We start from the raw sequence: 113,900 nt of genomic DNA, 5'->3' as shown, positions 1-113,900 counted from the left end.
TAGCTTGCTTCTGGTGGAGGCACCACAGGTCACTTCAGCCAGCAGCCGGCTCATCCCCTCCTCCTCTGGTCTCAAACTGCCCCAAACTCAAGGAACCCAGCCACCCCCAAGACCTGAGGGAGGGGGACGGGTGAATGGCTGGTCCACTGCTCTCTCACCAGCTTTCTCTCGGGCTGAGAGGTGGAATGGGACAAGCCACTCTTGCGCTGTAGCTATCAGGTAGCCCATGGTGCACATCACCCGTGTGTGGTGAAAACATACCAAAGGGTGTTTTATAACAGTATAGTGTATCCCCTCAGAGGCTGTTTTTCCTAAGCGTACTGATACAGTAGTAATGTTATCCCAGATTCTCTCTACAGGTTACTGACTGAAACCATATACTCTTTCTTTCTGAGAAAATGGGACTCATGAATAGCTACCAGACTTTTCTGTTACTAGATACTGTACAATTATATATATCAGATGACTCATTAATCAAATATCTCATTATTGGGATATAGACAGGCTTTTAGCATTCCACGTATCGCTTTTGTGCAAACAGCCCAGGAATAAACAATGGGCAGCAGAGCAGGGGACAGTCAGCTGTCATCACCCCTGCAGCTGAGAGGTCCTCTATACATAATTTAACTCAATGTGAGATATTTTGCTTCTCTGATCTAATTCCAGCTCATCAAACAGCAGTCATGTAGGAAATTTTTGCTACCGTAGTTTCTTTGGGTCAGCGCTGAGCGCTGTCAGAGAGCAGGGCTGGCCAAGGCTGGGACGAGGGACCGCCTGAAGGAGTGCCTCTCTTCTCCCAAGCTGTTCAAGTCCAGGAGTCATCTGCGGGACACTGAGTTGGTGGTGGCCTCAGCAACAGCGGCTGTCCCGTGCCAGGGAAGGTTGTACCCTGATGTCAGGGTGAGTCTCCAAAAGATAACCAGTGCCAAGGAGCAAACATACCTTTGACCTTACTGCTCAGCAATGACAGGCTGTGTGAAAAGGCAAGGAATTTACAACCCTTCCTGCACAGTGCAAGAAGACAAAATGCTGGGTTTACTCCACTGGAACCCTTTCAGCTGGAGGTGTGTCTGCACCTGAACCTCATTGTAGATTTGTTATGTTTGTGTTAAACGACCCCCAGCAGCCATCTCCCAAGTCCTGTGAGAAAAGGGTCTCCTCTGGTGCACGCACTGTGTGCCTGCTCTGAATTGGTGCTTTTGTCTTACGTTGTTGTCCATGAATCACAATGGTATTTTGGACTATGTGCGCTGAATTTCTAGCTGCTGTCTCACGATTTTTTTGCTGCACCAGTGTGATTAGTTTGTGTTTTGTTTTGTTTTTCTTTTTGTTACATGCTGCATATTATGGCCAGCCTGGGATGAAAATCAAGGACTTGGGACAGAAAGGATGACTCCTGGTTTCCCTCCCTTCACCTCCTCATGTCCTGCTTCCATAAATTGATCAACAACCCAGTCACAGCTGAGTTCTGCTGTACTCCAGAGTAGGGGATTGCTGTGGTTCTCATTAGATTGCTCCGCAAATGTAAAGAGATGTAAATGTAGCTCAAGTCAGAAGTTAGACAGGGCAAGAAGGATACAGGAGAAGATGGAAGAACCTGATGGTTCTTTCATGCTCTTTTCTTGGAATGGTTTTGTTTCAGCATCAGCTTTGTTAGCACCCCAGGTTCAGGTGGCTGCCAGCAATAGGCAAGCAGGAGGGAGCCACAAACCACTCTGCATTGATTTCACAGCTTCTGCAATGGCATCCTCCCACGCAGCTCTTGCTGGGATGATCCTGGCTCCTGTATGACAGCACTCTTTGCCATCGGCCCTGCAGAAGACTGTATTTCTTCAGAGTTCTGCAAGCCTGGGCAGAGCCTTGAGGACGGTTCAGTGTCATTATCATGAGCTGCCTCCATAGATCCAGACTAGTGAGGAATTTGGGAGTATTCTCTGCATCAGATACTGATTCCTGTAGCCATTCTGAGGACTCCCATTTACCTCCCCTCAGATGGAAGCCAGTTTGTGCTAGCCTTTGTCTTGAGTGGCTGCACGCTGACAGGGGAATGTGCACTTTGGAAGGCCAGAGACAGATGGAGGAGCTTCATGTTGCAGCTGGTGGCCCAGGGACTTTCACCCCTCTTGGTAACTGGTCGCTGTGTTTTACACAACCTTTACTGAGGTAGGCTGTATGTCAGAAACAGCTGGGAGCTCCTCACCTGTTCCACATAAATCGCAGATATGCAATTGCTTTTCACGCTTCTCCTCCTTTTTTTTTTCTTCTCTCAGGTTGGTTCCTTTCTGTGGAATCAAGATGTCTGAATATGAATTCAAACCTTCGGTTGTCATGAAATTATCAATCTCAGAGCATGCCATATTATGTTAAAATGAATCAGTAGAAAGTTTTTATTTGCTTTTTATCACTTGAACTTGAAGCGGGTCTTCAAAAATGCAAGGATCCTGGGCCAGATTATCAGCTGATGTAAATTAATTTGTATAATTTTATACCAGTGGAAAAACTGGCCCTATATTGTAATGCTGAAATGTCATGCAACACAGGGCTCTGCCTTGGCCCATCAGTATAGAAATTAAAATGTAAAGGAAATTTGTGTTTCCTGACCTGTGAATTATGTTGACTCTCCCAGGACAGCAGTGTCAGTTCTAGATTTTCTGGTTGATCTCCTTCTCCATCTTAGTTTCTACTTCTGAACTGAATCTGAGCAGCGGAGCCTGCTCAGATGCTCTTTTCTTTCTGTTCCCCTAGGATGGTGAGGTATTTTCCCATTTCTATTATACAGGGAATCCACTCCAGCACACACCCTTAGCAGCCGTCTAGCGTCCCAAGGGGGGGATCTTCTGCTGTGCACCTGTACACCACACTTGAACTTGTTGGCCATCATTACCTGAGGAAATCTACTTAAGCAGGGTTTGAAACCAGTTGCAGGTAGTCATATGGGAAGGGCTAACACAAATAATTCAGTACAGAGGAGAGAAGGAACGCTTCCATTTTATAGTATGCATGGGGAAGATGATTCTGTGTATATGTACTTCCCTCTCAGAGGACTCCGATGTCACTGACAATTGCAATGCCAGAGCAATAGAGATGCAAGAAAGATGATGTTAAAGGTGGTGGAAAACTGTGCTGGTATTCAGCATGAACTACTTCAGTGTTAAACTGCACATTTGAGCAAACATATGAAATAATGAAAAACCCACCACTTAAATGCATATCCAAGTGTGCGTGCCTCTGATAAGGCTTGTGACCTGCTTTTATTCTCTTAACAATGTTCAGAGGCCTGCATCCAGCTTGAGCAATACTAAAGAGAATTCATGTAAATAGTTTATGAATTTTATATAAACTGCTTCCTTCCACGGGAAGTCATGTAGATGGGAACTGTCACTAGCAGAAAAAAAATTGCCATGAAACAGATGAGACATTCTGATGACTGGAAAGGTTTTACAAGCAGGACAAATGAGACCAAACTGTATTTTGAAGCTCACAGTACCTGCATGCAGACCTAAACCTCTCCCTGCAATACACTCCATCCCCTCTAGTTCTTCTAGGCACCACAGGGGGATTTTTTTTTTTTTCCTTCCCCACCTGTGCTGTTCTGGGGAAGAAAAAGGAGCACAACTACCTGGAGTCTCTTTGGTGAACAGTCAGGGAACCATCTGCTTCTATGTCTCTTCCACATTCAGCTGAGGTCTCACCAAGGCCACCTCAAATAAACTCCTGCACCTTCTCCCTGACAACTGTGTTAGTAAATCCCACACAGGATTCTGATTTAGCCTGTGATTCCCTGGGATCCCCAGATCTCTCTCTGTGAAGCAGTTGCCAATTCACATCTTCACTTTGTGTGAGAGAAATTGTTTATTGCCTCCTCTATGTCTCTCGCCTTCCCTAGTGATCAAATTTTTATTCCCCGTCACCACAGTCTGAAACAGGGTTTTATTTATTTTTATATACTTTGTTATAATAGCTACTGGCAAAACCACACTAAACCCATAGCACTAACTATGGCAAACAAACAGCAACAATCAACACAAGATACCGAAGCAGTTCTGCTCCTGATCTGTGGCTAAGACAACATCATCCCTTGCTAATGGCCAGAAGAGTCTCACCCTTAGCCTGTACCTCTCATTTCTCTCACTTCTGGATGCAGGTCCTCTGGAAAAGGCAAATGTTATAAAATTCAAAGGTGAATTTCAAATTCACAATATTTTGGAGCCATACTTCCTGTTCTACTGTGCTCAGACTTTTTTGACATCAGAGGCACCTAGGCTTTTTGTCTTGCTCCATTTAAAGACACCTGTCCAAATACCATAAACACATTCATTCAGTATTTGTGAGGCACAAACACACAAAATAAAGAACAGAGTGAAAACTGCATCTGTACTATGTGAAAAATTATCTTTATGTATGATTTCCTCCTAGCCTGTCCCATGTGACACTAGCACAATATCACATGCCCCTGGGAGCAAGCTCATTTAAGAAATATGGGTTAAGAATGTAGACTACTATTAATATTTGATGTATTGAGTATGTTATTAGATATTTATAAGGAATCAGCTAAAGTACATAATGATGCATACCATGAATACATAATGTAATTGCCATTTTTTGCTACAACTACAGTTAATCAAGTTTGACAATATGAAGAGAATTTGGGGTGTCTAGAGTTTCAACAAATATTAACTGAGCAAAACACAGCAGGCTGGAGTCTATTATTTACTGATTCGATTCATTTACTTAAAAGAATGTGTTTAATGAAGAAATCAGAGACATGCAAATCAGGGAAAGATAAGGGAAAGATGAGCGCTGCTGAGATCTGCATGAGACTATGGCAATGTATGCTTTAGTGATTTTGTGTGTTTTGCAGAAGCGGCAAGTCTGTAACAGTGAGTGCTCTGAAGAAGGTGGCAGAGAGATGAAAGCTTCTCAGATTCAGCTGGCTTTCAGGGAGTATTACGCCCACCTACAAAGGTTGTCCAATTTATGCCTGCAAGGCTTAAATGTGTCAGCCGGGCTCCTGCCCTTTTCTTTCAGTTTAACTACACCAGGATTAGGTTTGAGTTAACTTCCCTTTTTCAAAACGGCATGACCGGTGTTCCCGCAACGAAACACTTCCCCTGCATTCACCCATGGGTTAATACAGTCTTTAATCCCCACTGAAAGTGGATTAAGCTCCCTGCGGATTGAATTTGCACAGAGGGAGGCCAGCGCAGACCCTGCTGTGCTCTGTGAGAGCCGGGCAAGTTATGACCCTCCCGGCACTGCCCTGCACCTGGGCAAGCCTGCCCCCATACTGGTGTGTCCTCCGGCCATCCCAGGCTCTCCAGACCCTTAACACCAATAATCTGCTTTTAACACCAGATTCCAACTGGGATCAGCACTTAGGATGCTGGGGCACCTGCTGCAGCCAACCTGGGCGGGCAGCACCGCACCGACCCAACGGGGGTTTCTGCATCTCCGCCCCCCTCTGAAGGCTGGCAGAGGTGCTGGTGTCCCCTCAGAGAACAACTGGCTTAAACAAGGTTGGTTTATGAATATAAAGGGATGTGCGGCGCAGAGCAAGAGGCTGAGAATGTCACTTAGGGGAGCTTATCTGACGTTACAACAAACCAAATTGTTCCTTGTAGTCCTCATGACAAGCTGAGGGTGAAGCTCAGTGACAGACGCTCCTGCTCCCTGGTCCCATCATGTGGAACATGGAGAGGATCTGGGGAAGCAATTTGTCCTGGATTTGAGGTGGATGCTAAGGCTGGCCAGTACTGTTTGGGGCCAAAACCCCCAAATCATGGTTCTGGCTGGTTCCCCGTGTGTGTTGCAGAGCAGGACAAGCCCGGCACCGCAAAGTGCCAAGCCAGCTCAGGGGGCAGTGTAAGAGAGCCACAGCCCCAGGTGCTTGGCTGTTGCTCTAGAAGATGTTCCTGTCCCATACACGCTGCAGTGCAGAGCGAGCTAGTACAAACCTTGCTGCGGGAACTTGGTAGCTTTTACCACATGGGTGATACGCAGAGGCACAGTCCCTGATGTTGGGAGTCCGGGCCCTGCCATGGGCAGGCAGACAAGCACTTATGCACTGTTCTGGAGCTTCTAGAAAATGAAATCTTCCTAGTTTTCAATGCAAGTTTCTTTTAATTCCTTTGACTTCTACAGGCCTCTTGACAGCTTCAGCAGTTCTCCTCAGCATACTTAGAAAGTCCTCCCTAATGCAGCAGCCTGAGTGGAAGAGATTTCCCTCTGATTCAGCTATAACGCACTCACGTCACAGAGGCACACATGCTTTGCGCTGCTGTGAAGGAAAATCAGATGCATGTTGGTCTGCCAGGAGTGGCTCTTCCCACCATCTTCCCCAAATAAATTGTCAGCCAGGGATTTCAAACTGGTTAAAGACAAGACAAACCCTTCTCCTACTAGCTAGGAATATTGCATTATTTATTACCTTTTTACTGTTTTCATGTAGAACTGGGGTGGGTGAAATGAACTATGTTGGCAAAAGGACATTTTTGCCTGGTTTTATTTATTTATTTAGCCATTACATTAAAGCAGTCAAGAATAATTGGTTCTTGACTGACACCAGTAGATGAACAGAAGTGTGTAGGCTAGACCTGTCTCAGCCTGAAAGACAAAGCACCTCTGAAGTGTCTGGATGTTCCTTTGCCAGTGTTTGCAGTGTACAGACCTTCACGGGAGTGACTGACATCGGAGAGTTTATTTTTGAAAGACAAAAATAAAAAATACTTTCTTTACATTTCTGTTCCAAATCTGGCTAGCATCAAAAAGCACCAGAAGGCTCAGCTTGTTCTGATGGCAAGAGTTGTCTGTGGGTAGCTGGAGTAGGCTGGGCAGCCAGCAAGGGGATGGGAGGGGGATCCAGTCCAGACTGGCTATCAATCAGATCAACAGCTGCTGCAGATTTTAATTTCCTTTTATAGAAGGGAGATCGTGGGAACTGTTGCTCTTCATAGCCTACGGAGTCTTTGGCTTAAAAATCTGCCCTCCCGGGGGACCAGACACTACGTAACATCTCAAATGCTGGTCTGCGTGTTTGCTCAGGTTTCTGCTGCAGCCAAAAGCAGCGTGCTTGCCTTTGCTTCGTGCAGGGACCTGTGCAGCCTTCCTCTTCCATGGCTCCTGGACCATGTCTTAGAGTCACAAAGGAGGTGAGAAAGCCTGCAACAGTCCAGAGGGGTCACAGGCGGGGGGTAAGGGAGGTGCAGAGTTAGGGCCACCCAAGAGCATGCAAGGGGCCCCGTGGGGCAGCGTGCAGGCTCCAGTGCCCACCTGGACCTGTGCTGATGGCCACCGAGCAGAAGAGCGCGCTGGCAGCCGTGACAGGGCTGGGGAACCGCCTTCCCAACCATAGCTGTCGTTCCCAACTCGGTCTTGGAGCCGGGAACACCCCTCAGTAGGGAGGGGTGTGTATTTTAGGCAGAGCGGGGAACATGTGCCTCTGCCTTGCTCTTGTATCAGTGTTTAATAAAAACTAGGATAACCCTGGGGTGGTAGAGGGGAAGGGGACAGGACTTGGCATATGGACAGGGAAGTTCACCTTGTCAACTCGCTTTACACCTTTTCTTTAGATGCCCACCATCACAGCCCTCACGCTTACCAGCAGCTCCTCATTCTGCAGAAGGAAGTGGCTTGAGACTGGAGTTTATTTACACTGAAAACAAATGTCAAGGCATGGAGCCATCAAAAAAATTTGGTGCTAGTAGCAGTTTGCATGGTCTGTGTAGGAAGCTATCTATAGCAACTGGGAAGGCACAGAGGCACATGTTATCACCAGTCTGCAGGATGCACTCTGTCTGGCCATGTACAGGGAGTTATAAATAGAGCTGTATACAAGAACATAGAAGGGCCCTGTGGCTGTGTTGGAAATCCTCATCCAGACACATCTCTAGCAGAATCCTGTCCTTGTCCCCCCTAGAGAGCTGTGTATGTCAGAGGCTATTTCAGAAGGATCCTGGGCAGCCAGCACCGCCCGAGAACAGCTGATCTGTGAAGTATGAGAATACAGACCAGAGTGCAAATATGCCCAATGCATCTAAGATTTCTGATTTCCTTTAAAGTATCTTTTTGCTATTTATAGAAACATCCCCCCGCCCCTTCCCATCTATGTACCTTGCAGATCAGCACTACATTAAACAGTCCCACCAGCAAAACTCTCCTTAATTTAAGAGTTTACAGGTCTGTGTGGAGGAATTAAAAAAATTTCAGCGTTAAAGTACAACTAAAGAACTGTAAAAAATATTTCAGGAGGGTCCGTAAGACCTTGAGAGTCCATCAAACTGCCCCAAGGCAGGATCAGCTGTCCCTAAATCATTCCTGACAGCTGTTAGTCTAACCTGCTGTGAAAGAGCACGCCTCATGAAAGCTCCCTGGGCAGTAGGTTTACAGAGATGCTCCTCAACGAGTCTGAAGTTAAAGGAGGCTGTAATGGTATAATAAGCAGTATGAAGGTTGGGTCCAAGATTAAAATGTAATTGTGTAAAGTGAACCTATTTCAGTAAGGCATGGTCATAATTTAAAGAAGGTTGCTAAATGAAGACTCCTGGACAGCATAACAGCAAATAAATACAGCTCTGTGCTTAAGGAAACCTTTGAATTATCCAAGGCAGCATGCAATTTCAACAGCAATCTTGCATATTTAGCTTTCTAGGCACCATAAGCACCACTCCTTTCCCACAAGCACTCAGGAAGGGTGACGAATAGAAAGCTGTGCCTTGACTTCTATTCTGTCATTTTCACATCAAATTGCCCTTTTGCAGATTTGCCATTAAAGGATAAGGAGGAACGTGGGATCCTCCCTTCCAGGGTGAGGCAGAGCCTGTGTCCCATGCACTGTAGCAAACGGCACAACGGGAGAGATCCGGATGGAAACCCAGGGGTGGCTCCTGCAGAAATATCTTCATGAAAGCCTCCATGCTCTCTCAGACTGTGAGCATGCGAGGTGGTTGGTTTAACTGATGCACTGGGTAGATCTTGGTCCTTGTACCGGAGCCTGGTTATCATCACTGTTCCAAGTTAACACAGAAGCCACCTTCACACACATACATGACTGAAACTGTCAAAACACAGGCTTCTACATGAGTATCTCCTTCCGTTAATTTGTGAGTTTAACATAAACAACCTAATCTGGCAAGTTGAAAGCTCTTTCCTTGCAACAAACTTTTCCCCTCCCATGCACATTTTGAAATTCTCATAGTGAGAAGTTGCAGATTGTCCTCAGATTTTCTCTCCCTTGATGAACTTCCCCTTTTTACCGAGGCAGAACTGTTTCCTTCCTCAGAATCCTGCTTGCTCTCCAGTGACGATACAGATAATGCACTTCAATGGAGACAACTGCATTGTGCAAAAGTGTAAACCTATAACATACTGTAACTACTCAGTGGAGTAATTTAGTAATCATTCAGTATGAAGGTAATGAGACTTTCTTCTCTTTCACCCAGTGCTTGTCTAAAGTGAGGAAAACTTAAGTGGTCTCTACTTGCAATAGCAGAACAAGATCTTTTCAGAACAACCACAGTATTCAACACCAACCTAACCAGACCAACATTCTCATTCAACTGATGAATTTTGGAGAAGTTTCACATTTTAGTTGCAAAAATAGGATCTGCTTACCTTACCCCTGCTTGCCTCTCCTTCTCATGCCCCAACAACATATCTTCTACCTCTACAGGGGCACCAATAGCAGGGGTTCTTCCAAAATGAAAGGAGATGGGTTGTCCGAAAAGGCTCTGACTTTGGAAATCATTGTTGCTTCCCCTCTACACAAGGGAACCCCAAGCTGAATGGCTGAGGATTCGCTACAAAGGTGAAATGTATTTTTCAGGAAACACTGTTGTCTCTACAGGGTATATCATTTTTGATACTGGCTTCCATGGAGAATGGCATATTTGATGTAGCTTCTCCAGCTCCTCTCAGGTTGTCTTTTACTTTGTTACAGGACATGGGAGCATGGAGCAAGGCAGACTTATGTGCTTCAACATACATATTTTAGATATTTTTCCAACGCCCAACCTACTTGTTAGTTTTTTTCACAAGTGATGACTGTTCTTTTTAGAAAAAAAATTCTCAAGATTAAAAGCTCATAGATATGAACATATTTAGCAACAGTCTTCCAAAACAGTGTTACTATATCTGCCAGCAGCTATGTACAAATCAAGTTGCTGTGAAAACCCTAATGACAATGTTTAAAACCTCAGTTCTCAGACCCTATTGAAAGGATACATTTAACTTCCTTTGTTCAGCAAGTCAGTTCAAAGCTGGTTTTCTGGAAGAGGAGGTAGAACCACAGACATAGTTTGTGAGCCTTTAGAAGATAAGGGCACCCAGCCAGCATACATTTGTCAGCCCAAGCCAACATCAGCAAGCTGTGAGTGTGGTTGGGGATTACATAAAGCATTGATTTTATACATACATTCTTGATAAACAGGAAGAATTAGGGAGCAGGTCTGTTGTACGACACCATTGCTGGAACATCAAAAGCTCGTGGTAGGGTAGCCATTCTGCGTGGGGCAAGCCCTGAGAGCCAAGATGTTTTACATCCTCAGGCACATGGTAAAGCCGTTTAATTTACTGATTTCTTATTTAGGTCTAGCCTCAGCAATGTAAAACTGTGGTTAACACAGAAGTATTACAGGTGTGTAGTAATCACATGGTTTGCTTTTTCTAGCTACATTTAAGCTTCATAGTGCACATTTAACTTTTAGCTGCATTTGGACATCTCTGTTTTAAAAGAGATTATGGACTCCTTATCTGCGAAATCGCTGTCCATCAATTTACCATTTAACATTTTTCTAGTCAGAAGACATGATAACCATAAAAATGGGAGAGGCAATACAATCTAGCATTAACTACACAGTCAAAATCAAAATGTCTGCTACCTCAGAACGTTCGCCATTTGTTTGCCTGACATCAATTGGGACATTAATAATGGCAAATCATGCATGCAAAGTTGCTTATTAGCACAGATTTTTGTCAACTTAAAAAAGATCAAAGATTTCAAACCAATTAAAATAATTAGATTCTCAGTGTGGGGTGAAGGCATACGCATTTTGCTGGCTTCAGAACAAACTTTGGGAGTTAATGGGAAATAAATGTACCTCCTGAAACCTTTAGAAAAGGGTAACTCTGCTGTCAACATTCAGCCTGAAAAAATGCTGTTATTTAGCTGGGGTAGAAAAAGGAAGTTGTAGACTAACTGGGGGCCAAGGAGTTGTGAAATGTAAAAACTGTGTAAATCACCCAAGGTAACTTACAGATACAGAAAACAAAGCACAAAATATTAATTGCTTTTCAAAGCAGAACACTGTTAAATTACTTGCCATGAGAAATTAACTCGTTATTCACAGAATGTTATTTTTCACTGTTGTCCCCTTACTTCTGCTTCTGTACCCTGATGTCCCTCACAGATGAGAACCTGGTCACCTATAGGAAAACTCAGGAACCATAGTTTCAGATTTTGCAAGTACAGATTTGCCCTATGATAATTAAACACATAATTCCTCATAAAACCAAGGAAGTATTAATATTTGGGCTGTTTCTCAGCAGAGACTCAGAGCACGTTATTCATCTTTTCCGAAATTCAAAGCTACCTCCTCTAACAGGTGACATACTAAATACTAAAAAACTCACAGACAGTTCTTCAGCAAGGCAGAGAGGTATGAGTAGCTACAGTTGCATATCATCTTCACTGTAGCTTCACCATGTTCCAAAAACCCACCCCCCCACTACCACGGCTCAACTTGTGGCTACCATCTGTTGTCAAGGTCAAGCAAATACTGGGCCATTTTGAATTACTTCTAGCCTGGGTGGTTTTGCTTGGTTGGTTTTCAGTCGATTCTCAGCTAGGTAGACCCCCATGACCTGAGTCTTCTGTTCAGAGAAGCTACTTCAGCCTTTGCTGACCAACATCCCATTAAGCCTCTCCAGGAAAATGGACTCACACAGGAACTGCTGTAGTGCACCCCCCGCCTGGTAGATCCTGTCTTTTAGGTATCTTTACTATTTCATCTGCAGCTGAATTTCAGGTCATCTCAGGATGTGGGAAACAAAACAAATTCCTAAGCTCTACCTTCCCCACCTCACTCACTTGAGTCAGTACCTCCCTCTTGCTCCCTAATCTATGCATTTACCCTAGGCAGCTCAAATGCTTTCCACCGGTTTGGTTCCACTCTTACTCCAAATTCCCTTCCCTGTTTTTCTCTTATCTCCACCCTCTGTATCTCCCAGTTTTAATATTCTCTTACTCTGCACCAGCCCTACTCAAGCACCTCATTTCCCCTCTCCAACACCTAGCCCTACAGTCCTCTTGCTTCCGCTGCTCCAGACTTCTTATCGTTCTTCCAGCTAGGCAGACTCTCCTCCTGCAAAGGAAGGTGTCTACTGGGACATGCCTAGATCACACATCTTACTTCCAAGCCCTGCCCCATGCTCCTTTCTCTGCTTTTCCAAGCAGACTGCCACCACTGGTGATATTCCCAATGCTGCCATGAAAATTAATGTGCTTATGGAAATAAAACCAATTTCTTCAAATAGGAAGGTTGCTACAGGTTTGGACACCATAACTGTTCTGGTAGCCTGATGATGCCCCTTGGATCTCTCCGACATGCGTGACAGGGGTACAATTATTCCACCCTTTTCACTTGCATTGCATTTCAAAATCAGAACCATGGTTATTCCTGAGGCTTTTTTTGCTGACTAAAAGTGTCTACGTGCTGTCTCTTTGGGCCCAGCAGTGCCAAATGGTGTGCTTAAACTTGTTTGGGTTATCTGTGCTTGGAAGTCCTTTAGAAAAAAGAATGTGGCTTAATGACTGGCAACTAGAAAGACATCCTAGTGTCTACTGTATGCCTGAAATGCAAACTGACCTGCCACAAATGGAAGTGCTGAAAAGTTATTTGCTTTGATTCTGAGCAGCATTTCAATCATACGAAGTAAGGCACCACTGCTAAATAAGCTGAGCCTGTTCATCATCTCCCTAACAATAAACCACTGCCACTTACTTTAAAGTCCAATGTTTTATACTTTATGCAGAATGGATAAGAAACTTAGAATTATTTCATACTAAAAGGGAAGTATGTATAAAAATACAATCACAGTGCAGTTCCACAGTTTTCATGTATTGCAAAGGCTTTGCTTTGTAAACAGGTTCTAATGCTGCTCTCACACACATCTACACTTCCAAAAGACTATGTTGAATCTCTCTTATTGACATACACCAATATGCCACACATTCATTGCATTCCACATGAAGAGATATTTAAGATGAAAACTCTTTGTCTGGCTAAGGATCAGCAGACTCTGTGCAGAAACTACTCAGAATAATTATAAAATCTGTTTAGTAAGGCCACACAACTTTGAAAGTCCATTATATTGAACAAAATAACTTTATTTGTATTTACTTGATATTTTTATTAACAAAGTTTATGGAATCTGAAAGTAAACAACAAAAGTAACTTTTAATTGAGACTTAATATGGGAGATTCTCTACCTAAAAATATGTCAAACAAAGATCATAAAGAACTCCAAGGATCTGTGCTATACTGTATGATATGTAAACAGGTTTTGAAAATACTTCCCCATTATATATTTTGACACAGTATGCACAAATTAAGTTTAACCGCCTCAAGGGATTACTTGGAAGTAAAGCCATTTGAAGAGCCATTTACAGTCTGTGGTGACAAACTTCTATATAATCAAAACAGTTCCTTTTTTCACAATGCAGAATAACCTGCTGAAGGCAACTCCCTATCAAAGTGATGCCAGTAACACAGATCTGATTGTATGACTCCAGCACTTAAAAGAGCACACTGGATATACATGGCTTTTAACCTTGGGCTACAATTATGCTACCAGAACTAAATTCAAGTCTAAATCAGTCATGTAGAGAGGTGTGTGCCGTCTGAACACTGCTTAGAGTCCTTGTTTTCCAGATCTGATGAAGGTGGTGAAGGCGCTCTGAGGTTCTTATGCTTACATTCAGTGCAGGATGAACTTTGCAAATACCAGGTTCTCCAATCAACGACAAACCACAGATCCCAAAGTAGGCATGTAAAGCATCTGAAAATAAGGACAGGAAAGGAAAAAGAAAATTATGTCAGGCTGTAACTGCCAAATGTTATGTTCCTGGATTCAAACCCCCCTGAATAATTACAGCCAAGAAAAACAAATAAACAGGTGTTACATTTTAAACTTGAGTTTTGACAGAGTAAATTTCTGCCCAAAGCCATCAGCATGAACTGGTAGTTCCACTGCTTTATTTCTTCTGAATGCTAAGGCCAAATAGCAAAAGATTTTGAGCATCTGGAATTAATTTCTGCCCACAAAGACCATTTTTTTTCACAAACCTAAAAGAATTTTTTGGCTGATTACTTGATGAACAGCTGACTACTGAAACACCAAAATTAGTGCCAATAGAGGCCAAACAGCAAGATTTAAAAGTATGAAAGAAGTCATTACTTTACCTAGCTTTCCCCCTTCCAGACTGAATACCTTAAACATAGGAATTCATGAGGTGGCTTGGTCAGCCATAACAGATGACTGACACCAAAAAGAGATACTTTTATTCCCCTGTCCCACACTGTTCCTCCTGCCTACCTTATACCAGCACTACAGCGTGCTGAACACCCTCCACGACCTAAAGCAACTGAAAAAACACAGAAGAAAATTAACCCAAGCAGGAGAAAATGGACAATTTTCTGACAGTTTAGTGAATGAAACTGGTTGGCAGAAGGTTCTGTGTCCTGGGTTGAGTGAGTGGTGGGGTTTTTGGTGGCAGAGGAGGGGGCTACAGGGGCAGCCCCCTGTGAGAAGCTTCTCAAAGCTCCCCCAGCTCCATGTCAGCTCCACTTCTGTTTGGAAAACTGAGCCGATCAGCTGCGCCTCTGCGATAACGTATTTAAGAAGGGACGTGGTGACGGGCAGTGGGACTTGTGAGGAGGAGTTGCTGCAGCTGCGTGAACACCAAGGTCAGTGGAGGAACGGAGGAAGAAAGGAGGGGGGAGGTTCCGGAGCAGAGACCCCCCTGTATCCTGTGGGGAGATGGCAGGGCGGCCCCCCCTGCCACCCATGAAGATCTACGGTGGAGCAGACACTGATTTATGGCCTGTGGCTCCTGCTCGGAATAATCAAGTTTCTGTGCCCGAAGAAGGCCGGGGTCTCATGGGAAAAGGCAGCCCCGCTGCTGCAATTCAGTGCTGGGAGGATTGCAGCATGCGGGGGTGTCCCACGCCGGAGCAGCTCGGGAAGGGCTGCAGCCCGTGGGAGGGAATCCACTTGGAGAAAGTCAGTGACCCATGACGGAGCAGTGTGGGGAACGCTGCGGCCCATGGGAGGGACTCATGTTGGAGAAAGTTTGTGGAGGACTGTCTCCTGTGAGAGGGGGACCACGATGGAGCAGGGGGAAGAAGTTCCAGAAGCTCCCCCCACCAAAGATAAAGGAAGTGGCAGCACTGACTGCACCCCCCATTCCCTGCCCCTGCATCACTGGGGGAGGAGGTAGAGATATCGGGAGCAGAGCTGAGCCCAGGAAGAAGGGAGGGGTGGGGGGAAGGTGTTCTCAAGATGTGGCAATGTTTCTCACTGTCCTACTCTGTTATGTGTTGTTAGTGTCTGTAATAAATGTATGTTCTTTTTTTCTTCCCCTAATGAGCCTGCCTTTTGCTTGTGACCATAAAGGGTGATTTTTTTCCCCATCTCAGTCCCATCTCGAACCCCAAGCCTGGCTCTCTGTCCCTTCTCATTTCTGGAAGAGAAGGGAAAGAGAGTCACTGTGTGGTGGTTGGCTGCTGACCAGGCCCAAATCATGACATTCTGATATACACCAAAACTAGTACAAAAAGGAGAATGGATGTGCAGCTGTACTTGGGGATGCTGAGAGGAAAAGAAGTGCCTATGGGCAGCAGTAAGCCATTAGTTTGGATTATCTGCCCATGAAATCACAGGCTCAGCTGGAAAGAAGATTTGAACTTAATGTGCCCCTTACAAATTCTCAACACTCAGTAACCTTTTGAATGAGCCAGTAAATTCACACCTGACTAAAATGATATCACAAGGTATCTGGATAGAGAAACTCTGCAAGAAGGCTTCTGTTTATCAGCAGTAACGTGCAAACACAAGCATGCCCAGCAGATACAGCCCCTACTGACTTTGCAGAAAGTATGTCAGGCAAGGAGACCTCAACTTCAGGAAATATAGTATATTAACCTCTACGGAGAGCTGCACTGATATGCACTAAAAACTATATACAAACCTAATTACTTGTATAAGGCTATTTACTGGGTTTAACCACGGAGTTCAACAGTTGTGAAAATCCATGCTAACTTAACACTCAAGTTAGTTCTAGCCAAAACATGTATATGCAGACCATGTACTCCTCTGTTCCAAGCTATGAAATACACCAAGTTTTTCAAGGTCATAAAACAGAACAATTTGTTTCATAAGTAACTCACAAACACAGAATGCAGCATGCAACCTCTAAACTGCTCTTCTGTTGTCTTTTAAAAACATAACAAAGAAGGATGTATTTATACTTCCATGAGAGCAAATGTCACTTCAGTGTTTCATATGTAGTAATTGCGCATACTCATTTTCATCCTCTCATTATTTTATGTTAAATCTTTTGACCTTTCTCTTGCATAACGTGTAATTCACATGTGCTTCCAATTCTTTTATACTGCGTATCATTTAAAGATAAAAAGTGAGATGCATCAGAGTTGCTGCATGACTTCCTGGGGCATGCAGCAGTGTAACTAGCAATTTAAAAGAAAAGTTTATTTACATCTAGTCATAAGTTATGCACAAGTCTGAAAAAAAACGCAAATGGCTTAGGTATGTGTTCTAGCTGCAGATTCACCCTGGTAGGTAGCTAAGCATCAAACAGCTGCTCACTCACTTCCCACCCTCCACCCCGAGTGGTAGAAGAGGAAATGAAGAGCAAAAGTGAGAAAACTTGTAGGCTGCGATAATGACAGTTTATAGGGAAAGCAAAAGCTATGGCTGCCAGCAAAGCAAAATAAGGAATTCATTCACTATGTCCCATTGGCAGGCAGGTATTTAGCCACTTCCCAGAAAGCAGGGCTCCATCACATTTAATGGTTAGTTGGGAAGCCAACTAGCATTTAAGAGCCTTTTGACTTTTTATATTTACTTTCAGTGACGAGGAAGTTTTCTAAGCTCACTGCTCAGTAAGCACACTGGTCCAAAAAAAGTGTTAAACAATGCTACTGGCCTTCAGAACCAACCATGTATTGTTAGTACGTTAGTAAAGTGAGAAAACTTTATTGTGGAGACATACAACAATCAACAGACAGCTTGCCTTTCAGATACTAGGCTGAGCTGTGTATGTATGCCAGTGAAATCACAGTTCCACGGAAACAACGTTTGCAATGATGCATTTATAGTCATTCTTCACATTAGAACTGCATTAACTTTTGACTCTTTCCTTCAAAACACGAACTCAGACTTATGTCATCAACTGTCCCAGGAAAGAATGCTGCAATAAGCCCACCTATCACAACAAAACAAGAGACTGCAAAATCTTGCTTTATAGAAAACAGTAGTGTCTGAGCTGGGACGCTGCACAAATCAAAGGAAAACAGCTTCATTATTAGTCTAGCCTTTCTCAAATCTTATCTCCAACAATCACAACTATGCTAAAAGACAGGTTAAGGAACTTTGCACGTCAGTGGGGTTTTAAACACATTTTTTTTAATTGCTAGCTCACTAAGTAAATGGTTCATCAAGATCAACAGAAATATTTCCTCCAAGTGATACTAACTGATCTATATAATGCAGAGTAAATACAGCAAAGTCCTCAGGAATCCTAGACTGGTTTCCAGGGAAGTGAGGGGAGCACATCTATGACAAGCACTGTGTTTTCAGTCTGGGTCCACCCACACTCAACTGTTGCTTAAAATAAAATGATGAAACGATGAAATATCAGGGCACAGATTCTGAGCAGACTCATCCTTTATTATGACTAAATTTTTTCCTTATTTGGTCAGTTTACAGACTATTTATCATCCTTGTACAAAATGTCACTGGGCAACACTACTGGCACATAGTTTGTCTTCACAAGTTTGCAATACCTTCACTGAATTCTAGCATCTTTTAAAATTTTGAAGTATTGAAATTAGCATCTTTACAAGCTTTTTCACTACTTCAAATCATCCACTTATAAAAGGATAATAATTAACTTTCAGATCTACCATGTACAATTGCTATGTGTAACTACAATCTGTAAATCACAGTATGTAATATGTAAACTTTGACTGGTTTTACATACATTAATGACTTCTGAATAAGCTTGAAGGATTCCTTTATTAAGGAAACAAATGTTTTTAAATATTTTGCTCAGGTGATTTACAGAAATACCCACTGCACAATATTCCCTTTAACCAGGATAGTTAAAACACATATGGAAAGGCTTGTGCAGCTCTAAATAGACAGTGATACTCTTAGCAACAGTCTAAACAACAGCTCACTTGCTTTGGGGCTGAACAAGGAAAAACTACACCTTCCTGTTTGCACTTAAAATATAATGAGATTTTAATGATTTAAGGTGGGGGTTTTTCCATTTTTTGAGGGAGACTGAGGAGCAAATTCCTTTACATCTCTCAGATATCTGACTGCTGGAATGTATTTCTATCTTAGAACACTCATCATAATTTTGAAAAGTAAGTTTACCTGGATGGCTATCTGGCCACTTGGCAAATCCACCAACAAGGCGATCTTGAGTTGACAAGATGTAATTTCGGTTTTTCTCAAAATCTGTATATTGGAATATGTTCAAGAGCTGAAAAGAAATTAGACCATTACAGTAATACACTAAACCTTAGTACGTTTTTAATACTAAAATATCGTGCCTATTTATGAGCTAAGCAGTGATAGCAGAGATAGCACTAATCTGGTAAACCTCCACATCCTGCGTTTTTGCAAGATGAAGGACGTTCATAGTGATCTCTGCATATGTATGCATTTGTGCCAAATATGTAACTCTTTCAAGCAAAGCAAAAATGTGACACTTAAAGAAATCAAAACAAGTCAGTAACTATCTTGTAGCTGTTCTGTACACTACCTTCAATGTTGCTCCCACCCAAAAGGAATAGCAAGTGTCTACAGGTTTGTTGGGCCGTCCATGGTAGCCACTCTGTTGTCTCATTATACACCACCTTCTTATTCTGTTCAGTTCTTTTTCTGAAAAAACTTCCTCCAGTTTACCCATCAAACACAGTGACGCGATACCACAGAATGTAGAGCCACCTGTGAAGAGAGAGTTGGTTTTCTAGTGTTTTGATACTCAGTTTTTCACTGAAGCCTGTATGATCTCAGTCAGAACTTTATAACTAGGGTAGCAATGACAATTAAATCAATGGACTTTTAAAAGTAAGAAAGAGTTAATTTTAAGTCTAAAATCCAAATAAATAAAACCACTTTAGTTCAGCACGTATGTCAAAGGGGCGAAAAAACTGTCAACCCAACTCTTGCACAAGAAAACCTGCATTAATATCCTTAAAGCTGGATTGACTCTCAATGCTGCGCAATTTACATTACACAACAGTCCAGAAATCAGTAAACTGCAATGCAACAGATAACATTTATTCACATGTAACTTAAAAAAAGAAAGCTGTTGAGATGCCAACGATCAAACTGAAGGAGAAATGCCAAAGGCAGCCTCAGACATAATCCCCCAAATGATATAAATAGGCAGAAGTGTCTGATGAGCAGAAAGCCAAAAAAAAAAGTTCAGGGGAAAAAAAAAAAGGCATGGTTAATCCTATGAAAGATCTTCTGGACTCTCATGGTTGTAATAAACACAAATTACACTTCTAAGGAACTTCCTGTTGTCAAGAAAACTGCACGGTAAAATTTGGAATTAGAAGAGAAACTCGTGTTCTTCATGTATCATGGCTATCCCTTTTTAAAGCCCATCGAAACTCATTCTGAGTCCATGACCCAATATGATAAAATTACAGCCTGGAAGACCACAAGCACGCTATTGATACAAGACTTGGGGCCCAAAGTTTCTTACATCATCCTGGTGCTCAAAGACCCCAGGAACTCTAAGTTTATTTTCATTCTGATGTGAAATGCAGCAGGAAAAGGATGTTGAAGTAATGTTATCTGTTATCACTAGCATTCTACAGTAACTTAGTTAAATTATACTCCTGTGTATTTAAAAAATTAGTTACGTTTTTCAACTTCACCCGTCCTGCAGGAAGAAAACAGGTGGAATTCTATCAAAGACTAATATAAGGATAAAGCTAGCAAAAATTTGATAGATTTAGTATCAGTCACTAAGAAATCAACAGTTTCTCTGTCACAAGCAGACCACTACTTCAAGACATAGAAACATTCTGCATAAAACTATCAGTCTCTTGAGAATTCCCATCTTCACAACTCCCAACTGTTCACAAAAATTAACTGCTGCTTCAAGATTTGAGCCCGCAATGGATGCAGTAATCTATCAGAGGAAATGTTTCTAGGTTTTACTAATAGCTACTGAAATTGGAGATTATCAGGCCTCTCACACAAAATCTCTTGCAGATAAATCCACAGGGTAGCAATGATACATGTGGAAAAAGTTTGCTCTGTCAGCAAGGAATGAGAACTACAAGCCAACACCTTTCACAAAACATTCACAAGGTAAGATTAATGGAGTTGATACATTAAGAGGCGACCTGTCTGACAGTAAGCTTGAACTAAGGTAAGAAGACAGATGAAATTGAGGCATATTTTAGAATCGCTCCTCATTTCACTTCCTTTAAAATCAGAAAAGAAGGACAGGCATGACACACCCTGCAACTCTTACAGCATTTTCAATCTCAGTCTTAAAAACAGGCGTAGAACATTTTAACATTCTTACCATGAGATTCCAGTCCAGCTCCCTGTGCCAGGCCGTTATCATAAGACTGAAGGAAAAAACCCCACAAATCAGTTACTTTAGAACCACATCACTTTTGCAGACATGCCAATTTCTCAGTTTACTAGCAAAATTATCATCAGACCATAACTACCATTTAAGCTGATTAAATTCTGAACCTTTGCCTCAAAAAGGTCTTGGCACAAAACACTTAACAAATCAGCCTTGTTTCAGTGCATGCAGCTTTCATGACTTCATTATGGAGTTCATTTTAGTTGTGACGTATGTTAAAAGTCTGAAAATGGGTAAACATGTCTTTGTCAAAAAGTGTGTGATGCAGATAATCTTTAAAGAAAAAGAAACAACACTGGTTTTGTCTTTATAAAGAGAAAATGGATTGTAGTTCCAAACAAAATGAAATGGATAAATTACATGTGTCAAACCCAAGAGATGGTTAACATACAAAATGGCAAAATGCAAGGCACTACTGTGTGTATGATACTCAAGCGTAAGAAAAGCTTTAGTAAGGAGCAAGAACATCAGGCTTTAAAACAAATGAAGGGGGAGTGAAGGGGGGAGGAAACCAGAAGCTCCAACACAATAAAGCATACTATTGGACTAAACCTATCCTATAAAATATTACTGTTAAAAAATACCTTAACAATGCTGAAAAATCACTTTAAGTGAAAGAAAAGGAGAAACTTCAGTCTGATGAGCAAAGCACCAAGAATATTGTAGTACAGGTCTGTTAAGAGCAATCTAGGAGCAGGTGATATTGTGTATGTAAGAATAACAATTTTTCTTGCCTAAAAGTTCATTAAATCATTTTGTGTAGGAAACAAGAGATCACAGTAAGTCATTCATAAAATGGAAAATGTTTAATTTACACAGTTCATAGAATACTTAATAAATAATCACTAGGCAAAAACCAAACTGTTTAGAAGGAACAAAAATGAAGTTTAACTTTTGCAGGTAAATTGCACAGATCCTACATCTTCTATATTAACTGCTCAATTAATGATTGGTTCAATATCTGATGAGACAGTTAGAAAGCAATTTTAACTTCCCCCCTTTCTTCCCCCAGGTGTTCACTATGAATTTCTCAGGTTTTCTCCAAAATATTTTAACATTGGATAGTAGATACAGGACACTTTGATAGATCACTAATGACTCCCACAGTCCTAACCAAAGAATGGCTCTAGCACATCTTTAGGAATGATCTAAGTATTATTTTGTAAATCTGTTTTTAAAGCTGACATTGAGAAGAAAAAATTAAATGTAAGCAGACATAGAAGCTACACTAAGACTGTATTCATCAGTTTTTGAGTTGTTGCTTCAAGATGAATCAACTAGTAAGACTAACATCTGATACATACACTTCAAACTGCAGCTTGACCTCCTAAAGTTTGTACCAGTCAATTTCAAGTAGTTCCTATGATCATCTGAATGTTAAAACACATAGTATAATCTCTTCACACTGCCTTTTGAGAACGCAAAGCAAATGTGCTACCACACTCCACAGACCCATTAATTGGTAAGCAAAAGCAAGCTGATTAGCAAAGCTATGTTGGCAAAGCTAATTAACTCTACAAACAGTAATTGTAAAGGTGGTTTACTTTATGTACGACAACGTAATTAGCTCTGGAGAAAAGATGTTAAGTGTGCATCCCAGACAGTGTACTATGTTGGGCTTGAAATTAGCTTGAAATTTTGATAACTGGCCTTTGGCTGACTGGTGCCTATTTATTTACACACAGCAGCTGCTCTTTGGGGACTTGTGTGCATTCAAGAACTAGGAAAGTACTTTTGTTTCTTTGTCCTTTTTAAAAGACTCAGTAAATTATATGCAAAAGAGGCTCTAGGTTACTGCAACATGAAAACTGCATAATTAAATACTATCTCCAGGAAATGTATAAATCCATTTGGGTACAATCTTTGCTTCACAGTCTGAAAATTCCACAAACAGCTTTATTATATCAACACGCTCATATACCTGCATTTCAAGAGGACTCTACTATGTTAGAAGAAGCATATGCTTCTTGCAATATCTCTACTTAAAAAACAAATTTGCAGTAAACCAAGCAATGTTGCAAAAAGCAATATTTAGTGTTTGTGGAAGTCATTCAAAATTTCAGCATCTGAGTGTCTGTTGTTTTTTGATTAGTGATATATCGGCCTTTTGAATGTGAAAGCCAAAAATCAACCTATGCTAGTAAAAATTGTATAATTGGTACCTGGCTATTTTACTGACAATAAAACTGATCCAGACTTACTTTTTTGATCAGTATTGTATAAACACTTTTTAGACAAGTGATAACAAGAGGGCTATCCATTCTGTATGAAGATTCAATTTTTTTTTAACAGTTATTTTTCCGAATAAACCGAATGAAACAACACCACCATTGTTTGATGTTCCAATCTTCTGCTGTTCTTGACATGCTTAACTACATAAATCCCCTCCCTCCTTCAGCCATATTGAATTATATCTGTGACAACTCTTATACAGCATCACTAAAGAGAAAAAATCCAAAGAATAAACTAAAAAAATCCAGAAGCATATTACACAGATTACTGTTACTTATTACAAAATTTAACCAGTCATTTTACCCTCCATCCACATTAGCTGCACTTCACATGTATGCCAGTTTGGCTAACTGAAAAAAAATTTAACTATCCCTTGCTTCATTTATGTGCAAATTATGACATATGATAGTAAAACCCACACCTTTTTGTCACAGGCATTTACTACTGAGCAATGCAATCTCTTTTGCTTTATAATTAATGAAAGTACCAGAACAAGGTAACTTTGTAGCAAAAGAGTAATAAGAATTTGCAAGAAAGTCTATAGATATATTCCCTGTATAGTTAGTTACACAAGGAATAAGAAATAATCTCAAATAGAATTTACTTTGAATGGTAATATATATAGGATATTTTTAGCACCATCTACAATATCTTACCAGAAGAAATCAAGCTAACAATCTTGGATACCACATTTCAAATTCACTGTTTTTATTTAAGAAATACTTGGGTCATGTGACAGGTAATTGAACTGGAATACACCTCCAGGAGGGTCATGGAAATGAGAGGAAGGAACAACCACCACTGTGAAATGATTTTTGCAAAGGGCTACTCCCCAAACGTTTGAGACTTCTTCAAACACATCTTCAACTTTATGATGTGACCAAGCAGGATGCAGAGGTTTTGTGTATTTGCCTAGATGTGCCAGACACTGCAACAGAGTTACTGCATTGAAATACTGGTCTGACCAAGCACTGCACACCCAGAAAACCCAGAGAAAAACTAGTGTACCTGTGCATGCCGACCCTGCAGTTAATTAACAGTATACCAGTACTTTTAAAAAAGAAGTCCTACTAAACACAGTGTAGAGTCAAACTGCCAATTCACAGCAAACCTGGACAAAAATACAACATCTGTTCTTACACATTAGCACATTCTAAGATGACTGCTGCCCACAAAACACTTGCTTACAGGATCTCTTTAAGTTACTCTCTGAGCTAGCCAGGAAAAGACAGTCTTAAATCATGGTAAAGTCAAGTCATGGTTAAGAAATAAAGATAGTAACTTTAAAATGTAGTAGGAAATAGTACTTTGAGAATACTCACCATACTTCTTCTAATGTAGTCCATTGCTTTTTTCATATCCATGCCTGACCAGTCATCAAGCATGTAGCAGATGCAGGAAGCACAGTACACAAACCTCATATCATTCTCACTTCCTTCCAGCACTGCACAGAAACTGAAAGAAATGTTTTGGTCATTATACACTATATAGCCTCTTATATTTTTATTTCAAAAATTAGTTACTTGTGTTTACAGTAATCACATAAATATCACCCAAAGCTATGCTAGATTTTCTTTTCAGACAATATGATTCTAACTAAGCCAAGCAAAATGAATATTACTATTAACAGTTAGGTGCCTGGGTGACTTTGTTTCCAGCAATGTAATGACACTGGTTTTTACTTATTCAGAGACATTAATGCTTACAGTCTTTCACCTTTCACAGTATATACCTATGTATGAATTACCATTTTAACATTCAGTGTTTTGGGCAGAGTTCTTTGCCTTCCTAAAAATCTTAATAGCTCACAAGGCTTTCTTTTCTGACTGCAATTTCAGGATCAGTTTCCCATGTATGTATAAATGTAATTATTATTACTACCATTTCTAATACAAATGGGAAAACTACCTTCAACCTAGCTTTTTATTTCTGATGGCTACAATCTTTCCAAACTCTATGAAAAGTTTTAAATTGTTGTACCTGAGTAGGTACATTCCTGTGCTCTCTGAGAGACCCTTAAAATGAAGGTGAATGCTGTGATTTGGATGTGTGTATCAGAAACAGTGTGGCCAGCGGGACTAGGGAAGTGACTGTCCCCTGTGTGCAGTTTTGGGCCCATCACTACAAGACAGACATTGAGGTGGTGGAGCATGTCCAAAGAAGGGCAACAAAGCTGGTGAAGGGTCTAGAGCACAAGTCTTATGAGGAGCAGCTGAGGGAGCTGGGGTTGTTTAGCCTGGAGGAGGCTGAGGGGAGACCTTACCGCTCTCTCTCTACAGCTGCCTGAAAGGAGGTTGTAGCGAGGTGGGTGTCAGCCTCTTCTCCCAAGGAGCAAGTGACAGGACAGGAGGAAATGTCCTGAAGTTGCTCCAGGGGAGGTTTAGATTGGATATTGGGAAAAATTTCTTCATCAAAAGGGTTCTCAAGCACTGGAACAGGTTGCCCAGGGAGGTGGTTGAGTCACCATCCCTGGAGGTACTTAAAAAGAGGTGTAGACATGGTGCCTGGGGGCATGATTTAGTGGTGAACTTGGCAGTGTTAGGTTAACAGCTAGACCCGATGATCTTAAAGGTCCTTTCCAACCTAAATGATTCTCTGATAAACAGAAGAAGTTTAATTGCATGTGACAATAAATAAACTTTTAACTGTTTATTCTGTGACTCACTGTCTGACAAGCCTCCATTTGGTTCAAAGAGCTCTTCCTGACAAATGTCTTTTTTAAAAAAAAAAGGTCTTTTAAATATGACTATTACCACTTTAACACTCCCTCTTTGGCCCTGCAATTCAAGTATATACCCCATTGTCTTCTTGCATAGAAAAGCCTCCAACTGGGAGGCTGGGAGATATTTTTTCACTTCTAACCCCAATGCTGCCAGGCCCTGTTCTGTGCAGCTCAGACAGGGATGAACTCCATTACTCTCTGGTTGTGGCACAGGACATCCTGAGAAGCCAGGACACTTCTTAATATGTGCCAGTACTATGGTTTACAGTCTCACAACATCCTCTGGTGACAACTTCACTGGTTTAGTTTTTGTTTCTTCACACCTGTTTTATTAACTAGGACTAGCATACTTACACTAGGGTAACACCGGAAAAATACCTCTTTCCCTCACTAAGCTCACTATCTGTTTCCACCTGAACAAGATGTTAGCTCAAGTCCTGGCCTTTACACATCCTCCCCCTTTAGGGCAGTAGAAGCAGTTTTCATAGCTATGAAAACGTCTGTCACTAGAAACTGCCTCCTGCCAAAGTAACAATTCTACACCAGTGCAAAGCACTAGAGGCTAGCTGGCACTCTTCAGCAGGGAATATAGAACACAGGATCATGTGTAAGAGTTATCAGTCTGTACATTAAAACCACAAATGATACAAACATGTAGAAGAGGTTAACTGCATGTAGCTTAGTACTGTGATCAGGCAAGATGACAAGTAACCATTTCAAGATGCTAGTGAGCTGAAAGCACCTCCTTCCTTTTGGATATACTTTAAAAACAAAAATAGTTTGACATGTAATAGGAATGCCTGGAGCAATGGAACAGGCACCTCCATGTGCTTGAAGAAACTACAAACTACGGCAGACCAACAAATATATGAATATGTATCTGTATACATACATTAGAACTTGGCCCATTAAGGCCAGTCTGCTGTTACAAAAACCAGAAAACTGTAGTTCATATTCACCACTTACATCCTAAACATTCTGGCATTTTGTGCTTTTCTCTGTAAAAATCCATGCAACACTGCATTTTTATAGTTGCATTACCAAAAAAAAAAAAAAAAAAAAGATATCTAGGCTATACACAGCTATCTGACCAAAACAAAAGCTTTTTTAACTCATAAAAGGTGATAGCAATTTCACTGCAAAGTGAAAGATAATTTCTTCAGAACATTTCTATAATTCTTCATTTCTTAAAGTACTCTCTCAAAAATGACGTTCAGTAAAATTTAACAACATCGATCATGTGCACTAGCAGAAGTTTTCATTAAGCTACCAGCTTCAGCCTGCATTATAAAAACAAAACATCCCACCAATAGAAGTAAGCCAAGTGGTGTATACTATCTATTAAAAAATGCATGCAAAAATGACAGATCTCACAATGAAGTTTAGTAATATTATACTCCTATTACAGGTAATATATAGGCTAATTCATCCTGCATATTGATATCTTTAATCTCTTAGAACTAAATAAAGCCCATCCTCCCACTAAGCAGAGCAATTATCATCATAGTAATGTTCCAGGGCCCTGCAAAAAACAGAGTAAAAACATGGAAAACCTCACTTAGCTGAAGGACAAAACAGAAAAACTACTATCCTCAAGACATAAACCAATCCACTAACTTTCCAGGAATAAGTATCTACAGTTGCAAACAAATACTGTCATTCATATGAAAGCAAATCTATATATAAAGTGCTGTTTAGTCCTGTAAACTGACATGCATTCTATGACTGATACTGATTACCCACCAAAGTATTTTCCAATAAAAAGAAAATGTTATATAGCTGCTTTCAAAAAAACCACATTTCTTATGTTTTATTCCACATCTGGGTTTTCTATTAACCTTCCAGAGAGTTATAGAATGTAAAGTATCTTTTACCTTCCATCCTCCAGCTGGAGAGCTCTCAGTCCTGCTAGTACGGCATCTTTATTTACTCGACTTAAATCATCTCCAAGAATAACCAGACATGATAGACCTGTGTAAGTCATTGCTATGTGACCACTATCATAGGGATGAAATATACCTGGACCCTAGAAAAAAGGGGGGGGAAATATTGACAAATCGTAAGACATTACATTACATTCAATTTTTTTTTTTTTTTTTAATTAAGAGGTAAACAGAGTTATTTTCCTTTTATTCATTACAGTTAGACAGAAGGCATCCCAGTGAGCTTTTCTAATGTAGCAAAGCTACTGCACAGCTCTGCTACTCTTGTAAACAGTTGGTCAGTAGGAAGCTTTGGAAAAAAGCTTTGCCAAGAGTGGTATTTATGCAAGAGTTAAGCAAAAAGATGGGATGGTCTCAACTGCATCTAAGTTTATCCTGACACACCACTGGGCATTAGCTTCCTGGCAGCTGGGTAAGCACTGTTAAAAGAGCCAAGCCACTGGAGGTCCGTTCAAAGATTTTACAATCTAATGATGGTGAATGTAAGGGATTACTAGTAATCTGTCAATTGAAGCAATATCAAATTAGCCCCTCATCTACTTTCAACTCTATTCTAAAACAGTAATCAGAGCTTAAAGTATTTACATAACAAATAATGTCAACTGAGAAGCTAAAATAAGAGTTAAATGCTGACTAGTCACATGATACAAATCACAGTAATGAGCAGGACATTGATACAGCTGTGCTAAAATTATTATTTTTTCCCTTCTGATATTTTATAGGCACATCCTGGACCGTACCATTTCATGAAAACAGAAACCATATGTAACAAGATGACTTTGGATACTTGGGATGGTTCAATTTGGAGCAACTGGAAGACAACTATTTTAAACAGGATAACAGCTATCTCAATACTGAGCTGTTGAGACAAGCAAGTTTTTAAATCACATTTTACTAGCACTACTGCCTAGTCAGCTGTCATTTTTATTTTGCAATTCATCCTAAAAACACATGCAAAAAGTAGTATAAAACCAAATTTAGGATTGTTACATGTAACTGGTATTTTTCAGGCAAGTCATACTTATTTCCAAAGGCAAAAAGCTTCGCTTCTAGTAGGGAACTCGGATAAAAATACTACCACTAGACAGCGAGGGACTGTTCTCACACTAGGGAATCAAACACAGTTGGGAAAGGGAGGCAGAAAACAAGGTGAAAGTGTCTGCTGAAGCAGTGAAAAGGCTCTAGCTATGCAAAAGAGAATGGGAACAAAGGAGTGAGCACTGAGAGCTGCACCTCCTCTCCTTCCAGCTCTGGACTCCCTGTTGAGAAGGGGGCACAAGTCTCAACAGCTCCCACTCCTGTCCCTGAGCTGCCAGTACCTCCGCTACTGTCTCCCACCCTGCACATCCTCCAGTCACACCCCCCCCCCCCCCCATCAAAGAGTGGTGGAGGCTGGCAGGGTCCTGTGGAAGTCACCTGGTCCAACTCCCCTGCTCAAGCAGGGACACGTAGAGCCAGGTGCCCAGGACAATCTCCAGATGGCTTTTGAGTATCTCCAGGGATGGAGACTCTACCACCGCTCTGGGCAACCTGTGCCAGTGTTTGGTCACCCTCATAGCAAAAAAGTGTTTCCTGATGTTTGGAGGGAACCCCCGGTGTTCAGTGTGTGTCCACTGCCTCTGGTCCTGTCACTGGGCACCACTGCAAAGAGCCTGGCTCTGTCCTCTCTGCAGGCATTTATATAGATCTGTGAGATCCCCGAGCCTTCCCTTTTGCAGGCTGCATTCACAGCTCTCACAGCACGTCCTTGTAGGAGAGGTGCTCCAGACCCAGCCAGCCTTCTCCATGGGGCACTCCACAGGTGGAGGACAGCTGTGCCCTCAAACAGCTTAGAAAAAGCTACTGCGGTCATGAAACACAGTTTTCTAAATTGAGTGGATGACAGCTTCTAATCTCTGAAGGAACAACTTGGCCTATCATACCAATTTTAAAGATTTTAAAGCTAGTCTTCTTTTCAGAGTATCTTCCCCTTAAAAATTTTATCATAAGCGGCTTAACCCTTCTGATACGTCAACTTATTTCAGATGTAAAATTCTGCTCCAAAAATCCAGACTTATAGGGTGATACAAATTTGCTCTGACACAGAGAGGTATTCAGTTTAATGTAATTAATTGATTTACTTTTACTTTTAAGCAAAGCAAGTCTCTATTCTAAAACACCAAACATGAACCAGTTCTTGCCCTAAATGGATTCTCAATGACCCAGCTCTGTAGCTAAAGCTTCTCATGCGTTTTGTCAAATAAAATACAAGACACACACCAGTGAATCAAAAATATCTGGAAAGGTTTTCTGATATGAATGACCAACTGCTTACAAAATGTTCCAGCGGTTCCCATCAGCAACTACAAAGAAAACTAAGTTTCCAAACATCTATATAAGTTAAATGGGAATGAGAGGCACGCTTACTTTCTTTCTACTTGGAATAACCTTGAGCAGGGAAGTGCAGAAGATGCCTCTGCTGATTTTGCACAAATAGACTGAAAATACTGGAGCCTGCAAATCAGTGTTAACTGTTCACCAGTGCTGTTTACAGTTACAGGTAGTTCATCTCCAAATCAATACTGACATCAGAAATAACTGAACAGTAATAGATACAGTAAAAGAATTTGACTTTACATTTGAAAATATTATTTCCAGAGGAAGACTACATCCATTAAGCAAGCACATTTAATCTAAGGATATTCAGACTTGCTTTTTAAAACCATATTTATGAAAATTTTACCCAAATGTTCTAACTACTACAAACATGCTTTGATAACCAGGCAATTTTCTAAGGCATCTATAATTCTCAAACAACACTCTCCTTCAAGTGACAATTTTTCACGGTGTCTCTACAAAGTAACTGAAAGTTCCCACTGCATAAGAGTTTTGGGTTTTTTTAAAAATTTCACTTTTGTATACACATACTAATATCATATTGCCTGTAAAGTTCTGGTAGCCTGCAAACACATTTAAACAACTGGGCCCTTGTTTTTCAGTGAATTCCATATTTTAGTATTTCTGCTACACTATTACTGCAATAAAAACAGGCTGCAAGAGAAGTGTTACAAGTACACATACTGTATGAAATTAAGTAATACAATTCTCACCTCCCCCTCCCATTAAATTGTATCAATCACTATAGTACCTGAACAATGTACAAATTATATCTGTACCTCCTTTTCTATGCAAACATTTCAAAATGTAGTGGTAGCATACTGCTTTTCCAAATACAGGCTTTCAGCAACACCAGAGGTATACAAAATTTTGCAGTTCTGGTAGTTTTGATAAAGAGCACAACCTATACTTGTATGATGCATATAAAACAAATAATAGTGTCTGCTGTCTGTACATACAATCATGAAGTTCACAGCTAAATAAGTACTGCCATCTGATTCTGTCCCTGAACATCAAACAAATACTTAGGTACAAGTAAGGCAGAAAAGGCTGCTAGGATACATGATTTTGGAACGGCATGATGTGGGGAATCAGGGAGACAGTCTCAGCATTCAAGAACTGCTCACAGGTCACACAAGTACCTTTACTACTAACAGTTTTCTCTTTTCATGTGGATTATCATGTGGCAAGTAATTAAATTCTTTATATGACAAGTTGGTATACTGCTACATATCTTGATATGCAGTTACTAAAAAAGCCAGTGGAAGTGACAGAGAGTCCAATACACTGGTATGCAGCCAGTGTCTTGAGAACATTTGGTTTAGGGCCAAATATCCCAACAACTACGGCAGATATTTCAATAAAATTAAATTAAACACACAAGCATCAGAATCAAATATGAGATCATACAGTAATTACTACAAGGCATAATCACAGAGGCCAACATGATGTTTCATATGTGTAATCATGGTAGGATTTTGGAAGCTTTTGAGAGCCTAACAGATCTTTGTTCACCACATTTGACTTAAAATAACCCCACAACAAAACCAGATATACTTATTCACCAGAAGAATAAAATAAAAATAATATATTTTGTACACTGATCGTAATTGTTCAAATTTTAAGTGTATCAGAATTCACTTTCTATTCTAGATTCCATGTAATGATTTCAAGCTCACTGTGATACTACTTAACAAATTTTATGTTGCACCTACACAGACCAATACACACTTTACACACTAATGCAACAAAACGCCTGAACCCAAGGAACAGGATGTCTTTGAGGGGGCAGCAATCAGAGTAATTGGACATTTCAGACAAAAAAACCTCAAAAACACAAACCGAAGAAAACAATAATTTTTTTGCATAAAGTTGAGAATTCATAAATTCTGTAGCAACTGGTCCTGTGACAATGTGATGATATGAAATAGGACTGGAATCGCTTCTCCAAATGAAAAAGATTACAGCAAGTCTCAGAGGTTTAATGAGGTAATTGCTAATACCTCTAAAATTTGCATGGCTGGGAGGAAGTGTTGCTAGACCGCCAAAGCAATGCAGACATTGTGTAGAAGTCTGTCCTAAATTTATCAAAGACACAGTAGTCAACGCATCTTATTTTTAATTGGCTTCTTCAAGCCTGGTAAAAGGAAGTTCCTTTTTAAGTTCACACAAGAAACAGATTAATTTGGATCTCAGTGACAGAGTAAAGCACTTCTGCTCTATGGGTGTTACCACCACAGTCTGCACAGTCTGAGCCTTCCGCTAAAGAATTAACGCTGAAAAGATGCAAGCTGAGGGGAAGCTTTCAAACATTTAAATCTGGTTCAGTGACATGAATGTTCCCTACCACTTTATCCAGAATAGCTAGTAAAAATATAACTCATGGTCACCAACAATTCCTGCTGACCACTGCAGAGAGGGATAAGAAACTCTCTCCTGCAAAAGCATGGGCAAGATCTCTCCAAACACTAATAAAAAACGCTACTAAACATAGTCCTACACAGGCAGAGTCACACTTTCAAAAAACTCTCTTAACTGGCATCAGTGTTATTGTTTCAACCCTGAGAAAATACAATGTTGTACATGTTATTTACTGAAATCTTACAGAAAATTTCCAGATACTTGCTTTCAGTCTAGCCCCTAAAACTGATTTATAACACTTCAAAAGAGATTGAAAAGACCTACGCCCTTCTGAAACTCTGAGGACACTGTTCATCCCTAAATTAGAAAGCTAATTTGAACTCCAATAACCCCAAATCAGAGAGACTTCAGAACCTGCAGCCATTTCGGAAAACAATTCTAATTCAATTTCAAAAGATTCATGTTTAAATGCAGTGATGGAAGCGGCACTCTTAGCCTTCATTGATAATGAAGACTGTTAAGGCTTGTTAAGGCTGTGTTTGGTGTTGGTGAAGTCGATATGGTTTTGCTTCACTCTTGCTACAGTCCCAAAAAACTACACAGACAGTACAATCGAACACTGAAAGGGTAACAGCTGAAAAAACCCCAACAAATCCCAAAACAAAACCAAATGAGCTATCCTGGTAACATTCAGTAGAGTTAGAAATTCTAACATATCCCTAGCTTTTTTCTATTATTTTGAAGGGTCTACAGTGACAGAAGAGATTTGGCTACCTCTAATTATGGCACTTTCCCAGAGTTCATGAATTAAATCACTGCAGTGGCATGTAATAAATAGTAACTGTCAATGCAAATCCAAAATGCTTACAGGCTTCTGCAAAAATTATTTTTCAAGACATAGCTTTAATAGAAGATTTTAAAATTACGAATAAAAAACCCGGTAAGACATTAAACATAGTTCAAAGTCATGGAAGTGGATTTCCAATACTTTCTTTTTCTGGGTTATTTCAGACCATTTTGGGGCAACAGTGCTGGAAATACTTTAAACCTTTGTATGCCAATAAATCAAGCAGACCTGATCCCTGTAATGCAGATGCAATGAAAAAAAATACTGCAATGCCGGAATAAAAAGCACATCCATCTGCAAACAGTTTTCTAGAGATAATGACCTTCTATCTGATTTCCACAGGTTATATGAACCCAATCCTTTGTCCATTCTCCAGGTTGGCTAACACACTATAAGACACCAATGGGCCATGACACATTTCCTGAGAAGAAAATAATTAACTATGAAGCACGTCCTATTGCAAGTTGAGAGGTAAATTAAAACACCAGAAAGTACTAGGAAGGGATAATGACACTTTGCTGATCTTACAGACTTTTCGTCTACAGGGGCCTTTACAAGAGCTCAGAACTATATCCAGAACCCACTTTTCAAGCTTTATACACTGAGGAGGATTTGAAAAAGGTTCCCAAAAGCACCCACTGATTTAATGTACTATAACACATGGTACTGACCCAAACCTTTGATGAAATGTGACTGATAGATTTTTATTATCTCAGTTTGGTAAAATTATGTCTTTATTCATTTTATAATGCTGTTCTGCCACAATAATAGCATGACAACCATAACTTCTTTAGGTGACTGTTACCAAAGACAACCATCTTCCTTCTGAGTAAAATCAGTCGTCTTCTTATACAACTATACTGAAATTACTGTCTACTATTTTGTCTTTAAACTTTATTTTTATTGAAGTATCCCAGTAAGTCACCACTACAGATCCCAAGTTGGTTTAGGTTTTAAGCAGAAGTTTTCCTTTTTTCCTTCAAGTTCAGCAGGTGATTGGATTGCCACTGAGGTTAATTCCAATTAAAAGAGATGATGAATTCATGTTGCTACTACAGTGCAAGCTCACTGCAGACACCATCTGTAGTATAAAACAGGATAAATACCAAAGCAGACCAAGAGAAAAATTACTTTGCCTGTCACATGCTGCCATAGCCTTCAGTGTAGAGATGTGAAAAACCTTCTTCACGATTATTTTTCCCTTGTTAGAAGCACAACCTCTGAATATTACTGCTGTGAGTACTTGGCCAACTTGCTATGCGAAGACACATATGCAGTTATTACTCCAATGTTGGTTAACATTCCCACAAGTTATTTAGAAGCACAAAGTTACGCAGTTAAGAGTAAATAAAAACAAGGCCAAAACAGGCTGCTGTGCTACCTTCATGCTCAAGTTAGTTCAAGTGTTTTTACACTCAGCTGAGGTCATTAGCGTATCAGATGTCCATCCTTGCTTTTCAATTTCAGATCCCAAGATTCACTCACTAATTTATATTTAAAATCTTGTTAACTGTCCACCACAAAAATCAAATACATGCTTTTTTGGACTTTTCATCCACGCTTTAGTGAGATTTGACTCTTCACTCTCAAACACAGGACAGAACTACTGTACGTCCTTCACACTGGCCTCTACCTTCCTCCTTACAACTGTACCAGACCTTCTGTACCATCTTTAGCAGCCTCTGCTATCTCCTTTCTCTCCTGTATTAAGGGCATTTTCTTTTCATATGCATGATTTAACTCATGAACCTCAGTGCCATGGGCTTCAAAGTCTTCTCTCGTACAGTCGACAAACTGGGGTGAGCAGAGCCTTGTTTATGTTTGCTTGGATACCAGATGCAATCAAATATGGATGTTTCACCACAGGAAGAGGAATACTGAAGAACAGCATACACTGCACCTCTTAATATGGAGCTATTCTGCCACCACCTACGGAGGTGATAGTCCTCAAGGTAGAGAGTTTTCCCTACTTCAGTAACAGATCAGAGAAGGGGGAGAGTGTACCAAGGCAAGTCACAATTTGTATGTCAATTCTGCCACAGCTCTGGAAACTCAAGTGGTACCATTTTAATATGGGTTTTATGCATGTCTCTTAAAAGATATGCAAACATTTCAGTGTATTATCAATACAAAAATCCCTGCCTTCCAGATATTCCATAATTACGCAGTTAATATTATAAAAAAAGGCACAAAATCATTTATCGCCTAATTGAAAATATTTCACACACACACACACTCTCTTAACTGACCTTGGAGGGACTGAATGGCATCCCTAAATATGAAGAGCCTCTGAATCCACAGCGATTCAAGTTTGATCCTGGAAGAGATAAAAAGAATAAAGACTCAACTAACTTGTTTTGCTGAAACACTCTTCATAAACCGTAATTCTCTAGTCAAGATCAAGACCTATTAGTTCAACACTATTCACAGTACTACTAGAGTTTACAAGTCTTTCAGTATGCTCCCAACCTCAGTTCGTTATCATTCTGATTGCTAAAAAAACCCAACAAAAAACAAAACCACAAGGCAAATGTAGTCCTGCTATAATGACAAAGAAACAGATTTTTTATTTGGTGGATATATAGTGTTGTATCAGCACAGGGCTGTCTTCAATGCTCTCGAAAAAAAAAGATTGCTCCCCTGGAAAAGTGCCCAGAGTTAACAGATTTTTTTTTCTCTCTGGATTCTTGCCTGGTAATACCGTCTGTTCCCAAGCAGAATTGTTTTAAGATACTTTGCAACATGTACAAGGACAAACAAACTGTTTGCAGTTTTAAGCTAGCACTGATCTAACTAAATACTGCCCGAGTAAAATAGTTAAAAAGATGTGAAAGGCAAATTTTTAATTGGCAACATTTTTCTCTCACCCAAAACACAGGTACAAGAACATTGTAGCTATCAAACACTGCTGTTAGTGATTCAGTATAATTTGTTTTAAATGTGTCATGGTACCTGAGTATGCAGCATAAGTGTGTACCACACACTGCCTAGAGCTAAGTACAGGTTTGCAGGGCTCAAATCTGCTTCTGCATGGCAAAAACTCAATTACTTTACTCCTCAGCTTCTGAAAGTAAAAGCCTAATGAGTGCCATAATTCAACAGCACTTGGTTGTTCTTAAATTCTTTCCCCTGCTTTTTTTTTATCTCTTCAGCCTTAATGTAAAAATCCTCATGGAAACTAGGGAAAATTGTACCAGACTAACCAAACACGATTATTTAGAAAGCTGGAAGTCCTAAAAAAAATGACTATGCAATGTGTCCTACCAGTGCTGGTGTCATGTATCAGCACATCAGCTTCTAATTTAAAATACATTTTGCATGTATGCAACATTTAAACTAGAAATATTATTAGTCTAAGCACTTCAATGTGGTTAAAGTATGCAAGATTCTCTATCAGACAAGTCTTTGGACCTAATTTACAGAGTGAACCCTGTGCAATTCTTCACTTCCTTCACCTTTAAATCAAAAGTACTTTTAAATGATTCTACAGGTGTAATGAAGGTCATTTCAGCATGCACTGAAAACTGGTATGCTTTAGTAATACCCACAAATAGAAAACAGAAGCAGTATCTGTATTTGTAGACAAAAAAAAATGCTTAACTGTTACATTTTGTTATAAGCTAAATCTTCTCAGTAGACATTTGTCTGTTAGTTCCTGGAATCAAAAACTTGCATTTCATGTTGCAACAGGTTCTGGAAAGTATAATAAATAGTAGTCTTAAGGAATAATATAAGGTCCTGAAGGACACTACCCAAAAAGCATCACAATTTGAAAAATGACACTATGAATGAATCAGTAAGAGGAGAACTACAGCTCCTATGTCTCAAATACCAAACTTCCTAGGTGATATTATGGAAAAATTACCATTCACTTGGCCTATTTTCAGTAAAAATTAGTTTGTGTCTTAAGCGCATGAGTAAACTACAAAACTCACTTCGAAATGGCACTAATGTGGAAACGATTCATCCAGAAAACAGTTGCTAGCCCACTAGTACACAGCTGCTTTGGCCTGCTGCAAGTGAAAATGTGCTACAATTGGCACAGCTCTGCAGTCAAACAGAAGTCGGCTGCTAGTTGCTAGATGGAAGGATTCATCCCAGAAAGACTGATCCCCTTCACCAGCCTTTTAGACTGTGGATTATAATTCATTATCAAGGTAGAAATGGCAGTACAAAACCCAAGTACAGTATGTTATTAGTGTGTCACTTTAATTGGGTTCTAGCTGGACAACTACTATGAAAGAGAACAATAAAAATGAAGTACATGAATGAAATCAGGATCTATTATTCCCTTTAGCTGTGTAATTTTTGTGGAATATTTAAAAACTTTTCTTGTACTACTCAATTGCTACCAACTAAAAACCAGCATTGGTAATTTTAAAATGCTAGATTTTTAACAGTATTGCTATCATTGATTTAAAATCCATTTTGACTCTTTAAATCAGTAACTTCTGATCTCCCACCCTAGGCTTTACACACTGGCTCCTAGGAGAAACAGAAGAACAACATCCTCTTCAATGCTCTTACTACTGCATAATCTTCAAAAGGAATTTTATCCCTTCCTCTAAAGAAAAAACCTTTTCTCATTCATGTGTGTGCAATAGATGCTTCCTAGACTTTCCACATTACAACTGAATTGCTGAATTTCTAGTTAGATATCTTGAATTAAGAAATAGAATGCTGAGCTGATGAAGGAAGTGTTAAAACAGGAAGTGAAAACAGCTCATTTCTAACCAGATGCCTGTGGCACATTGACATCACGTCTCCAATTTTTCTTTAGCTTCCTGTGAACACACAAGATAAAACTAAATGGGAACCAGAGGAGCATTAAAGAAAAACCAGTGTCTTTCAGTTTATGCACATCACCTCACCTTCTCTGAAGCTGGTTTTATTATTTTACTGCAAAGTACTTGTACTTATGTACTAGTTTAATAGCGATAATCAAACTCTTCCCTACTTTCCCTAATCACAAACAGCCTGTCAGATTCATAAATTAAACATATCCTAGTGAAAGGGTATCATAGTTTACGTCCCTTGTAAAAAATTGCTGGAGTGACAAGTTTAGCTCCAGCAGTCTGCTGAAGTATAACTGCAATTATGAAATGGTACCACCTAGTGTTCACTTTGTGAGCTAAGCATATTTAACCACTTTCTGGAAGAGCTTAAGAGAGCAAGAAGTTATAAATGTTGTATCAATTGCCGTGTAACTACTGCAAGTTGGAAGAAACACACCTAGAAAAAATTTTTCACATTTGACAACACAACTAAAGAAAATTTACCCTTTTCGCAAACCAAAAAGACTCTACACTTAAATCAAGAGCTGAGACTTTTCCATGAAGAAAAACACATTACTCATGTATGCATGGGCCAGAAAGTCCTTACAACTTGTAACAGAGCTTCAAGTCATGATCAAGATGGGTTATCCTGGGAGCTCTTCTGTTACAGACAGGACATTTTTGTCATTTATTTTCTATGATTTGTGTTGCATGGGAAGATTGATAACTTTCACCACTACTACTTCCCATTCCAGTCACCTATGCATTCCTCTTGTTCCAAGGGCTTTACCATTTTGCTAAATACTAGCTTACATATATCATTTAAATCTTTATGTAAAAAAAATAATCACAGATTGAACAGTCTGTACTGACTGGTGTAGTCTGATGCAGTCAGTACACCCAGATAAAAGCATAAGCAATTCTTACTGAACTACGGCTAAAAAATAATTATTCTTATAAATCAAAGTACTAGAATATGTCATAAAATGCCAAGTCGCATTCTCTAAAATGGAAGTCCACTATACATGCAGATAAATACTTCAAACATAGCCATAAAGAAGGTTATGTTGGAAGAAAATTTGCATTTCTGCTCAAGAAGCTCATGATCAGTAAGCTCATACGTAACAATGATCTCAAGAACAGTCAATGACATTTTAACCAATTTTTTCAGTAAAGAACAAAGAATCATTATTACAAATCTAAATTTAGACATTTACAGAAGAAAGTTTTAGGTCCCTGATGTAGTACAATGGTTTTCAGCCTGCTATGCATGGGTCCTGGAGGTTCAGACCCTCAAATGAAATATGCCTCAGCTCTCCTTTTGGTGCCATTCTTAGCACAGCAAAGCTAGTGAAGCATCCAGCTGTCAAAAAGTACAATCTTCTTCCCTCCGCCATACTGGGCTGGCACTAGCACTCCCAGCCAACACAGTTCACTAATGCAACACAAAGCTAACCTTCCGTTAGATAAATGCATGTTTTTCTTCATGTATCTTCATGTTGGTAAATAAATGTATGCATCTTCAACAAGCTAAACCAGCTCTCAAGCTGGGTCAAACAAGTGCCAATGTTGCTATGAGGATGGCGGCTGAATATGGCCAAGAGGTGTTCCTTCACTGCCTGTCTGTAATTAGATTACTTGAGTACAGAGCTCTGAATTCAATCTCCTCCAAAAGTGCTGAATTGGTTTTAAATGTGACCTGCAAGATCTATTGGGATATATCTTTCTCACACTGCTATGAGTTGCCTTTTAAGAGAGTTAAAATAAACGTGAAATTCTGTCTAGAAGCTGCTTTCTGAGAAGAAGAACAGTAAAGATCCCACATGACAGGAATCTTAAGAACAAGCAGTTTAAACAGTGTCTTTTGTCAGCTGTCTTCCAATTTCACTAACACTTTAAAAAGTATGTCTTAGTCTAAATATAGATAATTTCCGATAAGGCTTGTAAAAGAGCACCACTCTCCTCAAATTGAAAAAAGAAGGTTTTTTCAAGATTTCAACTTCTTTCTAAAAGGAAACACAGTGACATCTTTCTGCAGTGAACACTCAAAACAAAACCACATACTAGCCATGTACCTAATCAAAGCATTTACCAAAAGTGAAGGAAAAGTAAGAATGGCCAAAATCTATGGAATATAAAGCTAAACTATTTTGCAAGAGTTATAGAAGACAGCCACGAGAACAAGCGTTCAGCTAAGAATGGCAGGTTTCTGTGTGAGGGTCAGCTCCCCATCAGAACTGGTATTGAGTCAGTGTCTAAAACAATTGATCTGAAATTATGGTATCTAAAGGGCATTGTTTGTTTGAATCCCAGTTACAATAAACCCACAGAAGAATATAGTCTATCCTGACAGACCTTAATTTTTAGCTTGCTTTAGTGCATTTCAGTTAGGCTCACGGAGTATGTATTTGCTTTCTTACTCAGAGAGATCAAGACCTCATCACTTTGCATTTATGAACATTAGTTTCACATAAAAATTTCAAAGGCTACAAACTTCTGAACTGAAGCTTTCATTAGCCCTCAGACATATCATATACCAGTAAATACGAACGTGTTACCTAAATCTATCATGGTATATTGTGAGACTGTATCTAAAAAGTACTCTGAAACACCAAATTCTGAATGTTCTACCAGGTTTTGTAAAGCTCTGCTGTGGTGGGTTGGCCCCTACCAGCAGCTAAGCACCCACACAGCCACCTCCTGTGGGAGAGTGAGAAAACAAGAGAGAAGTGGAGAAGACTCACAGATTGACACAAAGACAGTTTAATAGGGAAAGCAAAAGCTGTAGGCACAAGCAAAGCCAAGGTGAATTCATTCACTACTTCCCATTGGCCAGGCATGTGTTTAGCTCCTTTGCAGAAAGCAGGGCCTCATCACGCCTAAGGGTTACTCAGGAAGACAAATGTCACAACCAAACATCACCCCCTTTCTCCCTGTTTCCCCAAACTTTTACTGCTGAACATGATGTCAGATGGCACGGAGTGTCCTTTGGGTCTGCTGGGGTCAGCTGACACAGCTGTGTCCCCCGGCTGTATCTGCTGGGGCAGAGACAGGGCACAGAGGGAGAGAAAGACAGCCTTGATGCTGTGCAGGCACTGCTCAGCAACAGCTAAAACACTGGTGTGTTACCAACCTTATCTTTGTCATAAACCCAAAACACAGCAGCATACGGGGTACTGTGGAAAAAAATGAATTCTATCCCAGCCAGTACACCTACTGTAATAGTTACTGATAAAAATAAACAGATATTAAGTCTCTCCTCCATTGGTAAAATGACTGGGAGCAGTAGGTAGCAGTAGATCTCAATTTTAATTTGTCATCTTAAAAAAGTGCTTTAAATAAAAATCAACTGAAGTGCTATGGATATGGAACCTTTGGAGAGACAAACATGAACAGCAGACATTTATTTTTCTGATAGGAATTACAAGAATTGTCTTTTTGCCCACTTTAGGAATTCAACCAGTGATATGGTCAAAAACAAACCCCAAGATTCTGTAAAAATATATTCAAATTTAAAATGTAAGTTTTAAATATGTTGTCAGCCCCAGAGCCAAAATTAATGAAGATTTAAATCAAGTGCAATACAGTTACCTAAAGCAAGACTACTGAAATTCATCATTCTGGAAACTACGTCATAAAACAGTGTTGTAATTTAAATGTTTAAAAACCGATTTTCCATGGAGACTTTTATCAGCATGCATGTAAAAAAAGCTGCAATATAATGTTTATTTAAAAGCAGAGTAAAGTTGTTAGGTTTTGGAGTGTTTGTTTGGTTTTTTTACCTGGAAGGATGCAACTGTTCTCCTTAGAGATGGCATAAGCATTTTGAAAGCAGAAACTTCACTGCTGCAGCCTACCAGAGTTTAGCTGCTTCCTCAAACAGGCCAAAAGAGGGAGTCAGAGCTTTACTGCTAGGAGGCTGCCAATTAATGAATGTTGCACATACCCAGGATTAAAAAACAGAAAGCCAGTACATTTTATTGAAAGTATACATCACAGAAGGGTACACATTCCTTTCTGCACACCTAGCCTTCCAACGTCCAAGTTGCTGCTGTTGGCATCATTTTCATTTTGCATCATCTATTGTCCTTAAATTAAGTAAAAATGGCATAAAAATAAGGCTGAAGTTTTAGGGGCCAAGTGACCAGACAGAGTAGTGCTATTACCAAAAGCATAAAAACCTAAGAAGAGGAGAATTTTTACAATGTGATATGAAAATATAGGATTGGAGGGAAGTTTGTTCTTCTGGTGAAAAGGAGATTTACTACTTAAAAGCACAGAATGCACTGCCAAATGCACTCTCCCCAAAACTACTCTCCTGTAGTTTTCTGATGGGATGACAGCTTGGAAAAGGAGAACATCTCAGCTGTGCCCTTCCACATCTGCATGCTGAGATTATACTGCTCTCTCTAAGAGACTCTTGACAGTGGGACTATTCCAAACAGTGGCTAGGTAGAACCCCCACGAGAATTACTGCATACTACCAAAACCAAAACAAAACCAAAAGCACAACGCCTATTCTGATCACTCTTCTTGCACACTTCACTGTTCTTTCAGAATACACTCCTGAAGGCTGAGATAAAGATCAGAAAGTGAGCAGCTCCTAAAAACAAAGCATGTACACCCTGGAAAACTTTTTTAATGCTAAGGGACAGGAACATTTTCATGATTAAAAATGTTGTGGGAATAATTATGTGATCCAAATCCCTAATTTTCTACAATCAGTCCTGGAATACAACACAAGAGAAAATAAATCTATTAGAACTAATTATTGGGGTGTATCTGATGGTTTTAAGTCTCCATAGTAAGAAAAGTGATTATTACTGTAAAAATAAAGCATCAGCAATTGACCTCCATATGCTTACTTCACAAAAATGCTTTTATTTTGTAAAACTGCTTTTAGGGAAGAGACCTAATTTGTAGTATATAATTAGACTATAAGACTACAAGGAGTAAACACAATTTTCTTTCTACAACTATCCAACACACAAAGTATATGCTCATGATTTTACAGACAGGCACCTGGAATTACCGTTTCTCTAGAGACTAGCCTGGAGCTACCCCCACACCAGCACTCAACACGCCAGCACCTCCTGTCATAAAGCAGCAGTGCCTCACTCACATCTCCTTCCCTTCCAACCCCTCTACTGCTATCAGCCATTCACTTGTGCCGCCACATTAAAAACTGCCAATACCAACCAGCCCACTAAAACAGCACCTCCCTGACTTCTGTCGTCACCAGGAAAGGGACACTTCCTGCGTGCTCCCTCTCCCCCTTAGATCTGACACTCATCTTCCAATGCAAAACACTGGGATGCAGAAACAGCATTAATCCTTCTAAAAACCTTAGATAAATTTAACTCTCACAGATCTAAAGAGCAGATGTTTCATTTTAAAACAGGAGCTGCATTTATCCTTTTTGCTTCTTAACTTTACACCTTCCACTTCCAAAAGTTGTTCCAAATAACCACACCTGTGCTCAGAGCTCCTGACACAGCTACAATTAGTGGCAGTCAATATAAACACTAATAGACTTTAATACTTATGTAACATTCGCATTTCTTTTAGAACCAGGTGAAACATTCTGCAGAGATGATTAAAGGTGCAACTTCATTATATTTTTATACTGTCTTGTCTTCAGATTATTTTCATAACTTCACCCTGTATACATAAAAAAGCTAAACTAATTGCTTTTTCTACCTTTATTACTTTAGAGGGATCTATTTCTAGGATTTGCTCAAAATTACTACCTGAAATTATCAGGACAGCACTTCAGGAAAGTCAACCTTGTATTTTATAAAAACCAAGAGCCATCCACTATTTCCCAGGTGAAAAGCAAAAGTAAAGATGTTAATATCAATAAAAAAAAAAAAAAAAACAAACTAAAAACTCACTCACTGTCTTCTGTGGGAAGGACCTGCAGGGAATAAATCCATTCTATTATATCATCTTTGTTCACCACATCTAAGGAATCCAACATATCCAGACCAGAGATTGCGAAAAATGCAATTGTCAACCTAAAAGAAAAAAATAAGACTTACACTTCCCACCATAAATATCATGGGGAAATTAACAAACAGTTGCAGAAACAGAAATATCTATGAATTCTCAGCCTTTGACAGTGGTGCAACACACAGTCTAGCTCAGAAAGCATGAAATTTATCTACTGGACAAAATTATGTTATTTGTACTGTAAACATTCCTCTGTCTCAATAAGGCTTTTCATACAAGCCACCCCTCCTTTTATATAGTAACGTTATGCCAATTCGGACATTAACCTAAAGGCCTGCTTACCTGAAAAAAAAACACTACAAAGTAAACTAGGTTATTAACATATGAAACACTAGTTCTCTGTGAATTCTTAGATGAACAATTCCCTATATATGCAGTAACTGCAAGGTAACCCTGAACTACAGTAAGCTGCCTCTCATTGTGTCCCAAACCCACTTTCAGATGCTTAGAAATTAGGTGTCAAACAGCAAGGCTTCCTTTGTAACCAATCAATCAATCAGTCAATGTATAAACAGACACACAGAACGAATTATTATTTCAAGAATGAGGTACTTATTTCTTGTCCTTTGGTATAAAGGACCCAGAGGACTAACTTATTTAAACATCTGATACTAAGCACATCAAATCCAAATATCAAATACAGAAATGGAGTGGCTATCATGCTGAATGTGCAAAATTAACACTTCCAGGCTTATATCATTGATCAGGTGTGTGTAACTGAAAATCTTACTCTGTATAATAACCCACAATTTCTAGCAAAACCACTATTTTTACAAACAAAAGAAGGAATTTACTGTTCAGCCACAGTAAATTTTTCTTTGAAACCTTGCATAAATTTTCCAGTTTTCACAAACACTGTTTGACAATCTTTAACTGAAACCACTTAAAGACATTTCAAGCCAGCTAAGCTACTTCCCATGGGGCACAAACAACATGCCAGCTTCAGCACTAGGAACTCCTGCAAACTAGATCCACAACCACAAGGCTGTACATACAAGACATACAATAAATCTCATCTACACTTAAAAATAGATGTATCAGATAAATGAATGTAAAAAATGTTATTACATATAGTTAGGTTTAATTTTAATTATTTAGAGTTGATTTGCTGTGTTAACAGCACCCACATGACTAAGGAACAGCTCGTACAGTGCACTGGCATTCACATATGATGGGCAAGTACATCTGGCGCCACTGGACTTAGGTCCTGATACAGCCACCGAAATATGACATTCTTACTCCATATGCTATCCTGTCTCACAGGATACTAACAGTCACATGTTCTAAGACAAACAAAGACAATTATTAGCAGCACCTTAACTGACACATACCATGATGGGCAAAAACTTTATATACATTGATTTCCACAGAGGGCAGCCCTTTGTAAGACAACCCCCAAGTTTAAGACGTATTAATTTTGGAAGACAAGCATCAAAGCTTGACAGATGAAATTTATTTGTTAACTGACCTACTGAAAGCTTACAAAGGTATAATTTGTCTAAAAGCTCCCCTCTGAGACAAGCAAGTAAAGACATTTCTGGTGACAGATTCAGAGCTCTTGATCTTCAGGCATGGACAGACTAGTTTCTCAACAGAATTCAGGAAGCATTTGAAGTGACTTATTTCAGAAACTGAATAAGCATGCTACAAAGTGCACCATGGAGTACCACAATCTGAAAGACTTCACAGACTAGGAGAGTTGTGTTCTCATGCAAAACCTCACGGTAGTGACAATCAGTACATACGAAACACTATCAATCAGGTTACTTAAAAACTACTGTTGCTGATGATACATACAAGAACTACAGACAAAAATAATTATGTAGGCTTTGAGCCAGTGAGTAAATAACATAAAATCAAATTTATCATTGTACCTACTCCCTTATTGTTTGACAATCTATTGCTTAAGTTAGAATACACCAGCGCTGTGTGGAAAATTTCATTCTCTACCACCCTACTTTGTGACAACAAATGCAGTTGTTCCTGCTGCAGTGCAGTGAACAACTCACTGACAAATTAGATGTTTTTTACAAGTCTCTCTTTAATTTACTCGAGTTTCCCCATCTAATTCACTATGGACCTACACAAATGCAGGAAAAAGGGGAAGAATAAAAGGGTAACAGCATTTCTTTCTGCAGTAGGACCAGCTCAGGAGGCTTGCTGAACTCAGTGACCTTGAACTTGTCAAACAGCCTCTCGGTCAAACTGGGGATAATCCATTTATGGTTCAATCCCCCACTTACAATTTGTTAACAGACATGTATGCACACCTGCAGAACATTGGTCTAAAAATCAGCATAAGAGAACTGAAAACCTCTGGCTGAGTAAGAACATCACAACTTCCAAAAAATGCACTAGTTTAGATGACAGTGGTTTTCTGTTCTATCTGAAGGCTTACACTCTGCTCATTAGCCAAAAATTAAGGCATCCTGTAATATTTTCAAATTGACAGTTCCAGTTTTCAGGTAACAGTGTTTCTTCGGTGCTTCACAGCCATTATATACAATACACTGGGCACTGGTTATTTCATGTATTGTGGCTACTATGACCACGTTAAATTTAAGTTCAGTCAGCTCATTAATTTCTCAAGAGTTCTGACAACAATTAGCATTACTAGCACTACTCACTAAGACTGGGGAAGACCCCATGTAATCCAAAGCATCTGTTTCAGCCCAGTGGCAAACTCCAACAGCTGGGAAGTATAAATCACAGAACAGAAATGTCTAGGGTGTCAAGGGCCTCTAGAGATGACTGGTCCCACCTTCTGCAGAACATAGGGTGAGATGACTAAGGACCCTAACAAGCCAACCCTTCAAGGCAGACTCCACCACTTCCCTGGGCAAACTATTCATGGTTAACTGCTCTAATGGTGAAGAAAATTTTTCCTATATCCAGACAATTTTCCCTGAAGAAACTCATTCCGATAGCCTCCCACCCCGTCACCATGGTATCTTGTGAAGGGTGCACCTCCATCTTTCTCTGTAACCAGTTTCTCAGTAATGGAAGACTGTGATCAAATCCTCCCTCCTCTAGGCTGAACAAGCCCCATTTCTTTAGCCTTTCTCCATATGTCAATGTGGCCCAGCTCAGCCCTTTGCATTATGATTCTAACATGTCTGCATGTTAGTGAAACTGTAATGCCTAAAAAGAGTTAAGAGCATAGCATGCTTAGACTTCCTGTTTGTCAGTTATTTTAGATGACCAAGTACACTGAAACATTGGCTAATTCTTAATCAACAAATGATTCACATCTCTGAAACAAACATTTCTAACTTTTGCTTTGAATATAAAGCTATGTGTTCTTTCACACAGTTTGGCACTAACCATGCTAGTCTGTATGTTTGTGCCAAGTGTCTGTACTCTCAACTGAAATGAAGCTTGACTTAGCAGGATGACTATATCACACCCATTAAGCATTCACAGCAAGACTTGCAGGAGATTTCAAAGTGAAAAGCATCTGATGATTTTATTGATTAAGTAAGATATTGAACCCTCTACATCTCCAAGTTTTTATCAAGAGCATGTTGATAATCAAATTACTGATCCTCTTGTGCCTCAGATGTAACGGAGTACCTTACAGGAACACTTTAAACCCTGAAACAAAAGCATTCCGAAGCCATTACAGGGACAAGCGTCCCTCTAATTCAAAGTGAGGAACACACTTCACTAGTATTTTAACTCTTATATTAGCAAATGAAGATTTCAATTATTTCTGTCACATAGACAAGACTCTTCTGCATGCTGACTTCGAGCTACAAAAGGGTTAAGCCATTTGTTTTAATATCGGCTTCCAGGGTGGATTAAAAGTGTGAAGCACAGGACTAAAAATAGATTAAAAGGATCAACAGGTCTCCACTCGTGGGTATCAGGGCGTTTAGGTGAGCACCAGGCCAAACCAGCCCCCACACCCACGCGTGGTTTTGGGGACCCGTCTGCCGGCGGGCAGATCCGGAGGGAGCGCTTTCCTCCGGGCCACGGCGGCGCCGGGCCGTCCAGGCGCCCGGGGCGGGGCCGCCCGCTGCCGCCGGAGGTCGGGCTGGGCAGGCGGCTCTCCGGGACGGTTTTCTCGTCACCACGGCGGCCCGCCCGCCGGGGAGAGCGGAGCCGACACCTCCCCCCGGCGGCCGGTGGGCACAGGGGCCCGTCCCACGGCGCGGCCCGAGCCCGGCTGGGCCGCGCCCAGACCCGGGCCGCCAGGCCGAGGGCGGCGGAGCCCGGCGTCCCCGAAGGTCGGCACGGAGGCCGCGGCGACCTCCCGGGCGCGGCCCCGGCCCCGGCCCCAGCCCCGGCCGCGGGGCGGGCGGGCGGGAGGCCGGCCCGCCCGCGGCAGGAGGAGCCCGGGCCGCTACCTGCTGGTCTCCAGGGACGCGTATCGCTCGGGCAGGATCTGGAGGCAGCGCTGGAAAAAGCGCACATGCCGCTCCCGCAGGAACTCCAGCCGCTCCGCCTCCCCCGAGCACGACGGCTCCCCCGCCGCCGCCGCCGCCATCTTATCCCCGACTGCGCGCGGCGCGCCCGGACTGCGTCACGCGCAGCGGCCGCCCCGCCCACTCCGCGGTGACGTCAGCAGCGGCGGGCCCGGGCCGGCGGCCGCCCATGCCGTCACGCAAACCCTGACAGTCCGGCAGATGACGTTTCGAGTCCGACACTCACAAAACACAAAGGCAACACATGTTGGGCCAAGCAAATTTTGTGGCAGCTCCCGAGGGCTGCTGGCTGCTTCGCCGGCAACGGACCCATCATCCTGCGACAGGGACAGGCGGGTGCTCGTCTATAACCCTTGCCTCCAGGCTGGGATAGCTCTAAAAACAAGGCAAAAAAGTATAAATAGCTCGTATATAAATGCATTTTTGTCATGCTGTGTGTCCACCGTTCTCCTCCTTACCTATGAGGAAGCCGTAAAAGCTGTTCTGAAGCTGTAGGTGCGATCTCTTTGGTGTGTTCCTCCCAGCCCTTCGTAGGTTTGTACAACCTGGTCCGGTCTCTAGTTACACGAATCTCCACCTCAGAAGTCAAACAAAAAAATTGGGGTTTTTTTTCACTGATCACAGAATGAGTTACATACACTCAGCAGGTCTTCATCATATGAACAGGTGCAGAATGTAAGGGAAAGAAAGAATGTTGTTTTTGCAGAACAAGCTTGATAAAAATAACAGGAAGAGCGATTCACACCTAGCCTGTGGCCAGAAGATAAGCGGTCCTTTTGTTAACTGTGAGGACCCAGTACTTGGAACTAGTTTTAGGTGGATGGAAATACCAAAAGGCTTGGGGAACCTGAGCTTTTGAACTTTTTCTCTTAGTACGGTTGCGTGATGAGCTCATGCGTATGAACTTCTCCACCTTGGAGAGAGCCAAGGTCCATTTCCATGAACATGTGATGTATGAACACAGACATGAAGAGGCGTGTCGGTAGGCGGGTTGGGAGGTCTGTACACCCTGTGGTACTCAGCCAGTGAGGAATCAGGGGAGGGAACTTGCTGTCCAGAGACAGGGATATAAACCATCACACCATGGCTGCCAGGCGCGTCCGCCTGGTGGGGCACCCGGTCTTGCAAGAACGTAATAAAAAGTGCTTCACAATGTATCCCGTCTGAGCTGCTGATCACTGGCAACTGAGCATTTCTCACAATTATCTGGGGGCTCGTCCAGGAGCGAAGTCGCTGCCTGGGTGTCTCCACCGCTGAGGGCAGGAAGGCATGCCCCTTTGATTTCAACGGTCTCGTGAATCATTGGCAGTGACTCCATGGGGACCGGCTGAGATCCTGAGACAGGTAATACAGCCAGGCCTTGCGAACCACTGGGGGGAAGAAGGATCAGGGATGAAGAAGAAAAAGGATAAGGGAACCCCGGAAAGAGCTATTAGACCAGGGAACTCCATGCACAGACCAACATAAGAAAAGAGGGCTGTTAAGTATTGCCTTGGCAGTCGGGGAGGCTCGGGTGTGTGAGAGTGAGACATACGTTAGAACGGAGTGAGTGCAGAGTCTGGATCTGCAGTTCTGTTCTTCTGCAAGAAAAACGTCCAGAGAAGGATAAAGCAGGAGAATGGAGTGACAGAGTTTCAGGAAGAAAAATGGGAAATAAAAATACTAGGCCTAGGGAAAATTCAGGGAAGGGAGGTCCCTGAAAACATCCCTCCAGACAGTCCGTTGGGGAGGATGTTGATACGATGAAGGAACGTTCCGGGTGCAAAGGGAATATTGTGCTACTGCATGCACAAAGGAGCCCATTTTGGGAAATAAGGTTTTTGGCCAAAAATATGAGTCGACTGATGACTGGTTATGTCAGGACTTGAACAAAGGTCAAGATCATGGGTACCACTGCCTCCAAAGGGGGAATTGTGAGAAAAATCCCCACTGGGTTGCATTTTGCAACCTTGAAAACAAATTGATGGACCCCCAAGGGGCTCAGTTACTCAGGACACTTTGATAAAATATTGTAATCAGTGGTGGCCTTTGTATAGGTTAAGATCTGGGGAAAAGTGGCCAATAAATGGTACACTGAGTTATAACACCTTGTTGCAGCTACTGTTAAAATTTTAAGACGGGAAGGCAAATGGGATGAAGTAGCTTATGCGGTTATGTTCTTTAAGAAAACATGCTGAGTGGCAAAAAGATTGTGGGTTTAACATCGCACAGCAGGATCCGCTTGTGTAACCGGTAGAAAAAGATCTTAAAAAACCACTCAAGCACTGTTGTTCTCAGTTTAGTATAGGGCAACTATGCTAAATATCTGGAAAGTCCAGAGGAGGACTTGGATTTAATGATAGCCCCCAGAAGGAGAAGGGTTGTGACTGAAGTTGTGGATGGTGCGGCCAGAGCTGTGGGTGGAGTTGAGAATCAAGATTTGGAGCAAATAATAGAGGGGGAAGCTGAGTTCAGGGAAGCAGATGGGTTTAGCTCAAAAGCCAGATGAATGAAGGGAAGCTGGAGAAAAAAAAAAAAAAAAAAGAAACAAACAAAACAAAATGGTAATTGCACCCCTCAGACAGGCTGTGGGGAATGCTGGTCCGGTAGCGATAAAGGGTCCCTTTACTATGTGGCTTAGGAGGTTTATTGTGATCAGCCCACCACTGCTTTAGTTCAGACTCCCCGCAGAGGGGTTGCACAGAGATAACAAGGGAAGAGAATGTGCTACAGGAGGAAATAGGACAAGACACTGGAAAAGAATTGCCCACCATTAAGAGCAAAATACCCTTCACAAGTCCCTCTAATAAATACAGAACCAGCATGGAGGGGAACGGAGACCTCTGCCCCAAGCATATCCTCTGGTTACAGCCTAACTGGGGAAAGGAGAAATACAATTTTGATTGATAATGAAGCAACATATTCTGTAATTAACACCTTAGAAGGACCACTTAGTTCAAGAACTATTAAAGGAAGCTGCGATTTACTTGATGGATAATACAATATATAGCATTCCAGGTGAAGTAGAAGATGCTGTGGTTCCTATCGTGTGGGCGAGTGGAATTACCTGGACAGTCCAGAGCAGCAGAACCGGTAAAGATCCGACTGAAACAGGGAATCAGGCCGGTAAGATTGAAACAATATCCGATTAAAATAGAAGTGGAAAGGGGCCTTGAACCTCTAGTAAATGCAATTCGCACATTTGGATTACTAATATGATTATTATTAATATTAGTATATGATCATTATTAATCATTAATATGTTTGTTATTATCATACTACGATTGGAATTCACCAATCGAAATATAACACTCCAATATTGGCAGTAACGAAAGCTAATGGGAAGAATTACTGGCTAGTACATGACATAAAAGCAGCTAATAGAGTAGTAGAAAATACACATCCTGTAGTAGCAAATCCATGTATATTGTTAACTACATTAAATGAAAAATTCAGGTAGTTTACAGTGGTTGATTTAAAGGATGCCTTCTTTTGCATCCCCTTAGGTTCAGAGGGCCAGGAATTGTTTGCCATTGAATGGGAAATCCCTGAAACAGGCCACAAAACAGTTAAGGTGGCTGGGCAGTTACATCTCAAGGGCAAATAATGTTAACTCCTAGCTTAATGAGAGAGGTGGCCACAAAAGAACATGAAACTACTCATTGGGGAAGGGAAAGCCTGGTTAAACATTTGTGGAAAACTGTAATTAGTAGACACATGACTGAAATTGTAAAATCAGTTGTTGAAAAATGTGAAACTTATAAGGTAAATAATCCTAATATGGGCAATAGGGTAGTTTTGCGAATAACTAAGAGTGGACTGATTCCAGAAGAATATTAGCAGATAAGTTTTGCTGAGTTACCAGAAACAGAGAGTTATAGGTATCTCTTGGTCTTAGTGGACACATTTAGTGGATGGCCAGAAGCCTACCTGTCGCACCAATAACTCTCGTGAGGTTGTGAAACAGCTGCTGAATCAAATAATACCCTGATTTGGTATACCAGCAGGCATATCTTCAGATAGAGGTCCCCGTTTTTATCACAGAAGTTCAGAAAGAGGGAGAAGCATTTAGGGATTAAATGGGACCTACATACCCTGTAAAGGCCTCAGGCCAATGGAAGAGTAGCATGTAGGAACCAAAACTCTCCAACTACAACTGAGTATGATATGCCAGGAAATTTGATTACAAGCACTACCAATAGTATTATTAAGAATAGGAACACAGACTGGAAAAATCATGTAACCTGTATGAATTAACGTATCAGTTCCTGGAGGCTTCTCTTTGCAGAGAAGCCAGGATCTCTGACAACATCTGTTGGCCCTGGGGAAGACCCTCCAGTAGCTTCACAACCAGTTCACATCGCCAAAGCAGGTTGGACGCTCTGGCTCACCCATTCGGACCAGGGGACTGAGTTGGAATTAAACCTGGAAAGATGAGCCACGGACAAGTAAGTGGCAGGGACCCTTCCAGGTACTATTAACCACCTGTACAGCACTGAAGGTAGCAAAGAGGGGACATTGGATTCACCACTCTTGAGCTAAAAGAGTCTCTGCTCCATGGATGGTGGAACAAAAATCACTGCTTACTTTGAAGTTTGTACAAAAAACTTGTGGGTGATAATTTCAATTATCTTATTTAAAAAAAAAAAAAAAAAAAAAAAGAAGAGGGCAGGGGACCAGCTATTTAACCAGGTCAGACTTGGGGCAGGATATCAAATTGTAAAAGGATTTAATACAGACTGGTCCTGGTTGACTAGCTGTTTTCCAACCCTTTCATGGGTGAAACAATCTGTTGTGATTGTAATTTTGATAATCTTTACATGCTTAATCATTCAAATATTACTACTCTTACAATCTTGTTTAGTATTATATATTACATATATTATATTATATTATGATAGTATTATAACTATCCACTTTTAAGTGTAAGAAAGGATGGTTCCAGGCTGGATGGCTGACAGTAAATGTGATAATCATTGTCATATTTGTTGCCATCAGTGTAATCAAAGGAATAACGTTATGACACTTAAGAGAATTTATGGATTCTGATAGGTCTTAAAGGGAGGAATTAATACCTTCTGACACTAGCCATTGTGGAATTGCTCACAACAGATGACAAGTAGAAGGGAGGAGCTGCATATCCTGTTAAGCTTTGGATAAATGTAACTAGGACTGAAAGACCCCAAACTATCCAATTTGATGCCTGTCAGATGTTGAGCTGTGGAGCTGTTGAGACCCAAAGACGGTTAAGTAGTGAAAGTAAATACCTGTGCCCTGAGACACAAATTAATAGGGGGCCACCATGTTCCGGGTGGAATAATGTATGGTGGACTGCCACCTGGCAAGGATGGACCTATATACCTCCCCTGTCCAATACAGCAAAGGCATTAAAGGATCAAATAAGCATGTGTAAAGAGGTCCCCAATCCCACCTGCTCATCTTTTACAATGTAATCCTATAGTAATAACCATGAAAAAGCTGATAACCATGTAGATAATGTTTATGGCCTTGGGGCAGATATAACAGGGAAGGACCCCGTAGCAAGATTTAGAATAGAATTGAGGGCATCACAACCTAAGATTAGTAAGGAGAAAAAGCAGGCCACTCAATCCCCTGAAGAAGGAAAACGGAGTTCCCCTAATGACCGTAAAATAGTGGCAGTTGTGGAAGTAAAAGATCTTAAACAATTTTTTTAAATAGAGACGGGGTACAGGGATACAGATGCTTGGGTAGAATGGGTCAAATATACGGTACAGAGTTTAAATCATAGCAACTTCTATGTCTGTGCAACAGGAAGACCCACAGTACAAGTTGTTCCCTTCCTCATGGGTTTGGACTCAGGATCCACTGGTCATGCGGTGCATGGCTGACCTCTCTACCAGGAGAAGGCTGCTTGGGGTAATGAAACTTGCAAGTCTTTAGCATTACTATTTCCTGCCATACAGGTCAAGGATATCAAGGTACCACCTGCTTTCTCCACTGCCTCTGGTAACCAGACAGCTTGTCTCTCACGACAGGGTAATAAGGCTACCAGACTTTCGGGAGAATTCTACTTATGCACAAAAACCTTGAATGTGACTAATGATGATGCAGAAAATTACTCAGCATTAAGTATCCCCAGGGCAGACCCAGGGTGGTGTAGTGGAAGAAAAGTCCCGAGACCCATCCTACCAGCAGACTGGAAGGGAACATGTGCAATTGTTCAGTTGGCCATGCCATTCACCCTGGCATTTGAAAAAAGATCAGAACCTTCAGGCAGACGAGCAGAGGAACCTAGGAGTATCATTTGATGATCAAATATACATTGACTATATTGGAGTTCCTCAGGAAGTCCCAGATGAGCATAAGGCAAGGAATCAAATTATTGGTAGGGTCTGGGTCCTTTTTATTCTGGTGGGTAACTATAAATAAGAACGTAGACTAGATAAATTATGTTTATTATAATCAACAGAAGTTTATAAATTATACCAGAGATGCGGTAAAGGGGATTGCCAAGCAGCTGTATGTTACAACTACTGCTATTACGTTGCAAGAGATTGCAAGGTTAAGGTTGCAAGAGATGACCTGTCATCAGGGTGAAGATGCAAAATCATGTTGGCAACACTAGGAAATACTCATGGAGCAAGACTCTGAGAATATGCAAAAAGCAACAAGAGTATAAATAAAAAACGGGGAAATTGAAAGGGGAAGAAATAATGTTGTTTTCACAAGCCTGGTAAGAGTAACAGGAGTGATTCACACCTAGCCTGTGGCCAGAAGATAAGCGGTCCTTTTGTTAACTGCCAGGACCCAGTACTTGGAACTAGTTTTAGGTGGATGGAGATACCAAAAGGCTTGGGGAACCTGAGCTTTTGAACTTTTCCTCTTAGTACGGTTGCGTGATGAGCTCATGCGTATGAACTCCACCTTGGAGAGAGCCAAGGTCCATTTCCATGAACATGTGATGTATGAACACAGACATGAAGAGGCGTGTCGGTAGGCGGGTTGGGAGGTCTGTACACCCTGTGGTACTCAGCCAGTGAGGAATCAGGGGAGGGAACTTGCTGTCCAGAGACAGGGATATAAACCATCACACCATGGCTGCCAGGCGCGTCCGCCTGGTGGGGCACCCGGTCTTGCAAGAACGTAATAAGTGCTTCACAATGCATCCTGTCTGAGCTGCTGATCACTGGCAACTGAGCATTTCTCACAGTAAGACCAGGTGCAGAGTAAACAAAACACTGCTGGCTAGCCAGAATGAGACATTTCCCTCCACACCATCACAGGAAATGGCAATAACATGAAAAAAGTAAGAGGGGCAACAATGAAGCTGCACACACTTCAGATTAAAACACACGAAAAGGTAAGTTACCTTCTCTTTTAACTTTGCCAACCTTTTTTCTTTTTCTCGTTTCTCTACTTCTTTAGCTTGTTTTTGCAGAATCCTTAGCTCCAGTTTACGTAGATCCTGCAACATATAATGAATGGAAAAGCAAACTTTTCTTTCGAAGTACAACAATTAGTATGAAGATACATAGGCAGGCTTTTCATAGTTAGTTTTTTTGTTTTGAAATTCTGTTAGAGTAGGTAGCTATAGCTTGTCCTGCACAAACAAACTATAGTTACAGAATTTTGGAAAAAAATGGATTGTATTAGTTTAATCCCTGTTTATAAAAATGAACTCTAGTGTGAATGGTGACAGTAATACAAGTTCTCCAGTAAGCAGATTTACATTGATATGGGATCTAACTTGACCGTACAGCTACTGAAACCTGCAGGATATTCAAACATCTTTTTTTATTTCGTAACTGCATACAACTATCAGGCATTCTGATGTTTTCTATAGCATGGAGAGCAACACAGCCCAAACTGCTTTTCCCAAACATTTTCACATTGAAGTAAATAAAACCATTTCTATATGTAAAAAGAAATATGGGCTTGAATAATCATGTAGAATTCAGATATTGATAAAAAAGAACATCTTCGTCTAAAATAACGTTTTGTACTGTTTCTGGTATGTAACAGATGTTGTTATTCATAGTGAATCAAAAATAGATTTAAAATAATGAATTTTGGATTTTAAAGTGTTTAACAGATTATATTGAAGGAGGAAGTAGGTGAATTTAAAGCAACGTGCATAAATGAAGACATAATTACGCACACGCTCTTGAAACTTAGTAATTTCTTCTGCAGCTATTTTCTTCCTTTCCTCCTTTTCAGCTTCCTCTCTCCTCTCTTTTTCAAGCTTTTCAAGTTCCTCCTTTTCTTTCTTCTGCAACATGTACCTTTCCAACAGTAACTTCAAGTGCCATTGGCGCTGGCGTTCTTTTTGTTGCTTTTTCTCCTTCTCTTCTTCTAGTTTTAATTGTGATTCTTGTTCCATTGCAAATGCTACTGCTTTCTGTTTCTTCCATGCTTCAATTGCTGCTTGATGTCTTTTTCTCTCTTCTGCTTTTTGCTTCTGAGCTTCTTCATGCTGTAGCCATTCTTCCTTGAGCATTTTTTCTGATTTCTCTTTCTCCTTCAAGTTTCTTTCTTTCTCTTGCTGCTGCTTTTCTTTCCACTTCTTAATTGACTGCAAGAGGATAGTAGGGGGAAAAAAATAAATAAGGTTTTCATGAAAATTTTATACATTTGATTCGGTTGGATAAAACCACACTCGAACGATAGGAGCTACAGATAGGAATTAAAAGTCCACTAGACACAAAACTTAAGGCAAAGAAGCCCCCCTGCCTGCTTTCTCACAATTTTTTTTCCTACTGTATGGATCACACAAGCAGGTTTAACATGTGCCTGCTAAAATCATTTAAGCTATGGTATTCATATTAACTTTGTATAGTTACAAATGGTGGTGTAATATGCTTTTTCTAATACAAACATATTTCAGGTCTTCAAATTAGTAATTCCACCTATTATTTTACAGGTCATTTTTTATGTCAGTGTATATTTTATTACTCAGATGGATAGTTCTTGAGGGAATTGTAATCCTCTACATCAGTATGGCATAGGTATATTGTCTATACAGTGGGACAGACGTTCTTAGGGACAGATTAACAAGAACTGCAATTTCAGATAGGATCACTTACTGCTCTGGGACTGTTATCTACGTTGCTGGACCACTGCCATCAAAAGGATTTATAATAAACTTTGGCAATACACAGCTCAATTCAGTGTGTTGTTAGGTCTATGCTTATTGGTAATTCTTGAAGACAAATACTTTTGGCAAGGTGAGGATGCTAAAGACTTCAGTTATATACCATCAACTATAGCAGAAATCCACCTAACACTACCACTAGAGAGTCAAATACAAAAACAAATACTTTTTCTTAAAGCTACAAAAGCCCTAGAGGGGTTATTTTACCTCTTTCTTTCTTTTGTGTAAAATTAGAAATTCTTGATACCATTTGTCGTGCTGTTCAATATCTTCTTTTGTTCTCCCACAGAGATACTCATGGGCTTCATCCATGTAGGATAGCCTTCCTTTGTGTTTTGTCCATACTTTCAGAAAATTTTGATGATCGTAATCATCCCAGCCTCCCTGCTGCCCTCCTGTTCGCTGAAGAAATCTTTCAAACTCTAGTACTTCTTCAGGTAGATGCCTTTCCAGTGTTTTATCAATTGAGACCTTGGCTGATGGTAATTTCAAAACTTTTTCTGTTGAGCTGCCTACCGCCCACAGTTCTACTTTTCTCTCAAAGACACTGAGCTCATTAATGGTAGTTTTTTCCTCCTTCAAAAGCTGTTCATATCTGAAAAGAGAACAAACACTGAAATGTAAGAAAACAAATCCAGTATTCATTGTTCATTCGCTGAAAATGAATTTTGGAATTGTTCAATGCCACACAAGAGCTATTCTTCAAAGATTAAGAACTGAAATGGTAACACAGATGACAAGGTTGTAATAATCCCATAATAAAGCACTACACAATCAGAATTAATTTACCCTTTTAGTGAAAGCACACATTTATGTCACTCAAACAACTAGCTCAATCCCCTCCTGACACCAGTAGGGAAAAAGGGAAAAAAAAAAACCACTTAAAAACCAAAACAACAGCAACAACAAAAACCTCACAATCTAATCTCTCCTGCAGCCTTTCTCTAAAAAGCCTTTTCATAGGCAAATCATTGTGACACGGGATCACTGCAATAGCTATATAAACAGCCTCTCTAAAAGGCTGTTTATCAAGATTCTAACTTGGTAGCTTGAGTTTTGATTTGCTTACCACAGGAATCACTAGCAAAACAATAAATCAAAAGAATAGTTTACTTGATTATTGCAAAGTTTTTATTGTGTCTGACGAAAGCACTGTTTTTTGCAGCTGAAGCATGGATAAACATACATTTGCCTCTGTTCCTCTTTAAAAGCATTGATTGCATTTTCAACTTCTTCCATCATTTTCTTCAGCTTGTCTACAACTAAAAAAGAAAAAAAGAGCATATAAGTTAAGAAGTTTACAGAATTAACCAGTAATTCAGCACTATCCAGAAATGTAGGCACTTGCACAGACTTCTGTGACACTTTTATTTCAATGTATAAAAAAGCATGCATTTCCATCTCCAACAGCCTTAAAATACTGACTCATTTATTCAAAAGGTGTGATTTCATAGTGATTTAGCTAACTGGATGCAAATCCCAGTATAAATGTTTATTTCAGTTAAGTAAGTCTGATTCCGAGTAACCTTCAACTGATTCACAGAATAAGACAGCCTTATCCTAAAGAGTTTCCACTTTTGTTTTTTATAACAATGTAATTAGTGACCTAAGAAGGACACTCAATTCTTTGGTTTACAGCAGGCTGTAGTAATCCTATTTAACCTACATGTCACTACTTATACAAAGCTGACAAAGAAACATCGAAGTAAAACTTTATCCTCTACTGTCAGCATGCTGTAGTCCCAATACAGAGAAAGACGGTAAGACAGCTGCCTAGAGATCTATTTTACAATGGTAGAAAAAAGTTTTAGAATCTGTTTTAAACCAGCACAACATCTCTATGGACACATATTGAACACATAATTTAACTAACTTGGCTTTAAAAAATAATAAACTAAACTGGTACAGTTATATAATCTAGAACTCTTAGCTCAGCTTTCATGCCTTGTTAGTTCTTGGTATCTTTCCTGACATCTTAAGAAGCTAATGCATTTTTAATAAAATAGACACTGAATAAATGAAGTGTGATGCATTTTATCTAGCATCAGAAAGCCCTCAGCTAGTAAGAGGGCTTCAACCTGAGCTCCACACGAGGTAGTGGAGCATCATAGGAAAATGGTTCTTTCAGTGCCTATTTCTCAAAAGTTTCAAAACATCCAAACTGAACAAGTTGTTTCAGCATTTTCAACAGAATATTCCAACTTACACTTCAAGCCATGTGGACACCTAGAATTAGTTCCCTGTAGACCCTACTGTGTGTCCTCTTACCAGATGAAAGAGAGTTCTACCTAGATGGCACTAGAATACTAACTTTATTTTACAGAAGGCAGAGTAACATATAGAAAATACCTGTCTTTAAACAGACTAAAGAAACAAACCCACACCACTTTAAAGATGGAGCAAATTTCTCTGTTTCCACACAGAACGGCACAGTCTTTCACCATTTCTTACATTTCTGCATTCTTCCCTTCCCAGACTCCTGGAAAAACTGACAGATAGAAAAGGAGTATCCCAAATCTTTAGGAGAATCACAAGCCCAACTATGCAAGAAAATTGTCTATAGAGAAAAATGGGTTTGAATCTGTCATCATGACTTACATTCTGGTGTAGGCTTCTCATCTTTTAAATGTTGCTGAAGTCTCTTCACATTATTTTGTATTTTTGATAGCTGCTGCAGAATTTTAGCTTCTGTTAAACAAAGTAAGGTGCTGATAGTTCTACCAGTTTCTCTGTGCATTAAATTCAATACAAGAACAAAAGCAATGAAGTGTCCAAAATAAACTACAGATTTTATCTAGGCAGGGACATAAATTCTGCTTGATTATAAGAAACTGCCATAATACTAAGCATTTTAACATGACTGTAACTACATGTAGCTGACTGTATGGGCCATGTATCTACCCACACAACGTAAAACAGATTTTAAAATTAGTAGCTCCTATTTCTAAAGGGGTCAACAGGATAGTCACATCTAGATTAAAGCAATTTCTTTTTTTTTTTTTTTTTTTTTTCCAAACCTCTTATCAGGTAACTGGAGTTTTGAGAATATTGCCTATACAGATAACACCTCCTCTAGAATTTAGAGGGAGACTCTAACCTAGGCCTCAAAACACCCAGCAATGAGGAGAAAACAAACTTGGAAAGCATATGTGAATGTGCCACTTCACTCCTTCACATCTCACATGTAATGCTTTACACCTCTCATCCTTGTCTTTATTATCCCACAAAAGTATCTCCATTCATACTTCCATGCTCCCTTCTTACCCTTGGAAAATTTTCTGAACTTTTTAGCTTAGTCATTCCTCTGAAATAGTTACATTTCTTAAGGACTGCAAGATGTAATGGGCACCTTAAGTTTCTGTCCTGGGTTGAGTGAGTGGTGTTTTTTGGTGGCAGAGGAGGGGGCTATAGGGGCGGCCCCCTGTGAGAAGCTTCTCAAAGCTCCCCCAGCTCCAAGTCAGCTCCACTTCTGTTTGGGAAATTGAGCCAATCAGCTGCGCCTCTGCGATAACGTATTTAAGAAGGGACGTGGTGACGAGCAGTTGGACTTGTGAGGAGGAGTTGCTGCAGCTGCGTGAACACCAAGGTCAGTGGAGGAATGAAGGAAGAAAGGAGGGGGGAGGTGTGCCGGAACAGAGACCCCCCTGTATCCTGTGGGGAGATGGCAGGGTGGCCCCCCTGCCACCCATGAAGATCTACGGTGGAGCAGACACTGATTTATGGCCTGTGGCTTCTGCCTGATTGATCAAGGTGCTCTGCCCAAAGAAGGCCGGGGTCTCATGGGAAAAGGTAGTCCCACTGCTGTAATTCAGCACTGGGAGGATTGCAGCATGTGGGGATGTCCCACGCCGGAGCAGCTCGGGAAGGGCTGCAGCCGTGGGAAGGACTCCAGTCGGAGGAAGTTGGTGACCCATGACGGAGCAGTGTGGGGAACGCTGCGGCCCATGGGAGGAACTCATGTTGGAGAAAGTTTGTGGAGGACTGTCTCCTGTGAGAGGGGGACCATGATGGAGCAGGGGGAACAAGTTCCAGAAACTCCCCTCACCGAAGATGAAGGAAGTGGCAGCGCTGACTGCACCCCCCATTCCCTGCCCCTGCGCCACTGGGGGAGGAGGTAGAGATATCGGGAGCAGAGCTGAGCCCGGGAAGAAGGGAGGGGTGGGGGGAAGGTGTTCTCAAGATGTGACAATGCTTTTCACTGCCCTATTCTGTTGTGTGTTGTTAGTGTCTGTAATAAATGTATGTTCTTTTTTTTCTTCCCCTAACGAGTCTGCCTTTCGCTCATGATCATAAAGGGTGATTTTTTCCCCATCCCAGTCCTATCTCAAACCCCAAGCCTGGCTCTCTGTCCCTTCTCATTGCCGGAGGGGAAGGGAGAGAGGGCTGCTGCATTGTGGTTGGCTGCCAACCAGGCCCAAACCACGACAGTTTCATTAATTAAAAGGCGCCCATTAAACCATACAAATTTGTAAGGTAAGTGTATTTTTAGTTGTTGCTACATGTCCTTTCCCTTCTTCAACTTATTCTGATCTGCTATATCAGAAGGTACAGCATGATTTATTTGACTACTTTTGAAAGAATCTAGGTATTGTGTTGTGACTAGGGAGTCACCTATTTTTTCCCTGAAGTATTTAATTAGTCTGTAAGTGGAACAGATATTGTAGGACAGGTTGTGTACCATGTCACAGCACTATGTTGGCTTTGAATATTCATTACCCATGAATCTGAAAAATGCAAACACAGAACTACTTAAAAGTATATTTAAAGGCAGCAATCAGCATTTGAAAACTTACACTGTAAGTATGTATTTATTGTACCTTAGCTAGACTACATTATATTTTGCAATATACACAGAAAATTGGTTTAAAGTTTCTAAAACAGTAATTTTCCACCAAAGTTGTTGTGGGTGGTATCTGCTATCTTTAAGATTAAAAGAAAACAGTAACACAGGAGGCCCAAAATGTTTATGTTTCTGAATTTTGCAAGTAAACTGTGGAAGTCTTCTTTCTAAGTAGTACACATGGTGAAATACCACACTTTTATCAGCATCTACCTTCCACCTGAACTGATGTCTCTGTACTACTGATTATTAAACCATTTAAAAAACAGCAGTAAAAACAAAACCAAAAACAACAAACAAAAATGAAAATAAAACCCTACTTACTTTCAGTTTTCCTGCTGACAGTCATGCTACGTTCCAGCTCTAGTATGCTGTAGTCTACCCTGAAATTACTCTTCCTATTGTAAAGATGTCCATTTTTGTCTTTTTCTATATTTGCAAGCCTGGAAAAAAAGGTTGCCAACACTGACTAACACAGGAATGCTTAGCAAAGCCTCAAGATTTTCCCAGGTTAGTATCCGGCTAAGGATGCGTTAACAGGACTGTTTTAGATTTTATACAAATCACTCGTTTGTTCCTGCAACTGTTTTCAAGGAAAACATTTCTGCAGTTTCAAGACTACACACCAAAGTAACCCAAGAACTTGGAACAAGAGAAAGAAATTAACAGGAAAATTACCTCGCTGACAAGCAGTGATTCACACACTGAAATAGCCCGAAATTTTATCTGTATGCTATCAGGGAGCCTTATGAAAATTTCACAGGAAAGCACAGGGACAGGCTGTATTAATACAGCTGCACACATAGATGGAGCTCCAGCACAGACAAAACAAGTACATTCCCTCAGCCTTAACAGTGACAGTACTCCTGCAACTGAAGATTCAAATTCATTAGCATCCAAATAACTTGATACTAAAGCTGCTACCTTACTGACTATGCTTTATGTATAGAACAGAGAGCTATAGGTGACTTGTTTTCTTACTAAGGTCAGAAGCTTTAGAATACAACTCAGTGGGATGTACTTTGCCTTACTACAACCAGTCAATATACTAGTTTGACCTACAGAGCACTGCATGTAAAAGGACCACAGATACTGTACTCCTGAGCACATCTGTGAAGTCTGGTGCCACCACATTAGAGATCAGAACAGCAGGTCACTGGTGGCACACAGTACAGACATCTGGTAGGAATCCCAATGTTAAGCAACATCACTGACAGCCCAAGAAACTGTCAGTAGCAGCCTGGTTCTTCAGCAGACTATGGTTGCTGTATGGTTCAAACCAGTTTACGGTTCACAGCATAAATGCTTTGCTGTCCACTGGAATTCACAGACCAGACCCAAGTACCAAGTCTCCCCACACAGTGTACTGGAAGCCCTCACAGCACAAAAGGACAATGTGCTGTAGTTAAATGGCATGCCTTTTTTGAAGCTGCTTGGGAACATCTACATTACCCAGAAGTCAATTTTTGATCCATAACCCAGGACCCAGAATAACCAAGGAGGAGTGCATTCAGTCAGACAGCATAAAACACTGCTGTGAGAATCAAGTATCATTGTTCATTCAGGATCCACAACTACGCAACTACAAACCTCTCCTTCAGCTGGGTGGCTACGTCAGCTCTTCCTCATAAAGCTCATCCATTCATGAGAAACCTCCCTGTTCTTCCAGCTGCCAGTGTAGTTGTTACAGCACTTACGCAAGATGCAGGGAAACAGATTTAAATCACTTCTGTGTCTGTGCTGTCTTGAACCCCCATTTTCCAAAGCAGTGGCCTATATATCCTAGGTGAAGTGCTTTCAATCTTCTCTGAGGAAGCTATTGTAATGCTGCTACAATTCCTCTTTTTTGCCATGTCTTAAGGGCTTTAGGTCCTTAAGGTAAGCAGAGAGGAGCTGGAAAACTGAGGACTCAATTATGCCACAGGCGCTTTCTTTTTTGTGCATCTAATGCAGCCATAGCTTACTAAAGAAGATGACTGATCAAAGTCCAAACACTAATTAGAACAACTGGGCACTTTGGAGCTCATAAGCCTATCGTGAACTACTATTAACAACCACAATAACCTGCCTGAGGTCCTGAAAAAGAAATCTTAGCCTAAAGGTTTCATTATCATAAATCCTTACCTTGAACCTTGAGTTACCTCCCAAACAGCATGAAAATACAGTCATGATGAAGTGTTTAACTTACTGAGTTTTTAGCTTTTCTGCAGTTCTTATGAATTCAACTTTCTTAGCTTGTTCAGATCTCATCTTCCAATTCTGAAACTGTCGACCAGCACCTGCCGTACTGGAACAGCTGTCATTCTGTACACAACAAAATCAAGTATTACTCAAACCCAGTATTTTTCAAATGTTCATTGGTTATTTCTAAGCAGACACCACCACACTGCAGAGTAACAGCATTACTTCATTTTTACACTGCTGCAATTCAACTAATTTTAAGTCACACATGTATAAAATGGGAGTGATGAGTGATGGCAAGCTGATGACTGTATACAAAAATGCATTCTTCTTCAGAAAAACGGCAAGACTGCAACATCAGCTTGGTTTGACAGAGGCTGCTCCCCACGCTGCGATATTAAATCAAGGCAACTGCCTTGCCTCTCATGGCAGTCAGTCTCTGACAAGTCAGAGTAACTACCTACCTGACTGTAAGCGTTTAATTTACACTAGACAGATTACTCCCATTTCACCTTGTTCAAGAAAAGCCTGACTTCCGCAATCTGCTTAACAACCCTTGCAAACTGTCAACTCATTCACAGCATCCCTGAACACCCTTAACGTGACCACCGCCAGGAACGCAGACGGTAAAACCGCCTGCTCTGGCGAGGAAGCTGCCAGTCGAGGCCAGCTCGGCAAACCCGCGCCGCTTCCTCCGGGTTTCCTTTTAACGTCCATCCCTACACCCTGTGCGAGGCTGCAGCTCCCCGCAGAGCGGGGCTGCCCGGGGGCGGCGGGCGGCGGCCCCACGCCGCGGCGAGGCCTTTACCTGCTGCTGCCCGGCGGCCGCCGCGGCCACGGCCATCGCCAGCGCCGCCATGTTGCGAGCGGCCGTGGCGACCGCCCCGCTGCGCCGCGCCGCGCCGCGCCCCGCCCCGCCCCGCCCCGCCGCGCTGAGGGGCGGCCCGCCCCGCGCCAGCCGGAGGTTTAGGCGCCCCGAAATGCCGGGGTTTCGACCGCGGGAAGGTGGGGGTTGGGCGGAGCGGGGGGGTGGGCTGCCTCGGGTTTCCCGCCCCAAAAGGTGCGTGGGCGAGGAGGGGGGCGGTGGCAGCGGGCGCGCCTGCAGCCGCAAGGGCCGGGAGCCTGGAGAAGGAAACCGCCTCGAAAGGTCCCGAGCTGTTTTCCCCGGTGCTGCTTGAGCCCCCTGAGTTGTCTTGAAGAGCGGGGGCCGTAGGGTGGGCATCGCAGGCGGGTGTCCCCTCGGAGTGGTGGGCTGCAGACCTGCTTGGGCAGCGCTGGCCTGACCCGTGGGCTGTTCAGCAATCGTGTAGGTGGAGATTCACCAAATGTGTGGCAGCAAGTGGCCCCTGCTGTGGGTAGCACTGTGTCCCACTCTTCTCTCGGTGGCTGGTGTTAATTGGGACGAATAATTTGACTGACTGGTTAACTGTCTTGCATATATGAAGTAACGCTTTTCCCTTCCCAACTCATGGAGCATGCTTGTTACTGGCTCCAGTTTCATTTATGTCAGGATTTAAGGTTTTGTATTTGATTACTTCCTTAAGGACAAGCAGAATATGTCCTCATGATCCTGAGAGAAAATAAAGTTTCACATTATTAAATACATTTTTGGGACTCTCAAGATCTTGCTTTTCATTCACATAGACCAATCAAACTTCTAGTGAGTTGCCAATTAACATTTCTGCATAATAGAAATAATCTATTCATGCAGTGGCTTTGCTAGCTATAGAGATTTTAGGAACTGGTGTTTTCCCAGCTGCAGAACACAAAAGCATTCACAGATGCTAACCAAATGGCCTAAGCTGACGACATTTTATTGCCTAATTGATGTTTTTAAGAGCACTTCCCTGATATATTTTTCCTCTTTATATTTTATGGCTGTGCTTACATTTGATTTCTTTGTATTTTCTGAATAGGAATTAACAAGTAAAGCAGAACATTTCAAAATCTGAAAATAGTCATCAGCATAAATTAAGCAGGATTGTTCTCACAGATTGCTACCTGAAATGGCTTGTATAAGTATTCTCTCCACAGCAGTGTTTCACAATCACCTTTGTCTTGTCCTTCACTATCAGATGTCAGAGGAAGAAGCGTGTCTTCTAGAACTTGTTTGTATTTGATTTCCTTTGGTGACTGTCAGCCCTTCCAAGGTTTTTGTTGTTAGGATCAGCAAACTGGTAACCGTTCAGGGTTTGGTCCACAGCAAGCATTTTAACAAGGTGGCTCCAGTCATAGTGTAATGCAGGTACTGTTCAGTAGTTCACCAGTTTCTTGATTGTCAGTCTATATTATTGCTTGCCACACCCTGTACTCATAAGTAACTGAGAATCCTGAGGACTTTACCAAGATGCTCTAGAAACCATATGCAGAAATTTCAGGTATTGGAGCAGAGCTAGGCTTGGCTAGTTCTGACTAAACACCAGGGTGGTCAGGCATCAAGTTGTGAGGCTGGTATGAAGGTGAACTCTGTCTTTCAGCTGGGCCAGGACCTAACTTCATTCCCTCTGTGGAGCAGGACTCACCTAAACCAGGATATGCCTGTGGTGGGTCAGCCTTGGCTGGCCACCAGGTGCCCGCCAAGCTGCTCTCCCTCCTTAGCAGGACAGGGGGAGAAAATAAGATGAAAAACTCATGGCTTGAGAAAAAGGCATCTTACTGAATAAAAGCAAAGTCTACGCTGGGAAGCAAAGGTAAGCAAAATGATTTATTCTCTAGTTCTCATCAGCAGGTGATGGTCCAGCCTGGGAAGTGCTGCCCCCGTACATGTAGCAGTTGCTTTAGAAAACAAAAGACTTAGTAATGAATGCTGCCCCCCTTTCTCTTGGCTTTTATTGTCGAACACAACATCATAGGGTATGGAATATCCCTTTGGTCAGTTTGGGTGAGGTGTCACAGCTGTATCCCCTCCCAGCTTCTTGCCCAGCCCACTGGCCTTTGTGGGAGGTGGTAGAGACAGCCCTGGTGCTGTTCAAGCACTGCTCAGCGGTAGCCCAGACACTGGTGTTACCAGCACCCTTATAGCTACAAACACAAAGCACAGCTCCAGTGGGGAATATTAACTCTGGCCCAGCCAGACCAAATACAATGCCACAACTCTTGCATGGCCTCTGTGTCCTTTTGGTAAACCGGTAATCTAGATCTAAAAGAAATAAGATAGGTAATTACACCCTGACCTTTCCCACACTCTCTTTTTCTCAGCTTAGTTTGGTGCTTGAAGTTACCAAATCCCTGACTTCTGTGTGTGTTTTGCTTTGTAAAAGCTTTCAAGATTTTACTCAAAGCATGGAAATATACTGAGAAAAAGTAAAGCTGTTAAAATTTAAAGGAACTAGGTATACATAGAACAAAAAAAGCCCAAATAACAACAAAAAAACCCCACCCTGTTAACGTGGAAGATGCAGTGACAGCAATTAAAGAATTGATCGCAACCACTTATCTTTATGGAAGAAGCCTTATCTGTCACAGTATTGGCCCAGCAGTATCTCCCATCTTCCTGAAATCCTTCAAGCCAAAGGGAGGAAAAGGACTGCACAATAATGTTGTATTCTCATCCATGACATCCTTGAGGAAATCACCTATCATACCAGGAGGCATAAGCATCCACCCACTGGATGCAGATGATCAGAATAAAGACTTTCCTAAGTAGATGTTTCTTTTCAGAGTGGGTTTTTGGGGTTTTATTTTGGTTCTTTATCTCTGGGTCCTCAGCAGGAATACATTAGGGGAGTTGTAAAGTATCAAGCAGAAGACAGCCAGTATTAGAGAAGCGAACTGGAATTAGTTTGAAGGAGAGTAAATTAATGATCAGAACAAATCAAAGCCTTTAACCCTGTGGGGACAACTATCCACTTGTGGAGACATTCATAAAATTGTCTAGTTATCCTAGACTATAAAAGCATCCAGTTACTACTAGCAACACAGGCTTTCCTTGTATTTTTATTTCTGAAAACAATGTCTCCACTTAGTCTAACCTCAGACTCACAGATCAGAAAATAGTCCAACTCAGGGCATCAGCCAGAATATGAGAAAAAAATGGAATCAGATGCAAAAAAAATAGCTATTACAGGTCAATGGATGATATGTGCTTATTCTGGGGCGCTGTAATAATGCTCTCTGGTGGGAATAAGAAGAGTAGGGAGGGCCCCTGATAGGTACACCAGCAGTTAGTGCTGTAGTGCAGATGCAAGCAGGGATGGTGCAGATTTGCGCTATGAAGGCAGGCTGCTTTCACCTCTAGTTTTTGTCCACCAGGTGTCACCTGAGAAGCACCTCATAGCTACTAAAGGCATAGCTTCTGTATTTTTTTTCTAGATACCAACAGCAAGCTTTTACTCTATAGGTAACATGACCCCCATTCAGCCCTTTGTCTGTCTCTATCCCTTTTTACAGGATGATCTGATCTGGCCCCATACTGGCGCCATCAGCTCCCCTTCATTAGATGAGAACAGAGAGTGGTCATCACTTCTTCCTGTGAGACCTGCCCTGCAGTGCTAGCAGACCTGACAGCCTGGACACACAAAGGTTTGTTGCTCTGCAGCCACAGCCCAGTGTCAGTGTCCCCCAGTACCTTCTCCTGCCGTTGCCTAGCTTGCCCCAGGAGTCGAAGAGCTCCAGACTAGACAGTGGCAGTAAAGTTCCCTCTTCTGTTCCCCAGATGGGTGCATATTCCACTCACCCTAATTCATTTCTGTGTAAAGCTGTGCTTTAGGTAGAAAGGACTTTGTATGGCAGCATGATGGCAAGGAATGGTAGCTTGTCTTTCATGTTTTGTTCTGCATACAAGGCATCTCCAAAGAAACTAAAAGCACAAGATAATAGAAAGAGGCCTGGAGTCAGTAGCTTAGTTTTAGTAAATGTTTGTAGAATATAGATGATAGAAATAAGAAAAACCTCTATTCAAAATATTCATAGAAATATCTGTTCATCTAAACTACCATTCCCTTTCCTTTGCTTTCTGTAAAATACAGCTTATATCTTTCAAGAAAATAAACTTTTATTTGAGCCCTGATTGAAGTCTGGATTTCACACTGAAAGTAAAATGGAAGACCGAAAGAGAAATTAAGAAATCTGAACAAATCCACATGACAAACCCAAGGGTCTCAAATGAACAGGAGCACATCATTTTAGTGCTCTTCGCTCTCTCTTGATTTATAACTGTGTAAATGACAACTGCGTTGGGTCTCTTAATAATTCATCCTATTCCTTCCTTTTACCTCTAATTCTTTCCTTCTTTTTTTCCATTCTCTGGAATCTCCTCGTCTGTTTTCACATCATGTCCCATTCTCGGCTCTATTGTAATTCTCTCCTTGTTCATCAACCTTTCCTCTTACAACAGGAAAAAGAAAATGTTTCCTGCAACTGTACTTGAAACAGAAAGAGATATCAGGCATGCCAGTCAAACACAGGCATTTCCTAATGTGTTACTTGAGCTTCAAAGGTTTTCTTAAAATCATTCTAAATCTGATTAAGGTGATAGTCCTAAATTCAAGTCCCAGTCTTCCAAAATACCTTTCTTCTTAGATCTGGCAAGCAGAGGACAGAAATATGCTCTGGCAAAATTACAGAAAATTTTAGGCTTGGCCAAACCTCAACACAGCAAGAAGTTGGATGCTCTCCCTGTTACACATTTGTATATTCAATCAACAACCTCAGCAGCTGCTTGTGTTTGAAACTGGCACACTGCATAGGTCACACTATTGACAGCATCAGTCATGCTGGGGCTTCAAGACTTTACTCAGCAGCTGTCTCTGCCACTTCTTTTTCATCATGAGTTTTTAATTTATTGGCTTCTATACTACTGTTCTGTAACTGGTTATTAATGCAGTCAAGTGTGATGAACTTTCTTATGGCCTTTCATTGGTCTTTTCTGTGGCTTCTGCAAAAAACTGGCTGCCTATTTCAGGCTGTCAAGGGCTTTTCTTTCTCATGTCACGAAAAGGCTAAGAGTCTACTAACTCAAGTCACTCTCAGCAGCACTCCAAAAGCCTCAGGTAAGTCAGAGGCAGATAAATGAGAATGCATTACCAACATAATATAGGTTCTCTAGGGACGTGTGCCCTGCAGAAAAGAGAGGGGTTTATAGGTGCATGAGGAGAATGGCTGTCTGACAAAGCTGACCTGTACTAGGAGCAAGTGCAAGGACATTTGTGCACAAAAGCAAAACTGCCATGCACAAATAAAGAGAATCACTTGGCCTGTCACAAGTGAATGGCCTGGCATTGCTACAACTGGCAGTGTTTAAGAATTTTGGCACTGATTTCATAATGGACACATTAAAACTCTGAATTTTTATGATTACTTTTATTTTTCTCAGTTCTAGTCCCTAGAGCTCGCTATGGTAGCTATAAGAATTAAATGATTAAATTAGTAATCAGAATTAAATTTTTGATCAGAATTAAGAAGCTACATTTTAGAATGTTGTACTTCTAAATTTTTCGTTTGTAGTTACTGTAAGTCCTTATGCTTAAGCAGCTAACTGAGCATGTCTGTGATTTGGGACTGTAACTGCACAACCAGTACAGAAACACACACATATGGCAATCACAGTCACAATTTTCGCCTCCGTTATTCTGGATATATGGCTGAAAGATGCAAGACACACTCACTGCTAGTAAACATGGAAGCAAATCTTTGTAGTTTAAAAAGAGAAAACATAAACAAGAAGTCCATTTACTGAAAAAAAAAAAAAAGTCCAAATTCAGACTCAAAAATAAACTGGTATTGGTGGCAATTACTATTTTCATGGCCATCATAAAGCTACCCCAGTTTCACAGTGTCCTGGCTTTGAGTGAGTGGTGGCGTTATTGGTAGCAGGGGAGAGGGCTACAGGGATGGCCCCCTGTGAGAAGCTTCTTAAAGCTCCTCTGGCTCTGAGTCAGACCCACCTCTTCACCAAGGCCAAGACAATCAGCTGCGCCCCTGCAATAATGTATTTAAGAAGGGACCTGGGAGGAGTTGGACTTGTGAGGAGGAGTTGCGACATCTACGTGAACACCAGGGTCAGTGGAGGAACAGAAGAAGAAAGGAGGGGGGAGGTGTGCCGGAGCAGAGACCCCCCTGGAGGTCTGCAGTGGAGCAGACACTGATTTATGGCCTGTGGGAGACCCCATATGGGAATTTAAGGTGGCTGCACCTGAATGCAGCTGGGACCCTGTGGGAAGAAGCAGTCCCCGCTGTTGTAGTTTGGCGCTGGGAGGATTGCAGCATGTGGGGGTGTCCCACACCGGAGCAGCTCGGGAAGGGCTGCAGCCCGTGGGAGGGAATCCAGTTGGAGAAAGTTGGTGTCTCACGCTGGAGCGGTGTAAGGAAACGCTGCGGCCTGTGGGAGGAACTTACATTGGAGGTTTGTGGAGGACTGTCTCCTGTGAGAGGGGGACCATGCTGGAGCAGAGGAAAGAAGTTCTAGAAGTTTCCCCCCACTGAAGATGGAAGAAGCGGCATCACTGGCTGCACCCCCATTCCCTGCCCCTGCGCTGCTGGGGGGAGGAGGTAGAGATATCGGGAGCAGAACTGAGCCCAGGAAGAAGGGAGGGGTGGGGGGAAGGTGTTCTCAAGATGTGGCAATGCTTCTCACTCTCCTACTCTGTCTGTTAATTGTTGTTGTTAGTGTCTGTAATAACTCTATGTTCTTTTTTCCTTCACCTAACTAGTCTGCCTTTTGCCTGTGACCAGAATGGGTCATTTATTCCTCCCTGTCCTATTCCTCCATGTCCTAAGCCTTGATTTACCTTGTCCGTCTCAGCGCTGGGGGAGAAGAAGGGAGTGAGCGGCTGTGTGGTGCTCAGTTGCTCTCTGAGCTCAAACCATGACAGTCCTTTTTGGTGCCCAACTGAAATTCCAGATTTCAGTAGCATGGTGTTAAACATTGTGCGTTTCACAGATCTACTCTTGCAATGAAAACAAGCAGTTGGCCAGCAGGTTTTATTCATATTCACTGAGTATTCTTTGACCAATATCCATTTATCAGAGAGAAACACCTTCCAGACCATATTAAACATTGCCTCTAATTTCACATCTGGCTACAGAACAGTTTATTGTAAAACATGATGGTATCTGTTCAAGAATATACACATCTGTGCGAATATTAGGTAAAATAAGCATTTGGGCAAAAGATGCAGTAAATTACTGTGGGTGTAAGAAAGGATCTTTGTACTATTTTAGAGGAAAGGATATGGTGAAGACTCAAAACATTGTCCTGTTCCCTTGATCTCTCATGACGTCTCTCATATGGAGTATACAGTCTCAAAGTTTTGTGACACTGAGGTAAGTGTTCCTGGTTTCTGTCCTGACCTAATATTTGACCCCATGAAGTTAATAGAAATGTTGCTGTGTGAACAAGTTGATACAAACACGGTTTGTGTCTAATTTGTTGCCTTGTGCTGAGGTTTTGGGCAGATTTTTCAGGCTTGTAACACTGCCTTCAGGTTTTAGGGCTTCTTGTGGTCAGGTCTCAACCACAAATACTACAGAAGCACCATTCACAAATAGTGTGAGAGGAAACAGAGACCTTAGGAAGCTTTAAAGTACTTTGTTTGCACTCTTGTCTTATTTTTTATTTTTCCTGGATTTTAAAACAATAATTAGAGCCAGAAGAGCCTAGTGGAAAAACTTTAGAAGCGGAAACAGATCAGACAACAGGTCAAGGAGAGACTACCAGTTACACATACAGGGACTGATTTGGTAGCCTGCATGCTCCTACAAAACTGTGCCTGTACGGCCCTCCATGTCACCAGTCTTGTGGTTCCCAGCATAGCTCCAGGAAGCTGAGGCTGTGATGGGAACCTTAAAAATACTCTGTGTAGATGATTTGCAGATGTGTTTCTTGGATTGCTGCTACTGCTTAATTGCCATAGAAAGATCAGTATGGCCATTACTGATTTCTGTCTGCAGTAGATAGAAACTAGAAAGGGTTTGAAATGAGCCAGAAGTGAAAATGAATCCGAGTAGTGCTCTTCTGTTGGAAACCTTTAATGTCAGGCAAGTGTTGTGCTAATGGGGGTTGAAAAAGTTATAATCAGTAAGTATCCCAGGGTCAAACTGGGACTGGTAATTAGTTTATGTTCTCATATTTTTTATTCTTTTCTATTTTGGTTTTTTGCTTTTCTTGAGATACCAGATTTTTTTTAAGGTAGAAAATGAAAGCAATGCACTTCCAATGAGACCCTGCCTGTTGGCAGAACAGCAAAACATCATGCTGTTATTTTCAATGGAAATGAATGAGCTATCAAGATATATGAAACACAGTCACTTGCATGTAGGTGAAGACCACTTTTACATGCATAATGCGATATCGAATATACAAGTTGCTGGAAAAGGTTGGAGTGGAATAGCTGATGGTGGAGGCACGGTGATGCAGTGGGCCTGGAACAGTGACATGGTTTCAGAGGATGTCACTCCTGCCGCCAGCACAGCCACTCGGAACTGAGGCAAGTCACAAAGGCTCTACCCATCCCTGCACTGGAACATGCACGCTGGTGTGTGGTGCTTGGGGAGCTTGTGTGGACAGTGCTGCAGCATTGCCACGCACCATAGTGTCGGAGGCCACATACCTGGAAACAGCTGAGTTTGATGGGGATCTGGCCTGATGACTTACTCCCATGGGGATCATGGTTTACCCACAGACCAGCATCGGTGGTTCTCCTTCCCATCCTGCCCTCCGTCTCTTTTTGGGTGCAATCAATGTGATGTGGGTGTCTGATTGCCAAGTTAGTCTTTAACATCACAATTACTCCTATCATGTTTGCCCTAATGCAGGTTCCTGCAAGGCTAAGAGGGGCAGGCACAGTGGTGTGTTCACAGCCATGAAGTCAAAGTGAATTGCTGGGCCTTTCAAATCTGGCTCTAAGTATTATGTCACAGCTTAGCCTCAGGAATATCCAAATGAGAACTGACCATATGTATTTTAATCCTTTCATTTCATACATCTTTTACATAGTTTTGCTTTTATCAGATGAGATTTTACTTGGGTGGATAAAGCACAACTGCTGCTGGACCACCCGTAGGAAATAGGAACTGCTCGATGGCCATGGAGACACTCAGACTAAGCCTGTGCCTGTCTGCTGTGTAACATCACATGCAGTATTAAATCCTAGTACAAGTGCCAAATCGAATAACCAGGTCTACACACAGATAACTTGACATGGTTGAGTAGGTCCCCCATAAAACAAGCATTTGTGGTCTCAAATTCTAAGATACTGAGGAATATGTTACACAATCCCCATACCAGCACTGATTGCTAGCTTCAAGACACATTCTGGTGGGAACATGCTGATACATATGTATGTTCTGGTTTTAAACACTCTTGAAAGTAAACTTAGCCATTATTCCTTATCTAACAGCCCCACCTTTTCTCTCTTTATTATACAATATTGAGGTGTTTGCCTTGTATTGATATGTCTGGTGTGCCGGCAAGATTGAAATGCTCTATATAAAGATCCCAGAGAAGCAAGGGAAGAAAAGGAGAACTGCTTGGGTCACAAACAACAATTAGAGGAAGGAACAGCAGCAAGGGAATCTACAGATGTTTGTGTAACCCCAGTGCAACTCCTGAGACTTAATGTACAGGATTTAATATGAATCCAAAACACAAACATCAAGTTCTTCCAAATGCTTTTCATTCACAACACCAAAATTTTGAAGGTTTCAGTCATAGTATGCTCTAGCATGCTTGTTAGCATATCAGGCCATACTTCTCAGTATGCACTTCTTCTGAGTTTAGCTTCCAGCTGACCAAAAAGATGTTGCATAAAAGACAGTGTCCGCAAGTAAATGTGATACAAAATTGTACTGAATGACTGAACCCCGGACCTATGTTGTAGCTACCTTACATGATACTTGCAGCACAGAGTGGTCTAAACATTTCTCCTCACCTATGGAAGTCTTTCTGTGGAAAACATCTGAGTTGGCAGCTGCTGTCAGAGCTCACCAAAAAGCATCAAACCCACTTGTTTGTCAGTAAATGCCATTTTCTCTCATACTTCAGTTCTGAGGACATTTTCCATCCACTGCATATTGATTGGGAGGCATGAACACTGTTTGTCCAGTTCCCCCATGCTATCCTGGCTTGGGGCAACCCTGCACACAGCTGGTGCAGTGACATGACGGTTGGGTGCCCAAGATGAATGCCCTGAATATTCAGATATATTTCCTGTACCAGGTTGTAAAAGTAGGGACAAAGCACTCAACAAATGGACAGACTGTTAAGTTGTCCTTTTTGTCAAGTGTTTGCACCAAATGTTCAGTATTTATCTAGATTTTATCTAGCATTTATCATTGACTTTATCTAGAATTTATCTTTATTTAGAATATGCGCTTCCTCACAGTATCTGTGCGTGCACCTATATAATGGAAGTACCATCTGTCCTTACAAGCCTATGTGTCCATTATACTTACATACATTTCAGTGTGTTATATTATTTTATACTACTGGCCTGCTACTGAAAGTAAAACATAAATAAATAGAAATAACTTTTATTATAGTGATTAATAGCTATTGGGAAGTAAAATTTTGGACTTTACTTGAAAAAGAAGTATTCACTGTTTACTTGCAAAATACCAATGCCCAATGAATCTCATATATGCTGTGCTGAGAGCGTATGAAAATCAAAATTCTTTTTCTTAAGCAATTAATACCCTTATCAAGTACAGAAACACAGTTTTTAAGTGGATTTGGGCATATTGTCATGCACAAGTTTTTGAAGGGCTATGTTAATCTGAGGCTAAATCATAGATGTCATTTCTACCCATACCTGCACTATGGAGGGTACAACCAACTTAAGCTCTTTTGTTCCAAAGCCAAATGTTCCCCATTTAAACTAAAGTAGATGTTCCCCTGATTGTAAAGTCTAGTAATAGTTACACTGATAAATTTCCCTACATTTGCACCAGTACTCTTAGTGGATATAATCGAAAAGCTGGTTTAAAGTGGTTAATGTTATATTTTCACTTGAAATGGCTGAGCAAAAGCCAGTTGTCTAAAAGCCAGAGATGGATCAGTATTACAGATTTTATGCATTGCTTTCAGAACACTGTGCACTCCAAAAATATTAATGACATAGCCCTAAACCAGACAGTAAACACTTTTGGTGCATATGAAATTAGGGGGCTTAACTGCTGTTATCTTCGTAATTGCCCAAATTATTAGCAGACCAGAGCACAATGGTGTTTATGATTTGAATAAAATACAATCCAACATAAAGATTAACATAAAAAATTAAAGATGAAAAAAATCTTAGCTCTCTTTTGGAAAATAAAAATAAGAAGTAATCTAATATTGATACAGAAATTAATCAAAGAATCTAATGTTGAATTGGACCAACAGGTTTAATTTTCACCTTATGAAAGTTTTATGCACAATCCAGAAATGTACAGGCTTCTAGCTCCTGCTGATAGTGGGAGAAGTCTGATTTGTAAATATATTTTAAATTTCTGTCTGTATAAAAGGAAGAATATAACACCTGGACAAGTATGATGTGATGCAGAAAGAGGAACACTAAATCCTTCTTTCCAAGGCATCTGTTTGATTAGTCCTGAGGGCATTATAATTTTCATGGCTTTTGTCAATATATTAAATAGAAACATTTATTAAAGAAAAATATTAGAACACTTAATTGTTTTTCCACAATATCTAGACAAAATCAATGTGGTGCTGTAATGTCTGCTCTAAAATACATCAAATATCACAATGTTCAAACAGCAGCTCAAATTATCTAAATAAATACACGAACCTCTGTTTGCTAGTTTTTATTTGTTCTTACTGTTGCAGTTTAAAAATACATTAAAATCAATTTAAATATAAACTAAAACATTAAATGCATTAAATGAGTCAACAACAGAAGTGATTGTCGCAGCAGGATGATAAAGTTAGGGCCACGTGAGGCAGTTCATAGGAGAAGACAAGACTTGCCCTCTACTCTTGCATGTGGCAAATCCCTTAGAGGCAATGGATGAGCTTCTGAGGGGCTAGCTGGGAGGGAAATAAAAAAGGGAAAGGCTTCTGGTAAAGCACAGCCAAAGCCCACCGGTGAACGACCGCCATGCAGCAGAATGCCCACCGTTGCCTGGAAGCTCACACTGGGACAAATCCAGAAATTGTCCCCAGAGCCTGCTGAAGGGCTGCGGCATCAGGCTTGTGGTGGAAATCTGTTCTTGGGATGGTGACCACCTGAAGACACATGGCTGCCCCCCTACAAGGCCCAAAATAGCTGCCAAAGCTGGTGCATGGACTGCAGATACACTAACTACACGTGCTTGCCAGGTATCCCCTTACAGGCCAATGCATCTAACAGATGTTTGCAGAAGAGGACTCCATTGTTCTCTTCTGCATCATGTAACTTCTCCTACGAATGGCATCTTTCTAATTTAGCTTATTGATCTCTCTAACAGAAGAAGACTTAGCTTTTATTTTACCATTTGGTGCCTTTTAAGCTTTGTTCTTCTGGGAAATACTGCTCTCCAAATGGATAAACTTGTCAATGCCCTCATATACTTCCAATACTTTGTTTTGTGGGCACAAAATAATAAGAACAGGAAAATGTGTAGTTATAGTAGGAATTCTTTAAATTAGACCCTATTCTAATTATTCTTGATTGTTTAGTGTTTTTTTGGGGTTTTGCTGATGAAATGTTGTCAGATCTCTTTGGCTGGACAAACAAGGAGAAAGAGAAATGCCAGTAGTTTTAGATCTGTGCTCCTCTTCTTGCTTTTGTTTGTACTGCAGCAGTGAGCAGAGGTGCTAGCAAAGATGGGGTCCCTATGTGTTAGATCTGGTCTTGCCAGGAAGAGGATGCTTTTTCTGGCTTGGTCTTATAGACCAGCAAACTTTTGGATGGCAAAATTTCCTGAGGGAGAAAAGGCACTGGTATTGGCCAAGTGAAAGTCCATTTTTAGCCTTCAGAACTCAGATCAAACATGAAATAACCTAAAAATTAGGACTGAAAAGGGCATGAGGGCCTGTCCAAAGGCTGTCCATGGGAAACCCAGGGAGACATTCAGGTTGCTCTCACCTGACTCCAGCCCAGGCGTCTGGATTCTGCCTGGATTTGTTCTAATGGCCATAACTTCAGGAAATGCCATAACTTCAAAGAGAGTTGGATTGAGTTTGTAGATAAATATGCCGATCCTTTAGGAAAATGTTAGTTAATCTGAAAAAAATTACAAATTTCCCCTGGGAAGCTGGAACTCAGAAATTTTAAAAAGAGCAAATCTTCCCAGAACAAACCCTTTGCATTTCAAAGAATGTTTCTCTCATCGATGCTTCTGTGGAAAAAGATTTTTTTAAAAAATAATTTATCTTTTTGACTCCGTTCCAAACAGCAAAAATTTTTTCACTCTCACTTTTTGTGAAGTCTTAGCTAACTGGCTAACAAGTGACTTGTTGCACCACCACGGTAACAAAGAGGCCTTATGCATTTCAAACAGTCATAAAGAAAGCAACAAGAATTCTGGTTTCTCTTGTTCCTGTGCAACTTTCAGCATTTCCAAAGGAACTATAAAAGCCAGAATTTTTAATAATTACTAAATGTTTTTGAACATCTGGAAGAAAAGAAAAAAGGGACGGCTGGTTTCCTGCCTTGTTTCTCGGAAAAAAAAAAAAAAAAAAAAAAAAAAAGAAAAGAAGTTAAATCAAGAAACAATTCAATTTCTGAAAAGAAATGTCAGGAAACAATGGATTTCTGTATCAAGGGGAAATTCCACACAGAAGGCCTGTCCACAGCTACAGGGAACAGCCAAGGCTGTCTTTTTAAGCTCAGAGCCTGAGTGAGAGCAGAGAAAAAAGTTAGAGGCCAAACCTAAGTTTCCTAAGTAAAATATAAATTATTTATAGCAAATAAAAGAAGTTTAATATAAATTATTTTTATTTCTTTGGATTGAGTGCAGTTTACAGGAGACATACAATGATTTACTTCAGCTCAATTCTACTGGCCTAGGAAGCTGCAAATGTGCCGAGTTATCTTCCAGCTTGACTAGCTAATATCAGAGTTTTAATTTTTGGGTATATAATCCACTTCTCTGATTTAATCAACACCTTTTCTGGTTAATTAACACCTTTTTTCGCTAGTGTCTTCCTGTTGACTTCTACAGAGTTGGTCTGGTAGCGATGATCTAGCAACCATATAATTAAGGGCTCTGCTACCTACAGCAGTGCAGCTGCAGCAGGATGTGTCTCAGGCCAACGCAGATCTGCCAGAAATCCTATTTAAAGACTCAGCTGCTGAAGCCCAAGGTGTTACACTGACAAATTTCTCTCTGGTTAGTTTAGAGCTAGTTTAATGTTAGCTGGGAAATGGATAGACTGCAGCCACAAAGAGAGATGACGATTTTATTGACAGATGCACTGCCAATGAAACAAAATAAGAGCCAAGGCTATCCAAGTGCTGCCTCAAATGTTGTGACACAGAATGTACTGGGAAGGCCTGATCCAACACCCTCTGGACTTAGTAATGGTAATTTAATGGATCCTTAGACACAAGTAATAGCTGGAAAGTGTTTGAGAAACATTACTTTGGGAAATGGTAGTAATAATAATCCCTTCCTTTTCATAGCAGGCTTCCCCTTATACAGTTGTGATTTCAGTGCTGACTAAAGATACCCATGATTTTGCATCTCCTGTGCAAATAAATTCATGGGGCCTTATTGGAAATATGTGCATGAGCTTTAGATGTGCTCATACAAAGGCTAAGCCTGAGCTAGGATTTGTAGAGCAATTTGAAATGAAAGATATTTGCAAAGGCAAAAGTACATTGTTACAGTAATTTACTTCCTAATTTTGCATATTACTTTTTCTCATTAGAAAATTTCAGTTTCTTCACAAAATATCTGTAGATATCTCATTCCTTAGAATAGGACAAGACAACATAAAAATAAATGTTTTCCTTCGGATACTTGGACCGAAATACAGAACATACTGTTCTGTCCTGCTCCTAATAGTAAGACACTTTAAAATTAATCTGAAAATACTTGCCAATTAATCTGTAATTGCTAAGAGTATAACTGCATTGGGACTTTAGACTTGCAGCGTTTCTAAAGGTTGAATGTTGACATCTCTCTAGAAAGGCATTTTCATGATGTACATTTGAAATGACAAACAGCAAAGCCTACAGTGCTACTGACACAATCTCACCTGTTACAGCTGCTTGTGCAGCTCCAGACTGTGATGAAATATCTCTTCAATAGTGAAGAGTGACCAACTTCTGACTTTAAAAAGATGTACAGATTGTGTTTCCCATGTACATTTAATACCCTTTCCACTGTATGTACTGGGAAACTACTGTCCATCAGGGGAAAAGTCACAGAGGTAGAAAGAAGTCATCAGCTCTGAAATTTCATGGCAGTAGAGCTGTAAATGCTTGCTGCTGGTTTGCTGTGCCCGGAGGTTTCGACTGTGTGGCTGGCAGAGGACTGGCAGCGCACAGCTTACCTCTGAGAGCCCCATGGATTCCCCTCATGAGAGCAAGTTAGTATGTACTATCCTGCAGTCTAACCTGTACATGTTCTGAAGAGGCTTACAGATCCATAAAGAATATTTAATGGGCCTACCCAGGTGGTTACATATTAACTCATAACTAGATGTATTTATTTTGTATAGAGAAAGGAAGGAATTAAAAACTAACTTTCCAACAAAGGAAACATCCTCAGCTAATGGGGAAACCATGAAGACTTGCCACAAGAGAAAATCTTAAGTGTGTGTTTAAGGTTTAGTTCTAAATACATGTTTTCTACGTTTCTATCCAGAAAGGGACTTTTTCTAAAACAGTGTAGAAGTTGCTGAGTATGGCTTGGGCCACCTTGAAAGGCTGATGGTCTTATCTGGAAAAAAAAAAAAAAAAAAACAAAACCAAACAAAACGTTGTTTAGGAAACTCAGAGGAAGGGTCTTGCAGTAATCCATGCACCACAGAGCTGTTGACTTTGACAGTAAAAAACATATGTTCAGTGTGCTAAGAGACCATCCAGGAAAAGATAGCGTGGGGTGAATATGTATGTGCAAATATGTATACACATTCTGTCAGTGTCCGTTCCTTTTTCATGGGGAGCAAGTTTTGTACTGATTAGTTCCGGCTTCTGTTTTTTATGTGACATTACTATCATTATGTGATATTACTAATGTGGTAACATTATTATTATTACATGGTATTATTCCAACATCTGATATTGAATAAAACATAGAGGCATTTATAGTTTAAGATGGGCACACATGCAGCTAATCCTTCCCAGAAATGGGCTCCAGAGTAAGGTGGACTGCTGGTGTTCTCCCTGCAGACCTACTTCTCTAAGTTTCCTACTCTGAAGCCAAAAGAGGTGTCACTGTTTGATCCAAACAAAGATGCTCTTGACCTGATTCCTGATTTTGTTTACATCACATATGCATTCCTTATTCACACTTATAAAAGGCAGGACAGAAGAGTCTTGCACTTGTGAGATGGAAGAATGAAGTACCATTAGGCTACAAAGCTCAGCTTTGCAGATAATGAGCTTTGCACAAGTACAAACACATGTTTATCAGATAGAATGTGCATCGACAAGCACCATGGCCCAATTTACCTTGCTTCGATCATATCGCATCATTTACCAAGCTTATCTAGAGAGTGAGGCAAGCAGTTGACATAAAGTGTTGCCCCAGCAGAAAATAAACTTTGGCCAAGTATCAGGGAACACAAGCAAGTTACTGAGACTTGTTCATATCAGCTTAAAGTAATATAAATTGTCTAGCTGTGAGAACCTGACACAGTCCACATCAAATTCAGATTAAGAGGTATGATTTTTTTTAAAACCCACAAGTCATTGCAAACATGGTCATAAATCAAAAAAAAAAAAAAAAAAAAGCCACAAACTTCAGAAACACGTACTGCAGTGACTAAACAATCTAGATTATGCCAAAATTCAACAGAAGTGGTTGTAGATTTGTAACAGTGTGAATGAAATAGGTTTGTATGGGGTTTTTTGAGTAGTCAAAAGTTACAGGTCTATTTGACTTTGAACTAGTGATAGCACTATCTTACTGCATTTGATTTAGTTGGCTCTGATTTACTTTTCAGCTGTTCTCATGTTCATATAAGTCAGTATATGACCTGGGTGACCCATTACAACATGTGAATTTTTTTTCAGTTTAGCTTGATTGTGAGTGTTTGCTCGCTTTATTTTGTCCTGAGAGATTTAAAAGTCATCAGAAGAGGGGCTCAAAAACACCTGAACTTCTCTGGGGTTGGGGTGATGTCCAGCAAAACCCCTACAGAGGTTAGAGAGGAACCACAGATCCTTACATGCCACAGCAGTTGGGACTTAGTCACTATCCTGATTTTCCCAAGGTCATGAGGCTCCTGGGTTTTATGTGCTCTCCCAAGAAAGCCTTAAGGGTTGGTATCCAGGATACATGATGCAAAACTCAAGGATCAAAGTTATGCTGGGCCAATTTTGCTTTCTGCTCACTATGGGGTAGGTCTCACCCCACCAAAATGTAGATCAGACTCAGGGTCTCTGTGCATTATGGCTGGTAGCAGGGCCATCCTGGGACAATTTCAGCAGCTCAAAGATTTCGGGGAAAAGGGTGCCTTGGTTCTGGCCCCTCTCTGTGCAATGGTCTCTGCAGTGAGCAAGAACTGTGAGGCAAAGGCTATGCTGGGGTTCTCTGCAATGAGGTGCCACACCACTGCTGTGAGCTGGGTGACACTGCTGAACCAGAGTGGAGCAGCTGGCTTACAGCAGAGAGTGGTGCCCTACATGTATTTACACTTCTCATGCTAGATTTCTTATTGTGCATGAATCACTTGTCAATGATTTGGCCATGTACTGTTGAAAACCTAAAAGTCCTCACTTTTCCCAGGACAGGATGCCTGTTAATGTTAGCAGTGCTATTATAGACTCATGCTTGGTTTATATGACAAGCTGTTCTTTTAAGTGTGCAGAGGATGAAAAGTCTAGTAGAGTCAAGAAGACCCCAGAAAAGAACCTCCTTCCTTGTTGCTCAGTGTATGCTCAAGAAATAAATGGGACACAGATTTGCTCAGAGAGCTAACGTTACATCCACCTGGCTTCTTTGAGGAGTCCACCTCCATTCTCAGAAGTCCAGGTTAGTGCTGTTTGCCCCCCTCTGAAGCATTACATTTCACTCTAGCATCAGTCCTGTGAATGTAAACAGATTATCTGCCTCTCATTTAATTTCATTTAACACCAGGTTTGTGCAAATGGAAACTGATGACTCACAAGGATTGTTCTAGGACTGGCTCATTAGGCTCTGGAGAAGATATCACAATGGCTTTTCCAGAGAGGGCAAATGTGGTTCCCTGAATAAACACACTGTACTAACTGGTAAGCCCCCCTGGGGTGGCTGGGCTTTATTGCTCTGCATGTGTATGTAATATTCTGTTTGCCTCCGAACCAAGCTTGTTTATGTAAAGGCTACTTGTGCAAATGAAAATGCTGTTGTTCCAAAGGATGCATGCCAAGCAGTTGAAAAGTGTATTGAGTTTCTAGTTGGCATAAAACCAAGGCCTCAGTGCTTTGCACAAAGAGTCCCCAACTCATGAGTAGCATGCACAATATGATGGTAAGTAGTGGCAGAGTCTGGCATCAGAAAGCTTTTGCATAGTTTGGAGTCTCAATTACAAGAAACCCCCAAAATGGTGTATACATGGATATGTCTATCTTTGTATAATTAATTTCTAGTATCAATACTGTAAATAATTAACATTTGAAAACAAAGGTAAAAAGGACTAGCACAGCAATGATAAACAGAGTGAAGAGGTGCCCTGAAGTGTCCATGAGGTAACAGAGTGGGAAACATATGCAATGAAACATCCACAATGCTTGAAAACACCATATGTTGCTTTGCCAAGAACTCTAGCTGTGCCACTTAACTGTGCTGAGCATTAGTCATGAAGCAAGCCACCCTCCTGGGAGGGAGTTGGAGTTAATGATCCTGCCTTTTAACAGTCTGCCTAATGCAGGAACCCTCTCCAGCCGCAAGCCTGCAGTCTTCCATTGCAGCAGGGGCAATTATCCTTGTTAGGACTTCTGCGGTATTACCGATAAAGTTTGCAAGCTGAGATATGATGTGATTCCTAATGCAGTTTCTAGGATATTACTACTCTGTGAGCCTTGGGGTAGTAATATCCCTTGATGCCTTTCAGAATCAAGAGACCTGCCCTTGTGGGTGGTAGGTCCCTCCCAGCCCATCTTCCAACGTTGTGGGCAAGAACATGTCTGGGAATCCAGCTCAGAAGATTTTCCAGGGCCTTTCACTACCATGTCTTGATTCATTCTGGCCTTTGCCCCCGTTAGGTAGATGTTGCCATTGCAAAGTGGCTCCAGATCTGCCAGATTGCTTCCAGTCAATATCTCCTACTGTCAGTGAAATCCTCATGTGGCTTAAGGGCCATGCAGGTGTCAGGGGTGGACTGTGAAAATGTTGACACCAAGCATCAACCATCACTGATGTGAAAAAGGAGGTGAGATATACCCCAGCACTTTAGTCAGATCCTGTGTCAACTGTTATGACATTTTGCTTTCCCCATTTAGTGAGTAATTCAGAGCCTTGTCACCCTGCAGCTCACACACGTTCCCCTCCCTCTAAAGGAAGCTGGAAATGCAAACAGGTGGAGGGAAAGCTTTGTGCATCTGAACTAGCTGTTGGAAGGGAAAACAAAGGTGTTCAGAGAATAGCACAAAATATTCAGTGCCTTGCCAGGATTTGGAAGTAAATAATAACGTTCTGATATATTCTGCCTGAAATTCTCTTTATAGTTTCTCCCAGACAAGTTTTAAATACCTAATTCATCACATTAATTTACAGACTGAAGTGGAGCGGTTAAATTAGGAACCATGTCTCCTCCTTTTGACAACAGGAAAAGGAAAGGGCTTGTAGAATTTGAGGTGCATCCTGTGAAAACATCAACTCAGTTCTCAGAAATGGTCAGAAAAGTGAAGGAAAATATAAATACAGGTGGGTTCTAGGTGAGCACAAGGAGGTGGCTCTTCACAAACACACTATTAACTTGTATCACTTCTTGCTGCAAGATGTAAATGATAAAAGTTATTTGGGTTTTCAAAATAACAAATTCATGGGAAAAGTCCATCTAGTCTTACTAAACACAAAGAAACCACCACTTAAAGATGGAAGAACTCTTTGGAAAGTACTCATCAGGTTTTTCTAGGTCTTCCCTGCCCTTTCATCCAGACTAAACAAGTTTCATTAAAGGTTATCCTGTGAAATTTTGTAAGACTGTTTAAACCAGCTTTGTTGTTATTATTATCAACTAATTTGGAATTAGTCAGTAATCTGTCCATTTTTGGGAAAATATTCATGACTTGTAAAAGACTTATAAAATGCTAAGCAAATATTCAGAGATTGAATAATAGCATGAGTGACTGGAGTGAATTTGTCTGTGAACTGGTTCATAAGATAAATAAATCAATCTGCACACCTAAGTGTAGCTTTGAGGATGGAGCTTATGATTTTTAGCACACAATTATGATTGTGCAAGGATTTATGGAAAATGCCTTGAAAATACACTAGACTGGCCTCCAGTCCGAATTATGCACATGGTCTAATTAATTATATTTTTAGCTGTGAGTCAGGTAGATGCCACAAGCAAAAACAACTGCAGCTTCAAAATGGTGAAGGAAAGAGAATATTCCCATGAAAGTCTTCCTTGCTTAGAAAAGCAAGAGAAAGCACCACTAAGAAGCCTATGCAGATGATGAATTTTCTGCTTTCCCTGTCCAATTCTATCTGAACCTGTCTAGGATGTTCCTGCTTGAGGTTACACCTGCAGTCTTGTTTGTGTCTTAATAATTTCTGAGGATTTTTCATTCATATTCCAGGTGCGGTAATGGAATAGAAAATGTACATGAGGCTGAACTGTGCCATGAAATCTCTAGTATCCAAGGAAACAGAGAACACACATGGGCAACTCATCTTGTAAAAAGCTAAAACAAATTATCCCTATCATTTTACTTGTCCAAGGGACTTATATTCTCACTAAGATAAATCGGTGTAAGAATTTTTAAAATATCAAAATGGAACCCACTGCAAAATATAGATCCTAGTCCCAAGCACCCTAGCTCTTAACAGGGTTTTCATCTGCAGGTGTAATTTTGGCCTATTAAAATCACAAGGATGAATCACAGACACATTATTTTTCTCTAAAAACCCGGATCATCTCTCAGGATGAGATATTGATTGCAGACAGCTTGAGACTGGACATATTTTCTTTCAGGTTGCTAGTTCATGCCTGCCAGTAAAAAGAAGGAAATTGTAATGAAGTGCTAAGGCAAAAAATGAGATGTACTGGAGTGAAAATACTGAAATACCATTCTGACTCCAAAGAATGACGAAAGGAAAATGTCTCCTCGTATTTTCTCTACAGTTTAGCTGCTGCCACCCAGAAATGAGAACTGCTGAGGTGCTAGGAAAAATGTTTCTGTCTGGAGCTTTCCATTGCAGCAAGGTGCTCATGTTATGAGTAAAAATGGGTAGAAACTTGTAGGCCAATGGTATGGATAACTAGCTTCTTTTGATCTGTTTTGTGTAGTCAAGCAAAGCCTCTTTAAAGCTTTTTGTTCTGTTGCCTGCTTGCTCTATATATATCTATATATCGATATATCTATATATCTATCTAAAGCAAGTATCATTATCCAGAGTTGCTATTTCAATGAATTACCAAGTGCAGACAAACCCTTAGGCATAGTGGAAAGGGGCCAAAATGGGGCCCAGAAGTTGTGTGTTAGTTTGCATGGCCTATTTTCAGAGTTAGGAACAAAAAAAAAAACAACTCAAGAACAAATGTAAAATCAGATAATCAGTGTAAGAGAGAGGTGTATTGCTTGCTTTAATGTGTAGTGCTCCAGTATTGCCTCAGGGCATGCACTTGTTGTAAATGTAGGATTGCATACACACACTTCTGAGGGGTGCCTGAGGTTGGCCTAGACAGTTCAAGATGGAATTTGAGGTCCAGGGGAGAGCTTATAGTCCACTGAGAGTCCAGGTTGCCCAGATACATCATGTTTTTTTGTGGTGTCACCTATTGGGTGAGAAGTGGACAGGGCTAGAGCTGCCCTGCCTGGGGTCTAGACAGTCCCGGCAAGTTTAAAAGCATACATATACCTGTGCATATGCACATCTATGCATACAGTTCTCTCAAGCAGAGAGCAGAAGACAAGGCTAAACAGATCTGAATATAAATGTAGTATCTCTATAGGAATGAAATTTCACTGGCTTCAGCAGGAGGAGCGTCAGTAGCCCCTAACACTGGTGCTGGAGCGGTGCACCACTGTGCACAGTCCATCCAGAGTGTGAGGAGCCATGCAGAGCCCTAGGAAGGCTGCAGGCAGAAATGCCTCTGAGGAAGGTGCTGGCAGGAGCAACGGCACCTTCGCACTGTGAAAAGGCACAGCAATACTGCTTCAAGGCACCATCCCTGTAGCAGGATGAGAGACGAACCCGGGGAGTCAAGACTCCTTCTGTGCCATTTTTCTTGCCACATCTCTTCTCACCTGGCGCCCCAAGAGGTATGAGCAGAGCTGGAGGCTGCACATACACTAACTGGGTTGCCTCACTTTCTCCTCTGATGTGAGCATCTTTTCAGGATCTGACCCCTGAGCAAAGCTCGATGTGGTGGCATGAGTGGTAGCATAGCCTTGTGACTGGTGCAAATGAGCACTGCTGATCCCAGATGTTTAACAATTGCAGGACCCAGAAGAATAATACAGTTAGCAAGCAAAAAAACCCTGCAGATTTAAATAAAGCTTGGGCTCTTTTTACTTCATTTCTCATTTTTTGACCTTTAGAACAACACTGGAGTTGTATTTTTTAGTTTTTCTTCACATCTGTGACAAGTAGAAATATACTCTCTTTTTTTTTTTTTTTAATAAAGGAAAACTACACTGTCACTATTTAATCCCCTGCCTCATAATGGATAAAGTGAGATTTGGGACTGAATTCTGAGAGGGGTAGGAAATGCCCTTTTCACTTGTCATACCTGCAGGCCACCCTTGCAGCAGAGCACTGTCACCTGTACTCTCACATTCTTCTTATAGTTCCTCACATTTTCAAGTAAAAAGCCAAAACCTGCACTGTGGTCTCATGAACTGAGATGATGGGCAATCCACGTAATGGAAAGAGATACTTTCCCGACCTTGTGTTTTATTTTGCAGAGGTTTATTCCTTCCTCTCTTCCACCTCCTCACTGACCACTCATTTGAGAATCTGCATCATCCAGCTGGGCTTTCAAAACTGGAAACAAGTGTGGGCTGCAGACAGAACCACCACACTGTCCAAAACTACTTCACTGCTTCTTGAACAAACAATGCATTGATTTTGTTTCAAAGGTTTCTTTCTAATAAAATGAATGTCAATAACTATAAACTGTCTGACAAAATGTGACATACTCAGCATTACAGGAGCCAAACTCAATTAAGCAAGAGACAGGATATTTTGCTCGTATTTGAGAACAGCAGGAAGAGAACAGGAGATGGAGAGCTGTAGCGTGGTTCTGTCTGGGGACGAACAGTGCACAGCATGGGGAAGAGGGAAACTGAAGGACTAGGATTATGATGTGTGAATTTTCTGAGCTCTGCAGTTATTCGTTGACCTTTTTCACTAAAGCTTCACTGTCATTAAGGGACAATCAGTTAGGATGTATAATGAGGCAAATGTATTCTCAGACTCAGAGGACCGTACTTGCTTATGAGGATCATCCTTATGTGCTGCTCAATTTATTTAAAGCAGTGGTGATTAAAGCCACCCAAAATAAAGCTATCACACATTCCACTCAATTATATTATCTCTCCTCAAGTTTTGGGGCCATACTAAGACATTTCAAGCACACCAGAAATTATATGTATAGGGAAGTCCTATAGGATTTCACTGATGTCACTTTTATAGGCTTTTGAACTACTCTGTAATATTTTGTAGGGACCCTACTCTGCAGAACGGGGCATTGGAGGTGGCACTGAAATGACAAACTGCAGCTGTACCAGGGACAGAAATGCTGGATTTACTGACATTACTTGGCATTGTAAATTGGCATTATTGAATCTGCCAGACATGCTCCTGGACCCAAGAAAAATGTGTATGCTCTCTTCCTGCTTGACAGCACACTGTGCTGAAAGTTTCAGGGCAGAAATGTTTGTGACCTAAAGCGTCACAGAATGGGGGCTTACAGAGATGCTCAACCAGAGGCGGGGTTTGGTGCAGATGAGCTTTAGCTAACAGAGAGGGGTTCCCAGAGCTTCAGTAACATCTGGCACTGTGGGTACAGGAATAGCTATTTTCAAATGACAAGAAGACTTGTCAAGGCAGCTTCAGCAGCACAGGATTTACAGGAAGGGGGAGGTCTTGGCACTGCTGAGGACCAGGCTGTACCTGCAGAGGGAAGGAGGAGGATGTGTTCAGCATGATGTAAACAAAAAGGAACAGGCTGTTGCTTAAATGTGCTCCTTTTGTCCTGGGCAGGAATGCCAACTGGGCAGCACTGGGTGCTGGCTCAGCTGCCAGTCTGCAGAGCAGGTCAGAACTTCAGGGCACTCACCTGGGGATGATGCCAGAGACCCTCCATGGGGCGAACAATGTGCTGTCTTCATCTCTAGGTCCAGAGAGCATCTGTAAGACCAAAGAGCAGTCCAGCCCTGCCTAAGTGCTATAAAGAAGGCAGTGCAGCTCCTTCTTTGGAGCAGGATTTTGGTTAAGAAACAGAAAAAAGCTCACTTTCTCTTTGGCTCTGGAAACCAGGCTGCCCATGTGAAAGGAGCATGGGGCTGGTGGGGTCTTGCTTAGGCTCTCTCCTGTGGGCACACAGAACTGACAGGCACAGCTCTCAGGCAGTCTTGAGAATGTGAGCCCAGTGGCACTGGGGAAAGAAGCCCACAGTGAGAAGCAACAGAAATGAATATTAAGGCCAATAATTCTTGCTTTTGTTACAAGACAGTGCCACTTTCCCCCATTCAGTGAAACAGCCTGCACTACCCTGCTGAGTGTAAACAATATTGAGTACACTGTGGCTGCTTGCTTTTCACCTTTAGAGCCATTGCACCGAATTTACTCATCATCATTTTGTAAAGAGTGCAAAAGAAAAGTATTGCATACAGCTGAAATCCATTCCTTGTAGTGCAACAGATACGAAAAGGTCTGTACTAGCAAGCCATGTGTGATCCTCCATTTCTTCCATACGTCAAGTGAAAGTAAGTCCTATTACTTCACACAGGACTGTAGGAAAATTAAGAAATGGTGACAATTAAATGGCTAGTTCTTGATCCTGCAACATGTCTTTCAAATGTCCAGAAGCTTCATACTCAGTCAAAAGCACGTAGCCAAAGAGGCACAGACTTTAACTCCCTTACTGAACTGGGTGCTTTTTGCTCATGCAAATAAACATTACTGGAGTCAACAGGACACCTCACAAGATTAAACTTTACCCTCATACAGGAAAAGTCTGGCAGGTAAAGTTACATTTTAGATAATCTTTTGCTACCTCCCATTCAATAAAACAATTTTTGTATGCTAAAAGGAGAGGGAGATGAGATGTGGTACTGTGTGCTCATAAACCATACAAAACAGTCTTACAGTACCTAAAGGGGGCCTACAAGAGAGCTAAATAGGGACTTTTTACAAGAACATGTAGTGATAGGACAAGGGGTAATGGATTTAAACTGAAAGAGGGTATATTTAGGTTAGATATAAGGAAAAAATTCTTCCCTGTGATGGTGATGAGATCCTGGCACAGGCTGCTCAGAGAAGCTGTGGCTGCCCCCTCCCTGGAAGGGCTCAAGGCCAGGTTGGACGGGGCTGGGAGCACCCTGGGCTGGGGGAAGGTGTCCCTGCCCGGGGCAGGGGAACTGGTCTTTAAGGTCCCTTCCAACCCAACCCATTCTAGTATTCTAGGATTATTATGCTAAATTGCAGTAACTTACTATATCGAATGTCTTTGAGAAAACTTGAAAATCTAAAGGACTGAAAACTTTCTGACAACTGCTGCTATCATTAATAGCTGAATCAGCCAATAGCAGTGTGTGGTGCTTTTGGGGGAAGGTAACTTTAACCTGCCCTGAACAACAAATCTCTGGAAGGGAGGGAAAAAAAAGCATGTGAATAACTCTCCTGAATAAAATAGAGAGATAGAGTGGGAAAGAGTTCATATCTACTGCAGAAAGGAACAGAAATTGATACCGAGGGCTCAGCTTAACCTAAGTCCCGAGTGGGTTTAAGTCATTAATAATTACCACTATGCACAAAGGAAACAATTGCCCCTGTCACCACATGGTTTAGGAGGCTTTTAATTTTTATACTGTGAAGGTTATGATGTGAAAGTTACTTTTCAGGCAGGGCTTTGACAAGAGGATAGGAGAATCTTGAAGCACCCCCAAAATAACTGGAGGACTAGAAGAAGGCTGGAGGAGAGGGCGAGAAGCAGGGTGTTTTCAGATCCACTGCAGCTCTCTGGCAATGTGCTCTGCTCCAGTCCACAATTATGCACAGCAGTGCAATTTTGTCACCCACCCCTTTCTCATTCCCCAGCGCATACAGCATACCAATTACCTGTGGTGGTGACAGACATAATAAATTTACTGTCACTTTAAAAAAAAAAAGGCATCAGAAAAATGTTGTCAGTGAAAATTGATGAAAAAGGCACAGGAATTTGAAACCTGGGAGTTTTTTATAGGTCTTCTTTCTTTTCCGTCCCTCTACCCTCCCCAACATCACTTTCTAGAAATATTTACACATATTTTAAAATATGCACACTTTTTTTTCCGTCTGTTATCAGACATTTCAACAACACTGCTAACAATGTCAGCCCTGCAAGGCTAAACTGGATGAGACAAGAAGAGAATTGGTCTACTGGTACAAACTGGTGCAGTTCTGCTAAAATCAATGGACACATTTCAGTTCACACCCACTGAAACTTTCTTGCCTCTCATTTCATACCTCCCAAAGTGAGTGAAAGCAAGCAAAGGGTTTCTGGCCTGCCACCCTGCAAGTGGTAGCACAATAAAAGAGACATCTCCCACCGTTAATGATTAACTGCCAAGCTCATGGCTTTTGGTGTTGGTGTCGCTGCCTGCTTGTACAGTGCCCTTTTGCAATGGGGCCCCAAGGCTGTTGCTCCTGAGGGACTCATGCAGTTTAATGACTTTATGTTTGCATTTTGGTGGAAGTAACAAACTTTAACATAGGAAGACCCAGTCCCCTAGGTGCTGCACAAACAGGGTCAAGTTGCAAAATACCTTCTCTGTCATACCCCCACCTCTGCAAAAATGATCAGGTCTTCACTGACAAGCAATCTTCTTAGCTGTCAAACTCTGCCTCACGTGTTCAGCACTCAAAATTAAAAATTTTAAATAAAAGAGGTATTTTAGGAAGCTAAATGTATTCTAGAGATGAGAAAGCTATTTTTAGATATCTAATTAGTCACAGTTGATAGTAATAATCACATTACTTGGATTACGCTATGTTATTAATATTATGCAAAATAGTAGATAGCGGTTGTGACATTATCTTTTTTTTACTGCTAGGCCATAATTTCACCAAACAATAATTTGCTATGTAAACTCTTATTTTTTTCAATTTTCCTTTTTTTTTTTTTTTTTTTTTTTTTAATTAATTTTAACTCTCCTATGTAAAGGCTTAAGTGTACCCATGTTAAAGTAGAGAGAAGGAGCAGGAAGGAGCAGAAATCCTGGCAGGAGTCGAGATGCCAGACGAGGACCCCATGCTCACTGGAGAACACTGATTATGGCAGCTTAATATCTCAGAGATATTAATTTGCAAGTACCATTGCTCAGTGCCGGGTCCCCAAAAGGGCCAGTGCCTGCGCCAGCCGTTGCCTTCATCATTAAGGAGCGGACCAGTTCGGCTGCAGAGCAGGTGGTGGTGGTGCACTGGAGTCGTGCTGCACCGGGAGAAGGGTGCCAGCCGAGGGGGCAGGCGGCTCGAGGGGTGCACTGGCTGGTTCGGCGTGCAACAGCCCCCGCGCCGCTGCCCAGCACCCCGCGTCAAAAGGCAGAGGGGCTGTTTGGAGCTGTCACACAAGCAGAGGTTTTATTCCCTGCCTGCCAAAATGCCTTAGGCTAAGGGCTGGAGGCTGTTGGGTACGGGTGCCACCCTGCAAACATGCCCCACGAGGGGTATATTGCTGTACCTGCTCCTGTTTTTTTGGGCAAGTTGGAAGCCCTCGATGCAGGAGACACACAATGGAGGAGAAGGACACAGAGGCAAACTCTGGTTTGGCATCTGTTGCTGAGGCGGCAAGATGTCTTGTGCCTGGGGAGAAGGTGCCTGTCCCAGGCAGGGGTCCCCCCATCCCGTGGGCACCCACCATAGGTGATACCATGGGCTGCACGAGCAAACACCTGAATGGGAGCCAGGGACATTTCCTCTGGTTCTCAGACTCCAGCCTTTGAAACACCAGATCACGCTGGTCCTCCACATCACACCACAGCGTGTCAGTGCCAGTGGGCACTTGGGACCTCCCACCAGATTTAATAACAGTGGACTTCGGTTTCCATGGTGTTTAGTTTAGCATTCAACCCTTCATTCTGAAAAAATAACTTTCTTCTGTCTCAGAAATATTTGTTGGTTTAGATAGATATTTATGCCTTTGACCAAAGATTTTAATTGTATTTTTTTCTCCTTACTAAGGTAGACATCCTCCTGGCAAAGATACATTTGCCACACTTAGTGGAGTGTGGAGTGGACCCCATCTTTCCCAAGCAGATGCTGATCTCCAATCTGGGTCCCATGGACCAAAACCAAACCCTGTTGCTGACACCAGCTCCACAACCTGTTGTTGACAGGCAGTACCAGTGCCCTCTTCCTCCTCACACCCTCTACCCTCTCTGACAGGACTGAGAACACCACCTGGTCCCCCATGCTCCAGACTGTCACCCCAGAGGTCTGTAGTCACCTTTGATACTCTCCAGGTTTCCCCAGCAGTATTGTCAGTGCTCACATGTAAGAACGTCAGGGGGTATTAGTCAGAAGGTGAGGCAAGCCTTGGCAGTTTCTCCACAACATCCTGAATCCAGGCCCCCAACAAGCAGCAAACTTCTGCAGACGACAGGTCAGGTTGGCAGGTGGGTGCCTCTGTCCCCTGCAGCGGGGAGTCACCCACTACTGTCACCCACTGCTTCCTCATGGTGGTCTTGCATCGTTGAAGGGTCAGCTGGTCCAGATGCTTCACTTGTAAGCACAACTGGTTTCCTAAACCTCTGAGGGCAGTGAACCTATGTCATAGTTACAGGCCTTCTGATAGAGCGGGAGCCTTCCTCCTGGTGCCAGAAGTCAATCAGTTTCCATCTTTTGCTTTCCCCAGAGGTTGCACTTGCCATTCTTCTGGTGACAGACTGCCTGCATTTCCACTGCAGCTGGGGTCTGGGGCTCTTGAAGCCCTTGTGTGTCTGAGAAGATCCTGTCTATTTCTCATAGTTCTACTACATATTAATTTTATTTTTAAATCTTTTTTTTTAATATGTGGGAGATGTTCTTATCTTGTGCTGTGATTTCTTTATTACAAAGAGAGTGACAAGGAAATTACTGTGGGTTCCTGCATGGTAGAAGAGCTTGCATAAGCAAAAATCCCTTATTCAGCATAATCTTCTATCAACCTGAGCAAAAGGCATTGGAAGCTTATTGGAATAAATTTGTCTTTGTCTAGATAGCATGTAGTTTTAGGGGAAAAAAATATTTGCCTACAGGGAAAACAAAAGGTCAACATACCACTTAAAGATGGTCAAAACCATGTCTAAGTTCAGGATCAGTCTGGTAGCTGAAGAAAGCATCTTCATCAGACAAACCAAGTGCTTCCATTTGGCCTGAGTGTCCTTTTGGTGTGAAGCAGATGAAAGGGAGGGGAGAGGTAGTACATGCTAGCACTTTGTAAACTAAGGCAGAATGGGAGGATGGAGGACACAAAACACATTTTCTTCAAGGTATTTTGGAAGACTGCTAATGTGAGATGTTCAACTCTCTGACAAAAAAATGTTATCTACATGACTGTTGAAGCCAAATATTTTCTGACCAGCATTAGTGCCTGTCGTGGTTTGAGCTCAGAGGGCAACTAAGCACCACACAGCTACTCATTCACTCCTCCCCCCCTCAGAGATGAGAAGGGGAAAATAAGCCAGGCTTAAGATTTGAGATGGGACCAGGAGAGGCAAATCCCATTATGGTCACAGGCAAAAGGCAGGCTTGCTAGGGGAAGGAAAAAAGAATGTAGATTTATTTCAGACACTAACAACAACACTTAACAGAGTAGGACAGTGAGAAGCATTGCCACATCTTGAAAACACCTTCCCCCCACTCCTCCCTTCTTCCTGGGATCAGCTCTGCTCCCAATATCTCTACCTACTCCCCACAGCGGCGCAGGGGACACAGAATTTGGGGTGCAGTCAGTGCTGCCACTTCTTCCATCTTCAGAGGGGGAAGGAACTTCTGGAACTCGTTCCCCCTGCTCCATTGTGGTCCCTCTCTCACAGGAGACAGTCCTCCACAAACTTTCTCCAATGTGAGTCCCTTCCATGGACTGCAGCTCTTCCTGAGCTGCTCTGATGTGGGACACCCACACATGCTACAGTCCTCCCAGCGCTGAACTACAACAGTGGGGGCTGTTTCTTCCCAGAGGATCCCAGCCTCCTTCAGGCGCAGCCACCTTCAATATCTATATGAGGCCCCTCACAGGCCATAAATCAGTGTCTGCTCCACCACAGACCTCCATGGGAGGTGGGGTGTGGGAGGGGAGGGGGCACCCTACCATCTCACCACAGGATACAGGGGGGTCTCTGCTCCAGTGCACGTCCCCCACTTCCTTCCTCCATTCCTCCACTGACCTTGGTGTTCCTATAGATGTTGCAACTCCTCCTCACCACATCCCTTCTTAAATACATTATCACAGAGCCATAGCTGATTGGCTCAACCTTGGTGCAGAGGTGGAGCTGACTTGGAGACAGGGGAGTTTTGAGAAGCTTCTCACGGGGGGCCACCACTGTAGCCCCTTCCCCTGCTACCAAAAAAAGCCCACCACCCACTCAAACCCAGAACAATGTCCAACCCTGTGCTAACTCTCTGCAGAAAGTGTACCCCAAACATGCACAGGAAACTCCCTGGATCACTTACCCTGGCTGAAAGACTGATCTTGATAACATGTGCCTCACCATGGCTCACGGAGAGCACAGAAGCAAATCATGGTTGTATTATTTTCTTTAGGTGACAGCATAAGGACCCAAACAGATTTCTGGCTCTCTGAAAACAGAACCTAAAACAAATTTGTGCGTTAATTGAAATTACAGTTTGGGCAGGGTGAAGGAGACATAAGGATGCCAGTTAGGAGCAGAGTTGTCAGGTCCTATGGCTGTGTTGCTCTGAGCAGAGGAAGTCTGTTGGATATGTTTGTTAGTTGCACAAGAAGGCCACAGCTTTGCTCCTTTTAAAAAGACTGGGGATAATTGCAAGAGCTGACAGACCTAACCTCATGGGTTGATCCTGCTATGCTAAAAAGATCAACCAGTTGTGCCTACGAATTAATTGTACAAAGTCTCATGAACTGGAAAGCATGCAAATGCTTAATAGCAAAAGGAGAAAAGTATCTGAACTCACTTGGTTATCATCTCAGGCACTGAATATTTAGAAATACATTACAAGCTATCTTCTTGGCAAGCCAGGTAATCTCAGATAACCCTGCAGGGCATGCCAGCCTGTGGCTGGAAGAGACCTCAACCCTGCCTGAAGGTCTGTAGGGTCCTTGTCTCAAGTTTTGCCCAGGCAGCTAACAAATTTCCGCACATTGTTTGGCTATGAATGTGCAGGGCTTCAGTGTGGCCTCACCCCCAGTGCCCTGCAAATGGGGAATGGGACATCCATGCCTGTGCTGCCCTAACAGCAGTATGACCCCGGCTTAATTCAGGTAGTTGTATGTGCCATTTGATGTCCATGTGCCCAGCTGTATTATATGCACTATGACCAGCATACGAGGGGTGGAGCTGGCAGCTCTGCATGGGTCTGATCCAGCAGGTGAAAAAAGAGACCTTGTGATATTCCTGCAATACATGCAATTCTCCCGTGTTTCTGCTGGATGCTGAGAATGGGCTATCGTACCTGAACATTGGTTCAAGGCATATAACACCTTCAACATCTAAGATGTTTCCTTTCATTATGTCCAGACTTACTCTGCCAGCAGGCCTGTTCATGTCTTGATCCCAGCCAGTAGCATGTAATGATTTACCACCTGTGACAGATCCACTTGAGCCCTAGACATACTTTGGCTCAGGCTAAGGGGCAACAGGCCTCGTGCCCTGTGATGAACCTGTGAGCTGAAAAGCTCCTGGGTCACATGCAAGGGAGTGAAGGTGCCTTGGAAAAATATTTCAAAAGGTGGTTTTGAAGCCCAAAAATGCAAGATAACCAAATTACAGAACAAGATACCAGAGCTAAACCCAAGATACCTATATTGTCTATACTATTGCGTAGCCACTAACTACTTCAGTCTATAAATATTACCATCAGGATGGGCCCAATTTGAGTTCTCCCTAAGTTGCAGCTGGACTGCCACACCAAATGACTCTCCCCTTGATCAGGGATGCCTCTCAAGGTTTGAGATTCCTTACTTGAGGCTAAGAGATCCTTTCTTGCCAAAGGCAGAGACATCCCCTACTTGTGTCAGATCCTTGGTAAATGACTGATAGCATGATGAATTAATACTAATGAAACATTACTAATCCATGTAGCTACCTAATATTAATTATTATAGACTTTGTATAGGCAATTCCATTAGACATAAATTGTTGTCCAAGTCTGAGGCTAAGATTAGACCTAACTGCATCTAGGCTCAATAAGGAGTTTAGAAAGCAGGGGGCTCCACTCTGAAGCTTGTGACTAAATTGGAAGGTCTTCATTACCCTTTGTATCTCCAGCCTCTGTGTGAACCATTCTAACTCGATTCTAACTCAGTTTTACTGTGTATGTTTCTTCCATGGAGCAATTAATAAGGTGAACCTTGCCATCAAACTTATTGAATCTTAGTAAAACATCGTTAAACTTTGTTAAATTCCATCAAATTTATTGAACTCTGTCAAATTATTATTTTACCTCAATAAAACATATTTCTGCTTCTCTCTTTTGAGTGAGGTGCACTCTACTCATCCACAACACCACCTCCTTGCACAACAATAGACCTGAGTCCTGCGAGTGTGAGGGACTACTCTGGAGCAGCAAGGGGTGAAACCATGGCCTGTATTTTCCCCATGGCTCTGCCTTGGGATGCCTTGCTTGTGCAACACAAGCTTCGGGCAGTGTTTTGAGTTGGAGCTCCCTTGTTTTGGGGACAGAACTGGAGAGCTACATGGTTAAAGGAATATTTGTTAAGAGACTGTAACCCCTAAGGGATCACAAAGGGCTATCAAGAGAAAGATATTGTCTGTGTCCTCCACAGCTTAATCCCAAGATTTCACCGCAGACTACACAGGCCCTTTCCTTTCTTGAGGCAGAGGGCTCACACTTATCAAATGCTGCAGAGTCATGATCCTTCAGCGACAACTTTACCTGGAATTCACATGAAGATAGACTATAAAAGAAGTATTTCAAAGACTTTACCCACATAAGGTGCCAAAGGAGCCTGACAGAATTAGTGAGGCCAACACAAGTATGTAGAAGTATTTTAGAAGATACTTAGCACCAATTTTGTCCAACCAAAGTTGGCATACCATCCAAAAACCACAGATGCTTGTGAAGACACAATACTGTCGACAAGAAGGAGGAGGTCTGTTCTAGGAAGAAACCTCTCTGAGCTCCCTCCTACATCCTCCCAGGACTCAGTCACTACTGAGAATGAAAAAATAATCAATTGCAAAAAGTAAGTTCATAATCCTCTCACCCTTGAGACTGCTATTACTTTACGTTTCCTCATTTCGATCTTCCATTTCCAAATTTCCAACATGCTGCACCTATCACCTTGTTATTACATCAGTAATGGCAGTGCCTGCTTTGCAAAGCTGGCACAAAGGGTTCAATACTGCTACCCAGCCACCCTGACATCTAAGTCTGCCATTTTGCTTGACCCTGCCATCCCACTAATAGGTACGATGAGCTGAATTTTTATCACTACAGGGGCTGCTCACCTTAAAATAACCAATTTGCAGCAAGCTGCTCTACCTGGCACCATGAGGAATGATGTGCCTCGGAGACCAGGAATGTGTCAGGCTAGCACGAACCCACACCTGTCATGGTGTTACCTCTGCTCCCCTTCATTGATCCACTACTGTCACTTCAGGCTTGAGATAGCTGGAAATTTTATATCCTGTTATTTTTAATACAGGTTCTCTTGCGCTTTTACTAGACATCTCAAATAAAGGGCATGGGATCAGCCACTGTCCTAATAAATAACTTGGGTAACAGCTTGGAAATTAAACATTTCTTTTCAGCCGCAATAATGTGTGCTGGTGTGTTTTTGTCCACAGTGATTACCTTACAGAAGATATCGCATGAAGCACAATTAATTGAGTGCATTCATTTTGTTTTGATCTCTTCTTTTGTTAAAATTACAGGATCCAACCTCTGCTCCTCCTCCACTTGAAATGCCATGATGCAATGTTTTCTGTTATTGTCTTAGTGACTAAAATACTTGGTAATCCCTTGCCACTGCTCAAGTGAGTATGCCAGGAGTAGAGGAGAAGGGCAGGTGGTGTTGGCTGGTGCTTTCACAGCACATACTTGCATGTTCAAAGCACAGGAATAGACCGATGCCAGGTATCAAAATGGTATTAAGATTAACATTTTGTTGCCTGGCTGCCGAAGGTTTTGAGTCCCTGCAGCATCAGTAGGTTCTCTGAAACTTGTCCAAAGATTATGTTCTTACTTTTGATTTTAAAAGCAATGGTCTTCTAATAATGGCTGGAATCATTGTGGTAATTGTACTTTTCTGTAGGCCCTTCATATTTGTTAAACATGACTTTTAAATAAATTTGTGGAAAACTCTATGAGAGATCTGTCTTGATGCCTGTCTGGATTGATAGTGTCCCTTGGCATGTGCCATCCAAAGCCAGGACTATGTTTGCATTAAGTATGTGTGCTTTAAAAACAGTTCTGGAGGTGTGGCAAATTGTGTATTTCCCTTCCCAGCCCTGGCTCTGTGCCCACCACACAACGCTGTAGCTAGGGCTTTCACCTGAGGGGTATTACAGGAGATGCTGGCCACATCACTATGTCCCTTGAGACTTTCCCTGAAAACAGAGAATGAACCATCACTTTTATCAGGATTCCCAGACTGAAAATTTACATTCTGCCCGGGCTAAATCCTGTCCTCCACAGTTTTAATTGGATATGATATTCCTCCTCCTGTCCCAGTAGTTAAGCAAGATTTACTGTCCACAGTGACGCAGTTGCAGCATTTCATGTCGGAGGTGACCACGGGTACTGCGGAAGGCACAGCAGCTGCCAAGGTACGCACTGGCACATGGGTGGATGCTTGCTGACCATTTTGGTGCACGGCACCTCATGCTCATGCGCTTTACCTCCATTCTGGTAGTGAGCTTCTGGTGCAGATGAGTAATATAGATCTCTAGCTGAATTCTGCATGCTGTCTTTCATCCTACTCATATCTCATAAATCTAATATAATCAGCTCTGGTATCACAAGGGCATCTGTTTTCCTGGGCCTTCAATATGATGGCCTTTGTATTTGTGTTCCAAATGTTATAATTAACACATCTACAGTCACACACAGGCTGTACTTGAAATGTTGCACATCACAGCTGCTAAGAGCTATTTCCTTTATGGTAGCGTGGCTTTTTATGAGGTTATGTTGGTTCTTAGGTAGGGAATTAACCTGGGGCTGCCTAAAATTTTACTGATATTGGGACAGTCTGTTCCTGACTTTGAACATCTTCAGACACTCTTTAACTTACAAGCACAGTGATTCCATTATGCTGTGAATGTGTTTTTTTGGGGGAAGGGGAGAACAGCAAAGACTGCTAGGAGGAGGTTCTAAGAATGCTGGCATTTTTGTTAAATGCAGCTTGCTGTTGGGACTATACAGGTGAGAAGTTACTGATAAAGTCTCCCATTTTAGTGTTTCATTTACTATCCAAAGATCAGTGGTTTCATGCAACTATTTATTACATCAAAGAACCAAGCAGATTAAACCAACACCTTACATCAACAAAAACTAGCTTTCCTTACCCTGAAGAATTTTATTCTCATGCGTTTCCTTTTTAATATTGATGATTAGAAGCTCAGAGAAGCTCTTTTCTGCCAGAAGATGGAGGATAGATCTCTTTTATGAAGAGGCTGCAGTTCATTATTTCATTGAGGGTACAGACCTCTTGTTATTCAAAGGAAAAGTACTCATCAATAATCAGAGTTTATTTTTCTTGTGAATATACTTACTGGTGCTGGCAGAAAGCCAGTCTGCTCCAAGACATCTTGAAGTCAGCTCCTTCACATGCAGAAGTGACAATTTACTGTGTGACTAATTAATTTCCTAATTAGCAGTTGGCCTTCTATTATTATTTTTAATTAACTGATCCTCATTCTAAAAGAAGCAACTGTTTGTCATTAAAATAAAAGTTAGATTCTGATATTTATATGTTAAGTCCAGCTAATATAAAAGGTGAGCCATACAACAGTTGTACAAAGCCTGTGCACAACTGACCGTCTATGTTTGCATGCAAGTGTTTGTGTGCAAATACCTTCATACTGATATAACCCTGACCTGCACACCCCCCAGTTCCTATCTGCATTTTTCAGTATGGCTTTCAGCTCATGTCTTTTCTGAATGTTTCTTGCAGGTGGTTCAGTATCTTTGTAGGTATAAATCAAGCTATGGGTGTAGTTTTGCCCAGGAACGCCTGTATGTTCTCCTTATTTGTTTATTAACTGTAGAACACTCTAAGGTAAGTCTTCCTTTACAGCATGTGAACAGTAGCCTGTGTGAACAAGTATGGTCTGATTTGAAAACAGACTGAGGAGCTTGGTTGAATTCAATCAGTGGATCCCGACAGACTCTGTTTATGCAGCTGTGGCTTTTTACAAACTTGCTGCATCATATAATTACCATATAAATATAACTTACTGAGAAGTACAAGGGGCCATAAGCCCTGGAGCAACTGAAGAGATATTAATAGAAAAATGGCCTACAGAAGCCCAAGCTATATGAGACCAGGTCTGTGTCCACCTGAAACCTGGCAAGTGGAAACTGTCTGGGAGATTTATGATTTTCCTATGGGGGAAAGGGCAGTGGGAGGAGGGGCAGGACTGGGTCCCTTGTCAGAAGGAAAATAAATTATTGAGAAGAAGCCATAGGAGTTGGAAAACTAGACACAACAGCCCTGTCCACTGATTGCTTTTGTGTCCTCTGGCCTTTCACAGAGCAGATGCTTCCTGAGGCTGGGAGGACTCGGTCGGTGCTACTGTAGGGGGGAAGCACCCATCTCCCACAGCGCACCCAGTGGGGCTGGGAGACCGGGAGATCTCCTCCAGACCCCAGAGACCCACCAGAGGAGAGGGATGGCAGGTGACAAACGGAGACATTTCCTTTCCTGCTAACCTCTGCCTGCCTACCCTCATGTGTCCCCCAACTACCCGTCCCATCTGACACACAGACCCCAGTCCACTGGCTGGGCAGTCTGCCTCTGATTATTTAGCTGGGTCCCATCTGGGTCCTGAAAAGGCATGGGGCACCCCAGTGCCACCAGGGTGTAAAGCAGCCTTAAAACCCTTCAAAGGCAGCAAGTGCTGCCTTGAGGGGTGGGTAATTAATTGTAGGCTAAAACCTACAGGATTTACGTTTTTTTTATCTTGAGGAGTTGCAGCTGGAGGGCCAGGAGTCACCCCAAACAAGGTCTGGTTAGGAAGGGCACTATGAGTGGTGGTTTGGTCCCACTATATATATGGGCCTTGCTCCAAAACTAACCATACAGTCCGTCCTAAACCTCTGGATGCTTTTCATCTGCATCAGACAGGCAGTGTGCTGGGCAATTCCAGGGCACCGTGGTCCAGCACGGAAAGGTCAGACTTAAGTAGCACCAGCTGAGCTTTCCGCAGGAACAGCTTCACAGGAGGGAATCATTAACTTTGGTGGTACTGATGGTCTTCCTACCAACTAATGGCACAGCTGTAAGACTGCCTGGAAAAGAGGTGGCAGGGAAGGCCCTGCACCAGGTGCCCATGCCAGTGTGCTCACCATCCCCAAGGGGGGAAAGAGCTTTTCTTGCCCCTCCTGTCTCCCCAGGAAATGCTTCATAAAGGATTTTACATCTACCCGAAGTACTTAGTGAGATATGAACAGCTCATTATTTTTAATGGCTCTTGACATCATTATCAGGCAAGGATTTACTGAAAGGATAATGGGCTGTTCTTTGCTGCTGCCTTTAGCACTAACCCCGTGGTGTGTGCACACCCAGTCACATAATGCAAGCAATTGCATGGCTTCCAACTTCACCTTAGGGCTACAGTCCACTTTTTTTAAGCCACCCACTGTGTTCGCAGCTGGAACTTGTACTGGAAACATCACTTGCTCTCCAAGCATCATCTTCTTAGTGGGTGTTATGGAACTACCAGCTTCTTCAGTGGCTGAGAAAAGAGGAGAATTTTCTCCTTTCTCATACAAGAAATACAGAAGACATTGAAATTTTCAGTGGATCAGCAGATGCAAGAACATTTTTTTTGTTTGCTTGTTTATTTTTAAACTAATGTCTCTAATCTTCCTAAATTAATTTTCAGTGTATTAATGTTGAACATATTAATGTCCAACAATAACAAATTTATTTTTGTTTATTAATAAAATAAAATAAGATAAAATATTCCCAAGTCTATTTACTGTAATCAAAATCAGAATACACACTGGCATTTGTGTGGTACTTTTAATCTGTTTTTCTCTTTATATGATGACATACATCCCTGTTCAATTAGGTGACTCATCATATGCTTCATCAACAGTGCACTCTGAAAAACAGAGCAAAATGAATTCCTAGCAATTAAGTACTTCTTTAAAAAGTTATAATCAATCAAGATTGATAGAAAGAAACAAGGTTAGGCCCCATTTATGTCATTTAAAATGATAGTGTGGTCTATTTCACCGCAGCACTCATTTAAAAAATGGCAGCATGGTTTGTGATTCATACCTATACCCCCCTGTCACATAATCACATGTTTAATTCCATTTAGCCACCTACATACATAGGCTTGCTTTTCACCTTTATTGTTTGCTCTTTCATGCTTCACCCAGGCTAATGTGGTCCCAGAGCTCTTCTAAAGCAGCAACAAAGAGATGTTTGATTTATTTATTTATTTATAAACTGCATTTATAGACTGCCAGTTGTTTTTGCAGTTTAAGACACAGTCAGCCTGCTAATATGTAGCCAGAAAAATCTAACTCTGCTAAAAGCATGGCAGAGGTGTCTAAGAGGAGGGACTCATTTCACAGAAGCCGCGTGGGAGGTGACACAGTGAGGAGATTTGGGTGCACGCACTTTTCCATCCTCTCCCAGTGCACAGGGACCTGCAGCCACAGCCAGGTCATACAGGTGGCAAATCCCGAGACAGCAGCTCCACCCCACAACCAGGCAAGTTACCATCAGACTGCTCAGTTCGTTTGGCTCCCCTGTGCAAGTGGGATTCAGAAGCTGTTTGAAGGGAATACTCTTCCATAAAAAAACAAGGCCTGCCTGTGGACCAGCCACTGGGAGAAGATTGTTATTTGAACCCAGGAGATTGGGTATTGTGCCAGTTTCAGGCCCTCCAAAACCTTAAGACAAACCCTGTAGGCCTTGGAAATCTGGACTTGGGCTTTAGTTTTAAACAGCATGAGAAATCAGAACACTAAACTGATACTTCTGTGTTGGTCTCAGCAGCTGAAATTAGAGGGTGTTGCACAGTGCACCACACTGGGTTCATTTCCAGGTGTAAGGCACTGCAACAATCAAGCCCATGGGACAGAAGATCACAGATCTCTGTGGCATAGCTGGGTATCTAGGAGGAAGGGAGCCAGCTTTCAGTTTGTTGTAATGTGAAAATAAGTGCTTCTGCAACTTTGAGATTCTTATATGCAGTATGTGTAAGGAACTGAGAGGGACAATGTGTGATGTCAGAGATTTGCCCAAAGAAAGGTGGTATAAGAGTCAGATCCAGCCATATGGATTTGATTTACAAGATTAAAAGAATTTCAGAGCCATGACAAATTCAACAGGTGATTCCTGGATATAATTAAGATATTTACTTAAATATAATAGCTCATCCTTATTTTTAAGCAGTCACTGAAGGAACAACCATTCAATACTATAAAGATTTCAGAGGGTGAATAATGTTAGGGTTAATCTTGTGTGGAGGAAGGTGCCAAAATATTAACAAATATAAATATTCCAGGTATCAGAGCAGCTCAGGAGATCTGCAGACCAGATTTCAGCAATCCTGTCTGGACTGATCTGAAGCAGAAATAACGCTGGAGATTTCTCCCCACTAACAGACAGATCTTATCTGAGCAACTTACTTGTTTATGCCTTGTCTAATGAATTAACATGTTATTCAGATTCAAGATGTAGGAATTAATTGTATTCTTCTTTTTGTGCATTCATTAAAGCTGATTTAACCCATGGGTTGCTCTTGAGTAGTGTCTTCAGTTTATTGCTACCCCTTTTCCTGTGGCACTGCATCCCCAAGGCTCGCCATGGCTTGTGCTCAGGGACTGCCGTCTTAAAGCCCATACAGTGGGGGAGGAATGAATGGCAGTGAGCTGGCAGCGCCAGCTGAGCATCATTCTGCAGATGAACAACTGCACAGAGTTCCCAGATTTTCTCTGATGCACAAATATTGGTGTTTGGAAGAAAGGATTCTCAAAAAGCAACTAATAGGGGTTCGCTTAGTGAAGGTGATAAACTCATCACATTTATTCACAAAGCATTAGTCACTTACTGTGCTGTCACATCCTAGAGATTCATGCAGCCATCTATTAATAAGGATTATTAGAGTCAGAGCTGAACCTCAAGTTATCATTCATACCCAAATTCTCAGAGTAGAATTATCATAGCACTTAAGTACTGTCTAACCTCTGGAGCTTTATTCTGATTAGTCAAATATTAACCTCACCTCTAGCTTGTTCTCTTTTGGCTATACTATGTAACATAGATTAAACTAACTTAGTTAAAGCCCAAATATGTCTTTTCCTATGAACTACAGAAAGATAGAGCAAAGCATTCAGCTGTAACATTCTTAACATGTATATTTTCCATAAGATGAAGAGAAATAATGTGAACCTTGGCAAACATATCTAACAACTCAAACTCCTAGAGCTTCTTGGGGAGTAACTTTTGACAAACAAGAGTAGTTGACAAATATTCCCCAAACTGGCTGCAGTGGGGTTTATTCCTATTAAAATACATCAAGTGAAACTGATCAAATCGGGCTGTTTGCTAGATTCGTGACTGATGGAAATGTTTTCTGTTCTTACCCAGTGTAATTCTGCAAATTTCACTATGAGTGAAACTAAATTGTGCATCAGTGGAGGCGGTAGGAAAGCTAAAGGTCAGTGTTTAAATTCAGCAGCTCCCTAATCTACAGTGCATCTAGAAATCAGCCCACCTTGCAAAAGAAATATGTCAGCAGACAAAAGGAAACAAAACTGCACGAAGCAGAACATCTGCATTAAGAGACCACTTGAGAAGTGCCCAACATGAGCATCACAGCCCGGCAAAAGCAGAATCTGACAGCCAGACAGGGAGTCTTTCCAGGTGAAAGGGCTCCTCACCCTTATTTCATTCCACTTTTTGCAAGCCATCGTGCTCAGGGGATGGTCTGTGTAACGGACAACCTCCAGATCTTAATGGATGCTTTTGGATTAGTGCTGTTTTGGTGAAACTCTGCACACTGGTGTAAACTGAGCAAAGTCATTAAGGACTGCAGTATTTTGTCCAAGATACAAAGGGACATTTGTAGGACATGTTTACTCACTGGCATTTCTTTACAAAATTAGGCTAAGGGAATAGCACAGAAAGTTAGAGAGTGCTGGCACAGTTAGTCATCAGGTGCAGTTTTGAGCGTAAGAGTGAATGGCAGGACAGGAAGCTTTACCTCCTGCTTTCTGCAGAGCATCCTTCAGTGGTGCAGAAGGTAGTGAAATCACTGATCAGAAAAAGAGGGAGGAATGCTGAAGTTAATGTAGATACAGTAAGCAGAGATATTACTCTAATTAATTCATTTTAAAAAAGAAACAACTACTTTGAAAGGAAAGAACTAAGAGATTTCCATTGTGTGAAATTTAGGACGTGTTTTGACACAACAGTGATAGAGGATCAATTTAATAAGTTCAGTGCAATGGGATAAAGACAACAACAGATATTTAAAACTCAAACAGTAAGTGTCACAACTGAGAAGAATGTGAGAACTGGAAGAGCTTTCATTGCTGCACTGCCATGCTTGGTGACATTAACAACCAACCAACCAATCAAAAGGATTGAACAAGAATAGAGCTGAAGTATCAAAACAATGAGAGAAAGGTGCTAGAGATTCTGAGGGAGGAACCCCCATGGGGATGTTGTGTGGAGGACTCTGTGGCAGAGAGGAGTGCCACATCACAAAAAAACCCCAACCCAATAATTAGAGGAACTGAGGCAAGTCAGAGAAGAAAAAGCCTACACTATGTACAAGTCAGAGAAGCTGGTAAGTAACTGAGAGAAATTAAGAAAAGTTTGAGCATTGCTATTCTAACAGCATGATATAGCTAAGAAAGGCCAAATATTTTAAAAAGAAATCCAGAAGTGTGTATTGTGGTTTAACCCTGGCTGGCAACTAAGCCCCACACAGCTGCTTGATCACTCCCTCCCAGTGGGATGTAGGAGGGAATCGAAAGAGTAGAAGTAAGGAAACCTGTGGGTGAGATAAAGACAGTTTAATAGGTAAAGCAAAAGCCACGCTCACAATCAAAGCAAAACAAGGAATACATTCACCACTCCCCACAGGCAGGCAGGTGCTCAGCCATCCCCAGGGCAGCCGAGCTCCGTAACGCGTAACAGTTACTTGGGGTGACAAACACCATAACTCCAAACATCCCCCCTTTCCTTCTTCTTCGCCTAGCTTTTTATGCTGAACATGATGTCATATGGTCTGGAATATCCCTTTGGTCAGTTGGGGTCAGCTGTCCCATCTATGTCCCCTCCCAACTTCTTGTGACGCCCCAGCCTTCTCCCTGGGGGGGTGGGGTGGGTGACATGAGAACCAGAGAAGGCCTTGGCTCTGTGCAAGCGCTGCTCAGCAGTAACTAGGACATCTCTGTGTTATCAACACCGTTTTCAGCACCAATTCAAAACATAGTCTCATACTAGCAGCTAGGAAGAGAATTAACTCTATCCCAGATAAAGCTAGCAGAGTGTGGAAGCACCTACCTCTTCTCAGACCTTGTCCTCTCTGTCCAACAGGGACCCATTCAGGACACAGAGACATGCTAGGGCTTTGGGTGTCATGATGCACCAGGTCTGCATGTTTCATGTGAACTCATTGGTTCTCCTTTGGTTTTGGTGAGCCACCTCCTGCCTGGAGATTTTAGGTGAGCTCTACCTGGTGTTACTGCTCATACCATGATGCTCAGAAAAATATGTATGTTTCTACTCATTTACTGTTTACCTTTGATGTTCTTGTCATTACTGGCTGAAGTACTAGTACCAATTGGGTTTCATGAGACATTGCCTGCCAGCAAGAAAAGGTTTCACTGAAAAAAGAAACTCCAGCCTGTCAGATGAGCACTGCTATGGTGCTGCACTATGATAATCATATTAGAAAACTGCATATCCTAGACACTGTGTGTGGCAGGCACCTTTTTATTTAAAAAAGCCCTTCTAAAGCACCCAGGACACAACCTGGCAAGCAACTAGAAATCATCCCTAGTTATGAGAGCATGTAATGGAAGTGCCTGAAGCTTTTGACCCTTGGGCTACCCAAGAACTTGGAACCCCATTCACCATGAGAAAATATCTACAGAGACCTCAGCTGTGAACTGCTCTGTGTGTGTGACTAGGGTTTGCATCTGTTTGGCATGAAACATACACGGTAGCATCCTCTGGCAATCAGAGCCATTTGTTTGCCTTCAGGGAGTGCTTGGCCTTGACCTTCTCTACTCTGTGGCAAAAGTGAGACTGTACAACAATCAAAGGAGCCCTAAGAAAATCTCCAAGAGGCATCTGTTCTGATTTTACCTCATCATTACACTATGATCCACTGCTATAGGAGGTAAATGCTCAGCTGATCTAATTTTAGGGTACCATCTTGTTATCTTGCAGATGCCTGTAAGCCACACAATATTATTCCACCAACCAGATGGCAGAAGACAGATGAAGACAGATTTTTTTCTCTCCCTGAAGTCCAAATTTTCAATGTGATTGCTGCAGTTGTTTTTCAGCTCCCTCCATAGAGGGAAGAATCCAAGTGAAATAAGTACAAACTTTCTCTGAGCGCTCTGACCTCCTAAAGCACAGAAAATGCAACAGAGCATTCACTGTTTTACCTGTAAGAAGAGAAGCAACTGAGAATACATTCAAGCAAACCCCTTCCTATTTCCCTCCCTATAGTAACTTTGAGGAAGTTTCCTTCCTACTCTGTATTTTTCTGTGGTCTGTGTTATCATTGCTAAATATATGGTGACCCAGTCTTTAGCTCAGTAATCAGCTCTGAGACCTTTGTGACTTTTACAACTTCTCTGTAGGAATTTTATAGATTAAAACAGATTGTTCCAACTCCAGTGGATTTCTGTTACATCAGAGGCCCATTGCATTCCTCCCTTGTGCTTGCAACCACCGATTTGGTTAACAAGAAATGCTCAGCCATAAGGTAGCCTGAAGAATAACATCATGCTTTTGCAAAAGTAGGGACTCTATGCACTTTTTTGTGTAAAATAACTTCCCAGTCAACAGTTTTAGTAAGTAAAAAAACATAATTATCAGTCCCACATATACCCTTCTGAAAAGAAAGTTTGTATATGCCTATGTAAAATTCCTCTAAATTAGCTGATGACACTTTGCACAGCTTTTGTGTCAGATACATGTACAAATGGCTGTCCAACTAAACAGCGTATGGGAGACTTAACCTCTGTGCAGCCCCCCAGGTTTACCACACCAGTTTGCACTAGATATGCTCTATGCAAATGAGAAATACTGAACTCAGAGCAAGGGTGGCTGAGTGTAATTCCTGAACCTGAGTTACCCAGAATTTGTGTGGGGTGACCAAACAGGCAATGTGGCTTTGAGCTCCGGCAGACCTATATACTGAGTAGTAGACGCGGGTGGTGTTTCCAAACTGGAATGTACAAATGTGTTAGCTAGTGTGCTGGGTTTGTGTGTATGGCAGCAGTTTTTGTTAGTGGAGGAGGGGGCTGCAGTGGTGTCCCCTGTGAGAAGATTTTCAAAGCTGCCCTGGCTCCACGTCAGACCCACCTCTGGCCAAGGCCTAACAAATTAGCGATGGTGGCTGCACCTCTGCAATAACGGATCTAAGAGGGGGAACCTGGGAGCAGGAGTGGGAGTTGCGAAGAGGAGTTGCGAGGAGGACACCTATGCGAACACCCCGGTCAGTGGAAGAAAACAGGAGCGAGGGCGGGAGGTGTGCTGGAGCCTGGACCCCTGTATCCCATGGTGAGAGGGCAGGCTGTCCTCTTGCAGCCCACGGATGTCACCAGTGGATCAGATATCCGCCTGCAGCTCGTGAGGGACCCTATGCCGGAGCAAGTGACTACGCCTGAAGAAGTCTGGGACTCTGAGGGAAGCCCACGCTGGTGTAGTTCGCCACGGGGAGGAATGCAACATGTGGGAGTGATGCACGCTGGAGCAGCTCAGGAACAGCTGCAGCCTGTGGGAAGGACTCATGTTGGAGAAGGTTCGTGGAGGACTGTCTCCCGTGAAAGACTCCCTGTGCTAGAGCACGGGAAGAATGCAAGGAGTCCTCCCCCTGAGGAGGAAAAAACAGTGGGACTGACTGACCGACCACACATCCCATCCCCTGTCCCCTGAACCACTGAGGGGGAGGAGCTAGAGAAATTGTAAGCAAAGCTGAGCCTCAGAAGAAGGGAGCAGGGGGGAGATGTTTTTAAGATGTGGTAATGCTTCTCACCGTCCTATTCTGTCTGTTGAGTGTTGTTACGGTTTGAATCAAATTGTTGTTCTTCTTTACCCTAACAAGTCTGTCTTTTGCTCATGACCACAATGGGTGAGTCATCCCTTCCTGTCTTTACTTCGATTCCCAAGCTTTTTGCTTTATTTTCTCCTTTCCATTCCTGAGGAGGAAAGGTGAGTGAGCAGCTTTGTATTGATCAGTTGCCCTCTGGGCTCAAACCAGGACAGCTAGCAAGGTGTTATTGGTGATCAGCAGATTTAGGAGCCCTACCTACATCACCTAATAAAAGTTCATACCTTTTGTCTGGTCCACAGAGGAAAAAATCAGTGTTTCTAAGATGGTGTGTAGGGATAGTGAGTTAGCTCTTTTAGCACAGGTGGAGCCACAAACTTAAAAAAAAAAAAAACAAAAAACATTTTAGTTGATTCAACTAGGTTCTCAGCTTCCCTAGACATCTTTCCACGATGACTAAAAGGACATGATTTTCCAGACATGTTAGCTCTGTGAAGTTATGGCAGAAGGAGTCCTAATCCTTAACATGCTCGTTATGAAGCTAGGATGCTTGACACTATGTTAGCTGACCATAAAGGGCCTAGGTTTCCCCATATGCTTTACTGTGGCTAGCGAAGCATATCTTAAATAAGAATGCCTATACACATTGGAGTCTCCAGACAAACACAGAAACTTATACCCAACAGCCCTCAATCCCAGCACTGAGAGGGCCTCTTCCCAAAAGGAAAAAGTACATAAAGGATGTGGTTATGTGGTGATTAAAATTTAACATGCAATTATATGGTAGTTTTAGAGCTCTGTTGGACAAAGGTTAAATAACACTATCTTGTTGATGAAAATATAATTTTGATGCCTTTCTGTCCTGGAAGGGCAGGAGTGAGGCTTGAAATCAGAGCTTACCTGGCTGACAGCATGCATGGCACATACCTTTGTGCCAGCATCCAGATCCTAATGGGAAAACATGTAGTATTGCTCTGCAAAGCACCCCAGTTGCAGGAAGGGGAAATGTCCCAGCCACTGGCCCTTGCTGCAGCTGTCCTTGAATTCCTTTACCGTTTGCCAAACCTGCACTGCTGCAAGTGAAAACATAAAAAACGCATCAGCCTCACAGACATAACTGCATGTGAAAAGACTTGCAGGCAAAGGGGTTTTGATGCAAAAGATTTTAAGTTGTCATTAATTACAGAGACATTTTTCTGTCTCCATTGTATCCAGAGATCATATTACAAGAGATAACTGCTTCTGAAGAGCATTTAGGCTGTAAAATTGTTATACTAAAAAGCAGTGCACTAATAAAATGCTCATTCTGGTATTCTGTACATTAATGACTTTTTAAAATAAGGAATTGCTATGTGCTCAGTGCTGATGTATATAACCTTTTTCGAAAATTATTTAGTAGCTGGTTCCCAAGGAGCTGTGATCATTTTCTGTTTTCTGTTGTGACCTTTCTGTCATTCCACCAATCGAGTCTTCTCTCAACAGTGTGACTATATTGTGTTCAAGCTGCAGTGCAGGAAAAAGATAAATAGTTGCTCTGGTTAATAAGAATGGCAATGCATGGGATTTTCTACTGACAAAAAATTTGCGTTATCATCTTTTTCCAGGAAAAAACCCACCTCCTTAGGAACATGACTCATATTGCAGTCAAGAAGGATTGGTTTATGGCTAGTACCTCCCCACCATTTACAATGTTTTCCATTGTGGAACAAAGGAGAAACATGAAATCATCATTCCCAGTTTCTCAGACCAGTGAAACTGTAGCATTAGGTCTCATTTGAGCCCTCTGTGGTACCTGGGCCTCAAATCCAGCAATGCATACAAATAAATGTCAACTAAGCTAGGAAAGTAGGAGAAGGAGAAGGAAGAGAAGAAGGAACTATTTGTGCAGCCATTGAGGAATGTTACCATGATACAATTAATGAAATGCACCTCTCTGCATTACAGTGGGAGGACCATTTGAAAAGAAACTAGAAAATACTGTAGAAGATATGGGAAGTAGGAAACGTGCTGCATATTTGATAAGAACAGGGAATGTACTCAATCTAAAACCCCATCCAGTCTTTCATTTTCC

The 113,900-nt window shown here is 41.6% G+C and overlaps 2 protein-coding genes across 3 annotated transcripts; both read right to left on the bottom strand.

Moving 5' to 3' along the window:
- Nucleotides 1-13,371: 13,371 nt before the first annotated feature.
- Nucleotides 13,372-48,804, bottom strand: PGGT1B (protein geranylgeranyltransferase type I subunit beta). The gene is given in 10 exon segments (XM_032984058.2): nucleotides 13,372-13,918; nucleotides 13,921-14,052; nucleotides 18,679-18,787; nucleotides 19,070-19,254; nucleotides 20,858-20,903; nucleotides 24,481-24,613; nucleotides 27,755-27,906; nucleotides 35,657-35,724; nucleotides 44,081-44,199; nucleotides 48,544-48,804. Coding segments are annotated over 10 exon segments (1,131 nt in total). The 5' UTR covers nucleotides 48,684-48,804; the 3' UTR covers nucleotides 13,372-13,871.
- Nucleotides 48,805-48,848: 44 nt separating this feature from the next.
- On the bottom strand, nucleotides 48,849-65,650 carry CCDC112 (coiled-coil domain containing 112). 2 transcript variants are annotated; one of them, XM_042787751.1, is made up of 10 exons: nucleotides 65,563-65,650; nucleotides 64,762-64,877; nucleotides 62,898-63,016; nucleotides 60,332-60,421; nucleotides 58,920-58,995; nucleotides 57,941-58,328; nucleotides 56,741-57,154; nucleotides 55,952-56,047; nucleotides 49,080-49,198; nucleotides 48,849-48,996 (listed from the first exon to the last, which is right to left on the bottom strand). In XM_042787751.1, exons 1-10 carry the CDS (start codon nucleotides 65,611-65,613, stop codon nucleotides 48,966-48,968), a joined length of 1,500 nt encoding a protein of 499 aa, XP_042643685.1. In that variant the 5' UTR covers nucleotides 65,614-65,650; the 3' UTR covers nucleotides 48,849-48,965. The 2 variants fall into 2 exon arrangements, with proteins under 2 accessions (XP_042643685.1, XP_032839947.2); XM_032984056.2 differs by lacking the exons at nucleotides 48,849-48,996; nucleotides 49,080-49,198 and having other exon boundaries at nucleotides 55,091-56,047.
- Nucleotides 65,651-113,900: the final 48,250 nt, after the last annotated feature.

This window comes from Tyto alba, unplaced genomic scaffold (genome assembly GCF_018691265.1).
Source record: "Tyto alba isolate M040663 unplaced genomic scaffold, T.alba_DEE_v4.0 Super-Scaffold_13, whole genome shotgun sequence".
Lineage (NCBI taxonomy): Eukaryota > Metazoa > Chordata > Aves > Strigiformes > Tytonidae > Tyto > Tyto alba.
The sequence above is the reverse complement of the archived record's forward strand: the minus strand, read 5'-3'. Positions and strand labels throughout refer to the sequence as shown.

Bases quoted from the DNA above. Each gene is read 5' to 3' on its own strand.
- CCDC112 (XM_032984056.2), bottom strand. From the start codon at position 65,613: ATGGCGGCGCTGGCGATGGCCGTGGCCGCGGCGGCCGCCGGGCAGCAG. The intron at 64,878-65,562 runs GTAAAGGCCTCG...TGTTGTGTACAG, and splicing joins CGGCCGCCGGGCAGCAGCAG to AATGACAGCTGTTCCAGTAC. The intron at 58,996-60,331 runs GTAAGTCATGAT...TTTCTTTTTTAG, and splicing joins TGAGAAGCCTACACCAGAAT to TTGTAGACAAGCTGAAGAAA.